Source organism: Chaetodon auriga, chromosome 18 (genome assembly GCF_051107435.1).
Source record: "Chaetodon auriga isolate fChaAug3 chromosome 18, fChaAug3.hap1, whole genome shotgun sequence".
Taxonomy (NCBI): Eukaryota; Metazoa; Chordata; class Actinopteri; order Chaetodontiformes; family Chaetodontidae; genus Chaetodon; species Chaetodon auriga.
In genome coordinates, this window is record NC_135091.1 from 13,201,217 (window position 1) to 13,323,112 (window position 121,896).

Genomic DNA, 121,896 nt, shown 5'->3' on the forward strand with positions numbered 1-121,896 from the left:
GGAGGGAGGAGGCTGACGTGAACACAGCATGACGCAGCGCCTCCTGTTTGTGTTGACTGTTCAAACAGCAGAGAGATTGATGGTGCTGGCCACGTACAGCACACAGTAGTAAAGAGGGAGCTGTGTGCACCCGAGCACAGACACATGGGCGGGAAAAGGAGAAAAAGATAAAGGCTTTTTTTTTTTGCTTTTTTTTTTTACAGAGATGAGAAAAACAGAAACAGGAGGTCTAGCTGACAAGGAGGATATCAAAACAACTGCAAAGAACAGAGAGGGGAGATGAAAGCATTACTAGGACTGAAGGTGAAATACAAGTAAGTGAGGTGAAGACTTTGTCATACACAGATGGCCACTCGGTGTATTTTGGAGAGGCCGCTGAACGAGCACCTCATCCACGCGCATTCTGGAGAAATATAACTCACTCACAGATGGACTGCAGAGAAGGGAGGTGCTGCTGTGAACTCAAACTGTAAACTGAATCTTGATATTCAACGCTGGCTCGGCGCCAGAGGAGCTGTGCTTGGTACCAGTGTTTCCTTCTTCCTCACTCCACAGAAGATAAAGCCTTCTCTCATTTTATTAGCTCAGTCACACTTCTTTTTGTGTGTGTGTGTGTGTGTCTGTGTGTGTGTGGTTTCCTCCAGTCGTGAGAGAATGAATGCTTGAAATACCAAACAGGAAAATTAGGGTTTGGTTTTCTATTCTCAACATACAAATAACAAATGTTCTTGGGTTTTGCTGATGATTGTAGCGTGCGGAAGATTTCAGGTGGGGCAGAAAAAAAAAGAACAGGATGAAACCACATCTCTTCTTCTTTTGCGTACAGACCTGTAAAGATTGTCATATTACATCTCAGTCTCATAAAGATGATTTAGATTTCATGCAGACCGCCCTCGTCAAAACTACTTTGACACTCATTAAATCTGTTTTTTTTCTCAGTCTCGTTAAACATCCCTCCTCTTCAATTATCTAACATTTTAAATAACTTTATGTCATGGAGAGCTTCATGTGGTTTACCATGATTACAACACCAAAACTTTGGGTGCCACGCTTGCATTCGCCTTCAATTCTGTCACACAAAAAGGGCGTCACGGTGTGTGTTGTGGCTGTGTTGATTAGCTACTGCAGTTGGGGACTAATTTCTTCCAGTGTTCCCCCGAGGCCTATGTGTTGTTTTCATTTTATTGTTCATGGGAAAAATGGCTCAGCCGGTAAAAATGGAAAAATCACTTAATTTTTCCCCCACTGCCGAGCTACTGTTTTGGCTTTTGGAGTGCTCTCCTCCGCCTACACAGCCACTCAGAGACTGGATCTCCATTAAATGGTTTATGAGCATGTGGAGGTAAAGGTGCTACCAAATCCTGTCAGTGACACATTGTAATGACCAACAGCACTGTAGGACATACAGGACGGTACAGCGCACACTTAATGACAAACAACCTATTCATGCAATAGGTTGCAGAAAAAAAAAAAAACTTGATTTACCTTTAGATATTTCTTCTGAGCAGGAGAGGCCCGGGCCGTAGCTTTTGGGGGACGTTTCTCTGCACGCTTCAGGTTTCAAAGCTGGCAGGCTGATCAGAGTGCAGAAGGTTTGTGAGCCTTGGCACCAGCACACAGCACCAGGCTTTGAGGACCCAGATTAACCTGCACAGTAGTTAAATAAACACACATCCATGCGTGGCCGCATGAATGGACGTTTCATCACCGCTTGCCACATTTCCGTGATCGTACTGGACTCACACCCTGCTGCACTCCATGATGCAATTAAAAATAACAGTCGAAACACAAAAACATATGTGGTATGGCAGAGAAGTGTAGGTATGGGTATAATGTGCGCGGCAGTGAAAATGAGCTTCACTCCCTCACATCTGCGGCTTTTTCCATGATTTTTCTCCGTAAGATTTGGTTTAGATGTTAGTTGCTTGGTCCCGTGTTCACTGATCAAGTCTTACATTCTGCACTTACCTCAAGACCACATTGGCTTGACACCAGTATGTGAGTGTATGAGTGTGTCAGAGTGGGGGCTGACTTTCAGACAACTGCAGGACAGGAGCTGAGTGGGGTGTGAGGTAAACCCCCATCGCGGCGGGTCGTGTTAAAACAGCAGAGGTGGGGGGGCGGGCAGGACTTGTGTTTGTACACAGGGATCCCCGGGCTGCTCAGTAAAAAGAGCTTTATTATTTAGGCCTCTGCCAAGCAGAGATCAGGGTGGAAAATACACAGGATCCCCGGCGCCAAGTCCCTTGCTCTTGGAAAATCCGCCCCAGAAGCGTCCAAGCAAAGGGCCTGGATTTAATCACCCACTGCGGCATTTGTCCTCAGTCTGAAGAAAGAAAGCTACAATCAATCTACATCAATGTGACTCTCAATCCCTCCACCAGCAATCACATTACAAAGACACGTTCTCTATTATGTGAGTAACCCTCAATTTTAATTCTGGGCACGAATTCAGAAATGACTGATGTCTGTTAATAGAAACTGTCAAACTGTTACTTGCTCTGGCAAAAAAAAGAGTTGTACCTCCTTAACTTCACGTCAGTTGATAATGTACACATTCGTGCAGTGAGTCATACTGACATAATATTTACTGTACTCTATGTGAAGAATTGTGTGATAGAGAAAATCTATCATGGGCTGTAAAGTTCATACATTATCCGAAATTCTTCCTAAAAATCTAAACTGGAATATTATGTCCTTTAAACTTAAGAAATGGGAAATTCAGCAGAGTATTTCTCTTGTTTTAAACTCGGGTCTGAATCCAGTGAACCTGAAAGAAGTGTAATGTTGAAAATGGCCAGGATGGATCTCAGCCCTCAGACGCATGAATCTGTCACTGTTCCCATTTGCTTTTGGACAAATCCAATAGGAGAGTGTTCGCTCAGAGCCAAAGTACTCATTAGTGCAGAGAGATCTTGAACATCCATATTGCAAAGTTCAATATAACTGGTGGTGTACAGTCATAAAAGAGTCAGCAGATGGACAAGTGGCATGATGCCATATCTGCTGGGGGTTTGTTTGGTGAAACTGAAACACCATCAGATAGACAGTGCCGTCGTTTGACAATGTATACCACTCCACTGAATCAAACACACCAGAAGTCAAACAATACACATGAAAAATTGTGGAAAATAACATATGACCTCTGTGAAAGCCATTTCAAAATCCAGCTAGCTTTCAAGAAATCATTGTGCCAAGTGCAGTGCTGATAACCTCAGTAAGCTCTACCTGGGTTGACAACCACCGTGTCAGACTTCCATGCTTTATAACATCATCACTTACTGTGCATTTTTTGACTGGGACAAATATGAGGCCTGAGAGAGGAAATCCTTAAAAAGTTTCTGTTGTTTTCTATCATCTTCTCTCACGCCCTGTCCACGGGCCTAAAGTCCTATCTGCTTCAAATCATCCACCTACAGTCTTCTGCCCAGAAAAGACAAGGTTGCCTGCCTCCCTGAGAGCAAGCCAGAGACAATGACCTCAGTCCTAATGAAGACCAGCAAGTGCCTGGTTCTGTCCCTCACCAAATGTGTCCCACACCCATCACTATTTGATTCTGTTCGGTTTCCCTGCATGAGAGTCAAACCTGCACCTGGGACATGGAACACCTACCTTGGACGATGGTTGTTGTTCCGTGTGCATCACTCAAGTTCCCAGTTAAATGCATGGACAGCAGAGCTGCATCTAAGAGAGGTCTGATATCTGACATCTCCACAACTGGTGCATTGTCATGTTTTTCTGTGTCCAAGAAACTATTTAATACCTGGATTTTCATGATGTGCAGAAGGATGATATTATAAAGACACACTGACTCTCAGCAGTTGTCCCCATTTTGTCACCTTTTCGAGCAGACTGTGTGCGCAGCTGCTATTCAGTAGCTGTAGCTCCCTATAACCCATGCCACTAACCTTACAAACACTGGCTACTAATCTAATGCCATAAAAGCTGGAGCAGTTGTGGATAAAGAGAATGAGAATGAGACATCAAGCTGTAATTCCAACAATAGCTTGTTATCCTTTCAGGGGTCATAAGAATTGACAAGCTAGGTACGTGTTTCCATGACTGAAGCAGGAAAACACTCTGACCTATGCCATATCTAACACATCCTCATACCTAAATGACTGAATAAGTCGATTGGCAATTACTCCCAGCACGACATATATGACCAAATCTTAACACAGATGGTCAGTGAGAAGGCAAAAAATGGCTTCTTGCCTTTAAAGTCTCTGTGCTTTGTAGCTGAAATCGTGAAAGAAACACATGTGCGTTATCTGGGCATAGCATGGGATAACACCAGCTGTGCAGCCTCATGAGAAAAATAGCTCCTGGCAGTGGTGCTGAAATGCTAATGCTAGCTAATGCTAGCTGTGTACATAACCAGTGCAAAAATAAAAACTGAACAAAAAAACAACAGCACTATGTTCAAAATGACATAACTGCTGGGCGTACAGGCTGTTTTATCAGCTCGCTTCAGTCATCAAGGTCACACATGTGAATTTCATTAATAAAAAGGTTTTGACCTCTCGAAGAAGAATTCATAGAATTGCCGATACTCTCATAGCTAATGTCAACCATAAAACCTCTTTCATCTCAACCCCACTCACATCTGTACATACAGCTGCAGAGCCCACTGTCATCTCCCATTTGATGGTGCTACGTTTTAAAAAGTTGAATGCCAACATGGTTGCACGCAAAGAGCAAAGAAAGATTTGTAAGCTCACATTGGGGTTTCTCAATCAGTGAAAGCTTCCATTAGAAACATTCCTTGAAAACTTGAATATGAAAATAAGATCAAGGCTGTAATAAACCTGGACATTGTCTCTGACACTGCACATCCACTTGCCTGTTCCAGAGATGACGCTGCTAAGAGATGTCACCTTTCTCTGCATTGCTGTGCAGGTTTGATTGCGTAATCGCACAACACACTGCAGAAATCATTGCTCCCTCTTCCACATTAGCCTCAGAAAGTCTACAAGCCATAACAGTCTTTTTATTCTCAGCATAGCTACATCATGTTGAACTGTTCCAAAACGCTGCTGGACAGCAACGCCCACCAACATGTGTTCAAAGAGAATCTCTTCTGAGACAAATACTCCGGAGATCAATCACCTGCCATAAAAAGGGAAAATTTAGCCACATCACCTCCACGTCCACTTTGATCCACAAGCAGGTTCTGTGATCACAAGAAGGCCGAATTCTTCAACTGACAATCATCATCTGGATGAAGATGTTAGAAAGTTAAGGCAGAGAGAGTAATATTCACAACACACCCGGTTTGTGATTCACCAAACAAACACAGCTGCTGCTGGCCGATAGCACCAGGGCAGCAATCCAGCCTGAAGACTGCTGCACAGTACAGTAAGTACACTGAAAACACACACAAATAGATTTTCTTCTCTAAGTTTTTGCCATGTAATTTTGAGGCCCACATTTACAGGTATATTCATATGCAATTAAGCACAATTAAGCATTTTATTCTCAGAGATTTCGTGCTTGAAATCAACTTCTTTTTCTCCTGTGTTCAACGTAACTGTCATAAATGTTTTGTTTGTAATGTTTGCATCAGTACTTTTCACAGCATCTAAAAACAGCGCAGAAACAATAAGAAGTTACATGAAGTCATTGCCTTAGCGTTAAAAGACCTGTTATATCAGGGGTGGGAAACATATACGGACCGAGAGGCAGTTTGATCCGCGAGGATATTTATAAATAAATAAAATAAATAAATAAATACGGAACATCGAATTTTCAGAATATTTCCGAGCGGGCCCTGAATGCAACATATGCGTTTCGTTTGATAACACGTCGATGCGTCACGGCGCCTGTCAACAAGAAGGAAGTGGATGAGAAGTGTTGCGCTTTTCAAGAGAAATGGACTATTTGTTTGTTTGTTTGCTTATTTACTTATTTATTTATTTATTTGTCTATTTTACCTTTGCAGCGATGAAAAGGCTAATCTTTAAAGTCATTACAGCTACAAACATGATAAACTGGATGAGCTGCAAGGACAAATGCACTTGGATGAAGTTAATGCTCTTTGGCGGAGTTTGCCTGGCAAGCAAGCAGCTTTCAGAAGAGCACGTTTTGACAGACGCAGTGTTATGCATGCAAGGTTTGTGGCGAGCAAGCTACTAGCTAAGAAGCTGAAACCTCATTCAGAAGGAGAATTTGTGAAATTGTTGCTGCCGTGGAGCTGCTGACTCTGCAGAGACTTAGTTCTGCTCAAGACTGACTGACCCAAACCTGGAAAACCAGCTGCAAGTACCATCATCATCATCATCATCATCATCATTACCACCATCATCTCTACTATCTGACAGCTAACGTCTCACCAAAGAGAATGGCTTCCGTAAGCACTGAGGTCAGTGTGATGTGTGTTACATAATTAAGTATATCCACGGCCGCCAGCTTGTAATGCTGCCCCCAAGTGGCTAAAAGTCTATAAATACAATTTTAATAAGCCTTTTTCTTACCGAAAGGTCCAGTTTGAAGGATGAAAGTGGAGCTGAAATCTCTAAAAAATCTTTCATCAATCCAATATCATGTACATAAATGTCTGTCTATCTATTTTAGTAATCACTGTACAGCACGTACTATAATGTATACATGTGGGATTCTCAGATTTATTTGTTTTGTTTTTGGTTAACACGAAGTATGTAAATCAAGAAGAACAAAGTAGATTTCCTGAAATCAATCTTTAAAGCACCTGTTATTGTGGTTTATGGTGCACAATCTTTGTCCTCTTTGATTTACTCTGCTTCAAAAACCTGCTGTTGAGTCACCGTCTGGCCCCCTCAGGCTAAACTTGATCCAGGATCCTCTGGCCGGCTTTCATTTGTTCGCCTCACTATTGGACAAAGCAGGTTTATGAATCACCACACAGATCTCTCATTTGCCGCATCAGCTGTCCGTCTGTTTGCCTTTTTGCCCTTCTGGCTGAATATCATGTAAACTCTTCATGTTTGGATTTTAGTGAGGTAAGAAAGCGCCATTCCTCTGGAAATGATCCCTTGGCAGGAAAAGGTCAACTGTGAATGTGATCACCGAGAGTGAAAAGGGAAGTTACATCAGCCCTCCAATAAGCCAGGTTAGTGAATTATGATCAATCATAGTCTGAGACTTCAACAAAGCCCAATGAAAGTGTAGCAATGGCAAGCGCCGGCTTTGGCTTGGTTAAGTCAACTACCGAACTCACCGTCTGCAGGCTTGGATTTACACAGAGAATTTATCAAAAAAGACATATTTCTAACACACCCAATGTTTCACTAGCTAGCTAGTGCGCATGGTGGAATCTGTGTTTCACTTAACAGCGTCGCACTTCAGTCAAGTGAGGATTTTTTTCTTGTGGTTAAGAATACATGTGTATCCGCGTGCATGCTCGTATTTTTTTTTTTTTGTCTGCCACTACAAGAGCTTATAGGCTCAAAAGGCTCCTGGCAGCCGTTAAAGCCCATTTTTGAGTCTGTAAGCCCCCTTTATCCCTCTTTACCCTTTGCCTCAGCGTAAAGGAAGATACTAAAGTTATTATTTTAATCCCACGCAGCAATTAGCCCCAGCTTTTGTCTTGGCCTGTTTGTATTCCTTTCAAAACACCAGTCATCACACAAAAATGTGTGAGTGATGCAACAGATATCCTTCTCGGAGAAATACAGGCTGACGACGCATCACATATAGTTTGTTGTTGGGGTTTTCCCTCCACTCACTGCTGAGCTCGCTAGAAGCAAAAGTTAAGTTAATCACAAGCTAAAATGAAGCTTTAATGATCCATGAGGGGAACTTTGGTTGCTCTATCAGCAAATAGCAGAAGGGTATGACAGAGAAAGAGCCCAAGTGGACGGACTGCACTTATATGGCACTTTTCTTGCAGGGCAGAGCCTTCACAATGCTTCTCATTCAGCCATTCACACACAGTCTTGCTCAAGGAGACTTTGACATGCGGCCAGTAGCAGCCGGGGATCAACCACAAAGCATGCAATTAATAGACGACCAGTTCTGCCTCCTGAGTTACAGCTGAAAATTATGTAATATGTGAAAAAAAAACCCTGTTATAAATTCACTGCTATGGCTACCTACTGCGTGTAGATGAGAACAACTTATAACTAAATTGCTACCTAAAAGCAGATACAAGTTTCAGCTCTGCAGAGCCACATGTGCTCGTTTTAATAAATCAGCACAGGTAGGCCCACACAGTGTGCGTATTGAATACACAGTATAGTACACTATTACTATTATAATGGAGACCTTTATCTGTCTGATTGGAATTATATCAGGTTTAAGGCATTTATTTCTTCCAACTGTAAAAAGTACAGCTGAAAAGAAATAGGATGTAAACAATAACATGTCATTCATGATGCTGGATATCCAGATGGGGAAAATAGTGGCACAACACACTTTAAAGCTCACTGTTTCATGGCAAACACTTCGAGTTACCACTCAATAGGTGCAAGTTTAAATTCCTCCAGTTCTCTCATTCTTTTGACACGAGTGTTTAATCCTTCCTGTGACTCTATTTCCTACGGTCTTGGCCACCACTGCTCTCTTGAGATGACGTAAAATGCTTTGCTGGTTTAAAGCTAATATTGTTGTATGGGATTTGCAAGGAAATTAGGGTTTTGCTCGAAGCCTACATGACCCTTCGGCAAGCTGTTCCCAGTGAAAAGTGATCTGATGGAGGCCCCAGTCATCTTTATGCCCTTTATAATGAACTCTAGTTTGTTTTCCATGAAGAGGAGATCACTTGTTTATAAAAACACACGTAAGAGTGTCTCCCTTAAGTAAAAATGTTATTGTGCATTGCAGTCAGAATTCGTTTTAAAACAGAATGTCTTTGCTGTATATGTTGGCGAAATAGATGCAAGTCACACAGAGCAGATTGTTGTCATTTTAGGTTGATGCATCGTGTCAACGTTCAAAGTCACTAGTGGTTATATTGCTCATTTGATTCTAAAACCACGCATTATGGAGTGGCTGCTACTTGCACCAAGTCCTGGTGTCTGTTTTCGCAACAGCAAAAGAAAAACAGTGCGCTGCCATGATCTCTCACTCTACTCTCCACATCAATCCCCAGTGTGGACTGCTGATGCCTTTTTCTCTCCATATGACTCTTATTAGTTTGATATGAAAACCCGGCTTCATCTTTATTCTCATGGTCGAGAGCCATTCTCACTGTGTGTGATTTTCAACCTCCCATCTGTAGTATTTGCTGCCTCAAATCAGTCCCTGACCCACCGGCCACAAAAAGACTTATTTGTTTTGGATGTACAGTAGAGTGGTTTTGCAAAAATCCTGATGTTCAAATAAAGCCTGTTTGATAGTTACAGTGTGAAACCTGGATATGATTTTGGTCTATAATAGCAACAGTAAATTGAGATTTTTGGAGGTCATTCACACTCAGCCACTGCCCTTTCCTTCTAGGTCAGAATTCCACTAACATTACGGCGTACTATCGCTGGATGTTTCTCATAGTACTTCGATTAAACTGAATGACCTGCAGCTCTTTTGAAGTCTTTGTTGTGTTGGGAGCTGCTCAAGGAGCCACTGGGAGGGAGGTTTCTGGATAAGGTGTCCTTGCGCTGTCAACACTTTAAGAAATCAAAGCCTCCCTGTCCCATCCTGTGTGAAAACGCCCTCATGTTTTCAATTTCCCAGCGAGTGGTGGACTTTTGACTCTTTTCACTCTAAAAAACCCCCTAATGTAGGAGTCTCATGCGGTATGTTAAAGCCTGCAGAGCTGCTGACATGTGCACCAGCTTTAGCTTTCACAGCTAACGTCATCCCGCCATCACTGGTGATTACTTAGCAGCAGGAGTGAAAGACCACTGCGGTGAACTTCTCTGTGGCGTGTTATCTGCCGGTAATTACAGGCTGATGTTTGGTTCAAAATGTGAAATTATTAAGGACAGCAAAAATGTTTTTGTTGTATATACATAGTTATTGTGTAGTAGCTGAACAGTGGTTGCTTTGTTCTGCACAGTTGGTTGGATAGTTTTCAGTTTGTGAATCCACTTTGGTTTAACCTACATCTGACTTTGACCATGTGCAGTTAAACGTGTATTTTTCTGCTGTGAAGTTAGGCGTGTTAATATGGGGGTCTATGGGGACTGACTCGCTTTTGGAGCCAGCTTCAAGTGGCTGTTTGATTGGCTTTAGCCTCGGAGGTCGCCGCTCGGTGCAAACAGGTAAATCTAGAGTAAAAGCTTTTCTCGTTCTTTTGAAATAACTCTGATATACTGTATGTTTAGTGTTGGAAAAATCTTTCTACCCTCAAGTGTCACTGAATTTACTCTGGGAGTATCATCCATATTTTCCTTGTAATCTTAACATCACCGCTAAACTACAAATGAACCCAGCAATAAAAAAATAGTCACTAATAACTGTAATCATAAACACTTTTATTCCTCAATCATGCAGGCTTACTGGTGGTAGCATGCTTATTTTTTGTGCTCTTTTGTACACATGCACACACAAAGAGCCAATAAAATTTCTTCATCTTGTGGTTTTGTCTCGTGCAAAGACTTATTAGCTGCAAGTTGCTCCCTCTTTAGCAGATTTTACTGTGATGTGTCCAGTTCTGACTACTACCCACATCTACGACACACTTTAATATCTAATCTGCGCAGCTCCACGAGGACCACATGGTCCCTGTGAAGCCTGGTTGCTGTGTGATATGTGTTAAGCCTGCAGCTGACCATTTGAAGTTGCCTGTATATCTGTACCAGATGGGGCCGAGCCAGGCGAGGCAGACTCCCTGGCTGTCGACTTCACTTACATGCAATTTGCGACTGAGACATGTCAGAGTGAGAATGATGGATGTGTTTTCCCGGCTGATGCTTAATGTGACACAACTGTTAAAAAAACTACTGAGTTCAGCCCTACAGTGTCAGGCAGAATGACAGCTTTTCTCTGGTAAACATAATACTTTACTGCATGTGACTTTTCAAAGATACTACAGAAGATGCAGCCTTCCCTTCTGTTTGGAGGCTGATGTTGTCACGTCTCACCTTGATTAATGTCGGCTAAAAAAAGCTAATTTTGTCAAAGAGAGCAGAGAGGGTTGCATGGAGTATACGAATGAGGAAAGAGTCAGCACAAGGAGAAAGGTGATGCTGAAAGGTGACTCCGTGTGTGTGGTCTCCCCATATCAGATGCCCTATAGGGAGACATGCACACACCATGTTGATATTCAAAAGCCTTGGATGTTTGTTTAAAGTGAGTAATTGATACTTGCCACTGGAAGAATTTCCCCCAATTTGGCACCGAGTGTGAGAACAAGGAGAGTCCAGTTTGCCATGTCTGCCTGCTGTCGGCATGTGTTATGCTACGGGAAATACGCTGGCCCTGGTCCTCCTGCTTCTTCGGAGTTCACTGCAATGGCAGCACCAGACCACACATACTGCCACTTTTATGGTTTTCGGCTGAGGATTCCTACTGTCGCTGCCAAATTGCCTATTATTGAAACTTTCAATAAACAAGCAAAGAAATGTAATGCTTTTGTTTGGTTTGGAACTGCAGTTGAAACACTTTAAGACCAGTTTTTAGGACACCAAAGAATGAACTATTTGAGGAGAGCGCAGACATCTCAGATTGAAAATATGAGCTCTTACTGGAAGGCCCTGGAAGATTAGTAGCATTCCCATGAAATGCTCCCTAACTGAATTACTTTCTGAATTCATCTTTTGAATTCCTCGCTGCTGCTGCTGCTGCTGCTGCTGCTCTTCCATGGACAAACTGTCTTCCCAGCCTATTGAGACTTTGTTGATCACTGCTCCATTTAAAGAAACACTAAAGTGGCCGTGGCTTCTTTGATCTCAGCCTCTTTGACACCTTAAAACGCGACATGAAAAAGTGCACTAAAGGGGCTTAGCCACGGCAGGATTCCTCGTCAGCTGTTATCTTTGCCAGCATGGCGCTGCCTCAGAAAAGGGAGGATCTTTGCACTTTGTTTTGATTGCCGCTACTTACACCGCCAGCATCTCCTCTCATGCGCAAAATGGTGCTTGAATATCATTTTGATCATTTCATTCTTCTCCTTTCAGCTGCCCTCATTCTTGTGTCAGTACAAAGTGTGGGCCCTAATCCTTTAATGAATGTCTTCTTCTGGGCCTTCACATGGCAGCACATTCCACCCTCGGGACAGTGAACAGCTGGATGACTGCAGCACAGGGTGTTTTATTTTATCCCGCATTGTCAGGCATTCAAGTTCGCAAAGCACAATTTATCTTCGTACATATCTGAGATGACAGCTGAACTGGGATGAACAGAGACACAAACTGGAGTGTCACAAACAAGCAAAGTGAAATCTGTGACTGGACGGACATCAGTTTAGCAAGTCGCTCATTTCTGATTGTAAAACCTGCGCAGCTACTTACAAGACATTTGGCGGTTTTCTTTTGAAGATTTGGTTTCATCAGTGCTGGCAAACATGGAAAAAAGTACCATCATACTCTACTCAAGTTAAATAATTGCTTCCCCATGCATGGACAGGGTAAATGTAATGGCCTAGAATAGCGCTGTGGAAAATGTAAATATTTGTGTACAATGTAGAATGGCCCTTGAAAAGACATTGATGCATCATTCTCTGCTGGAGGTTTTGGAATTTTTCCAGTCCATGTGCAGACTGACAGCTTTACTTCAAGCGCCAGATCTCACTATCTCACTACAAAATATATGATTTCAAATTCAGGACCGTACACTATAACTCATACTGCAAGTGTTTCCATGTATGTATGGAGGCATTTCCTCTCAAATCATGAAGCAGTGACTTGCTGAGAGCAGCTATCCCGAATCCTAATCTTCTCTTCACCACCGTGAAGGTTTTTATGTTCTTTCCCGACACACAGGTGCAAAAATAAACAACGGTTGCCATAACCATCAGGGAGGATGTATTTTTCGCATTCTTCTCATTCTTCTCAATGCTGCAACCCTGAAATTTGTGGTCCTCAAGGTCATCTAATTTGTGAAAAACCAGCTATTACCTTTTCATTTCCGAGCTCCCTTTCCAGCTGTGTTCTGTCTTTATCACCGATTCATGCAGTATGTGTCCATGGCCCATAGTGCAAATACTGCTGCCTGACAGTGCAGAGCTCTGCAGCGCCAGACGCAAGGATAAAACCGCAATCAGTTACATCATCCTCGCGGGCTAAAGAGGCCAGATAATTGTCCCCTCACTGCAAAATTTCAGCCCAATAATAGCTCCCAAGGTAGTGTTAGTGATGCCAAATAACACAATCACAGACTCTCACAGTCCAGAGGGGCACGCATTCTGTGTTTGTTCAGATTCAGTTGCAGATAAGATGGTGGGAAATTCATGGTGCATGGATGAGGTTAGAAATACAGCAGATCGCTGTGGCAGTCATCCCCAGTGTTTAATAATACCTCATCAGCAAGACAAGAGCATCAGTACGTCAAAACCCTGAAGACTCTCTGTCACTGTCTGTTGCAGACACATCTGCAACAGACAATGCAACATGTCAGACCTTTGAGAAACATCTGTAACGAAAGCTGGTAATGTAATTGATTCTTTGATAATTGAACGATATATTTAGCTGATGACCATAATTATACTTCAGGGTTTAGTTTGCTTGAAACGAACTAGGCCATACGAAAGACCGAGGACATCCGTATACCTGCTGGCCACACTGTTGAGTCAAAAATCCTGCTGTTACAGCCTCCTCCCGACTTCTCTCGACGAATTTTTGCATGACTTTGTGGGCTCAATAAAATGAATTGTACAAATGGGGATAATGGTGGGTACTTTGGGGCAATTTCTTCTCAAAGGTATTCATGGCGTTGTACTCAGATGTACACATGAAAAGTGGGAACCATTGTGAGAGTCTATTTTGGAAAAAACCCCAACAATTTCAGACTAAGATGGTGTTATTCATTTCATCTTAAGGATTTCAGTTTAAGCACACTTAGGCCTTTAGATTAATACAAGAAGTACCATTCATTCTCGTGAGCTATGATTTTATGAGGTGATATTCTTACATCACAGGCTAAAATTTTGCACTCGTTAAGTTGCTGTTGCTGAAAGTCAGGTCAAGTCTGTTTTGTTCAGCCCGTTATCACATATCACAGTTTTCCTCAAGGGGATTTACAATCTGCATACAACACCCTCCATCCTCAGACCCCTGAACTCCCCCAAAATACCTTACACTGGGAATGGAAGAGCACGGATCCATCTCCCAGACCAGACAGACACGCAATAGATGTATACACAGCAGACCCACAGAAAAATCACAGTGTATACAGATTATGAAATTCAGATGAATGCACATTATAAAACAAAAAAGTGCCATATGAGACCCAGCTGGGTTTAATGATTTGATTACCTTGCGAGGCAGCTGGTCATGAGATCACACAAGATCACGCGACGGAAGAATCCATCTTGCCAGGCTTTAAGTTCAGCGCTTGTGGTGGAACCGCAGTTGTTCAGACCAATCCTTTGAGGAACTGCTGGCAGCTATGGACGGCTGTGGTTTAAAGACAACAACAGCTCCTAAAGAGGTTAGCGTCGATGCTGCTATAGCATCAGTTACATCAAAACTGCTGAGGATTTCGTCATTGAAAGAAGAGCAAAGAACGGCACTGAAGGCTTTTTTCTACATAGGAAAGATGTTTTCGGTCTTTTCCTGACTGGTTTGGCAAGAGTTCCACTTTTCTGTTACATCACATGGTTCGTTGATCTGATAGGTAGTTATAGACAGAAGGTTCATCCAATCACCTGCCAAGTATTTTTTTTTTTTTTAACATGTCAGACCTTTTCCAAACAGTGTCCATGGACAACGTCCCACGTGCTTCTGTGTAACAAACCATCTGGCACGTCAGGTTAATGTTTTGTATGATTACAGCTAAGAGGGTCATTTTTGAGAGAATGGAAGTCTTTCTCTCCTCAGTTTAAGTGCCTCAATTATATGACGTCCCATCTTTATTTGGAGGAGATAGGATGCTCCTCCTCTGATTCATGCCATAAATTCTGATGTATTGTTGTAGGTATGTTTTATTGTGTTGATTTATTCACCCCTCTCAAATGTGCTTTAATGTACAGTTTATTTTAACCGCCTTTTAAATCATACTCATTGGGTTTTCCCAGACTGTGACAACCTAATCAATTCCAGCTTGAATGGATTTCCCCATCACATTCTCCATCATCTGGACAATGATTTGCTGCTCTGTTTTTTCTTCTTTTTTATGTCATTGGATGTATCGGTGGGGTGTATACTATTTCATTTGAGTGCCCAAATTCTAAATGTATTGTTTATATGAATAAAATATATATATTTATGCACAATGCAAAGAAAAATGTAGTTGTGTCCATAGCATTTACAGCTCTTTTTAGCTGAAATGGAGATAAATGAAGCATTATTGCAGTGTTTGCTATGTGGGAAGCAATGAATAAATGAATAAAATGTTGATTTCAGACAGGTTCTATGATCTATGAGGGGCATTTTTTGGATTTTAATTAATTAATCAGCAGATATTACATCATGAAATGCTACAAGGCATCTCTGAAAATTCAGGATTCTCATGGCTTTACAAAGCACCCTACCTTACATCTTAGTGTGAAAACGAGGAGCGAACAGGAGAGACCAACATTTCTTTATCCAGCATTAACCTCTTGACATTAGAAAGCCATGTTGGCTTCCTCCCCAGCATTCCTGCTCTCTGATACCTCCCAGATGACTGCTTGCACCTGTGAGACGCCCCCCAATTTGCCAGCAAATAGGCCCAGGGAGTAATTGTCATGCTACCAGTGTTTTATGCTCACCGCTGACAGATGTGGTGGATACAGCAGTGATATTTTCTCTAATATTGGCCCTTTAAGTGCAACTTGTGCTTACTGATTCTTGGACGAGCTAGTTCCCAAGCCTTGGCCTCTCAACCGTGTTAGAGTGAGATTTCTTTGCTGCTTTAAACGCTGTCACATGTCATGATACAATTTGAATTATTTTCCATTTTCATGATAATACCTGTACAAAGCATGCCTTTGCAATATGTTCCACCTGCACTATTGGCTCTATAAAAATATAAATATTGGCTACAGCAGCAGTGAATAGCCTTTAATTGGAGCCATTCATTCTCAGATGCACTGTGAATCTAAACCGGCGAGACATTAAACTCCTGCAGCTTCTGTAAAAGTCGGCGGCTTGAATGTGCTCTATCAAAATATTGTATGGCTTCAGACATACCACAGCGTGTATTTGCTGTAAAAGGATAATGGAGGGAACAGAAGTACATGCTCCATCTCTTCCGTTATCAATCTGTCATCCACCTCTCATTGTCCTCCAGCCCAACCATGTCTTTACCAGTTAACCGTGCAGTCATTTTTTCCTCCAGTGAATTATCGCTTTACGTTTACTATGTGGTATCTTAGGGGCTCTTGAGATTGAGGAAGGTATTGCGATCTCATGGAAACTTGATGCGGAAGCCAAAAGGGAAGAGAGGGTTAGAGAGAGAGAGAGATACAAAGACAACTTTTACGGCCGGTCAGGCAGGATTGCCTGTAGTAAGACACTTTAAGAACCATGTCTCCTAATCTTATACCCCCAGTCTACAATAACCAGCCATTCCCAGAGTGCCATATATCCTGTTTGGATTAGCTCATGAGCTATAAAGATATTTTCTAAGTCTAAAAGCCAGTTATGTGAAATGCAGACTTGTAGCAACAGCAGAACTGCGAGGTTGAAGTACTATAATGTATTTCTATGTCTGATGCTGATTGAATCAGCCGTGGTGGTAAAGGCAAAACACCCCTCTGGTCTGACGCTGTGAAATGAAAAGTTTCTTGGCCTGACATCAACGATAAGATATGATTCAACACATGGGCACATTGCTCTCATTGATGTCATGTTACTGAAAATATATCTTCTCAGCCCCTTCAGCCAAGCCTGGATCATCACTTGGGCCAATGTTTTCTTTGCTATTCAGGCTTGCAGCCAATATAATGTAGTCTAATGCCAGTGGGTTGCTAGGCAGACATTTTAATGACCTTCTATAATGGTATTCATTTTTGAGAAAAGACAGAAGGAGCATCAAAGCAAAAAGCCCCTCTCGCTTGTATCTTGTCCATGTGGAATAAAGTTGAACTGGTGTGTTTTTCGGTGTGTTTGTGGTTGTGGCCATAACCCTGTAGCTTCCTGGACTGAAATTGTATCTTTACAGACCTAGCCACAATAATGACCTCTCCCAGTGAGCTTTTTCTGAGATCTCTATACTCCCACAGGGACGCCAACATTTAACTGGCAAATTAACAATGGGAAGATCAACTTTCCTTGTAATTAATTTCTGTGGCATTTTTATGGGCGCTTACTTTGGGGTATTGGGTCACAGTTAGTAAAACTTAAAGGTAAGTGTAATAATCTCAGAGGGGTCTTTAGTGAGGGGAAAAAACCGATACAATCTTTGGAAATGGAAACTTTTTCAAATGTTGTGCAGCTTCTTGGTTTTTCTTTTTCATGAGTTTTCCCCTCAAATTTTTCTTTTTTCTATATCTGGACTCTGAACCCATATTTACCGTTTGTATTGTAGGTATTTATCTGGTCATTCTATCTACCACAGCTTGTAATGAGCAAAATAAGCTTAAAATTATAGATTGTACCATATTACATGTAATAAATGGCATGCAGTGTAATGCTTAAAGTCACAGTTGCTGTAGATGTAAAACATGCTTGGTCTCAAGACTGGATTTGAGAGCATCCACCATGTCAGTGTCAGTTTTTTAGGATTATAATGGATCCAATAATCCAATAGAAGATATCAGATAAAGCAAGTTCAAGGAATGGGTCCAGTAAAACCCATCCAGTTAAATGAAACATCATTTGGTCAACTTTACAAGTAGGTTATTATGTTTGTTTATTTACAATATTTCCATTAATTGTTAGGCGGTGACCTGGTTGTAGTGTTGTCCATCACTGCCGATCGGAGCTGGAGCCAGTAAAGTGAATGCTGATTGTACGCTGTCCCGCTGAGGACAAAAGCCAGGCTTCAAACTGTTGCTTTCATAGAGATGTAAGATGTTAATTTGTGAGATTGAAAGATGTTTATAGGCAATTTTTTTTAGCCTCCAGATTGAGGCAAGCAACCATTTTTTCTCCTACTTCCCATCTTCATGCTAAGCTAAAACTATCAGCTCTAGTTTCATAGTTAATGCACAGACATGAGCAAATAATCGAATAAGCATTTCCCAAAATGTCCACCCTGAAGGCTGAGATTATGGTTGGGTGCATTTTGGTAAAGTCTGTAATGTATTGTACATGTGCACATAAAGCTTTACACAACCACTTGGACTCAGTCTTTCCATATTTTCAGGCTTTGATTCATGAGTCTAATCCCATTTTTTTTTTTTTTTTCACAATATTTTTTTGTAAAAGCACACAACATTTTTCAGAGTAATGGCTGAGTTTAAGATTAACATCTAATCTGATTTTAGACAAAGAATCCTAACACAAGTCTGTTATGAATCTGTTCTCCAACCACATCTGTAGATATACTTGATCATAATAGAGAGGCTTCAATGGATCTGCCATGTGGAGCTAACCAACAACATACCTGAACAACCTCCAAATTTCCCCGGTGTCTATTTTTAACTCTAGTTCTTGCTGTATGTGCTTTTGAAAAAAGTCATTTTTGGAACATATGGTACAATTTAGAATTGGGATCATAAGATCAGTTTTAAAATGGGAGTGCAAACAGGAAATTTGGCTGTAGTTAGCATGAAGTACTTTTTCTGTTGTTTCAGAATCAAGAACTTCTCTGATCAAAACTCTTGTTTGTCCATCAAACATTTGGATGGGGAATAAAAACAGTCTAGTAAGAATTAAGATACTGAGTGAGGGGCTTGAATTGTGATGAAAATAAGAAACGGGAGAAAAATGGGTAATTTCTCATAAGGTTATTCTTAGTTCCTCAAAGCAATACATTAATCATGTGTCCTGTCACTTAATCCTGTACAGTTGACTTTTATGTGCAGTCATTGATCTTTTTCTAAAGAGGAAAGCTGGACATGAAATTCAATGCTTTCTCCTTTTCTTTGTTGCAATTCTTGGCAGGAAGCGGTGATTAAATTGGCGATTGCATGGTTGAGTTCACGTAACCTCCTTTAAGTTAAAGCATCCAAAATGCTGACAATCCAAGAAAACTAATTGAGAAGCTGAAACGAGAAAGAGTGCTGCAAAAAAAAAAAAGAAAAAGAAAAAAAAAAAAAACCTTTCCCACCTTCATTCTGGTAAATCAGAGCCAGATGAGGAGCTAAGCACCCCTCATCCCCTGAGGTGAGACAACTCTGCTCACGGTTGGCTGCAGTGGAGGAAGTATTCAGATCCTTTATTTAAGACAAAATACTGATACCACACTGTGAAAATACTCCATTTCAACTGAAAGCCCTGCACCCAAAATGTTACCCAAGTGTAAGTATGTAAGTATAATCAGAAAAATATACTTGTAAAACTGCTCATGCAGAAAAATGACCCCTGAGACTGTTAAAAAATGTCGTTAGATTATTATTACTCATGCTTTGAAGGACCAGTGTCTAGGATTTAGGGGCCTCTAGCAATGAACACCCCTCGCCTCACATCTCCTTTCCCAAGTGTAGGAGAACCTACAGAACCTCTTCACTTCAACTTCAAATACGCAAAAAGGTGTTCTCAAGAGCCAGCGTTTGGTTTGTCTGCTCTGGGCTTCTGTAGAAACATGGCAATGCATGGCAGGCTCCGTGGAAGAGGAGCCGCTCCCTCTGTAGATAGAAAGAGCTCATTCCAAACTGATGAAAACACAATGAGTGTTAGTTTCAGGTGATTATACACCAATGAAAACATGAATATTATACTCCGTTTCTACCAGTAGATCCCCCTAACTCCTCCTTGCTGGACCTCTTATGTAAAAACACGATTTTACTTTAATCATTTGAACAATTTTGTATAGGAATGCAAGCAATAGTTATTTTCTTTATGGATCAATGTGCTGATATTTTCTCCATTAATCAACTGACCATTTGGTCAAGATTGTGAGAAATATCGTCACAACTACCCAGAGCCCAAAGTGAACACTTCACAGTGCTTTGTTTTGTTAAATCAGTCCAAACCACAAAATTATCACAAATAAATTGAAATTATTAGCTGTTCTTGTGTATTTTCATAGGTTTTTTTTTTGCCCAAAAATCCCTCTGAATTCAGTGCAGCACAAGTAGAAGTGGTATGTGAAGAAAATACTCAATTAAAGTACCTCAAATCTGAACTTAAGCACAGCACTTGAGTAAATATACTTAATTACTTTCCACCACTGGCGAGCAGCTGCATAATGAGAGCCCAGTGTGAGCCTGCAGGGGCCATTATTCTGGGCAGAGACGAACCTGCACCTCCACACTCACTGTTTCTCAGGCTGGGCAACAACCTCACCACATTCTACTCCCAGCAGCTCTGGCACTGTACTCTGTAATTGTCAATGTCTCAGTCTGAAGTTGCAATCTTTATGTGGGATCCACTCCCAGCTGCATTTGAATAGCTGTGAGTGATCAACGCTGAGGGCCTGCGATTATGTAAGACAGTGGTTTTATTTTCTTTGATATTTTAGCTCGTATTAGCAGGATGACACATTTTTGACTCCGGCATATTAGTAAAACCACACCATGTTTGCCTTTGATTGTCTCCAAGCACAGCATTCTCTGTGTGAGGCCGAACGTTTGGAAGAGAAGTCACGCCTTGGGATTAATTTATCAAATTCATCTGATAAATGCTGTTTGATAGCAACAGTAAGCGAACTATCAGTGAACCAGCAGACGCCTGAGTGTCACAGCCACCCAGCATGTATGGGACACCTACCACTGCTGGGAAATTCATTACAGATACTGTTTGCTTTCGAGTGTGTGGGCTGGATTTTGTGGCACTGTTCGGTTGCCTCCACATCTATGGATGAAAGAGTTAAAATAAGTATTTATTGGGTTTCTTAAAGAAGGGCCCTTGCTTTATCATTCATGAAATAGCAGAGTGACTTAAGAATCAATTTTAATTGAGGTACCAGTCTCTTTTACCATACGGCAAGTTTGTAATTTTCTGGGCGTTTGATGGTTGACCTGCTGGCTCGGTAGTTTTGAGGCTGGTGGATCAGGGCAGTGTGTGTTGCTTTCTCCTGAGTGGAGGTATGGATGAAGCCTGAACCCTACATTATAACATTATGTCATTAAATGTAAAAAATGATAACAGATGTTCTTGAACCCCCCTCCAAGAGCACGGGCACTGAACACTGTAGCTCTCACAGTAATTCAGGCTGGTGAAACAGTTCAAAACAGACCATGATTTTGGTATAAAGTCAAAACACTTATTCTAAGGAACAGCAGGCTTCAGCGGCTTCAGTGGCTTCAGTGGCAAGTTGCTTTTGAGTTTATATCTTTGATTAATGTTTTGCAAAATAATAAGATGTGAACGCCGTATCTCAAAGCATTTCTTGGCAAAGGACAAATGATTTTAGGATAAGCCAAAGGGGTAGGGGGATTCTTCTCTGGAAATTCCCTGCGACGTTTCACCATAAACTCATTTTTAAGTGTCTCTGGACAGTTTTATTTCCTGAAAAGAGGGAGGATTGCTCTTAGATCTCCATCTTTTGTTTAGCAGCCCTGACTTCTTATCAGATTGTAATGGATGGAGTGAAATCTAAGCCAGAAGTAGAGATTATGGCCGTCATGGGACTTTAAAATTGTCAGACCTGGGGGTTCCTGCCTACATTTGCAGCACTGATGAAGGAACCAAGCCTGTATGACCAATCTGATGTAATAAAGGGAGACAAGGTGTAATTGTCAAGGCTGAAAAGAAAATCCTGCTCAAGTATAAATACTGTTTCTTTGCTCAAGTGTTGCTGAAGATTGAGTGGTAGAGGCTTTAAAATGCGTTCATGGAAACGTTTCCTGGTAGCAGTCATAATTATCCGAAGTGTCAAAAAAACACCTAAAAGAGGAAGCTTTGGGCAAAGTTAATTGCAAGTGTACAGTAAACTGTGTATAATGGTGGAAAGGAAATTAAAAAAAAAAAAACAGAGGCCATGTGAGTGTGTGGTGGGTAATGGCAGGTTAGGTGCTGTTATGGAGATTACAGAGGTTTAAGTCTCATCCTGAACCACCATAAACTTGAATCATTACTGACTCTTCACAGTGCACAGTTAGATTTGCAGATGCTTCATAGACGATGCAGGAAGTTTTTTTGAGTGTGCAAGCTTCCAGTATTCACAGATATCTGCGGCATATGGTTTCTTTACAATCTCCCTGGACGCCACACATCCAGATGAGCTTCATTCACTATGTATTTGACTATGTGTATTGACAGTCCGTTGTTCCTACCCTCCTACCCCCCCATCCCGACCAGTCCGTGCGTTTTTTGCCAAAACCTAACGCACAAAGTGTTGCCTATCTTTAGTTGTGCATTTGGTGGCACATATTTTCTCTGACGCCTCACATACAAACTCAAATGAGCTGTTCTGAGACCGTAAATCTATTGTAGAATGGTAGAGAGGGAGCAGGGAGGCTGCTGGTGTGTAAACTGGAAGTATTCTGGAAACTTGCAAATCAGTTAAATGTTTCCTTCAAGTATTTCAAAATTAGAATAATCCAACTGAATGCTAATCCCACAGCATCCTGCTCATACTTTGCAGCGTAGTCACAGGGATGAGGCACCTTGAAGTCTAACAAGGCAAGAAACCTTGGAAAAATCAAAACTGTTATGTTACTGTTACACAACCAAGTGCGTTTGTTGCAGCAACTAGTAGCTCAGTGATAATTGACTACTTGATAAAAAAGAATATCCAATAGCAGCAAGCAATTTGTCGAGGTCCATGTAAGGATGTCTCTCCTTCCGAAATGGTTATTCAGCTGTAGCTAACAATGCTAGCAGGCTACAGCTGGAGAGATGCAAACATGTCTCTCTGCTGGACAAACAGCAGTTTGGCCCCCGCTGTGTTCTTAGCATCATAGCTCAATTTGATGGTGCTGCTCGAAGAAATACGACCACATCGACTTGCTCAGTGTGCACTTGGCAAATCTGTGTTCTTGATGTTAATGGATCCTATGTAAATGAGCCAGAGAGTAAGTGAAAACATAATGCTGTTAAAATAAAATTACCGACTTGAGAAATTAATTAAAATAGCTGAATTACTCAATAAAGCTCCTCAAGTGGAAATGTTACTTGTTATTCCATCTTTGGAAATTTTAATAGTGAAGCGATTGTTTTTAACGCAGGGTGGGTTTCTGTTTCTTATTACACTGATTATGTTTGTGGTGCTGAAAAGATAAAACTGAATTTAAATTGTAATCCGTGTAATAAAAGAAACATGTTAGTCACTGGGCTGGAGAAGTGGACCGTTGGACGGCCCGCAGCTTGACTACGAGGATGTTTGTTATTTGCCTTTCGCAAACATAACTAAACACAGCTGATCAGCTCAGTTTACAGCCACAGTGAAGCCACTATTTCATTTGGAAGGGAATACAAAGGGAAATCGGATTGGGGTCTAGAGACAGAGGGGTGAAAAACAGTGACAGAGGAAGAAGACGTCTTACTCTGTATGTTTACAGATCCGATTTGGCCATCCGGACAAATTAGATGATCTGAGCATTCGAGAAGAGAGAACCCAAACCAACAACGGTTTGTTTAGAGGCATTTCATTTCACTGGAAACACCTCCATGAGACAAAAGAACACTTTCACTTTAGCTCCTTGTGAGGCCATCTCCATCAGGACACCAGCGACTGTATTTCAAAGGGCAGTTTGCCAAGTCCAAAACTCACTGTGTTGTGTTGCAGCACGTAGTGGGAATGTGAGAGCGGACTGCCCATATTAGTGTTTGTTTACAGTGACGACAGGATGTGGCTTGAAAACTATGCCATGTTTGTTTAAATATCATAGAGACTTACAGATTATAAATCCTACATGCGTGAGCCAAAGGATCACTCTCCTGCTGGTGATTTTATCTAATTATGCTACAACATGACTCCAGTGGACCCACTGTTTGTGTGTCAGGGTGGAATTTATAGAAACAAATCTGCCGCCGTTACTGCAGTCGCACCTCACTTGTACACCCACGTAGAACACTGTAATCTGTGTAAAGGGTTTAACTTTTACTTAGAAATCAGTCCAGCATGTATGCAGCATAAATGCCATTGAAATAAATGCCATAATCTACAAAACAGCTCGACGTCTTTTCTGGCAGCAGGGCTGTGATGTTATCAGCTGCTCCAACAGAAAACTTCTAAAAACAAACATCTGCTCCATGAAATATATTTTACTTTCATAAATCTCCTTTAAATCCTCATGTTCTGGTCATATTCTTGGCCACTTGCCAACGCAGACTGACCTTGGACTCAGTGATATACCTACGCTGGGCCGCCTCCACGCTGCTCTGTTGCTAGCTTTGTGTTACGTTTCCTGGCTGAAATTCCACTTTTACAGTACCGTATGCTTCTACTTTTTATTTAATGAGGCTTTTCTCCAGACTGCAAAGCAAGGATTCGTGGATTTTGATGATAAGCGTAAATAACAAGCAAGCAAGTGATTCCTGCTACTGTTTAATTAGCTTCTCCACACAGCAGTTCACATCAGTCTGCAGAAGTCGGACAGAAGCGCTACGTTAAGTATTAGTTTTCCCAAAGTCTCTGTCATTATCAATTTCAGACAAGCGTTTAGAGAGTGAATGACTTCCACATTCATCTCTTCTTCCGCTGTCTGTGTAAATATAATGTTTAATTCTCAGCCGCAGCAGTAACACAAATTAGCCTACAGATTCATCTGTTCAGGAAACTGGAATATACCCACACAAGTAGCTCCTGACAGAGAGAATAGTGTTGTTATTATAGCAAAGTGGTCTGCCTCGGTTTGGGATGTGGACTCTCTGTAAATGAAACTGAAGGCCCAAACTCTAATAAAGCCTTTACACATATGTACACATGTACAAATACGAACCTCCATGGACTATTTTAGGCCTCCTGTATATTATAAGACACACACACACACACACACACACACACAAACACATTGTGTGAGACATAGAGCAGCCAGTCGCCTATGGAGCGCTGCCAGCCGAAGGAGTCATGAGGTCTCGTGCAGATTAATGGGGAGGCACAAACCAAACATGTTTCTCATTGACTTTGTGGATGAACAGCATGTCTTTGCTTCTGCTGGTTACTTGGCAACAGCGGGGCTGAAATATCTTGTTACTAACAGAAGAGTAATTACAGCGCTATTAGCGATGTACAAATTTTACTTTTTCCACTTTAGTTGAGTAATGCTGGCGTTGAGTTGTGTATGTTAACGGACAAACGTCCAACAGGGCAGTTTCCTGTATCCATGAGTAACTGATGGTTTATATCATGTTTGAAGCAGCTGAACATTTGAACAGTTAAGTTATTGTTAAGAGTGAAATACTTCACTTGGGAAACTGCAGTGCACATTTAAGTTTGTTGCTTTTGTCAAACTGCTCCAGACCAAAGATACTTTCTGACTGCATTTCAGTGGTTCATCATCACTGGTAACCTGATGTCTGAACAATCCGTTATTGTTCACCCGTCCTTGTTTAAAGGCCAAATCCTTGATTAGTGTAGCAGCTTCTGTTAAACTCCAACTGAGGCATCTATGGTCCAATAACAGCCCATGTCGTTGGATGTACTGTACATGCTCCAAATTTAAATGTAAACCATGAGAGCTGGGCTGGAAAGGGCACTTTACACCAACTTCAGCTGCAGCTGGAGAATATTATGCATATTATATTAGGTTTTAGAACAAAGGCGTAGCACATAAAGTGGTACAAACCACTGAGTGCTGCTGTAGACACCTGTTTAAAGATTTTTTAAGACTTCGTTTTCATTTGTTCTGTTGTATTGCAAACTCTGCAGCATATGAAACACCTGCAGACTTTTCTTTCTATGCACCAACATTAAGTGCAATCCATTTTAATGACCCGTAACTACACACAGCGCAGCACTATGCTGTATCTATGTTTGGACTGTTGGTATTTCCAGTATTTTTTAAGGCAAGGCTGGATGATGAAAGCCTTTATTTTCAGCATTGCTTACATCTGCTGGGGCCTCTTGCAGCTCATTGACTCTGTGACTTTAAGCTTTGTGTTCCTTAGCTTTTATCCAAGTGGCATAAATCTCTTGTTCTTTGTGGACAAAACCACTGCATAGCTGTTTGCACCAGTTTGATCCCCACGAACTGTGAGAACATGCACTATACCCAGACAGGCAGAAAGATAATAAACTTAGCAAAAACCACTTAAGTCTTCATTGTGGAGATTGTGCAGGAGAAAGCACCCTGCTGACACTGTCTCCATTACCTGTTTGAGTGCAGGCAGCTGTATAAGAGGCTGTTAAGGATATGACCTCCCTCATCAATCTGCTTTGCACTTCTGGGATGACTAGGCGGGAGACAGCCGGTGTTACCATTACCTGGAGGGTAATCTAACCAGAGTTACCGCTCAGATGTCTGCATGATTTAAGAGTCTCTTTTTCTCACAACCCTTATATGTGCATGCTGGACACATATATTGAGCATACAGGACGCTTTAAATGCCACACAGACGTCCTGCTTTTTTCTCAGTCCCCGTGCTTTTGTGAAAGCGTATATAGTAGTAGCATCAGGGCCCATAACGGGATGTAAATGGAGAAGGTGTTTACAGCCACAGAGACAAAATAAATGAGCTAGAGGGAACCTAAACCTCACCGCTGGTGCTGTAACGCAGATCCCTTAAACAAAGGAGTCCTTTTTAGCCTTTTATTGTCAGGATGTACATTCATTCCATTCATCTTCTTTACCCGCACATCCCATTTCGGGGTTGCGGGGGGCTGGAGCCTATCCCAGCTAGCAATGGGCGAGAGGCGGGGTACACCCTGAACCGGTCGCCAGCCGATCGCAGGGCTACATACACACACAGACAACTCACACACTCACACCTACGGACAATTTCAGAGACCAATTAACCTAAGGATGTACAGTTTGACTGTTTCTTCTTGTGTGTCTCATGATGTGAGACATTCTTTAGGATTATTTAAATATTGAGAGTGTTGTATTTTTGATGTAATATCATTTAAGATCAACCCCCAGACATTTCTATACTACTGAACTCTCACACCTTAAGTGCTGAGTGCCCTAAGATAACCATAAAAGCAATACAAGCAGACATTGTGTGTCTAAGTTAATATTGTAGGGAAAACAAATTCAATATGCTGTCAGTCAACGTTTTGTGGAGATATTTGGTGTCAACATTTTGCGACTTTTCAGATACTTTCATTAAGGTATACTCAAAGTGTATTTGCTGTTGCAAATTCATACTATATAAACTCTATAATAAAAATAATTTGAGAAGGGGTTCGGCCACAAGTGACAATTACAGGATAATGCAAGTGTAGTTGTAATTAACAATTAGTAATGCTAATGCAGACAGCAGCACAGGTGGAGGAACGTCACACAGTCTAATTCAGCAGTGTAAGTAATATAGCTTTGGTGGGGAGGTGTGTTAAAGATCCTCCAGAGACAATGAAATATGATACGGAAAGTTCAGTTTGAATGACAGATTAATGTGTTTAATGGCTATTATGGCTATATTTAAAGGTTATCATGGTGGCAGCGTGAGCATTTTGAATACACCTTTCATGTTGTAAAGTGAATGTATCAGAAATGTGCACTTGCGTGTATCTGATTGGCCATCGCAGCACTTTATCAGATGACATGACATTGCATTGCAGCACAAGTTGAGCCGGTTCCGCCTTGTCTTGCTGGCCGACCCTGCGTTTTTGCATCAGAGGCCCCTGCGTTGACGCCCCTGCTGCATCGACACGCTGGCTGAATTCAAACGGATGAATGGGTTGTGTTTTTTTTCATGCACTTCTCAAGTCAGTCTTCAAGTTCTCATTTGTGAGATTGTAGAATGCATTTCTATTCTTTCAATGCACACACGTTGAGGGCCACGGTTTTGCCTTTCTGGCGTCAACCTATCTTTTTTGTTTTTGCGTCCGTCCATCTCTAAGCCAGCAGTCCTTTATGTAACTCAAACTTGCAAACTTGGCTCTTTTCTTCCCAGAGTAATAAATTTTGCATAATGTTATATCCTGATATAAAGGGTGTGCAAATTATAATCTCACACTGTCTCTGTCTCTCTCCCTGTCTCACACAGTCTCTATTTCCCCTCCCTCTCTCCACACGCACACACCATCCCTCTATTATTGGAGTACTGTCACGGAAACACACACTCTGTTGTAATATAATGCTGTAGTTTGATCCAGACCTCCCATTCATTTGTTTAGCTATAAAGGTCTATGAAGTTGATATGTGTTTACATATTTGTTCACCCCTTCACTCTTTTCCAGTAACTATGGCCGCTGGCTTGACTTGTATATGTGTATGTGTGTGTGTGTGTGTGCGTGCACGCATGAGTGTGTGTGTGTATGCTCTTCCCATTGCTGAATTACACAACTCTTTCCACCCTGGGTCCTGAGAACTGGTCTGATGTGACCTGATGATTTTATTGCAGCAACAGTCCTTTTGAGGACTCTCTCTCTCTCTCTCTCTCTCATACACACACTCTCACTCTCGCTCTCACACACACACACACACACACACTCACACACACACACAAAAACACTTACTTTCCCTCTCTGTCTCTGTCTCTCACTTCCCCCTCTCAACTTTTTTCTCCTTCCACATCTGTTAATCTGCTCAGGGAATAGCAGCAGACAGAGTTTTCCAAACCTCTGTGCATTTACGTGTCATGCAATTCATCATTGGTAAGTCTTGGAAGAGCACAAGTTCTGAGAAAGTCTGACTCCAACCCAGAAATGGACCCTGAACTCCAATCAGATTATGGCTCATCCAGTAGCCGGGAGCTGGATGTAGGTTTATTGCAGGTTTGGGTTTGAGGTGGTCAGCTTGTCCCCAAAAGGAGCAAACAGTGTTCTTATCAGCATCTTCAAACCTTGAGCCTCCTTCTGCCATAAAAACGAAAACTCCTGGCTCAGCAGATTCCAGATCACTTTACTCCCTTTCCTTTAAAGACATTCAATCATAAGCCAGTCAAGAGGAGATAAACCTACCTGCTGAGGTTGGTTTTGGATCCATTTAGGTGGTGCAACCTTATACACTTTAATTGAACCAAATACTGAATATTAACACGACCGCTCTCGTCCCATCACTGCAGCATAAGCTTCTCTGTATGTCTCACACTGTGAGTGCTTCACCCTCTGTGTGGTGTTTTGCTGAACAATGTGGCTAGCCGCTACGTGAGCCAAAATGACTCGTTGCATGAATAGAAAGACCCAAGCCAAGCTACCGCCTGTGTTAGGGGAGGCCTCGCCATCGCTAACCCCTCAGCCTGCTTCCATTACACCGACATGGGAAAAGATACTCTGGAAGAATCAGCTATATTATTTTACTCTTACTGGGAGTCCTCCCAGTTAACAACCACCCAGTTTTGGTTTCACTGGCTGACTTAAAGAAGTAAACAGTGATATCGTTTCAGAGCAGTTGGTGTGTGTGATACTAAACTTGTGAGAGCCCTGCTGGGTTGTGTCACTGAATGCTTCTAGCGCAGACAAATGGTGGACTTAAATGTAACTAAGTGACATGACCTCTCCTTGCTTTTTGCTGAAGGTTTGAAGTCAATCATGCATGGGGCACGGCTGCTCTTTACCGGTAATGTGTGTTTGTTGGTACAGGGCTGTCTGCAAAGCCATTAAAGCCCTAACCCCTGTTTTTAGACCTCGTCATGCCCTCTGGTCTTTGTGTTTCCGTCATGGTCCATCTCTGATTGATTGTGACAGGGAACAATAACGGGCACACAGAGAAAGGGAATTCTCTCTGGCTACTTGTCAGTCCATATTAGCTCAACCCAACCAACCCCCAAATCTGTGCACTGATTGCCAGTCCAGGAGCAGAAGATGACATAAAAATGCTACCAGTTTCTAAAAAGCCGCCATTAATAAAGGCTTTTTAATGCGTAAATAATGGCTTTATTTATAAAACATCAGTAGCAAGCCATTAATAAGAATAATTAATTATTAATAGTATCCAGAAAATCATTAGGTTTCATGAGTTTCTCAGTTTTAAAATAGGTCAACAAGTTTGCAGTTTTTACAGAAGTGATTAACAAATCAAGTGCAGCGGGTTTAACTTTCTAATAAACAAGCAGTTTAGCTCCAAATGTCAATAAGATACGATTGATTTTGCAGGTGATCTGCAGCTCTTTTTCAGAAGGTCAAAGGTTCCATGGGAGGGGTCTTTCTGATGAAGTGTGTCATGCTGGAGGAGCATAAATACCTAGAAGGTGGTACTAAATGTATTTCTCAGGTTTTCTGTGTGATTTATGCTGAGCATTTTATGAAAAGTAAGAAAATAAAGAGACGTCTGCACATTAAGAAGTATACCAAAAATAAGAGTAATTGCTTTTAGCCTGAGAAAGCTGTTAAGCAGCAATCCCTGAGAAAGAGAAGTTGAATTTATGACTTTGCTAGAAAAAAGGCCTCCACATGTGCCTGCAGGAAACAGGTGGGACTGGTGAGATTCAAGTAAGAAAAATTATGTTTGAATGGAACCAAAACATTATGAGAAAGTAGCATTTTAAATAGCATTTCAACATGGCAGACAGGACCAGTGGGTAAATTCATCATTTCCTAATTTGAAGTTAAATGTTTTCACAGATCTATTACATTTGATTATTTAATAGATGCATTGCAACTGCTGGAGTGATCCGTAAGGTTTAAAAAGGGCTCGTACAGGTTTTGCATGTTGTGTTTTTAATAATAATCACGATCAACAAGTCAACCAAACAATATTACTGCCAAAAACGTCACCTAAATGTCACCTAAAGGCAAGATGACTCTGACCGGGTGAATGTCAAACAGTACAGGGAGTCAGAATCGTTCTCCTAGTTTGGAGAAAAGTGAGGTCTAACTGTACATCCAGCCACTATGACTTTTTTCCCCTCCCTCTTCATTTTTTTTTTTTTTTTTTTTTTTTGTTCCATTAGGGCTTCACACTGTAAAAGAGCACCAAAACAAACAGAGACGGAGCAGAGGGAATGAAAGACTGCAGTGTTTTGGGAACACCAGAGTCCTGACTACACATGCGTTTCCTTGTCAGCTGGCTGGAGTGAAGGGTGACAGGTGAGTTGATAGGAGAGCAGGATAACAATAAACAGCTGCATTTTAAATGACATGACACTTCCTGTTATTGCTGGAGAAAAGTGCTCTGATTGAACTGTCTGGGGATGGTCACCTTTTAATAGAACAAGACACAGACTGGATCACATACAACAGGTCAAACTAAGTTGTGTATGGACACAGAAGTTGCATATTCTTTCTAAATCACAATGGAACAGTACCCACAACTTAACATCAAAGTGTTTTCCACCATGGATACCAAAGATACACGTCAATTTTTATCCCAGTTAGTGAAACAATCACTATATCACAAGTTGCATAACAGACCAAATCTGCTATTAATGTAAAAGAAATCTCGTAAAAACCTGTTGCATAACACGTGTTCTTTTCCAGTATATTCTTTGATGTCCCAGAAATAATTTGAACCTGTTAGGGATGAGGACTTCCAGTGAATGGCAGTGTGCTCGTGGCTAGTTTCCATCGCAGTTCTTCCCTTCCATACAGGTCCCCTCTTCTGCTTCTTCTTCTTCCTCTTCTTCTTCTTCTTCTTCTTCTTCCATCCATTCTAATAGATGCACCGCAAAAAAAAAAAAAAAAAAAAAAAAGGCCATTGCTGCTGGCTGGCCAAAAAAAGAAAAAGCTTGGCTCAACGGCTTTGTTCATTCACTTTCCATTGCAAATCCAACAGGCATTCTCTCAGCTCTCCTTTTCCCTGACCACAGCTATGGCTTTGGATACAGCAGCAAGTCTGTCCTTTCTCCTTTTGTGTCTGAAGATAATGTCCACTGTTTGAAGGGAAGGGAACTAAAGTTCAAGGTAAAACCCAGCCTGAAAGGACTCTTCAACCATTCAGGAGAGCACAGTCTATATTTGTGACTATTAACATTATCATCCCAAGGCTAGAAACAGAAAAGCTACTCCACTGACAATGTAGAGACTGTAGCTTTGTGGAATATTTGTCGAAATATACCAAAAAGTAAGTCTCTTTCATTCATTGTCCATGAAGCGGCTCCCAGTTTTTCTTTCGCCTCTCTGCAATCTAACTTTAGGAATGTGTTGTCCAACTTCACAAATCTAAAAGGAAATTACCAAGGTCATACTTAGACTGTAAGAGGAAGTTTGTCTTGGGTTGGACTTTTTAAGATGGAAATAACTACTTGTCATCCAGGAAAAAAAAAACACAAAACAAGGAGAAAAAAAATGATGACCTCAAGTTTTTAAGATGTGCATCCTTACATGTGTGACCTCCAGAGTGGTGTTCAGGTCTAAGCCTCGAGGCCACGGGGTCAGTATAAGTATTTGTCACAGCTAAGAGTCCAAGAGTCAACGTGCATGGGTTTCGTCAGTACCTAGTCAAATCCTGCCATACTACCTCGCCTTTCATGTCCTCTCAGCTACACTTGCAAGACTTGACAATCATGTTGGAGAGCTGCTCCACTTTGGGGGTTCGTCCAGAGTAGTAGAGTATAGTGAGGGGTTCCAGGTCTTGAGGGACACAGCAGGGGGAGGCCGATGCCTCTGGATTCAGAGTGTTGTACAGGCTCAGCAGCTATTGGAAAGCACACAGGACACATAAAACCTCACTTTCAAATTGTGTTTACTGTTGTATTATTTTCTGTGTCTAATGAGCGATGGAGTCATGATCATTTGCTAGTTTAAATCAGTGTAATAATTTGACACTGAAAATCCATCATTACCTTTCGGCCTATCCTAATCCAAGTGGTCTGAGAGAAGAATAGACTTCTGCACCCCATTTTGGCTTTAAAAATCTAGCCCATGATGGGAGACTTTGGCCAATCACAGGTCATTTCAGAGAGAGGTCGTTCATATCGGCTGTTCTACAAATGCACGTGCATGTTCCTTCAGATGGTGAAAGCCCTGTCTCGCACAGTCAGACCTATCTCCACACTTTGTTTTAGCACTGTGCCAGTGTGCAGAAAGAGAAACTGGAAACCTGATTCAATGGTGGAATATCTGTAACTTGTTATACATTTCTCACACCTCCTTTGCCAACAACAGGGTATAATACAAGACATGTGTGTGAACACGTCGCAGCTCCACAGGCAACGTCAGACCCATTAAGTTTGATGCCATGGTGCTCGTACTGACGAGTGGCAAAGAGGCATGATGACAGTCAGTGGGGAGTAACTTCTGAGAGGGGACGGTGGTGTGTGTGTGCGCCGTTCAGAGTTGTGGGGGGCTTTGTGGAGTGATACCAGGCAGTAGAGAGGGGGGTGGAGGCTTTTTTATTTAGGATGTTCAATCGTTGTCTACTGCAGCTTTAAATGTGGTCTAAAAGTGCTTGCTGGACACACAGTGGTGTTGAAACTCAACCATATAGAGCACGTGTGGGCTCAGGAACCAAAACATGAAGCTAAAAGAGGCTACAAGTCAACATCAGGAAGAAACTTCACAGTCAACACTATCAACAGTTTGTTTGGGGAGAGTAACCAGGATGTTGTTTATGGAAAGACACTGATCACAAGGCGCATCATGAAAGTGACGGACAGTGTGAACTGTAGAGGGGTTTTTTGAGGAAAGTCATACTTCTGTGAGTATCTGTGTTCTCTCTCTATTTGGGAGTGTTTTGTGTCGACCCCATTTTGGATTGAGTCTAACTCTCTGGTCTCTTTTTTGTTTTGCGTATTAATTTTGGGCACGTCAGGTTCAGCTTGGGTCCGTTTTAGATTGAGTCAAAAGTTTTAGACCTGTGACGACCTCTAGGTGGAGACAGAGCTCTCAGAAGTGGATGTCTCAAAATTTGGGCAAAATAAAACTACAGCTATCTGCACTGGCTATTTACTACTAGAAGCTAACAAGACTCTATGTTATAATGTTGTAATTTTCACTGTGGGACAGCCTCTCACAAAGTGTCTTGTTTTAAATCCCCATTAGGTTCTTCTTACCGAGCTGTGTGTTGTATCTGAGCTCCTCAGGTATGGGCAGGGCCCGGAGCAGTAGTTAGCATCGTAACCACTGGGCTCATGGATCCACTTCCAGTCCAAGTCACGCCGGAAATCGATGTGAAGCCGTCGAACGCAGCAGCTCTCCTCCGTGTTTCTGTGATGAAGATGACCAACAGTAATCAGTCCCCAAATTGTTATTTAATACCTTCTTGGTCACATATGGGGTAAACCAGATAAAGTGTGTGTCAGCATACACTGTATTTGTACGTACATAAGCTGATATATGCCAAGTATGACATTAATAAGATGAAAAGATTAACCATTAAGAAAATTTGAAGAATTTGATGAACTGACCCAAAGACTAAATGTAGAAGTACATGTGATTTATGTATCCTTACGAGAAGCAGTAGTTCGTGTCCAGCGCTCTCTTGCGTCGGCGTGTGGATTGAGTGTCCAGGCGGTGGGGTGGGATCATCATGAGGATAAGGTGAGGCAGGTACTGTTCCTTTTTCTTGTTCAGGTGATCCAGATCCAAGCGTTTGTGCTCCTCGTCTCCATCCACGCCTTAATTATAGACATGATTCAGGTATACTTAAAGCAACCCTTTAGTGGCCTTTTTTTTCGTGATTGCCCTCAGTCTGAGCGTACAATTTGCAAAATTATTGACTATGACACTGCCATCCCTGTAATTCTTTCACACACTGTGGAGGTGAAACCATGCGGAAAAGAAGTGGGGAAAACTAAGAAAGTGCCTTTTTGTATGCAATACAATATCTATACTTAGTCCTTAGTCTGCAAGAAGTTGAATCAAGCAGCAGACCACTTTCAATATAAAGACAGTCATCACTATTATACCTCTAATTAAACTATATATGACCAAACAAGGTAAGTTAAGGCAGATTTTAAAAAAATTGTGAAGACTCAGGACCACATCAATATGAACTGATGTCATGGTAAGATATGATATGTGCAGACATTAAATCAAAAGGCATAAATAACCATATGACACAATGTTGTTGTAGCCCACCTTTAAACTTCACCTCCAGCACCTCGTTCTCATTGTCAATGATGTCACCATTTGGGTTGAAGGTGTGGCAGGGGCAGTGCACACTGATTTCCAGACCCAGATTACTTCCTGGTGGCAGACAATTATGAAAAAGAGGGCTGTCAATTTATTTAGAAAAACAAGTCTCCTACTTTAAAACTGAATACTTCAGTAACATGTACATGATGATGACCATTAGGAATAAAGCTTGATTTTAGACATTACAAATGCGAGTGACCTCGGTCTCACCTCTGTTCATCAGCCATTCTCGCACTGTTTCAGTCACGTCGAAGGAGACCCACTCTCGAGTACCTTTGGTTAGCACATTCTTGGCTCCAATGTAGCGTTGTTTCCTAATGTGTTCATTTGGCCTCACAATCTGCAAAGAAACAGCAGTATAACAGTCAGTCTGAAGGGCTTTCTCTCAATACTGAAACAGCTTCAACAAAATAACATGCAGAGCAGACTCTGGACAGGACGTCGGTGTGAGAAGAGGCCGTCATTTGTTAAACTCGAGCACCTTTGTTCTAATAATCCAATAAGAGTTTTCATCACTTCTAATGAATCATGCCATGAGCTACAGTAATGTGATTGATGGAGCATTCAAACAGACGATAGGGAGAAAAAGTAAACTAAATTGCAGACTATATGTGACATTAGACTCACTAAGGTGACTAATTCCAGAGTCTGCAGCCATGCTAGCTGTTTTGTGAGGCCATACAAAGCTAGTGCCCTGAGGATTTATTGAGTGGGAATCTTGAATGTGTGTACCAGATATTTCAGTAAAAGTGAAAAAAAAAGTCAACCTGCTGGTAATGCTGGAGGAAAACTTATCCACTGGGGAATATGAAGGTCTATACAAAATGTTATGGCAACCCATCCAATAGACAACTATTGGATGGATCTTGTCTTGAGATATTATGGACCAAAAGTAATATCTGACAGACAGACGTTGCCATCTCTTGAATCATGCCGCAAGTATGGCTAAAAATCTGATTTTTGTTGTTCCTTTTCTAGATGGTATCTTCATGTAGTGCTTGGTGAATTATATAATAAGGGTTAGTCAATGTGTATTTCGAACATCAGATTTTTTTTTTTTAAAGGCCACCCTGTGAGGGTGTACTGGTGAGCTCACTTATTTTGGCTGATTATGTCTCTTCTCAGGGCTGTGAGCATGCTGTCACAGGCTTGATTGACATCTCCAGCATCTGTTATGGCAGGGCAGTTTAATTATACCTTTGTCATTCTGATTGGTTCATTAGCCTTGTCTGTGATGTATGTCATTTCCTGGCCAGGAGATAAAGCTTATCAATGTTTAATTGCTGAAAATAGCTGCCTGCTTTTGATGGAAACAAGGTTGTTGGATGAAGAAGTAAGATAAGATAAGACTTTACTCATCCCACATCGGGGAAATTAAGTAATTTTTTGGAACTGTGGTTCAGTGGATCTCCAGATGTTAAGTAATCCAGAAAAGAGTAAAAAGTGTACTGATATTAAACCGCACAGTAAAAAAAGCTATATACACCTTCAGAACTGGATTTTAATCCTCTGAGTTTGTCACCACAAGCAACATGTTCCACATTACCCCTTGTGCTTTTTTTCATTCACAACATAAAAACATTGATATATTGACATTGTGCTGTGTCCAGTTCATAGCTTATGTTAATAAGAAACGTGATGGTTGTTGTGTGTGTTTTTTGGGAGCACCTTGCATATAAAGTAGGGTTAACGGCAAGTTAGACATGTAGCTCCTGACCTCGTATTTGGATATGAATATAAAACAAACATGAATGTAAAGCAAGAATGTCACTTATTTCATTTCTGTCCCACATTCCCCTCTGTGTTTGAAACTGGCAGTAAAAAAGTTTTGCATGGGTAGAAATTTAAGTTTGTGGTGATGTCACCCCTGACTACAGTATCTTTATATGGTGGTACTGCCTATTATTTTTACTTTAATAATTATCTTTATATTGGATCCTCAATGCCAAGCATATTACAACTGAATAACAGGGACCTGATGACATTGACTACAACCCACAAAAGCGTTTCTAAGTGTTTAGATATTTGCTGAATTTCAAATTCAGCAAATATGAACAGTCTTTCTCCAGAATGAATCACCCCATCTTTAATAAACTCTGCATACTGTTTTGAGGACTGAATGTTAAAGACCTCCTCATAACCAAAATGAGGACCATATTAGATCTGGGCTGCCAGCGCTGCACTAACAGGACCCCTGTCCCGGTTCTGCAAACATTCTGCAGGCCTGTGGAGCTTGTTTGGCTTTTGGTCTGGCAGGTACCCACGCCTGCACCCACAATCTGATTATTGTTGGCTCTCTCTGTCAATTAGAGCTTGAAATCATGTGGTGGACAACTAACCGGCTTATGTAAGATACGTTCTCGACAGACTGGAATTAAAATATCTAGTGACAAAGGACTGAAGCTCCTTGTTGCCTTGACCGTGAGCTTTGCCTTTAATCTTAATAGAAGGACAAGGAAACGGTACCTTTACGCACCTGGTAGAGCTCAATTCGCTGTTCGTTCCTCTTGGCACTTGAGTTTGGCATCCTCAGAGCTCTAAACTCAGCTCTGAAAAGGTTGGTTGAGTTCCTTTCCATGGCGGACACGTTGAAGCGAAAAACCTTGGAGGTGATGCCTTTTGGGCAGTAGAGCAGGTCGTCTGGAACAGAGTAAAATAAAGTTTGGTGAGAGGACATGCTGAGAAATTCTTCATCAGGATCTGATGTAATACAAGCATTGTATGTCCGAACAAAGACCCCAACTGCTACACCACCTCTTGACACATAATTAGACTCTCACTTTGTGATCTTCTTCATATGAGTTGCAACAAAAGTTCTCAGGTAGACCTTTTTCACAGCTGTACACATGGGAACACAAAAAACGACTTTCAACTAAAAGTTTGTGGAAGTATCTCACCAAATGGGGGGGGGGGGGGTCTACCTGTACTTAATGAAGACCAACGTCGGTTAATGTCATGCTTTTTGTAAAATAAGCCACATGGATTTTAGTCCATGTGGGAACATCCTGAGACTCGTCATAGTAGGAAGAGCACCGGTGTTATGAATAACATTAACGATGGCTCTGCGTCATCCAAGTGTCCCAGTAAGACATGACAGCAGCATGTACAACAATTGGTCCCTGAAGCTAAAGCAGCTAAATGGAATTCACCCATTGTTCATTTTATTCTTTAAATAAAATGTCTTCTATGAAAAAGTCAGACATGTATGAAAAAAAACATTTGATATTTCTTGCAGATTGTTATCACTCTCAGTCAACTAATCAAGTGATGACTTGTTTGAGCTCCAGTTAATAACAGTTGCTGTTTTAGCCTGTCCTTCACCCACAACGCAATTTTGAAAAATACTTTTCTGGTTGAGTGGCTTTGGGGAGGAAGGTGTGTCTTTGGATCAAACCTCTATCCACTTGATGTCAGAGTAAATTCAGTCATGCTCCAAAAAGGTGCAGTACTTTTGTTAACTGAGTTGGAAGCAAATGTAGTATTTTCAAACTCTAGACAGCACGGTGATGTGTACCTTTTTCCTGTTTTGATGTATCATCATGCTTCAGATGCTTTCAAATAAAGCCATTCTTAAATATAAAAGTAATGGATTTACAGCAAATGTTTTTCTTAATAACCCAGAGGACTTAGAAACCCATTTACACCTAAAATATGATCTTGTGTTTACTGACTCCTTGATGGCTGGCACGAGGTTTATCAGCCCACAGTGAATGATTAGTGTGGTTTCCTGCCTTATCAGAATTCCTCTCACACATTTTGTCTATATTTGGTGGAAATGAAAATGCTGTAATTGTAATAGCAATATTATTGAGCTTATATGACTTCACCTCCCTGGTATTAGCGTATCAAAAAGCCTGCTATCCTCAGTCCCACTGACAACTTTTTGGACCCGAACCCCTCTCTGACTATGATGACTTCTCCACAACCCAACCTCAGTCATTGACATATGCCAGATTCTGTATGCGTACCATGCTATAAAAGGAAAACTTTCCGATGTTTGCAGTCCAGCCTCTCGATGCAGTAATTTGCCAGTCTTCCAGCAGCTTTCTGCTTCATTTGCACCTGCCACGGCTTTGTGTTGGTTCACAGTGCTGCTTCAGATGCACCAAAGTTCAACAGTTTCAAAAACGGTCAAAAAGTGAGTGTGTGTTTGCCCTCATTAACCAAGGGACAGATAGCCCAGACAGATGTCTCTGGCTCTTTGACACTTTCTTGCCAACAGTTAGACGAGAACACTGATATCACTCTTATGACTCTCCAAGACATGTGAAGCTACCGGCAGCAGCCTGTTAGCTTAGCACAGAAACTGCAAACAGGGAAACAACCTGGCTTTGTCCAAAGGTAACAAAATCAACCTACCAGCAACTAGTGGGGACAAATTACTTTAAGTGTTTGTCTGAACTTTTCGTAGTAAAGAAGACTCAGCCTGAATATACTTCCATCTTTAACGAAAGGAAGAAAATCATTCCTAAAGTGGAATCATCGTCTCTAATGTCAAGTAGGGAATGCTACCAAAACATCCATTAGGATGCTGAATAGGCATACTGCTAATTAGAGCACATCAGCAACATTAGTCATTTCTGCGAGTGCCCCAAAATGACATGCTTACGTTCAAGTGACAAGCTGTGCCCTTAGTAATTATGATGGGAGCCAAGGATGACGTGATGTGACAGTGTAGTAGAGCGACAAAGTTGGTGTAGTGAGGAGGTCAGGGGTGGATGGATGGGTCAACATATCATCGGACTTTACCACAAGCATGACCTGGATCATCCCCTAACCTTAACCGAGTGTTTATTGTTGCAACCATGACAACAAAACATCCCTTACCTTAACGAAGTAGCCATTTCACGATACTTCCCAACCTAACAAAGTCATGATATTATTTGGTGCTGACACTAAACCTTAATCATAGCGTTGTTTTGGAGACAAATGATGTCGTACTGGTGAAAGGGATAAGAAAAGAAATCTGTGTCATTCTAGAGGGCGTGGGCAAACTTTGTGTTTTGTCATTTCATTTGGAGGACTTCCTGGAAGAAATCTGGCACCCTGTGTCCTTTTCAGACACTTGTTTTGTTGCTTGAGTTGATGATAAGAGGACTGAAAGGCAGCAATGGGCAAAGTGGATGTGAAAATACACCTGTCATCAGGTGAGCTTCCCATCCACACTAATTTAAGTAAAACTCACACGCATTGAGTTTTGATGGGAAAGGTTAAGAAACTTTTAACACCACTTCATAGATGAAACTAAACATGAAGACACAGATTATTTAGGAAGTCAAGTAATTTTAGTATTGTATACATAATATATCGTGTTAGTCTGCTGCTTGGTCATTTCTCTTTATCATATTTAACTGAAGAAAATCGCCCCTGCCAGAGTAGAATGAGGGTTCAGCACAATGAATCTATAAAAACTGTTCATCTCGCCTGCACCCGCATATGAAAATCGCATTAACCAGACTCAGTGAGCAGGCTCAGTGTATGCATGTGGATATACAGGGTATTGACAAAATGCATATTTCCAAGTATGAGGTCATCTTGGACACATAAAAAACGCTCACTGCCATGCCAATACCACAGTTTTAAGATTGAGAAAGTAAAGATTGGAGAATGTTATGAGCTTGTCGACATTTTAACTACCTGAGAAGTAGAGATGTTGACTAGGGCACACACATACAGGTACTCACAGCATGTGTCGGTTCAGCACTTGTGCTCTGATACTGCCATTTTTTGTTTTTCAACTAATCACATCAGAGTTTGGCATGAAGACTGTAAGATTATAGTCAAAGAAACGCAGGTCTTCACTCAACTGTAAGAAAAGTACACGTATGTAAACCTGCCTTACATCTCTGTATCTGAAGCCCATCTGTGGCTCTGAATCCACCACCAACTCGAGGCATCCACTGCCTGGCGCTTTTGTCAAAACCATTTTGTGAGATTCAAAACAGAACATTGCTGAGGGAAAATAGGTCTTTTGAGAAACACCTGTTGATTTCAAAGGGGCTGTGATGCAATGGTCTTGGCTTTGCTTTAGACCATGAGGCCCTCTTTGGCTCCTCCACACGCACAGTATTTATCCTATTCTACTTTCTCGGTAATCCAGACTCAGTCGAACCACATGCTGTACGAATCTCCCTCAAGTGCTGACACATGTCCCTCTCAGCACAGGTTTTCCACTTCCAGTTCATAGCTTTTAATTCTATGGAGGGAAGCGGTTGAGCCAAACAGAGATTTAGCACAAATCACTTGAAGTAAAAACAATGTGAGCCTCGCAGGGCTTTACTGATAATCTTAACAAATGGCTCACAAACAAAATAAAGCTTGTTATTAACCAAGCAGTGAAATATTACCTAGTGGCAATAAAATGACGGCACAGTGGAATCATTCAGGTTTAAGGGGATGAATGCCGGCTCAGTTTCACACTCAATTAACAAAGTTAAACCTGAGCAGTGCAGTCAGTGATCTCATGCTCATGGGCCACCCGTGTGGGTGATTCACTGGCCAAGACAGGCAGTGGGGTCCACACAAAACTCCATCTCGACGTGGAGGTGGGTGGTATTGATGCGTCAGTGTATGGGAGAGCTTCACGGGACCCCACTCCTCCTCCTCCTCCTCCTGTACAGACAGACCCCAGGGGGAGAGAGGGATCCCTGTATCCAGACTATTGGGGAGGTCCCTCCATCGTCTAACTTTTCCTGTCCACCTCTGTTAACTTTTCCTACTCCTTCTCCTAAAGGCATCCCCATCCGCCTGGGCAGATGTCCCTCTCATTTGGGCCTGACTGGAAAGGAAGTGGGAACATCTGGGGAGAAGGACAGGATCCATGGAGGAAAAAAACAAGAGGAGGAAGAGTGGAGTCAGGAGTAGGAGGAGAGTGACTTTCCTGGAACACTGGTGGGTTAAAACAGGTTGGTGAGCACCACAGTAACAAAGTACATCCTCCAAGTGCACAGCGGGTTCACCTTTCATTTTTACAAAGCCTGACAGAGCTCTGACATGTCTGCACTTTTAAAAACAAAATCTACTGTTGGTTCACAGATTTCTTATATATGAAAGCCCCTTTCTGCTCTATTAGGGGTTTTGTTTGATGCTCGAGCTCCAGGGTGCAGACGAGAAGACTGTTTTCACTTTCATCATACATACATGATGATTACATGACATCACAGCTAGTCTGGAGGTCAGTCCTGGTCCAGCAAGCAGCATAAACAAGAGTGATGTGGAAATGTGAAGCCTCCAGCATCTCCTGTCCAGCAGTTAAACTTTTGCGATGGAAAATATCTGTATATTTATAGATTATGTGTTTCTCTATGAGAGAGAAGGCGTGGGTGTCATTTCATTATTTTTGAACTACGCTATTGAACTTTTTGTGCTAAAACCATATGAGGCATATCATTATTCAAAGCAGAGTATTTTTATATGCCTGTAAACGTGTATAAAGGTGATATTTAATGCCCAAAAGACAGAATTATAAGATATAAAACACCCCTGATTGGTTATCAGTGACACATGAACCCAGCTGTAGGTTTGAGAGTCGTGCGTCTGGCACTTTATTTGGTGCGTAATTGCGCACTACAGACCTACTGATTGCTGCCATTAAGGCGGGAAGGAAAGAGAAACTCGGCGGCCTAAAGAACTGTCATACTTACTGCTTTCTGGCGGTCCGTAGACCATGTTGAATTTGTATATCTCCTTGGCATAGTACTCTGTCTCCGTGTTGTCCTGACCGCAACTTTGCTGCCGATCCCTCCTGAGCTCCTCCAGCAGCTCCTTGGTGCTGTTATACAACGCTTGGATCTGATACGGGATTTTACTCGGTCCGAGGGAGTGCGGAGGACTCGTCAATCGGAGTTTGCTCAAAATCTGACCTCGTATCGCCTCCACCCTCTTCCTTTTCACATGGTCGATATCCACGGTGGCGCAAGTTGACAGAGACGAGCTCAAAGTCGCGCAGTTGAGGAGGAGGACAAACAGCAAAGCCTTACCCAAATGCATCTTTCTCTCTGCATCTGCTTCGCCCGGTAGTTGTAGTGTGCAGATTCACAGGTCAAGTTCAGATTCAGCCCCGCTGCTGCTCTCTTTCAACTTTCTTGGGAGCTAATGATGAAAAACTCCTCGCTTAGTTCGTTTTCTTGCCGCAGTCCCTTTTGTTATCAGCAGACATCCAACTGTGAGTTTGCCCATTAGACATTACTCAATTCAAAGTCCCGAACAGCGGAGGCTCTCCCGCATGTAGAAAACTTATCCGGCACAAATATATCTGTGGGAACAAACAGACTTCTCTTTTGCATTCTTGAGCTCAGTCCAGTAGGTTTAAGTCGTCCCGCAGCTTGGCATATTCCTCCTCTTTTCTGTCTCATTAAAGTCTAGTGCTGCTTTATTGTCTCTGAGGAGGCAGACCGCAGCCTGTCAGGTTAACGAGGTATGTGCGACTTTGAGCGGTCTGTATGGCCCCACATGTGTTTTATACCGCTAGTTTCTGACGTTTGATGGAGGAGGGACCGCAGGCACCCGGGGGAGCCCGAATCATAACAGGGCTCACTGCGATGCGCCAGACGTCAACTGTGGCAAAAGAGACTGTACAATACAGCCTGTTGGATTGTCTGACCAGCTCGATCATTGAAGTTGGAGAGTTTTAGTTTGAGCAAGTTGTTTTTAAAGTGAAGTAAAGATGTAGTCCTTTCTTTTTTTTAATGTTTTTAATAGTACCATCATCACTGGTGATCTGTCAGAGGTCTCAATTCTTTCTCCCGGCTATCTACCGCACCGTCTGTACGGGAATGGCCTGGGTCATGCACCCTCTAGTGGCAGGTTGTGGTACTCCCAGGTGCCTACTTTATCTGAGTTGAGGATATTCTCCTTTTTATTCCTCCTTTTATCCACTAAATCCCTCTCTGAACATTACAGTGCTGCACATTTTCTTTTAAACGACATTATGTTTTAAGATGTTTATTATTTCCTGAAACATAAAAGCATAACATCTGCTTTTCAAAGACAGCTGTTTAAATCAAGACCAACATAATAGTCAAATCTAAGTGTAGGGCTTGAACTATATATAGTGTCTTAATATTGTCTTGGACAAAAGAAAATTTAAAAGCTGTTATGAAGTTTAAAAACACAGACAATATTTCTGTGGTAGAAACCATAAAAATGACAGTAAGTCATTTTAAATGCACACCAAACCCATAAATAATCATACATACATATTGGGGTCCTTTGTCTGCTCTTCTTTTTGCTGGAGTCTTCTTACAAAGACCCACTCAATGCATACCCTGTTGTCAGAAGCTGCTCTCAGATTACAGAAATCATTTCAGACTTCACATTCTGGCGACATGATTGCATTACTGTTCAAAGGAACCAGAGTTCCTTCATTGGCTGCAGATTTTCCCATGCCCTCTGCAAACCGCCATACACACAAAATCCATTTTTCTGCACTGATGTCTGAAGGTTTATTTGCAGGCCATGAAGTTATTTTATCTTTTTGATTTTTTTTCTCCCCTTCCGCAGTCTTTTTTATCTCTATTCATAGAGCATATCCACATTCTCAGGCCTATTTTAGGTCGAAGCTCACTCAACCACTGGAGGCCCCGTACCCAAACATGGGGTCTGGCATTTCACTATGTTTCTTTTGCCCTCCAGTTTGCATAGCAAGAATGATTTTGTAGAATGTCCAAACTTGGTAAATATTTGGCTTTGAATCATGAATCATATGCCGAGGTGCCTTTTTGTCCTGTATAACACAACACACTTGATTTATTTGGCTGGTTTGTTGGAGTTGGAGTTGGAGTTGGAGATGGATGTGAGGTATATATTTACAGATTTTGTGAGAACAAGACAATTTCTTCCTCAACCTGCTGTGGTGCTTAGAATGTGAATGGAAATCAGCCTGTCAACAGTGCACTCAGCCTACTTACTTCCTGCTTTATAGTCAGACGTCTCCTTGGAAAGCGTGATGTGATTTATTTCAGCATCACTGTATGTGTGAGCACATATGACTCATCTGATTCTCTATAGATCATTTTAACAATGTCAGGTTTCCTTTCTCTTCTTTGCATTGTGCTGTTTACTGAGGTGAACAGTCAAAGCCCTTATTCTTAACAATCAAGCTCATCAGTATTTGTTTTCTTCGATGGTTTGGTCATAGGAACAGTGTTGCTTCCTGTTCATTTTTTGGGAACTGGTTTCCAGTAACGTCACTGTAAGCTCTGGCTGAAATGTCTTCATTCATAACTTTGGCTCAATGATGTGCGAGCGTTCCAAACCCAGACTGGATGTTTGGGCTTTTTGCGTTATCCAACAATGAATGACATGTCTTCACAGCCATTGTTTACCTGTTTTAGGACAAGGACCAGGTCCCTGTTGTCCCTCAGCTACTGTCCCACAGTCCCACATGCAAACTTTGTTGCACCGCATTGTGGCTTATCTCAGAAGTTTGAACACAGTTTAAGAGTTAATGTGTACCACATCTGATGTGATCTTTTTCTTGAGGATGATCTTTTAGTAGATAATGTTCAGTAAATATACTTTTACCTAGTGTGGTTTATTTAAATGTCCTCTCTATTGACAGAGTGCAGCAGTTTACATCTCACTGTAAACTGAGTATTTGGTTGCTTTGGTGCATCTTTGTTCTGTATCTCTGTTGCTGCTGTTTCCGTCTCATCCTTTGGCAATTATTATTGTAATGTTGGCAGTTCTCCATTAAGCCAGCAGGTGATGCTGCTTAACAAACAATGTCTTGTGTTTGCGCCTGCATATCGACACAAGAGCGGAGAAACTCAACATATTAAACATTTTCAGAATCATGTCATATTAAAATGAACACTCAGTGGCCACTTTGTAAAATCTAATGCAATAATAATAATAATAATAATAATAATCTAATAAGCCAGAAATTGTACCTTTACAAAGATAATAATGCTCTGTTAGGATAGACACAGTTAGAGATGTTCATGTAACTCCACTCCAGTGTGTATTTGATGTTTGAGGAAGGTGAAATAAGTTTGTCAGTGCAAAGAAAAGTTTGAATATTATTTATGCAAATTAATGAATGACTGAGCCAGTACTTTCAGTAATGTGTGCATCAGCTGACACACTGTAAATTAGAAAACCTATACCTGAACTCATCATTAACACCACTGCTGTACGAGACTCAACCTCTTTCCTTCCTGCTCTCTGGACGTATCATACAAATGATGATGTCCCAGACTTTTCACTCGCGGAGTTGACCATCTATTTCCATTTGTCCTATCAAGACTGTGTGGAGAGATTCTGTAATGGGTTGTGGGTCTTCATCAGGAGGTCGTATACTCACACACACACACACACACACACCGTCGCATGGACTTTGTCTGGTGCACAGAACTTATGTCATCACGCACACACACTCAACCACACGCTGAACTGAACTGTCTAGGGGATTCCTAGACATGATCCCAGACATCACCATCAAAGTTCACTTTTACTCCAAGCGTCCTCCGCTGATTACCTCACTGCTGGGTCAGGTTTTAGTGAGTCATTCTCCGGCAATCTCTCCGTCTCGCACAACACACGGAAAAGGAATGCAGCTACAGACCAGAGGTTGACAAAAAAAACACATGCTGGTAGTCTTACGGAGGAATATGTCCTCGTTTTTTCCTGTAAAGTAGGTTACATTCCTGCTGACTGTACTTGTCAGAGTAGTTGTTGCAACTGTAGCGTTTAACCTCTTCTAGCACTGCGGTGATTGGGCTACTGTTGCGTTTGCAATGTTTTTTGTTCTGATTTTGTCGTGGTTCCGTAGAGTAGACAGACTTCACCATCTGACCACATCCACACAGTCATACTGCTGGAGACTGGCGAGACAGAGTCAGACAAACCCCAAATACGAAGCAGAATCATGCCAGATTTCCCTACTACAGCACTCTGACAAGCCAGCGCAGTAAAGTCTGCTTCGTCTGGGGGTAACAAGCCTGTGAGTCATACTTGGGAGTCAGTTGGACAGGAATGCTAACAGGAGACCCCTAAAAACCCACACCAGCGGAGACAATGATGTGTATATGTCATAGCCATACAACTCAAATGACTCATTTGATTTGTCCACCATCTGTGTTAGTCACCAGTTGTCTTAATACATGTACATAGGAAAGGAATACCGCGCCGGCTAGACGATGACTTAAGGTGAGATCACGTGGATCCGGCAAAAGCTTGTCTCTCTGTCATTGTTGTGTCTGAGGTTTTGTACTTTTATCTCGCTGTAGACCTCCACTGAGTAAGTACAATGTTTAAATTGATTACATGGCAATAACTGCTGAGTTAAAGGCTTGACTGTTGTGCCTACATTTGAGGCAGTGGGCAGCTTTGCTTGTGGGAAGGTCCAAATGGCTTCAGATGGTTAACGTTTGAGAAGTTTTGAATGTTGGTATGCTCACAGTCTCTGTTGTTGCTACTCTCTGTCAAGGCTGTGCTCTTTTCAGACTTTCCTGAACTCACAACTGAAGTCTGTTTCATTTTCTTCAGCAGCTAGTTGCTCAGCTTGTCTGCTATTTGGTGCTGTGCTGATCAGAGGTGGTTTGCTGAAAACAGGGTTGATGGGAGGAAAAAGACTGAACTATGCAGGAAATTTGTCAGCTGTTGAACAAAAATAATGAGCTAAGAATCTAAATAAAGCAATATTGATCATTGGAGTTACATAAATAAAACTTATTTCACATCGAAGCGTCTTTCTTTCTTTGTGTCACCCCTGTTGTCATTTGTTCTGCCTGGTTTTTGGCTGCAGTGGTCATAGTCGTGGTCGTTGGCAGGCTCCTGTGATGGCTCGCTCCCATAAGACGGCATATTGTGGTGGTCTGATGTCACAGAGGTGAAGCCTGTTCACTTTACATCTGGGCCTGGAGGGGTGGTGATCTGCTGAGTTCAGGCCTTTTTGGAAAGCAGAGGACAAGGTGTCATTGGGCCTCTGCATGAATATGAAATAGCGACGTCCACAATGTTGATTCACACTCCAGACGAATCCTGTCAAAGCTAAGGCTAAACACACTTAGCATTTTTTGATTAGCACTCAGCCTGAGTAAGACGGCGGGAGAAAGTTGCTGTGCTCAGTGATGTTTGTTGTGATTACTAATGGCAGGGTTTGTGCAGATGATTGATGGTAAGAGGCTGTCAGCGAATCCAGTTATGATTCAGCTCAGTTTAATCATGTTACCAAACCATGAGGGATTCTTTTTCAGTCACTAGACTTTCTTCCTTCTGAGTGTTTTATGCTGTTTAAGACTCAAGTATTACAGCTTTCCCTACCGTACGTACTGTTGTTGAGCTGATCAGCTATATTTAGCAAGGGCAAAGAATAAGGAAGGAAAACGGGTCTTTCAGTCAGTCTCCAGCTCATCCTTGATCTTCATATGGAATTTCAGCGCAAACCACATCAGGCCTTTTTCCACTTCCCTCCAACTTTAACCCTCCACGCCCCCACCTCTGTATTCCCGTAAGTGCTGCAAGTTGGATAATGAGGAAATTGGCTTTTGGAATCGCGGCAGCATTGGCACACGTGGCAGAGAAAGTGTCAAAACAACAGAGAAAACAAAAAGGAGCTTTATTGGACATTGTCCAATTAAAAACAGACATTGGACAGTAGATATGGAAGGCCAGAGGTTAATGTCTGTTTTCTGGTTTGGATGAGTACAGTGATGGTGTGCAACTGCTCTCTCGAAGACACAGACACATTGTGGGCTTGTGCTCACACATACATTAGTGGTGTGTGCACAAACACAATGGGAGTGTGCTTGTATGCATACACACACACATGCACACACTCACAGCACTGGCCAGGTTAGTGCTGGCCTCCTCATGCAGAGTCTAGACAGGAAGCTGGTCTATGCCAGATTAGGGATTTTCTCCCTCACATCCTCACACCATTACACACACACATACACACACACACACACACACATGGTTACACTGCTGACAGTCATCTTCTTTCAATATGTCTGTGTGTATTGTGTGCTTGGATGTGTGTCAGACAGAGGGGAAAAAAGAGAAAGAAAGGGAGGTGAAAACAGAGACTTGGTGACAGAGCCCTGTGTGTACGTCGGTTTGTGTGTTTATGTGCTTGTCTGCCTTTGTTTGAACAAGTCTCACACAAAATAAAAAAAACATCTCAGCCACAATGAAACAGATTCCGTGTCAAAAGCTTTTTTTTTTTTTTTTGACTCTATTGCTCATTTTTCCTCGACTTTCCACCCATTGAAATGATGAGTCGGTGGCACAGTGTGAAAAGTTCAACTTGTCCTTCCCAGGTACAGGGGCGCGCTGCATCCTGTAGTGCTTAGCTAAATTAAACCGAGCCCCTACTGTTCTCATCTGCTCACCTGTAGCCCCTGCCAGGCCCGGCCATGACCTTTGAACCCACACAGATGGGTCTGCATAATAAGACACGGGCACACACGGCTAAGTGCCATCTTGGACATGTTTGATGGGTAGCTATATAGGACTAGGAAAGTCTGAATACTGTATGTATTGGAATGCTAATGCATTGACCTTTCTGAGCAGGCGAGGGCGTGTGTGAATGTGTGTGTTTCTATATTTCTCTGTGTGCATTTGACTGAGCTTTTAAGCGTAAATACAGATGCTAATAGAAGTGTGTGCTTACTGTACACAATCTTTGTCTCTCTGTGCATTGTTGGCCTGAGGCCAATGGCCCCTGTGCCCTGTGTATGGCAGGCTGAGCTGTACTTTTCACTCTAACTGTATGAATATGCATGGCCTCCTGGCCTGTTAGACATGGCGCGATAGACATGGATTATGAAGAGCTTTCTTTAAAAAATTTTTACATATAGCTAAAACTGTACTCCTGGCCTCTGAAATATTTTTAAATTTACCATTGTCAAAGGAGAAAAACAGTGGTTTTTCTTAAGAAATGGTTCAGTTTGGGGTGAATTTGACTGTTTTTCTACGTACCTTTTTCTGACCCTACTACTGTTTGTTAGAGGAGCTGCTGTTTGATCCCGTAGACTTCTCTGAATTCAAATGAGTACATTTACATGAAAAGGGTCTCTATAAGTTGGTCTGACACCAAATAAGTAAAGAACAAAATAACAAAATCGACAGTAAATTTTCCCCCAAACTGAACCGCTTTAGTCTGTCAATTCAGAAGGTCCCTGCTGTGAGATATATATATATATTTTATATATATATATATATATATATAATCCGCCTGCATTACACCGTAGGACATGAAATATTTGATGTTGACACAAAGCAATCAAAATGCTTTTTTCATTATATAAGGTTTAAAGTGCTATTTTTAGATGGTAGTTATCTCCACCCAAGTCCTTCTGTTTGACACTGCCTGAATATATGAGCATATTTACACCTTGTCTTAGAGAATATATGACATATGTGCACTGGCCACTGCTGCATTAACAGTATATTTCATCCCCTTCTTGGTTCAGTCTGCGAAATGGTCCTCTTCATTTCCCACATGAGTGGTTTTCTTATCATCCAGGCCCCCTCTCGCCTGCCCCAGGTGCTGAGTTAAAGTCGATAAAACACCCAAATATTCTGTTAAACATGGGCGGCCTCTGCCATGTGGCCGCACTCTGCAATGCCTCCTGGGTAATTATGGTAATAACTCAGCCGTCAGAGGCGAGGCCAGAGGCCCCGGGATGACGAGGTCAGACCGGCGAGCCTGAGACGAGAGGAGGAGCGGTGGCGGAGGAAGCGGGGCGCCGGGGTCAAGGTGACGCGGGCGGGGCTCTCGCATTGCTGTCCCATAAACCCTCGCTGTCACATCAGAGGCCGCTGGATGTATTTGGACATTCCCTCTAATCTGTCCTCCTCAACAATCAAGATGCTGATGAGGGATGATGACAAGTGTTGAGAAGCTCGGTTATTTGTGCAGCCTTGACTGACAGATGCCTGGTCGTGTGGTCGGTGGGAAGGTCAAAATGTGCCTCTGTTCGGACTGAAACCATGTTGAAACTAGAGATTAGTAATCATTGTGAGGCAGTTTACTTAAATGACAGATATTGATGCAGTTTTGAGAAGCAGATTGGGCAGTCCACCATGTTATTATTTTTTTCTTCATTGAGACAGTCAGAAAATGGAGAAAGGCACAGAACAAAATGTTCTGGTGGAATCTGATCCATTATGGGTACACATGGTCCCTGAGACGGAGGTGTACACCATCACTTTCAGAAATTAAAATCGACTTCTTTGTATTCTCTGTATTGTCTGACCGCGTGCACACCCTGACAACAGTCTCTTGTATGATGAATAACTGGGAAAGAAACAGAATAGACTCAAAGTTTTGCATCAGTAGATTCATCTGTTTGGCGTTGATTCAGATGCAATGTGAGTGCATGTTAACCCTCTAATTATACTGACGCTGAACTGTTCACATTACTGAAGTATAAGTTCATATCGTGACACAATTCAAGCTATCTGAAATGATCTTATTTTGAAAGGTAGAAGAAATAAAAACAGAAACATTACTACAAAGTAAAAGCACACAGTGACTCACTTACTGTCTTGCGTGTGTCTTTGTGCGCGTGCGTGTGTGTCCCGAGCCTTTCTTACATAACCTATATTTAGACTCAAAGTTATGCTAGATGAACAATGACAGAAACACAATATTCCCCCATATTCTGTCCAAATTCTGGTCAAGGGGGGGAGACCACAGGAAAATGTTTCCATTCAATCACCATTTTGGCTTCTTCAGCATTTGTTCATTTCCTTGAACCTTGAATTTTCCCTTCTTGTGCTGCTCCTTCATCACCCGAGCCAAGGCTTTGTCTAGGTCATTCCAGTCTCTTTGCATAGAAATATCCTCTCTAAAGTATAAATTTGATAGGAAGTGGAGTGAAGTGACAAGTGTAATAATTTCCAGTGACACACATCTCCATTCAGACCGAAGTTTAATGCAAAAGTGATCAGCGCCAGGGCTATTATCACAGGCATCCAGATGTCAGGGAAAATGAGAAAGCTGCATTCAGGGAAAGTGTGAGTAAAAATCTAACACCACATTGCAATGAATAACCCCGTAAGACACCAGGCAGCTCTCCACTTAAATTATTTTGAAGCCTAACTGGGATTAGTATTGATAGATATGATCTCAACCTTGATTTGCTTAATAGATCATAATTCCCAGGTATATTTTTATGTTTTAAAGCATGAGCAAGTGCCAGGCTTTAACATCTCAGTTCAGAACTCATCAGTTTATCCCTGCTCTGCTTTATCGAACCCTTATTCATGCTTACACAGTTACATACTGTAGTTTATTCACTGCCATCCGCCCCGCGGTTCATTCAGACCCCTGACCCGCAAACAACTATAAATATTTATTTGCGTCGGCTTGTCTAAAAATAACTGTATTACAATAGAGTGTCCTGGAAGAGGTCCAGGAGAGTTGTGCAGCGAGCAGTAGTCAGCATTCAGAGTCCGGCCTCCGTGTCCAGAGAGAGATAGGGCAGTGTCAAGAGGCAGACATATTGATAGCTTTGTGGTCAACAGGAAAAAAGTCACTTAGCCGTGGATCCTTTGGGTCCAAGGATGTATTTCTGGAACACGCAGACGGAAACATTTTGGAGTGATGCGCGGCAGTTCTCCAGTGACATCCATAAACACTATCCCCGTCCTTTTTACAACATCAAAGTCCTGAATTTTAAATGAAAGCAGTGATTCCAAGGTTAGAAATATCATAGACCACGTAACAGTCCAAGTGTGGACAAAACAGACTCAGGAGGTCCACTGTGGAAGATTTAGGGGGATTTTTGGCAAAATATGGCAGAAATGGAATCTAATACTCATAACTAAGTTTTCATTACTGTACATTCACCTGAAAATAAGAATTGTTGTGTTGTTGTTGCCTGAGAATAAACCTAACCGAGTAGTTTTGGAGCCTCGGCAAGCTTTATGTTGAAAGTCTAAATGGACGTTGCATATTTATTATTGCTAACCTGACTGTGTAATGAGAACATGAACTTTTCATGCCCAGGTGAGGCAAAACCTGACACCTGGACCGGCCCGTTATTACACACTTTGGCTTAATACCAGGTTGCAGCTTGTTGATACAAACCTATAATTTGTGGCTGCTCATATTCGGTAGAAAATGCTTCCCTTTTATTTATATTTCATTCCATTATAATCTAGAAATGATCAGAAAACGACACAGTCCACTCTGTACCTGCAAACAACTGAAAGTGCTTGTTAAATGTTGTCAAATGGAATAAAACTGTGTTCATATATGAAGAACAGAAACAAATATGCTGAAAATGTCAACACGTGAAAAATATTCAGCTGTGTGTTGGAGTGAGTGAGCACAGCGCAGCATGGACCTGCTGTCCTGTTACTGTCCTCTGACCTCTAAAATACGACGCGCAGTGCTGAAATCACTGTCATGTGAAGAGTTAAATGATCGCAGAGCAACAGCTCAGGCTGAAGCACGGTCGGCTCAGAGACCAGCCCATCCAAACTCAGCTCTGTGGCGGATAATTCTATTGTCTTCCTATTGTCTTCATTGTTTGTGCCAACGCTGTATGCCAGTCAATATCAAACTGTCTGCCAGTCTGGTTCAGTATGAGACACAAGTCTCACTCTGCAACTTGTGCCTCTCCTCCCCAATCCCTCCTTCACCCCCAGAATGCAATAAATGTCCAGCCATCATTTATTTTAATTCACTCCCCTCTTGCACAGATGAAATGGATTCGTAACCTTGTAGGACAAGGACGTGCATGCCGTCTGCCGTCAGTTGCTGAGTTATTCTCTATTCTTCTAGCATAGAGAAAGAGAGAGAGAGAGAATGAGAGAGAGCGAGAAAGAGGCCCAATGATGAAGAGAAATAGTCTGGCATGCAAATTGCCGGCTGCCATGTCCAATGAGGAGGCCTGGTGGAGATTGTCACCGTAGAAACTCTGGACAGGGTTAACGAGGCTGAGGGAGAGACGGAGTTTAAAAAGACAGCAGCGGTGGCGCAGGCAGGGAGGGAAAAGAGTGAAAAAACTCAAGAGTGTGATTTATTTGCCAAATCAAGGCACGATGAGTGGATTATGGCTAGCCTAATGAGAAAGAGTGTTTAGGGGATAGCTAATTGGACGTGACCAAGGAGGAGAATGCTAAGAGCAGGCAGAGATGGGCATTGGGTGGTGTATGTCATTCAGCTGACAGTACTTTAACTCAGAGCGTGGAAGTGAAACAGTGAAGTGAGCACAGGTGCACAGACTGCAGCGGATGAGCCGTTCATCTGCTCATCGTTGTCTCCGTTCATCGTTCTGTCTATGAAATGTTGAAAAGTATTAATTTTAAAAATGACACTCAACATCTCAGAGGCCACGCTGATGTTTTTCACTCGGCTTGTTTCGTCTGGCTGACAGTATAAAACTTAAGGATCTTCAATTTTCTGTCTCATACAACACAGAAAAACAGCAAATCGTCGTATCTGAGAGGGGGGAACCTGGGAAAGCTCAGCTTTGATGCTTTTAAAAACCAATGAAATCACTATTTGATTATCAGAAAAGCTGACAAATGATTTTCTGTTGTTCGACCGATCGATCATCGACTAATCGTTAGAGCTCCAAAGGTGTGTTGACACACATCAGCAGACCACCCTCTTTGAGCAGGTCAGATGTTTGGCCCCCCTCCAGAAGTGTCTTTTGCTTTTTATATGACAGTTTGAATAAACAGCTGAATTTTGTAGTTTGTTCTTAGTTACTCAGAACAAAACTGTCAAATCAGTATCACAGGAGCGTAATAAAGTTAATTAGCATTTCCAGCACAGCACATATTTGATATGTGGCTGTTCTTCCATCAGTCGCTTTTTTGCTCTTATCTCATTTCATTCACTTCAGCTAATTGTGTAATCATGTTGAAATTCTCGCCGTCATTTGCTTGCGTCAGGATTGAGTGAATTCAAATATTCAGATTACAGACGGACTCATAAACCTCGACAGTGATCATACGTCTGATCGCTGTGAATTGTGTTGAGTCTAAGAAAACAAGGAAGTCAAATAAATAACCGCCCTTCGATAATAAAATGCAGCCTCTGCTTCCTCCAGTTGGGTCATGACTAGACATCCAGCAACGTTGTAACGCCCACTAGAGGGTAGTATTTAACTACAGGCAGCATTTAATATTGATGCATACTGTCTGCTATGCATGCTGGATCCACTGCCTGCATATCTGCCTCCACAAGTCGCTTAAAGCATTCACACCTGGATTTTAAGGCTCATGGAGTTTTGGTCACGGTTTGAGGAAGAACCTTAACTTTATTCTCATCACTTGTCTCTGATGTTTGGAGCATCGTGGCTCCTAGTTGAGTTTTTAACATCCAAGCTCAGACCGATGTCCAGTGAACAGAGTGGAGCAGACAGTATTCAGGGTTTCTTGTTTATTTATTTTATACCTCAGAAAATGTGCCTGTTTTCTTCTTATCATCGTGTTGATTCATTACATCACACAAAGTCATGTTTTGTTTTTTTTTTTGTTAACTCTCCTGCTTAAACTTGCAAAACTAAAAAAAAAATGTGGTACTGAATTTCAGTATATTACTGTTATTTTTTCAAGATTTATTTGATTAGGATTGTGTCACCACCTGCTGCTGTTAACGGCTTCATTTTAAGATTTGGAGACATGCTGTGCTTACACTTTTCTTTCTGTATTGTTATTTTGCTCAAAATAATACACACTTTATGATTTAATAGACATTACTTCTGTTTTCTTGCACCTAAATTACACGAGAGCCTCTTGAAATTGATTTAACATTTGAGTTCCGTATATGTGGTTTATTAAATCAGCCTCTCACGGCTCAACATTTTAGAGCCACCGCTTTCTTTCCTCCTCTTCGAATGCAGATCCTCTTAGTGATGACATTTTCTTTGTGTGTCCACTGAAGTCCTTGGAAATGTTTGTGTTGCATCCATCCGATCGCCGCAGCATCTCTCTCATTTCATGAGTGCAGCGGCATGCACATTTCAAATGGGTTAGGACACAAATGGGATTAATGCTTGCAAGACATCTCCTAAAGCGTTTCCACCTGTAATGTCGTTTGCAGATGCACTAAATGAGATGTCTCAGCGGGAGCCAACGTCTCTGTATGCAGAGGTAACGGAGGGAGGCCTGCACCAGGCTGCACTGTGACCCTCCTGGTGCAGCTCCCACTTCCTGGCTCTGATTTCGACAGGACGTAGCATATAGGGAAAGAGACAACATGGGAAATGTGATTACACGGTTGCCTAATGTAAGAAAATCTCATTTGTTTTGTCGGCCGTTTGATTGTTCCTTTCTGCGCTGGCAAATTCAGGAAAAATACAATGCGGATGTGTGTGAGGGCGAGCAGTCACTGTTACCACCCCATCTGAGCAAGTGTTTTGACTTTGAAAACCTCAAACTTCTGCTACTGTAAGGGCATGGGGGAGGAAAAATGACTTTAAATAAAGCCACTGTTCATTTATTCAGGATCCTTCTCGACACACGCACAAACACACACACTCAACTGAAACTGTGGCAGGTTTTTTTTTTTTTTTTTTCTTTTTTGGAGTGCAAAAATACACCGTCATGCTCTAAACATAGCTGTAAAAATACAATCAGAAAGCTGGTCTCAGAGTGCACACTGTGGCCACAATGCGGGATTATGACGTAAGGTGTCTATTAAAGGAAAAGACTTTCCTAACCAAGATGAATGAGTGATATCGAGCTCTGGCATGACAAACGAGAGCCGAAGTGTCGCAAGTGTTTTATGACGGTCCCTAGGGTCCTTATCTCCCATAACCCCTGACCCCTCGACCTTTTAAACCACAAGGGTGATTACAAGTGGCCGGCCAGTGGGATAACGGCTATATTAGAATACTGTTTCACACAACCTCAGTGTGGTGGAGCCAGTAACTACTTATTATGGGGCTATATAGAATTATACTATTTGTTTTATGGCACATTGACCGGAAAGCAGTGGACAAACTTGTTCATCACATTGGAATAAATAAGAAAAAAATCCAGTTTTGCAGACAGTGAAAAGACAAACTTGGTCATTATCAAACAAATTTTCAACAAAACAAGACATGATTTCTGTTCTTAGTGGACATGAGGTGCTTACGCATTCAGTGGCAGAGCAGCGTCCTGTCTGCTGCCGCCTTAACCGGTCAGCAGAGTGATGAGCAGAGGTCTCACTCGCTGCTCATCCGCCACACCTGTCATGTAACCGACTATGATATCTGTTCCTCACGGGATGCATAACTGTGACACTGGCATTTTTCACCGCAGTCTCTGACAGCAAGAGCAGCACTGACCGTTGCAACCCCGGGGCAGGTAGTAGTTTATCGAACGCCACTGAGGTGAAAGAGCAGTGGTGTAAAGTAGAGCAGAGGTGAGTAGATTTTTCCAGCCTTTGGGTATAATTTTAGGATAAATTTAAGAGCTCTATACAGGTGGTAAATGTGTGATGTCGTCGCCACAACAGCAGAAGAGATAGATAAGTTGAGTTTGCCCTGATGTAGCGTTTGATCAGTTGTTTGTTTACTGACAGGATGAATTTTGGCTGAGGACAGGTAATTCATGTACACATGTGCTCCCGCAGATGCAAGCGTAACTGGCTACTGTAGATGTGCATCATTTTCCGTAACATTGCAGTCCGAGATTAGTGCAGGGGTCCCAGGGGTCTCGCTCGTCACTCCATTTCCTAAATTGACAGCTGGAGAAACTCTATTCCACCGGACGTGATAAACGACACGGGGCGTCGGAGGAGTGTGTCGCTGAAGAGAGAAAGGAGTGATAAATGGGGGAGGTTGGGAGGAATCAGGGCAGATGAAAGTTGTTGGGCACTGAGAAATGACTGACAGCTCATTATGAAAACCCGAGAGCGGAGTCTAACTTGTTCAGCCGAGCCGTTTTCTGTATTTTCTTTCCACCAATCTCAAACACACTCACGCAAATGTCCACTAATATTGAGGCCTTTAATTGTCTGTGAGTTATTTTCAGCTGCTGAGAGTGAAACTCTAATGCAAGACTAACAAAAATGTGACAAATTTCAAGACAGGAACAGAAACTGAAAAGCAAATCCATTCAAAGAGGCTGCAAAAAGTCACTAATGCTGGAAGCAGTGGGCTCGTCAAACCGGCTTTCCCTGTTTATGTTCTGTATTTTTTTCTGGTTGCTGTTTTGAAAAACCAACAGCACGTTTTTCTCTGTATCATAGAAACAATGCGGCTGCTGAAAAGAAGTTGTACAAATAATGGAATTTTTTTAATTAGTTGATGGATATCAAACAACACACTGAATTCTTTAATTTTAGTCTCAGCAAGTCTTCTGAAAACAATTATTGTTGGTGGCACAGTTTTGTAATTTCATCTGAAGTTGTTGAAGTTTGGTTTTGTTGCTCCGACGGAGCAACTTTACCTTGTGAAGCCGGAGGTTTCAAACTTTCTGCTTCTATTTTTGATCGCAGGCACCTTTGCTCTGGACATAGGTTACTATTTCTGGCATGACACGTCAATATTGTTCATTTTTCTTGTATTCTCCTCAGTGTAACCTCTTTGCCATTTACATTTATAGCTTATACAAAGCTATAAGTCACCCATCAGGACATTAGAAAGCTCAAGGAAACCCTTGAGATTGCCAGCTGGCATTGCTTTATTGGGTATTTTCCCTCAGTACTCTTACTAGCTTCTTGCAACCTCACTCAATTTAGTTGTTTTAGCCCCCTATGGCCGTGTTGCTGATTTTGAATAAGTGCTCAGGGCAAGAGGGGTCAGCTGCAATTTCAGCCGTAGCTAAACTGGTCTATTCTAATGTGAGATCTGAGGTGACTTTGACTTTTGATTAATGACAGTTCTCCAAAGGACATATCACCAGCAAAACTTTCCACAGCATGAAAATCACTTCCAGTAAAAGAAGAAAACATCTATATCTTTATGCATACAGAATTCAGCGCCGACTGACTGCATTCAGTGTGAAATAATACCCAGGTGCCGTTACAGGAGGCAAACACTGAAAGTGTTTGTTATTAAAATATTTGTACTTCGTGGGCCCCAAAGGCCCACTATGCCTTTTCTCACTTATGCATATTTCCATTATAGTGACATCAAGCAAACAGAGAAATGCTGCTGCCGCCTCTCTGCTGTTCTCTCTCCTTCTCTCTCGAGTGCTTCTCTCACAGGCTGTGAAAACAGCAGCCCCAGGGAGTAGTCGTATCCCATGAGCCCTTGGGGCAGAAGGCCCGAGGACACGCTATGGGGATGTACTGAGGAGGGAAGGAGAGCTGCACATCTCACTATGAATACTATAGATAAATGTAAAGAAGACGGCGGTTGAATTGGCCCATTTGGGATTTTAGTAAAGAGATTTAGAGATAATGAGAAAACGTGGGAGCAGCTAGTGTGAATACTGGGACCACAAACAGATGAGCTAAGAGACTTTGACTGATGTAGACAACTGAGAACAGTCCCAAAACAATAGATAATGTTTAATCTCTGCTTCATCATCCTTTTAATTTAATGGTGCTTGGCAAACCACACTACTGCCACCATGATCTGTAAATAAGTGGAGATGAAGAGACTGTTTTACACCTTTAATTTTTGATATGTGCCACACTCTCCATGTGGTGAGCAGTTTTCCACATATTCCACCTCAGATGACTTTATTGCCCTTTATCCCTGAAAATTAAAAGATCGAGTTGAGCCATACGTTGACATCAGTCAGTTGCTTTTTAGAACGATTTATAAAAGAAAGCGATGATCTCATGAATATGCACAAGGTCAAATGGTGTGAAGGCAGCAAAGAAATTAAACCTTGATACTACTACTACCACTACTATGACTGCTACTACGAATAATAATACTAATAATAATAATAATAATAATAATAATAATAATAATAATAATAATAATAATAATAATAGTAAAATATATTGTATTTCACAAAATAGTTTTTACTGGAGTGAGTTTTTTTGCCACTTCAAAAGAAAAAAAAGGAAAATTTAAATTATAAATCATGAGATATCAGGGCCCAACATTAAGGATTGCCAGGTTACCATAAGTGACCGTTTTCAGAAACTCGTAACCGATTTTTGGCCTTTTTGTTTCATAAGAAATAAGGGCAGCAAACATCAAGCAATGCACCCCAAAATAAGTGGATTTTATAGATTTGTGCATTAGTGATATTTAGATGTTGCTGTCACATCCAGCACTGCAGACAATGCTGCATGTGTCCTGGTGCGTTCACACGTGTGCACGGGAATCTGTTCTAAAGGTAATGATGAAGCACTGTGGGGTGAAAAGTTTCACCGAGGCTTCAACATCACAAACCAATGTGCAAATAGATTCAGCTGACAGAGTTCCATGACCCTGAATGTAAAACAAAAAGGAAATTTATAAAGACTTGGGGGGCGAAGTATCCCACCTTCTTTAAGCTGGATGGAAAATTATACTGCAGACTGTGTGCAACAAACACCTCGATAAGAGACACATGGAGTTCACTAGTTCAAGGTAGCACATCGCACAGAACTACATCAACACGACTGGTCAGCTCGACAACGCGATGAGGCGGAGGCTGCTCGAGCTTAGCTGGATTCCTTTTTGAGGACTCTGTGAAAAACATAGAAACATATTTTCAGTTTCAGCAACCAAAAGCTGAGCTTATGTTGAGTCCTGGATATTAAATTCGCCAAAATATTTCTATCAAAGGTCAGCTGAATTTTCTTCCTGTCAGGTGCGTCCATGCGGTACTCAGTGTTTTGAGATGCAGGCCAGGAGCTTTATCAGAAGTAAGACTGTTGGATTGTGGGACAAAGGTCTCTGTGTCTGTACTCTCCTGTATGATCTTATTATCTGTCAGCCAATTTAACAGAGAGGCCTTTGGGGAGTGACAATGAGGATGGAGGGGAGGAGGAGGGGACGCCCTCACTCACACACACACACACACACACACACACACACACACACACACACACACACACACATACACACACATACACACCTCTGCTCTAATTCACACTGACCTCTGCGGCCTCTCCACAATGCCTGTTTTCGTATTTGATAGAAAAATCGATAGCCTTGCTGGCAGAGAACAACCTCGATGAAGAATTAAAACAAGGAAAGTGTTGGTAGCGGTCAATCATTTTTCTGTCCACTAACGCTACACTTACTGACGCAGCGATGGATAAATGTCATTTGCCTTTCGGAAACTTACTGCCAAAAATGAAACTCAAATGTATGTATGATAACAATATTTGGTTCATTCCAGAGACTTACAGCAAAATCAGTAGTGATATAAAAGGACCTTTGGCAGCAGAGTAAACACATCTTGGTTCTGTTATATGTTGTCAATGTGTTGAGCTATTCATTTAAAAAAAAAAAATCACATATTTTTTCATTAAATCGGAGTTGTATTTAAGTTAGAATATCATATTCTTGCAGCTTAGATTACAGTGTTTCTCTTGTTATGCAGATGATGCTCACCTGTACCAACTCAGTCACGTCAAATCAATGTTACACTTCGATCACATTCAAATTGTAAAAAGCAGCAAAAAATGATGTTTGCCATGGATGGACTTTATGAAACATGAGCTAGCAGTTACTGTGGTAACGGTTATTTTTCCAAACGTGGCCATTGATCCAAGGTCAAGCAGCGCAGACAGGCCTCTCTCATGCCAGTCTTGAGGCCATTCTGAACAGATGTTGGCTCAGCCAGCTGGACATGGCGACCTTGAGTAAATCTCAAAGGGGTCTTCTTTGGCAGCGTGGGCACCCAACTCTCCCCCCTGGCAATGGAGACCCAGTGCAGCAGGGTATAAGCAAGCAATATACGTGTGTGTGTGTGTGTGTGTGTGTGTGCATGTGTGTGTATGTGTGTGTGTGCATGTGTGAGCGAGAGCGTCTACAAACCAGCATTGTGTGTCATTCAAGCTTCAGTGAAAAGGTACCAGTGAATCAATCACATGCCCTGTGTAACACCGCACTAAATGAAATTCAATGGACTGATTGAGTGAGTGATGGATGATTCACATACATACAGCCAGAATTAAGTGATGGAGAAACACTCAGAAGGAGAGTGGAGGAGGTGAGGGTTGGTTAGACCTCTGAGGACTGCCTGTGGTGTGTGTCTGTGTGTCTGTGTGTGTGTACGTGTTGCTCTGCGTGTGTGTGTGGCGAGGAATGTAGACGTAGAGTGTATAGACTCTGAAGGCTGAGCGCCCTGAGGAGCGGCTGTGTTCGTACCCCACATCTGCCGTCCCAGGATGCAGCGGAATGTGTGTGTATGTATTTACTTGTGTGTGCTCAAGAGTGTGTGTGGTTACCATCTGGGCTGAACATCAGGGGCACGCCTGGACTGCACGGTGAGCCAGTCCACTTTTAATCTGCCCAGCGCCCTCTTCCCACCAAGGAAGGTCACCGCCTCGGCAAGGACAGCACTGTCACCCCCGTAACACCAACAGTGGGGGTCGGCACTGGCTATCCATAATAGATGGCAGCTGGCTTTAGTGTACGTCTTCACTTTGCCTGGGGCAGCGGTGTTAGCCCATCTTTCATTCCCACTACTCCGCCGAGCTAATGTGCTGTGTTAATGCTTGTGTGAATCAGGAGGAGTGCTCAGTCGTGTGTCTCCCCTGTAGCTACCGAGCGCTCGTGTCATTGCCAAAATAGGACAGAAGGTGCTTCAACAAAGGAAACATTCATCTGGAGGTATCACAGCACGACAACAAAATCAACCTTCATACATTAAGAGTTCACAACACTAGTTAGTAAGAGAAATGGGATGCGCTGTGATGAACTTTTATGGGACAGCATGCCTTTGGTAAACACAGCCAATGCAGGTCCAGTGTACAGAACTTCAAATCATCAAGCCTTCGTGTTAATTTGAGGCCATAATGCTGCTTATTTCCTCTCTTTTATAGTCAAACCGCAGGTATCTTTTCTTTGCAGAAAGGAGTTCAGAAAGTACAGTTTTGAACTATGGCATTTCACACAAAATACATCAACCCCAATTTCACAGGCTTTTATGTTAAGTGGCTGTTCAGTCCGGCTCGCCCATCAAGCGTGATTTCCAAGAGCGTGTTTTTTTTTTTTTTTTTCAACTTGCCAGAGAGACCAAAACCATTTTAAATGCAAATGACCTAAATAAGATTAGCGAGGTAGGCAGTCCGCTCCCTGTTAATTATCACACGCACTAGTCAATTAACAACGCTAACGATGGGACACTTAGTGAGCGTTAACCCAATTTACCATGGCTAAGAGCCGGGCGGACACAGTTGCAAGGGGTACCTTAAGGTGGGATCTGGAAGGGGTTGGGGGGGGTCCACATCTTTATTGAGCTCCACCCTGGCTACAGAAGCACAGATGTTAGAGACAGAGTTTAGCCCTTTACTGTGAAATTAACAAGAAATAGACAATAATCAGTGGTCCTTTACGCTCAAATCTGGCCTCTGCTCTCTACCATGACGTGGTAGTGGGCACCATGTGGGCAGAAGGAGGACCGGTACCCTTTCGGAGGGTAATTAGAGTTACCCAGAACGTGTCAGCTGAGATGCTGCTCTGCAGTTAACGGCATTAGCCATGGCAGGGATGAAGGCGTGCTCTGATTTAACAGTTGTCACTTGGCCTTGGCTCTGAGAGGCATGGGTGACTGACAGGTCGCAACAAGGCCCTCATTTGTGTGTCTGGGTGTGTGCGCGTATGATTCGTGTTCACCTCCGTGTGGATGCGCAGGAATGTGTGTTGGTTGCACTGATGTGAGGAAAGTATGGGAAGAGCTGCTGTGAATTTTGTCCCTGTGGCTTCTGTCAGTCTGTTAGTTTAACCTTGTAAACAAGAAACTGAAGTGTTTTGTTCCAAGAGACTTTAGGTGACATCAGCTGCACTTTACTGCGAGTGTATGACACCAATTCACACACGCAGCGATACAGTGTTCTTTATACAGAAAAAAATCCCTGCAGCGAAACACAGTGACTTTTATTGCAGAGCTAAAAAAGTAGCTTTTCTAGTGTTACCCATCAATTGACATGTATTTATGCAGTGTTTAAGTATTGCCATAAAATTAGATGAAATAAAGTGACTGTTCATCATCTCTTATGGACTCTTTATCATCTTTCGAATACAAATTATTTCATCAGAAATCTTGAGCTGCATTTTTCACTTTTTGAGCTGCATCAACAGCGGAGAAACATAAACTGTGATGACGATAATACAGTATATTTGTAATCTATAATGATAAAATATCATCCATGTTACTGCAGGGAAATGATCTATTGCCTCGTTCTTGGTTGCTCGGCCAGTTTGATATTGATTTTGATCTTTCTCGCTATCTTCCCCCTTCAGTTACTGCATCCTCTTCACTGAGTGTGGTGTCTGTAAAGAGGAGATTTTGGCCTGCAACAGCGCACTTTGGCTCGAATATTAAAGATTACTTGGCATTACCTGTGAGATAGACCAAATTAAACCTTTAAGTACTTCTTCTTCTTCCTCTTTGTCAAATATTCAACCTCTCTGGTGCCCAACTGTACACTAAAGTGATGAACTCTGCTGGATTTTTTTTTTTCCATTTGGGCATCCAGTTTAATGTAGACAGCACTTTTACTTGCACAGCAGCCCTGAAGCCTCCTTTCCCCCTTGTTTTTAACTGCTGACTACCTTCTGGAAGTTATGATTTGTACACACGGGTCTTACAGTCAAACCAGTCCGCTGGTGTGAATGTTAAAATACTCACTCACTGTCCAGGCGGTGACATTCAGCCACGTCTATCAGACAGTCTCTCTCCAAAATGAAACATCTGCCCTGCTAACATAAATCATCATCACACTCTGGCCCTGCCCACCCATTTTCATCTGTGTAATCAGAGCTCCGAGCGTCAGCAGGAAGTGTATTGGTGAGAGCGGCCTATTGATCATTGATCTGGCGCCATTGATCCAAACGGTGCCTGTTTCCCTCCCTCCCTCACGTTATCTCTTCGGCTGTAGCGGTGGAATCTGTTCGGATTCACGGGGGCACGCCTGTTCATCTTTTGACTTCAGTCTCCCTGTGGAATATACACATAAGCTCAGATAATGAGAATAAATGACACTTGTGACTGGTCTTCTTCATGTTTCATTTATCACCTTTAATCAATATTTTTGACTTTAGGTGCAGGAATCACCTTGTGATGCTGCAGAAATTGCCCTGTCTTTGTCTCTTCAGAGTGTGATTTTGAAGTGAAATGACATATCCAGAGTATCTGGCTTCCATATCATGACAGATTTCCAAGTGAAACACAATAGGCAAGTGGGACGAGGAATTAGATAGCCGTAGATTAGATAGCAGTTAGTTCCTGCTGTCCCATCATTGTACACTGTTGGGACAGCAGTGTCTGTCAGGGAGAGAGACAAAGCCCAATCATATGTATCATGTAATTGCAGAAGTCAACTGTAAAATGTCTTGTGCATAATCTTGACCTGTCACAGATACCAAGACTGCAGGTAATTTGGGGAAACTGAACAAAGTTTGAGGTTCAAACACTCAAAGACACACTGATGTATCCTGCTGTTGTTAGCCAGCTGAATGAGGAATAGCTCTGTGCTAACACAGTGCACAATGTGACCAGGGATCACTGTACAGAAGGAACTGTGCATCCAATCCCCAAACTCTCATCTGACATTGTTAGCTTGTGGAGATTAGTCTACAGCTAACTGATACTGCTAACTAACATTACAGCTCAGCCGAGGAGGACGCCATTAATGTTTACATCATGCACTGTCTGAAGTACGAGCCTCTGATCCATGAGTAAATGTACACTTCCTTCTGCTCAGTGACAGCAACGCAAGCCTGGTGCCACCTATTTCCATTATGTTCAAGAGAAGGCAGGAGTGAACTGTTCCTTTACGTCAGTAATAATTTAGAGGCAACCAATACTCATACACTAGTAGAATAAAACCTAAATTTTCATTAACGTGCTTCTCTTACGTGATCTAATTATAAGGTGCTGTTTGTTATAACTTACATGAGTATACAAGAAGATTAAAAATGTTACTTTGTAGTGTATAAATATCTATTTTGTAAAATTGGTATTAAAATTTACATTCTAGAGTTCAATCCTGATCTCTTTATCAGTGGCACAAATGGCCGACAGTAAGAGCCACAGCTGTATGATGAGCAGATCAATATACACGTAATTTACAAACTACAGGGCAGGTAATCAATGAGTATAAAAGTGTATGAAATATACATTATAGGACTTCTGCTGTAGCGCTGACCACAGGCTTTGATAAATAGTCAAGCCATTTATTTTTGTCAGTATTGATTATTCAATCTGGAGAGTTCACCAGAATCGTCCGTCTTCTCTTCTCCTTTTCACTCGATCTTCTCCTGAAAGCTGATTTATGATCTATCGGGTCAGATCAGCAGCTGGTGGTTAAAACACCTCGGAGATGAATAAAAGTGATTTGAAGTAAAGAGCCTTTAATGTGATTTTAAGAAGTGGCTCGTCCTTGATTGAAATGTGGCTTTAGCCGGAATATATTTTTTAATTTTAGCACTCAGATAGATTGCTTTTGTGTATTATTTGTGTAGATTAACGTTGTGCTGCAGCATGCCATATGGGCCCTTATCTGTCATCCTGTTCAGGTTTAGTTGACTGTTACTGCTTCAACTAAAAAGGCCCCTCTTAAACACATCAGACACCATACAGCAATGGCTAAAATGGCCTCTCCAAGTCATTCCTCTGTAAGACCTTTCCTCATTTTAACTTTCAGTCTTTTTTTACTGTAGTCCTCTCATAGTTTAGGATCTCTCGACTCCACACAGCCCCAAACGTGGCTATTGCTTGTCATTAGAATAACAAATGCACTGTGGCTCCTGATTTAGTGTGCCGCTCTGGCCCCTGATGTATATTAATACCACAACACTGCACCTCTTACCTAGGGTTCATCATTCATCCGGGTAAAAGAGGTGGAATTGAAAAGCAGTCCTTGTTTTTGCTGGAACCTGGATCACAGTCATTTATTGTGTCATGAGACAGGGCGGCCCCTCTGCACGTCCTTCACCTCCACATGCAATGCCAGCTCCTATTAGATGCTAAAGTGTGTTTGTGTGTTGCTTAGAGCAGCACACGGGTGTAACATGGGATATGAGTATTCGTGAATAAGGCAGAATAATATCGTTTTGAATATTCCTTATTGCTGTTTTAATTTTGTACACTAGTCATTCCTTTTTTTGTCAAATTGCGTCTGTTGTCCGACATTTTTGAGCTTGGTATGGAAGTAAAAGAGTGAAGGATTTGCATTTCATTTCATTTCATGCATATTTTTAATCATGTCTCTTTCTGGCTCTGCCCAGCGCTCCCATTTAAGTCTGGTGAGGTTCTCATTGAGTGAGTGGTGCAGCTCTGGGCTCAGTTAAGTGATGACTGCCGGTGACAGATTGTCCTCCACCACATTGCTAGCACTTCTCCCAGGCAGACCGTCCGTCCGTCCCTCTTTCATCTCTTCCTGAGTGGACGTGAGGGCTCACCCAGCAATACAAGACAAATAACACTTCTGCCAGGCCATCAGTCTTTCCAGCACAGAGGCAGCTTACGTTTCAGTTGACTGTAGTCCATGTAGCAACAGACTCAGCATCACCTCAGCTTCCTCTGTCGTTCCCTGACCGTCCCCGGTGGACCGCCATGAGTCTGGCGAGAGTAGTATCTAATGTGTTACAAACATCTCTGTGCATAGAGTAAAAGCTTTGCATGTTGTCTTTTTCTGGTTATTTCTATCTACAGTGTGTTGACATGCACTGGAGTCCATAGATAATTGTTTTTCTGCAGTGACGTGCTTCCTGTTGCAAAAACAAGTCAAAAACTAGGATGAAAAACATTTTGTTGGTGACTTATTTTTCATTGCAAAAATGAGACAAAATGACAAAAAATAACCTCAGAAAACAAGAACTATGACAAAATGTATTACACTTTTCACCAACAAATAAAAACTAAAAGATAAAGTGAAAGACTCACAAGTGGACAAATGAACTAATTACAACTAATTAACTACTAATTACATTAGTTTCAACTCAGTGATTCTTGCATTTCTTGTATGAAAGGTGCAAATAAAGTTTAACAATATTATTATTATTAGTGCAAAGTCTCATTTTAACAAACTGCATGCATCTGCACAAACACACACTGCAGCTCCTGATAGGTAAAACAAAAATATCTCTTGTTCAGAAGTTCGTTGAGCTGCTTGACCTGTTTCACGACCGTTAATAAGCATCCCACATTCAGCAGCGTTCTGTCACTCTCAGTAATCTTATCTGACTCTCTTGAAAGAAACAGATTTATGGACTAAATCCACGTACAATCCACTGAGAATCGGACAAAAAGCTGCAATGAAACAGCTGGCACCAACCACTCAAACATGCAAGCAGCACGCTGACATTTCTAAAAAACTGTAAGCGAACGTAACATTATCAAGTGTTATGGATGCACATGCAACGTTGATTTTTTGCATAATATGACATTTTTAATAAGGATCCATTCTAAGCATCCATGCACAAGTGGTTGTTAATGACTTCGGGTGTTTTGGTGCTCAATGAGGTTTCATTTGGACTTCCTGTTTTATGTTTTATCTTCTCATTGGTAACAGCAGCAACATAATGCGAGAGGATTAAGAGAAGCCTGATCAACACAAATGAAGTTTTGATGGTGTAAACAGATTTCTTGGCCGTAGCGTGTAACAAAAAGGTGTTTAAAACGTCCTTGACAAAGACACAGCACAGGGAAAGTATCGCTGTGACGGCAGTGTGGACAGATGAAGAGAAAGAGCATTACTCACAGCTGTATCCAGAACAATTACAAAAGAAGTCTGACTCGAACCGAAACCCAAATATATAAGTCTTAATAAAAGTGCTCCTGTGGCTGAGAGTAACACTATTTGTGCAATTCAGAATTCCTACAAACTTGTCATCCTTATCTAATAAGCCAGAGCCTCCCTTAAAATATTGTTTCAGAAATATTGCAAGGAAAAATCTGATGTCTGACAAGCTGCATGTAAATTAGACCTCCGCAGCAGGTTATCGCAGTGCGTGTAAACGCCTCAAACTGATTTATCCCTATTTCACGTGTGTGTATGTGTGCATGCAGTCATAGCGCTGGTCAGCGTGGATGTAAAATAGGTCATTTTAAACTATTAGAAATTATCCTTGAACGAGGGGAAAGGTAAAGTCTTTTTTTAAAAAAGGCTCATTTCTCGGGTTTTCACCTGAACTAAAACAAGGAGTAAATGAGGTTGCCTGTGTAAAGGTGTATGACTGCTCTACCTGCCTATTACTCAGGAGGATGTTGGTGTGAATATGCTCGTATGAAAGAGGAGCTTCGACTGAGTCTAGACTCGTGATTGGTTAACTTCACAGGCGCTCTCGGGGAATCCTGAGGCCACGCTCCCCCTGCCACCGCCCTCGGCAATTATGCTCTTTTGAAATGCAAATGCTTGGCATGTACATGTGTTAGTATGTGTGTGTGTGCGTGTGTGCATGTGTCGCTGGCTGGCTGGGTGGGTATACATGCAGGTTTGCGTGTGTCTCCATGCACGTCTGTGGGTGTGCGTTTGTGTCCCCGTAACTTATCTTAAAAGCACCTAAATCCACTGGCACCCCGGTGCAGCAGCAGTCAAATACAATAACATCTGAAAGCCCTGCTACCTTGTGCTCGCTCGGTCCATAGAAGGGACCCTCCAAAACGCAGAGCCGACAAAGAACATACCTTCAATTAGCCAAACGATTAACATTTTAGAGGAAGTCTGTGTTTAGGTCCCTTGGGCTCCCTGCACTCCCCACCAGTCTCCTTTTCATATTCAAATCCACGACATAAAAGTTAGCCATATCTAATCCTAAAAATGGGTCTTTTACTATTTTGTAAGGAGATAATGCCTGAAGTTTTTGCAGGCGGTATAATTGCCAGGTTATGGAAGAAGGTGTACCATTATGTTTAACAATCATCATGGGCCATAGGTGCTCCTATGCGTCAGAGCAGACGAAGCTCTTAGAAGCAGCACAAAGCGATATGATATTGTCTTTTCTAATTTAGTGGGCGATTAGTCAATCACACGAGCCTGCGTTCGTTTAAAGAAGCGCCTCTCTGGGGGTCGCCTCAACGCTTGAGTGGATTTGTGGTCATTATCATGTTGTGCTGTGGTTTGGTCTTCTCCATAAGAGACGCCACTATTGATTTGTTTCATTTTTTCTGTCTGGCTGCTGTCACTTAACCATGGCATCTTGGTGCTGGCCAGGCAGGGCTTGCCCATCTGCCCGCCTCCATAACGGAGTGTGACAGGGTATAAAATGCCATTGTGTGGTTGCTGTAAACTTTGTGTGAACTTACACCACTTGAAGAAATTCTTCTCAGACACTTAACCCGGGGTCAGGGGAAGTGAATTTCTCTTAAATATGCCACTCACAGGATGCACAGAGGCGTCTGTGCAACCTTTTTCTTTCTTTCGTTTTTTTTTGTGAATTTAGAATCAGCTTTTTCAGACTAAAAATTCATGGCAGTGTGCTGTCAATTCTTATTAATGCTAGACCTCACATTCAGTAGATTCCTGCATCCACTTGAAACCTGCAACGGGCAAAGGAATTATAGATAAATCATTCTGAACATTTTCATTGTACATTGAACGTAATGCAAAAGGAGATTAACTCAAAAAAAACAACTAGCTCACAGTGGTGAATTGAGACGTGGACTCAGTTGAGGGAAACACCCTCTGAAATGCTGAAATTATGTATTGATTTTCCTCCTGTCTTTCGCTCCGATGCCTCTGGGTAATTGTCTCTTTGCTGCTGCTGAACTGAACCGTCGGGGTGTCTCTGGCCTGTATGTTATAGACTCTTACATCAGGAAGACAACACCACTGACTTGTGTTGCATCACGTGTCTCCACCGTCACGGCACACTGCAGGGCCGCGGTTACACCTTCACACATGCATGTTGTTCTGTCAGTTGTTCAGTAATAGTCAGAATTCTGCTGGACGTTTATTTGGTTTCAGTTGTAATCAGGCCTCCACACTCACGGGTCGAGTTCTGGCTGTGAGAGACGAGGCTTTCACTGTCTGAGGGGACGCACCGACCTGCATTTGTAGGACAGCCAATGGGAACGCTCTCTCTCTCTGAAATGACCTGTGAATGTCTCAAGATTTTAAAGGCCTGAAAACAGAGCCAAGAGGTGGCGCAGAAGTCTAGCCACGCCTCCAGGCTGGCAACAGAGAACAGAGACATTATGTTTTTGGGTTGTCCATCCCAAAAGACACATTTTATAGTAAATGTTTAGGATTTGGGTTTTTTCTTAAAGAGTCAGTCTTGTTCTTGCTGACCTCCACTGGTTTAACTTCTCACCTGGCTGCAGTGATGCACAGGTGTTCTCCAAGGAGATGGATCCAACTCAGCCAGAGAGGGCAGTGAGACGCTGCTTTTCACCCTGCTGTTAAATGACTCTAAACATGTCATTGACTGTTTCAGTAATTAACCAAGACCACAGTCGTTCGTACAAGCTTAAAGAGTGCTGCGAGCATCTAAACAAAACCATAACCGGATGTCACAAGAGCATATTGTCAGAAAACAAATTTTGCAAATACTTTATACATACGTTCAACGTTATACTGTATATATATATTTATACACACGTATATATGTTATAAATACAATTTGCAGTTTAGCAAATAATTTTGCAACCTTACATTTGTCAAAATCTTGAATTTCTAGAAGATAACGTCACCACAGGAGCTACTCAGAGGATAAATTTGACCTCATCATCTTCAGTCTCTCATGCCAGATAAGCAGTCATACAGTCACACAGCAATTTTCTCAATGAATCCAGAGATAAATCCAAATTTCTACTTCTATTTCAATATATTTACAGCACAGTAATGAACTATTATTGATTACTTTTTGAATGCACGTATCCTACAAATTCTGTTTATACAATACTAATTTGTTTCCCTGTTGCCTTGTGGTGGAGAAACATAATTGCTGGTTGAATTATGTTTGGAGGAACAGGAACAGTGACTGTAGCACCACATGCATGTACACAGCGCAGGACCACGACTTCAGAGATCATTGTTTCGCTTAAATGTGTCTCAACTCACTGCAGACTTTTCCTGTATTAATCCAGAGTGTAATTTATTGCTGCCAGCGATTAAACAACAAGGTTTCATGATGCTGTAATCACTGTGCGTAGATATCATATTGTGAGATTGGATATTTTGGCAGAAACCAAATGAAATACGTTGTCAATAAACTTTTTACTGATGCATTCAGAGTTAACATTTTAGCGTCTTTCCAAATACATTAACTAGCAATGTTAATAGAAAGCATAATTGTTCCTTGCAAAACATATTCACTGCTGCATGTTAATTGTGCATGTAAATGTCAGTTCTGTGGTTTCAACAAACGTGACCAAAAGTGTGGAAGTGAAGCGTTGTAATTGTCAAAGGCAAGCTAACTAACCCGCTGCTCCAGCCTGACAGGTGTCAACTCCGCTGCCACAGAGGGCTTTAATGAGCAGGACCTTTGGCTTAGAGATGACACGAGCGGGTCACAAATATACCTTTTGTGTGACGGCTTCTGATGGATGCTTCTGACAGCGGGAACATTATGTTTTGAACTTGGCAGAATAAATTATTATTTTCCTACTGGAGGTCTCATCCCAGCACTGCACTTTAATTCCGTCAGGATGCTCGACTGCCTTCTGAAAATGGAAGACAATGAGCGCTCTGTATGAAATGTCTTTTTTAGGACAATGAGCCTTGTGGGCTTTAGAGAGAGATGAAGACAAACTGTTGATGACAGTCCCCAATTCCCAAGATCTAGAATAAATGTTTTGCTCTTTTTCCGTCCGGCAAAGAACTCTATCCATCACATTTTAGGAGCGCTCTTACAAAAAGTGTGCTTTTGTTTCCAGGTCTAGTTGTAGTTCATTTGGATGAAAGGCACCTAGATTACTTTTTTTTTTTTTAATTAAACTAATTTAATGCGATTCCTCTTCAGAACGGTTTTCTAAAGTGACACACGTCTTGGCAGAATCAGCGAGCGTAGCAAACATCAGACACGAAAAACGGGTAAAAATTGATTGAAATTCCTCCGATGTGGCATTGTCTCACTCACTTGAAAAATCGAACGGAGAAAGAGCTGTGGTAAATTGCTCTGCGAATGTGGCTGCTGAAACCAATACTGTTTTCTTTGCTTTGCTAATTATTAATTACCCATCTCCATGCATATGTGTTTATTCCTAATTGTATTTGATGGATGAGTGGCAGCTTTGACACCTCATTAGACCAGATTAATTGAACGACACAATATTTATGTCTCGGCAATGACCAGTTATCCTACCATCTATCACTGAGATGATCTCGCTGATTGAAAACCACTGGTCCGTGTAATCCTAATTATTTGGAATTAGAAAAGAATTTATAGCTTCTTGTGGCGTTTTTCTGTGATGACGGCAAATTGGAAACATTAAATGCATAACGAGGGAGAAAATGAGAGGAAGACACAATCATGGAATTAATGGGGGTGAATGTCGGAGAGGGGGGAAGGGCGCATAAAACAAACGAGGTGCACGGCTTATACAGTAGACCCACAGTTTTTCACTGCACGGCACAGTCGCAGACACAGATTGGCATGTTTTCTTGAGATTCTGGCATAACATTTGTCTCTTTCTCGTAATTCTGAAAGCCAATGCCCACAGGATGCCTATTTAGAAGAGAGGCTTCTTTTTTAACATTTAACTAAACCTGTATATTCTCCAACTCCCCATCCACTCACTTCCAAACATGCTTCTGCAGAACATCTCGATCCATATTCTTGTCTTTTATTAAAAAGTTGGCTGAGTACTCGAAAAACATTTCCACTGAACTTCATATAACCCTCCTCTAACTTCTGCAAAGCTTTGCCCCTCATGGGAGGAGCACAAACTAAAATCCAGCATTTGAGCTCACAGAGAAGCAACAAGGCCCAGAAGAGTGGAGCTTTTACTATCATACAGTATAGGAAAGCCTCAAGGAACAGACTTCTTTCCCAGGTAGTGAGAACTTCCTCAAGCTTATTTTTCCAACTTTTCAAGTTTCTAACACCATTAGCTGGCTCCCTTGTGGTCTTGAAAGCAGTAGCGCTGATTGAATTAAGCTGTTTCCTTCTTTGAGACATTTTGACAAGCTTTCTTATACAGAAGTCTGTCACTGCTAGAACTACACAGACCCATACGAATATGCTCGTGCAGCACTCGCACGCCAATGCTTGTATATATGTGCGCACATGCCCGGATGCACACATACTGTACACATCAAGGCCTGCGCACGTGTGCAACCACAAACTGAATCTGACAAACTATCTGTAAAAAAAATCTGCTGACCAGAATCGCTCAATGGGATATAGAGCAAAGACATTCTTAGAAGCTGCTCTTTAATGCCATTTACACCATAGTATTTTAATCAATTTAACCGGCCTTTTTAGATATACTTGGCTCAAAATGCTCTTTCTAGTTTTAAAAATAGGACAAATGGTCTTTTGGAATCAACCGGGGAGGAGTTTAATCTCATTGAATGGAGCCAAAGCCAGACGTTTAGCTCCACAGTATAGAATACAAGATTATACCGGCCTGATATAGCCCTTCCACCACCCGTTTATTTTTATCCTCTATTAAGGCAGCGATATCCTTAAAGGCTGCCAAAATTATCCTGTAAAAATGCTGACTGGGAAATATGAAAGGTTCCAGGCGGTTCTAGTAAGCAATCTGCGCGCATGGTGGAGCAATGTGACTGCTGTGCTTGCTATACCAACAGGGGTGACCCCAGTTGGATGGAGAGGTGAGACTAAATGAAAGTCATCCCTGGATCTTAGGGGAGCCAGGTCTGGAATACCAAGCCTCTCTTCAAAATGAGATTTACAGCCAACGGACACTGCTTTACATAAATGTTTGTTTTCAGTATTATATTCATCAGCGGTGTGTAAACAGGCAGCAACTCCTGCAGTTTCAAATCCTCCCTCGCTTTTCATATGCGCTTGGCGGTCAGGGGCCGTTTAAGCCACGCGCTGAAATGATTCCTCGGCAGCTGCAGCCACGCTCAGGCGAGCATTGTTTCACAGGATACACTGACTCTCCAAGTATTTTGACGATCCTCTCATCCGCGGAGGTAATTTATACGGAAACAGCCTCTTTTATCCTGGGATTGGGACGAGCAAAGAGGATAATTTCCTTATCAAACACACTTTAAGTCATTTGAAACAGAAAGTTTTGTACCAAGTTAAGCGTTCCTCAGAGTGAAGCTGGTAATTGAAGAGTTACTAGTGCCCTGTGGGTGTTCTGAGACGTTGAAGTTGGTATGAGCCCAACTGATGGCTTCGTGACATGAATTCAATGAACTTACATTTTTTTTTCCTTCTCTCAGACATTTTTGGGAAGACTTACTGTTTGTTTATGATGCAGATCAGCGTACCTACACATATAAAGCCACGTGCAAATTCCTCAGTGCATTTTCTAAATCTAAATCTATTATTCTTTTCGACAGAAAGCCTTTTTTGAATCAGTCCAGCAGACATCTAAAGTTACCCTCTTCTCTCGCCGCTCGCTGTTTTATCTGCAGGCTCTGAACACAGCAGGCTTGCTACGTACGCATAAGCGTCATAAAGCAGCAAAAAGCTGACACCACGAGGGCCGTTTTTGCCAGCTGCCTTATTGGAATGAACTTGAGAGGAATGTATTGATCCTGTTTCTGGATGGCAATGACACAACCTGGCTTTGCTTTAGAGGTGACTCCATCCAGACCCTCCTGCGTTATGCAGGTGATGTAGATGAGTGGCCGAGGATTCGGCTGGTGTCAAGGAGCGATTTAAAATTAGAGCGCGGTGCTGCAATTGATTTTGTTCATATTTGATGTGATTAGACACAGTGGAGACCGTTGGCTGTTGCTGGAATCACAATCATGGCTTTCAGCAGGGCACAGATGCAAGGCAGGTTAGTAAAATGTCCTCAAGATAATGTGCGCTATTTGGCTATTGTGTTTAACCAAAGTGTCTTATCGTTCATTTTAATAATGAATGGTGCAACAACTGTGATAGTGTTGGTACAGCAAAACATGACGTCACCACTGCAACCAGACAATGATTTAAGTGTAGAAACAGAATTTCTTTAAAATGGTGATAAAAGTAAAATATTGCAGTCTCTGATGAAAGCTGCTTACTCTTCATCTTCATATAATTATAGTACATGTACCCACAATATGAACAGCCACAGTGAGCAGTATGAACATTAGGTGATGCAAAATATTCTCTCACATAGAAAAATAAGCATAATATCCCATAACATTTTTGGACATAGTGATATCAAATCATACCACCACTATGATGAAAGATCAAGGGTGAATTGCCCGTGTGGCTGTTTCACATGATGAAGCAGCGTCTATGCTAGAGAACCCAGCATACATTTCTTTGCCTCATTGTGTGAGTCCAGCTGTCTCAATCAAGATATCCGAGTCCTGCTACGAGTCCCTGATTAACACCGCTGCTCATGTAGTTTTGTTTTAACTGTCCTCAGTTAAATGAGAAATTAAGAGGCACGAGATAGAGGCTAATAGCATTTATTAACCCAGCGTGAACGGGCAGCAGGGCGACCGCGGTCCTCCACCGTCCCTGTCTAGTCCTGGTGGCTCAGCCAGCGAGGCCCAGAGAGGGGAGTGGAACATAATAAAAACCAACAAATGCACCCAGCTGATTAATGCAGCCCTGTGGCTATAGTAATTATCCCTCTCCACACTCCTCCAGCAGACGAGCCAAACAAGTGTGTGGCAGCGAGAGGGAAATGTGCAAATGACAGATCTGTGGGATTCAGGGTCTGTTTAATGCTTTGTGTTGCTAGTTGGATAAAGACACATTTTTGTTGATTTGGTCGACTCTGGAGGTGGAGTTGAAGCTTTTACACTTCCAGTCTACAGTATTTTGGCCTGATTCACAGTAGCTGTGTGCGATAGTTTGCCTTTGCAGAGAGGATTCAAACTCCATATGAGTTTATTTGCCTCTTCAGATATATATTTGATTTCATTTATTTGCAGATCAACATCAGTGTTAAAGTGAGAACACTTATTTCCCACATGGAAACACAGGGAAATGTTTATTTCTAATCTCCCAGTTTGACCTCTGAACGTCCCTTTTATTTTCTAACATTTCTAACATATGTTGCTATGGCTGCTTCATACTGAAATGATTTAACAAATGTGAAGGTGAACACAGAAACTTTACCAGACTCTTAATATCTTCATTTAAACCATGTTATACACACACACACACACACACACACACACACACACACACACATATATATATATATATATTTGGAAAGAGAGACAGAGAGAGAGTTGTAGGAATGAGTCCTAAATCTAGAGAAAGCATTGTTTTATAAAATACATGCATCTGCGTTTATAAAAATGTGCCCTTGTAGCTCTCTTAACTTGACTGTCCAAAGCTAATGATCATATTTCTGTCGTATTTTGGTTTGTGGACCTTCATACGATAAGAATGAATATGAATCTCTAACTGTCACTTATTCTTCTACTGAGTTGAGGAGAAACTTTCTAATTTGAATGGAAACACAGTTTGTTCCGTCATTATTTCCACTGAGATGAAGCCGATTTGATCGGCTCACTGCTGTTCAAATAAAAACCCAAATTTACATCATAACACATGATGTTTAGAGATAACAGTCACTGACTAAATATATATATTTTTCCATTTCATTGATTTTTACCTCAACTAACAGCACGCAGCACTTTTTTTTTCTGTTAAATATATCGATGCAGAAAATTCAGTTAAATCCGTATTTTAGTTGACATGCAACATTTATCACAAGTTAGTGCACGCAGTGAGGAAGCAGGACTCCACGAGCGTCCTGCTGAGCCATCGGGCTGCTCGTGGTACCGTGTCTGTTTGGAGAGGTCAGAAGGTCACACATAAAAGACCAGTTTGCTCATGAATCAGGAATTTAATTACATACAGCCAGTGTGACAGGGAGATTGTGTCCCTCATCTCAACACAACATGTAATTACTGTTTATTGACAGATAACGATTGGTTCTTTTTCACTTCTCAGAAACAAGCCGCTGATTTGCTCAGACAGTTAAATCTGAGTTTCTCATCTGCTTTTAGAAACATTTTGGTCAATTACAATTCCAGGTTTTTTGCGTTTGCTTCGTGGGTGCAGACGTTTTCAGTTGTGCACACTGTGTAAGCCTGAATTTCACTCCAAAAACAAACCCATTTCCCTTTTCTCTCCATCTGTTCTCTGTTAAATTAAGGCCTTATTCCAGCATTCAGAGGCATGGAGATGGGGGAATACAGCAAATGAGAGCAAAACTATGATGAAAACATAAACTGCTGCCTCAAAATGCACAGTGTTTAGATCCCAGACCGGCTGTGATCTGCTTAAAGAGACACACTCTCTGTTGTGGAGCTTAAAATCTGTTTTGCTTAAACACAGACTAAATGATTGGATTACTGTTTCTTCGTTTGGCAATAGCGTGATGGTGGGATTACAGACCGTGCGCTCAATAGATTTCCTGTCAGATGCCATGAAGCCAGGTGTCCCCTCGCTGTGTAAGCTGGCTGGCTGAGAGGGAGGGAGGCAGATGAGCCTTGGACTTACAATATGGCCAACCTCAGAAAAGTGGCAACACAAACAGAAGAGTGGAGCTGCAAAATGAAGTGAATAAAGTGAAATAAAGCCGCCCTGATAGATAACAGTGTCTGTTCTGATGATGCTTCTGCAGGTAGAAATGTGTTTAAAATGTCCCGAAGCTGTGACATTTTCACTCGCATTTACACATTTAATTAACTTTGTAAATGAATTCACTTCTCCAGGATTCAACCCTAATGTGAAATCATACACGTCATCTGAACATCAGTCTTTCTTTTTTTCTATCTTCTCTCTCTGCCTCATTAAAAACAAACATATCTCCTCTATTGATTATGTCTGGATGTCTTAATCAGATCAGCGGGAATATCCTGGTTTTCCTCTGCAGGAAAGTACATTAAATGCCAAAATATTGATCAAAAATTTAATTGAGAATGCACAGCTCCTTTATTAAAGCCAATCGCCCTCTGCTCCTGTGACTCTGATATGGACTGACATGAAAAGAAAACGTTCAAATTTATAATTCCTTTTTATTTAAAAGACTGTTGGGAAACAGAGTCTGTCCCGAGGCTTCTGGCGACACAGCAACGCTGTGATCAATAAGAGCGTGTGATGGGTTTTGCATCGATCAGGAAAATGTGGGTTGATGAAGTGGGTTGGAGGGGGCGGGCGGGGGGGCTTTGGGTTTTCCTCCGATGGCTGCCACATTACACGGACGTGGTAAAGATCCACTCAAACTTGTCTGTCGTCGTCATCGTTATTATCATTCCTGCCGAGGTGATTATCACTCTCAGTTTCTTGCATCCTGCCTCGTTCGGGATTGGCAGATCCCCTCTCTTCGCTGTGTGATTGGCGAAACATTGTGGGAAGCAGCTGCCAGTCCTTTCATGGAGGGCATGCTGTGGAAAGCCGGATCCACGGTGCAGAGGATGAAAGAGTAAAGGGAACAGTTTAGCTCCATAATCTGGCACTGAGCCCTTTAAAGCACAGTAAACAGACCTGTTCACATCGCCTTCAGTGAACGTGCTGCTGCCTCTGTTGCTTGTCAATTACTGCAGCTTTCTCCTGCAGTTGTAAACACTGTGAAAGAAACTCCTCATCTGTCTATCAGTCTGTCTGTCTGTCTGTCTATTGTCTATCAGTCTGTCTATTGTCTGTCTGTCTGTCTGTCTAGGGGGTCTGCCTGTGTCTCTGTGTTGTGCAGCGCTCCCTTGTGAATGACTGGACACCGGCTGGTTGTCCATTAGCCTGTCCCATGTCAGTAAGCTTTCATCCCCATTGGCTGCTCCCAGGACAGCCCTCGTGAAACCGACCAATGGCAGCTGCCCCATATGCACCAAACCACTCCCCCCTGCTCTTAAAGAGCCCCCATGTCTTCAATGGAGACTCAATCCCCTCACTGACTTACTCAGCCTGAGTGCGCTCTCACCACTGCTGCTCTCCATCCATCCGTCTCTATCTTTTATTCTCTCTTTCTCCATCCGTCACTCCCCTGATCTTCATTCTTTCCCCACGCTTACTTCCTGTTTGCTCTCTTCATCTCTACCTCAGGTTCTTCCTCCTCTCTCCTCTTTCTATATCACCACCACTCTTCCTCTCTCCACACGTACTCCTGAGCCTGAGTGTGCAGCACCTGTGCAGACTGGAGTTTGTCGGGCCGAGGCAGAGGGTTTATTTTGTGTGTGTGAGTGTGTGTGTGTGTGCGTGTGTGTGTGCGTGTGTGTGTGCGTGTGTGTGTGTGTGTGTGTGTGTGTTGAAAAGGAGAGGGAGGGGAGACAACACCCAGGAACACCTGACCAACATTTCATCAAGATATGTGGAGACTTAGGAACTGATCTCCTCCTCCAGCTTTTCCCCAGCTGTTTATCTGTTTTTTTTATTGCAACACCTGGAATGCTTATCGTGGACTGATGGATGTTTCTGAACTGTGCATCCCTGACCCTCTCTGCTACCACAACCAGTAGGTGCATCTTTTTCCACATCTTTTCCCCTTCTTTGCTTATTTTTCATCTCTGCTGTTGTTCCCAATTTAGGTGACAGAATTTCCTTTACGTCATTGTCTGTTTTCATTAAAAACCTGCACTGAAATCATTTGTGGAAAAAAAATTAAAAATAATCGTGCTTAAACTGTTTCAAAAAACCACGGAGTTCCTCAGCTCCACCTCCCCGTGTACGGGACAGCAGAGCTCAGTGGTGTCAGTGAGGCTGCAGTAGCGTAGCCCGCGGGGAGTCCAGGTCGGACGCTTGCCTTACAGCTGTCTAGCTCTGCATCAGGATCCAGGGTTTAACCTCAGCCACAGGGAAGAGCCAGAGGCAGATTAATGCGGACGATATCCAGACGACTATCCTCTGGCAGCAGCCGGTGTCCGGCGGCGTCCCAGAGAAAGAAAACTGTGACTGTACTGCTGCCCAGTCTGTGTGACAGAGTGTGTTCTTGAGAGGCAGATTAAAAAGAGTTAAAGCCTTGATCACTTTTTTCTGGTTTGTGAATCTGCACTATACTCAGTTTTGGTGCTTATGATTAAATGCTGAAATTATATTGACGGGGAGGGATTTGATCACCTCCGTAGTGGCTCTATAAGTGAAGAAAATGCGGTTCATTCTGTGGTTTAAGGTCTAAGTGAAGCAGCTTTTTTTTTTTACAGTTCGTCAGGAAATGAAAAGTCAAAGAAACTCTCAAATGAAGCACGAGTTCTTAGCATTTCTTAGCATTTCCACTGCTTGCATGCCTGGAAAGACGCTTTTCTTTTGACCAAGTGTGACTGGACGGGGAAACCCTTTACTGGGATCCTCTTAATGTTAAGCTGTAGATGGTATTGGAAAGGTTTAACCTGCTTAGCCCTTTTAACAGGACAGTGATTAGGAATATTTCAAAGTCCACAGCTCTCTCTGCAAATCAAAAAGAAGCATCTTCTGTACTATTAAACAAGTGTATTCTACTTTAGTGCAGTGTATAATTACAGCAGAGCCTCCAGATATGTTGTTCAGCGAGACAAATGCGAAAACATTTTTGCATTCAACAGTAGCTGCTTGTATTCGAAGGGATTAGTAGCAATTATTTAAAAGTGGGTTTATACACTCGGTATTTTTTTATAAAGCTCATGCTGCATTAAAACTGTACATCTTATTGATTTTTACATTCATTTTTATGTCGTGTTTTAGATTTGTTTTCCCTGGCATATAAAATTGCACTCAAGCAATAAATGGAGTGTGAAGATTGACAACACTGGCAGTTCAAACTGTTTCAGTAGTGCAGAGAAATGTGACGTACACACAGTTTAAGGTGAATTTAATTTAATTACGGCAGACAAATGAGTGACATTAATTTTTTAGTGACTTGATAGAAATAGTTTCAGGAGTTTTAATGTTTAAACGACAGGTGTTTAGAGAATTTGTCACTTGCTCTGATATCGCACAGAAAAGTACCAAAACTGTGTTTCGTTTCTTATTCATGTATTCAAATACATCTGTCTCATGTATTATCTCGTCGTATTGCAATTCTTGTGCAGATTGCAGTGTTGTTGGGAAAAAAAAAGCCCACAATCCTGAGCTCTTCTTTTTCACGCTATCATCAATTTCCAGAAACTGTAAAACTGCATTTAGTACACGTCCATCACATTCAAACTGTGGGCTGAACTTATTCTATTTTTATGACACGTTAAAAACATTTTAAGCTGAATTGAATTTATAAGAAAGACAAAGGAAACAATGCGATGCTATTAACCTATAGTGACCCTCAGCCAGGTCTTACTGTCTACACTGTGTGTATGTGTGCACGCGCTACTGTGTTTGTGGGACTGTGTGTTTGTGTACATCTGCATGTCTACCCTGCACATTTGGATGCACACAGAATTATCCTTGTGCATTTTGGCGACTCAGGAGTTGAACTTGCATGCAGGTACACATACATGTATATATGTGAACGCATGCAAACTGCATACACGTGTGAATGTTTTGTCAGATAGCCTCTGTTTACTGCACGACCGATGGGTCACATTTGATAGGACAGCCCTTTATGTGACACACTGGCAGCTCCCAAAAACCCCTCAAAGTCAAAAACTCAACATATTAGTCCTGGTTATAACTGACTTAACTGTATTTTCTTAGGGAGTTAGTTTAACTTGCTCCAGTATGTTGATTATATAAACCGTGATAATGCTTTTAAATAAAACAGCGTGTCATTGGTATATGGTTTAGGAAACTTGCACTGTCTTTAACAGCAGAGCATCGTAACAGAAGCTACAATATCTGATGACTCTTCCTTGCAAGTATTAAAGCCATGCTGCCACACAGTTTACCACCTGGAAGTAATTGTGGTTGCTCAGGTACCTGCATACAGTAAACCTGTGGTTTAAGTGTCACATAAAGCTGTGCTTACTTAGGTTTATCTTCAGGGAATGCTATTAATAAGCCCGTTAGGTCTTTTGGCCCAGCGAGCAACCTATTGACCTGAGGTGAGAGGTTCCACGACTGCAGTGCCCAACCCTCACGCCACGTCTCTGCTGAAGAGGCAAATCTGTTCTTCTACCAACAAACTGATGTTAGCTTTATCAGGCATCGCACATTACAGCAGGAAATAATTGATTAGTGTATATGAGCATATAAAGGTCATAGGTGTTTTACGCCATAGTGTTTCCTCTGTGCAAAAGGCATTCATTTGAGGTTTTGCTTTACATACATTGAAATATCATAATGTGTAAAAGATGTTTCAGTGTTCGGAATTTATGATTTAACCTTTATAAGCTATCCGTGAGGACCGTTTCTGGGTTTGTTTTTCTGTAAAATTCTAATTAAATTTGAATTGATATTTAACCAAAGTCCAAATAGTCTGCAGGTTTGAAGAACAAAAACTGAACCAGAGTCCATTCAACTGTGTGATCTACTATTAAAACATGCCTCCTCAGGAACTCTCATCAGCTGACATCATCTGAAATTCTGGGCTCTTCTTATCTCATATTATGAAAACATAAACACATGACTTCCCTCTTTAAAAGTTTAACAAGTAATTCATGGTCAGCCTTATGTCTCTGTGGGTTCAGTATGATCAGCCTTGGCTGTGCTGACAGCTGACACTTTGAGTTCAAATGTTGTTTATGTTCGGTTTTCTCTCATTAATGAGATCCATTTTTCTCGACCTGCTGCCCTCGTAGGTGTCCTTCTTACAAGCAAACCAACAGGAAGGCATAAGCAGAAGCAGCCAAATGTATGCACGCAGACACAGTCATAGACACACACACACACACACGTGTGCGTGCACATCGGATGAGACCAAAGAATCACACACTGACCTGGGGTCTAATTTTAGCGGTGCCATATCATGGAAACACCTGACCGTGTCTGTTAGGAGAAACATCTTATCATGCGTTGTATCCGCATTTATTACTGTAGTTGTGCACATGGTCACATTGTGTTTGTAATGTATATGAGAAACATTTCTGTCAATATCTAAATAAATAGAAAAAGACTCCATAGTCCGACCATTTGTCTTGTCAGAAGTGTTAACATGACCGCATAATTACACGTCATGAAGAAGAGTTACCAAGAAGCTCAGTTGATATTTTAATGTACAACAAATCTTGAATTTAATTGCAGACAACTGAGCGGCACATTAAACATTAAATCAAGAGAGAATATTTTAAAATAAGCAGTATCAGAAAAATTAATCTTACTTAAATTACAGCAGAATATTTAAACCCTGATCATAAGCATGTTTCCTGGAGCTGCTGACTGACACGCAGTGTAAAGTTTTTTAGCTGGAGGCTGCCATGATAAAAAAAAAAGAAAAAAAAAAAGAAGACATTAAAATATCCTGATGGTGTTAATTTCACTGATACCACAAAGTATTTTGACAGAGATTTATGAGATGATATGTGATATGTTGCAGACAGATTCAGATGTTCTTAAAAGGCGTGTTTGTGTATGTCAGAAATAGTGACTTTGGTGGAAATGTTTTGTCATTTGGAAGGCCGGCGTCCTACAATCTGCTTCATCACTCTAGTGAGTGGACAAAAGTTGGCTTCTCCCAGCAGATCCCTCTGCACTGCATGGAAACAGCTACCACTGCGCTTAAAGTAACGGCTGGTTTTTGGATGAAAATGACTCAAAAAGTAGCAGCGGGCTGTGATGTATCCCATCTTTTCAGTTTGATAGTTGGCTGACGGGAAGCCAACCGAACCTACAAGTCCACTGACGGATGGAGGGAGCAGCTGGTGGGACAGGGGCTGTGTTGTGCTCACATGGTGTGGGGGGAAAAAAAAAAAAAAAAAAAGCTGATTCCCTCCAACTTTCCTTTTACCAGCAGCTTTGAGCGTTCAGGAAGAAGTTCAGAAAAAAATGATCAGAGATAAAAACAATTCAAAACACGGCTGTATTTCATCGCGACATCGTGTTCAGGCTGACGTGTTTATTAATGACGATGGCTGCTGCATGAGAGGGTAGAGCCCGGCTCGACGGTAGACCGGTGCTGTGTGGCGGCATGGAAGGAGAAATAACTTCATTACATGTCATGACCCCCTCTTGATACAGATGCATCCTTTAGGCAGCCCGTCAAGGACTCTGAATTCATCAGGATGTAGATGGATGCTCCTCTGCAGCCGCTGTTCAATCAAGACATGAATGTGGCTTTCGAGTGCTCAGCCTGAATGCAAGCAGACTTCTTAGAATGAGTTAGTTTTATTGATCAAATGAAATTAACACGCGTGCACACATACACGGAGAGAGGAGGCAGTGCGTCTAATCATGGAGTGTGGGTCAGCCGGCATGTTTAATTTAATGGGCCTCATCGTAGCTTCACGAGGTCTCACATTGTGAACTTAATTCCTCTTCACCACGTTAATTTGCATTGTGTCAATTGACCGGAGCGCTTACTGTATCAGCCTGAGTCTCACTTGAAATTCAGCCCATGCCCTAATACCATTAGGCAAATGCAAAGTTGTGTCATTTACACATTTGGAGGAAAAAAAAAAAAAAAAAAGAGGAAGGGAGAGAGAGAGAGAGAGAGAGAGAGAAAAGCCAATTTGCGCCGGACAAGACTGGCTTGTGATTATCAGTGGATGTTATTACTGTGGAGAAGCAGACGTTTGAAGGTTATGTTTCTGGGCAGTAATTGAAATGCAAAATAACATTAGGATCGATGGCCATCTCTGTTTATTTATGAAATCAATATCGTAACTGTCCCTCATGAGTCCCCCTCTGATTCCCAATGACGGCTTAAGTCTCTGCTCGTTTATTCTTTCTCCCCCATAACCTCCTTCTTCTGTCTCTTTTTAAAAGGCAGTTAGGGGTGTGTTTGACTTTGCAGAGAGAGCAATTTCCTGGAGGTGGCGGACGTGTATGTAGATGGGGGTTGATACTCCAGGTAAGGAGACATCATCCATGTGGGAAATCTATGCAATCTCTCCTCGTGGCAGTGACATTGAAGAGGCCATATGCTGGAAGTTCTGTGTACGAGGGTGTGTGTGTGTGCATGTGTGTTCGAGACAGACAAGCAGAAACAAAGTATATTTATGCTGCCATGCAGTAAATGTAGCACTGGGACTTAGTTGGTCAAGAGTGGTAACTTTAAAGTAAGGATTTTTTAAGAAAGCGAAATGTGTTTGTAGAGCAGTTTTAAAACAAAAGAGCGCTGAGATTCATTCTCCACCTTGAGGACGAAAATCTGTGCTCAACGTCCAAAGTCTGCTCGGCTCCACGGCGTCGTTAGCTACGAATCAGGTAGCTAACTAAGTGAATTCTGCGCTGAGAGAAATAACTGCGGAAAACACAAAGTTGAGCTTTAACTCCATTAGAGCTGAACAATTAATCAGGAAATTAATTGGTAACTGTGCTTTGTCTGCAAATTTTTAAAATAATAATGGCTGAAATTCACAGGTAGCGGCATCGCAGTTGGGAATATTTGGTTGTTTCCTTGTTCGTCTGTGATAGAAAATTTCACATATTTGAGCTTTGTGTTGTTGGTTAGAAAAAAATGAGACATGAAGACGACATGCTTATCTCCAGGAACTTCTTACGGACATTTTTCACAGTTTATTTATTTATTTATTTATTTTAGTTGAGGTATCGATTAATCAATTAAACAATAATCAGAATAGTCAGATTAGCCGATCATGAAAATAATCCTTTACTAGCAGTACTTTATTTTCTCGGGACCAAGAGTTGTCGTGGAGTCAGGTGAAATCACATGTACTTGAAGATAACACACGTAAAGCCTATTAAAATAAATAAACGCACGCACAAAAGAGTACAACAAAATCTAAATCAGACCAGGAATAATACGTTTAAATGGAGCAATATTGGCAGCCAGAAAAAGCCGCTAAAGAAGAGTTTTAAGATTTTTTTTTGTTTGTTTGCAAAAATGTTGATTGAATGAAGAAAAAGTATTCCACAGTTTGAAGACAAATGCATCCAGGAGACTCTGATTGGCAGAACTAAGAGAACTTAAGGAGCTGTATGGACAGAACAATAGAGAAAGACGACTTAATAGGTAGGAACTTGAATTTTGTAAGAAATATCCAAGTTTATGTCTCAGAGTCTGTGATTTGTCAAAGTGTTTGCACTTAACTGAAGCTGCAGCTTTGAGCAGACGAACACATGCGCAGCTTGCAAATTTTAATAAACATGACTGGTTTTTATGGTAAATTCAACAAATCGCCTTAAAACGTGCTGTGAAATGTATTTTGACTAATGCCTTTTCTCCAGAAACAGACTCCATTATTCACAGCAGCGGATGAATCATGCATTTAAATGTTAGAACGCACACATTTTTTGATGACCTTCATTTGTGCCAGGCGCCATGTCACGCGCATGTTGTTGTTACTACTTAACACTTGGACGACACACGCTACCCCATTTTCCCGCTCGCATGACCATTCATTTCCCAGACACCTCGGCTGCGGACTAACAGTGTAATCTATGTGTCAGGCAGGAAGGGGCACTCAGTTTAAAGCTGATAGAGTTTGCCCCAAACAAGGACAGCCTATCATAGAAAGATTAATGAACTAATTTCATGCATGGCTCCTTGCCTCTGTCCTTCTGCGCTTCCATGTTCGACTGTGTGTTCAGCACCATGATTTACGCTGTGTTGCTTGCTACAAGCTTAACCCCAAGCTTAACAATAATATTTCCCCTCAGTGGGAAAATACATAGTAAAACATGGAGAACCAGATTTTTAGCCCTCCACTCATGGATGATAGCATGAGGTCATTGTGGTAAACTGCTTTGAATATGCATTTTACTTTTTTTTGTCTTTTCTTTTTTTAGTTTTTTTTTTTTTTTTCACTGCGGGGTGAAAATTTACTGTGCAGAATTTCAGAGGCTGGAAAACATATTTCATGGTTTAGAGAAGAGGTGGATGGATTCAGGATTTATGTAGGGAAGCAGGGGATCTGCAACACTGCCAGCATTAGGAGGCATGCCAAAATACACACACACACACACACACACACACACACACACACACACACACACACAAACATTTGAGATTTTAAGCTGCTCTGGTGGGACGTTTTCACACCCATCGCACTTCGGCTCCAAAATTTAGAAAAAAAAAAAAAAAAAAAAAGGAAAACAGTGGTGGCTGATCTGAGCGAGTCCAGCAGGTCAGGTTAGTCATGTTAAACGTTATGGACAGTGGTGTCCGGACGCTGTCTTTCCTCCAGTGTGGTGGACACTGCGTGTCTGCTGCTCCCAGGCGTCCACTGTGGGACCGTCTGGGCCTCTGACAGCAGCCGAGCAGAGAAGGCAGGTGACCTTCACGTCTGTCTGATGAGTCTTGCTTGTCTGCTCGGTTTGTACCATTTTTCTGCGCGGCGGAGCAAACACCACCCCATTAGATATTAGGTGCAATGCATTTGTGCGTGTTTCAGTGTGTGTGTGTGTGTGTGTGTGTGTGTGTGTGTGTTACAGAGGGAAGCGGAGCAGGTTGAGGAGAGTCAGGCTGCACTTAGAAAACTCTGTGTCTTCATAATAAGAGGGGGAAACCAAATTATGAAACTATGAAGCTATTTCTGTCCGCGCGAATTGGCGGCTTGTGCCATTATTTCATTTCGACAGATTTGAAGGGACCCATTAGAAATTTCCATTAAACCTAACAAAAAAACATCTCCCCTGCGTTACTGTGTGCTAAGTGTGGAATGAACTACTTTTTACATATGCCACAATGTACTATTCCATAGGGAATCCCCCTATCTGGCTGCGATGATGTATTAACTGTTAGCACGCCGCTCTCTCCAATTCCCTCAAATGGGAGAAAATACACCTTCCAATTGACTGTAGGTGCATGCTGATTGGCAACAAGATTTAACATGAGCCCTGTGAATCTTTTATAAACCACAATAGCCTCAGAATGAAGACCAACATAATGTTGTATCACTCCATCTCGCACTATGTTAACAGTCCTGACTGATTAAAAATGCATAAGGAATGTCTGGGACCCGTAAGAGGAGGGTTTATTTTTTCATGCCTCATCTCGAACAGGAAGGAAGCAGAGGATCAATAGATCTGATCTGGGCCCAGGGGTAGAGGCCATCTCCTCCTCCCCCCTCCGCCCACTACCCGTTAGCAGTTAAAAGGGAGGTTTCATGTTGTCGAGGCCTAATGACTTCATGGCTTTATATAAGCACTTGTGCAAAGAGGCAGCGGAGGGAAAATACATTCCTAACCACAGCTCCAAATTTGACAACAGGGGCAGCCCCTGGCAGCAAAAAAGGCAAAAAGTTCTGAGGAATCTGGTCGGCATTAACTTCCTGTTAGTCTCAGACATTCTTAACATGGTTTTCCACTGTTCTCACCAAATATTTAAAGCTCACAAGCATGTAGGGCTGATGTTGTAAGATCAGCAGCGCCTCTGACAGACAGAGGCAGCAGTTCTAACACAGACCCAGACCTCATTTCATGCTTTGTTTGACAGGATATTATTGAAGCCACTGCAAGCACAACAACATACAGGCTACGCTGCCGTGAAGAGAAATTATTATCCAACAGTAGCAGCAGGAGTCGTCGTTATTTATTGTTTCATGCGCATATAAATGCCCAGCCCACATACGACAGTGTTTTTCAGCATAATTTCTTACATAAAACTTTACATGGAAAATAAATAGCTTGGTATCCTCTTTAAACTCTACCGTAAAATCTGACTTGAAAAGATTCCACACATGCAGCAATGCCAAAAAGTCCTCCAGGAACCGTCTGTTTTTGGTCACAAACAGTTGCTTTTTGTCTACAAGTCAAGTCAGTTCCAGTCGAGTCACTTTTATTTATCACTTATTTGTCTCAAAAGCCTTTACAGCCTGTACAGCGTAAGGGCACCGTTTTGGGGAGAAAAGGAGGAGCAACAGAGGAGGGATCCCTCTTAAGACATGAAATAGATGTTTGTGCATAAGCGGCATTTTCCCTTAACTCTGCCTTTTCCCCATTTTTCTGTTGAAATTTAGTAAAACGGAACCTAATCCCAGGTCAGCGCCTCTTCCTCAGCCTCTCCAACCTCTCACTGAAGTCCGCCGTAACCCGGCACCGTCCTTTGGCAAACTAGCCGGGACTATTGATTGGGTCATGTATTACCCATGATCCTCCATATGCTGAGTGTAACACCTCTCTCTGTCCATTAACAGCCTTCTGAAGTTTCATTCATTCATTTACTTCTGGCAGCCGACCAATTGTGGGCATTGTTTGCAAGATGTATGGGGCATCTGTTGACATGGTCGTTAGTTACCATTTTGCCGGTGAGAAATAAGCGGCTGTAGTATATCACCTAGCATTCCAGCACATAAATGGTCCAGTCTGAAACATAATCTATCAAACTCAGATGAGCTGGCGCGCTCCATCACAGCTGATGAATCTCTCGCAGAATGATCAACGCTCAGTACGTCTTGTGAAAGTTTTTGGTGGTGATAATTTCCGTAATACTGCAGTTTTCTGATGTGTATTTACTTTCATGTATATGGGAATGAGCCTGACTGCTTGGGCTCGTTGTCAGAGTTCATTTGATATTTTTCAAGATCTTCTGTTATCAGACAAGAGCGATGTTTCTTCTCAGTTCCTGAATTGAGAGGGGTACAGACAGCGACTGACAAATACTGCTGTTTGATTCATTTCTGCTTCTTTGACACAATGTTTATCACTTTTAAATCTTACGGTGGCTCACTTGCAGCTCAATTCAGCATCAGAACTTACCGCAGCTCTCGCCCTGTTTGTCTTTGTCCAGGTTGCTAACCAGAATGCCCTCTGAGGACCGACATCTGTCCTCGAGCTGTGGTTCTTACGTCAAAACCGAGCCCTCCAGTCCTTCCTCCTCGCTAGTAGACACCGGCAGCCACCACAGTCCCAGCGGCAACTCGGACGCCAGCGGCGGCTACATTAACGGCAGCAGCAGACACTCACACGCCCTCGACTCCCCGCCAATGTTCAACCCAGGCATGCTCGGAGGCGGCGCCGCCTGCCTACGCCGCTACGAGGAATGCTCCGGCGGCGTGGCGGACGACTCGTCAATCAAGTGCGAGTACATGCTCAATGCCATGCCCAAGAGGCTGTGCCTGGTGTGTGGTGACATTGCCTCAGGGTACCACTATGGGGTGGCCTCCTGTGAGGCCTGCAAAGCCTTTTTCAAAAGGACGATACAAGGTATTTCCCGCTTCTTCTTACAACTTCCTCTGGCTCACATGAGCTAATCCCCAATGTCTGTACGCTCCCAGTTAAACTTTATTCTGCAAAGTCAGTGTTACACCTTTTAATCCATGTCTTCTGTAACTTTTGTCACAATGCGAAGGTGCTGCTTTTCATGCCAATTCTAAATATTTTTTATTGGCCTTGCCGTTGTGATTGCCAGAAAGCATATTGACCTGATGAGAAATCCATTGTCATGTGTTCCACACGTGCCTGTGCGCTGGTATCCAACCCTCAGCTCTTATGGGCCTAATATGAGGTAGTGATTACGAGAGCTACAGCAGGCATTAGGCCCAGACTGTAAATCTGCTCTGGGTTGTGATTTTTTTTTTTTTTGGTGCGTTTGCATGTGAATCGTACGTCTGGCATGGACTCTGCCATGTGTGGGAGCTCTTCCAGAATAATCACTTGGACAGAGATAATATGCTGCAAGCTGAGATGCAGAATTTAGATTTTTATCTGCAGGATTTGTGTCTGTAGACATGGAGTGAGACTGCAGGTTAGTGAGGCCTTGGCCACACTGAGGCAGGTAAATCTGAAAACATTCTCCTTAATTTTATGGGGAATTTGCTAAAATCATCTCTGGTGCTCTCTGTTATTCCTTCTTGTCTGTTATATCTTCCTCTTTCTGCTATTAGCCGTTGTGGTGTTAGAAATATAAAGTAGTGACTTCAGTGACAGCGATCCTGCTTCCTGTTAACCAGGTTGAACAGTATTTCCTGGACTTGCTGCACAGATGCTCTTGATTAACTCAGTTGTTTGTGATAAATGTCAGTGATAACACCTCCAATATGTGTGACCAGCTGTACTGACATTCAAAATCAGCAAAGGAAAGGAGGAAATTTGTCTTCTTATTAACATTCCTCCAAAGTGGACATTTATGAAAGATCGGCAGCATTAAACAGCATCATTTTCTAAAAGTCTCCTTTCTTTGTCCACTTGGAGGAGCATTTTTGAAAAGGTATTTTTTGGGCTGTGGAAAATGAAGTTTAGATGCAAAACAGGCAATAAATAAATAAAAATGTAAATGTTTACATATTAGTGTGGACATGGCTTGACTGTCTTTCTGATTTAAGATGCTGATTACTGCCTGAAGTCGGTGTGTTGAATGAATTCACTTCATTTTAGCTGACACTGAAAATTTGCAAATGTCCCATTCAGAGAGGACAAATAAAATGCAAAGAATGTTTCTAACGTGATTTAGGAATTTTAGCTGCATCGTGAATACGAGTTCATGTTCAATTATTAGTCATTAAACGGTTGCGTGTGTCCTAGTCTGAGCAGCGACACAGTGGAGGACTGTAAATAGTGTTCATGTGTGGCTTTATGTTGTCCTGCGCCTTCCTTTTCTTCTTCTGTGTCGTCTTCCTCTCCATCTCCTTCGTGGAGGACAGGCCCATAATGAACCTAATCTGTCCGTCATTCGCCCTGAGCTGCGGGAGTTTCAGTCAATAACAATCAGTGTTGGGTGACTGTAATTAAGAACCAGGCATTTCATTGGGAGAAAGTCGAAAGGAGGGTGGAAGGCGTGGATCTGTTCTTTGCCCCCGGGCCCCTCCAGCCTCCACCCAAGGGGAGGAGATGGGGGCCAATTAGAAGCTCAGGCACGTGTTATCAGGGGCAATAACAGAGGAAGGGGAGAGACAGACGCTGAGGAGTCCTCCAAATAAAAGGCAGAGGGACAAGGGACAGCGGACGTGGTCATTCTCTGAAAGGAGAAGCCACTTTAATGGAATGGTAATCAGGGAGGGGGGTCCCGGCCTCGGTAAAGGAGGAGGACAAGGAGAGGTCCAGCTTGAGTGGAGATGAGCGCGTGGATAATAGCATGGCATAACAATATATCAAAATTTAGAGGGAAAATAAGAGAGGTTAAGGAAGGATATTAGAGTGGTTGAAATGTCCTTTAAGAAATAAAGGTGGACACAAGACCTGATTAACTAAGAGGGTATGCCGACAGTGAGCTTTTAGAGGTAGGCAATTTAAGACTATTGTGGACCCCTAATGCAACCCCCCTCCCCCCACATACACACATAATCATGAGCACACACACACGGGTTACTTCTGATCCATCAAGGTATACAATGTTACCTTTAATAATCTCAAAACCACTGGATGAATGTGACCTTTTCTAAACCGATGAAAATCCCCCGTGTTCTATCGGTTTTTAAATTATTACACAATATGATTATGACCGAAGAGAGAAAAGGTAAGCAAGAAAAAAAAAGTCAGCAGGCATACTAAAAAAAAAACTATCCCGTCAGACACCTGTATTTTTCTCTGTAGTGAGCAGCAAATTGAGATTTTTTTGCGACATGGCTGACAGGTGTGCAGGAGTGTTGCAGAACAGTAAAACGCGATGCACTGCATTGTGGAATTTTTTGTAAAAGAAAGGCAGTGTCCATGCGGAGGACAGTGGATAAACTTCTAAACACTCAGACACTAACATGGTGGACATTCAAGTGCATTATATAGTAAACAATCCTGATGTTCCCTCAATGTGCTCAGCTGCAAACAGCAAATCACATCAACCAACTATATACATTATATACTGTGCAGTAATTGTTTTAGTCCTTTTTGCAGTATTACTGTGACAAAGAACATTAACATTACAGGGTATGATGTAGTACATGTCCATCAGTCAAAGAGTGACTGTGAAATGTTAATGCCAGAAAAAGAAAATCGAAGAGAATTAATACACATTTTTTTTCCCACATCTGCATTGCATTGTGGGACATTAGTGTACACACAACAGTAATTTTAATATGTACACTTTTGCGTACTTCATTTACATTTTGTCATGTTTCCACAGTACATATTCAGCACCTGTTAAGATTCAGTATGAAATTGGGACAAAGTGATTTAATGGCTGTATTTTAACTGAACAGACAGGATAATATGACCATTAGTATAAAGTTCATGCTGCATACAGTTAGTTTGTAGGACAGAACTGGTACACAGCATGTGTCTCTACACATGAGCACTGCACTACGCAGTATTTTCCCGCTAACGCATCTCAGTTTAAAAGACTTTACCCACCCTGAAACCAGCAGCAGCCTCTGCCAACATCCTGGCATGGTGCCCCGGGCCCCTCACTGTGCATGTGACCCTGCTGGCACCATCGATGCCAAGGATCCTGACAAATGTTGGCACCTTCTCCTTGACCAACAGGGGATTGTGTGTGTGTGTGTGTGTGTGTGTGGTGTGGTGGGGTGTGGGGGGGCAGCTCTGGCAGATCTGCAACAGACAACACCTGGTTTGCTGTTTTTAGGTACCATTAATACATCTCTGGACTTACAGCACATTGTTTAAACATCCAATCAAGGGATTTGGATACTTGGGAAAGAGGATTTGTCATTGGATTCTTGGGGTCACGTCAACTTTTGAAGTGACCGCGTAATGATCTGGAAAAAAAAACTGTTAACCGGAGCCTGGTCAGAAAACCAGGCAGCGGTTGCACGGCAGCAGATTCAATATGTCTGCATTTCTGGCTTTTTTTGGACGCGAGTGATTAAATTGCATAGGAAATATTTCCATAGTGAGCCTACAAACGTCCAGACAGACTTGAATAATACATTGAGCTTAGCTACATGATACAGGAGCCTTAGATCGGCGAGTCTAACAGCAGCTCTTGGTCTTTGCTGGAGAACATTATGCAGAGCGCTCGGCTGTGCATCCATCTCTCAGCCCTTGTGTTGTTGAGGGAGGGCAGCTTTCCCATCATCCTCTAGGTGAAGAAGGATGGGCTGGAAGGGGTCGTGGTGAGCATTTGCAGAGAGGACGCTCTGCATTAATGAAGCTAATTTATCTGTGAATCAAAATGAGGGTGGGACTCCTGGGCGGGGAGGTGCTTTTTACATGTCCCATCAAAATGCCACTAAACCGTCCTCTCCTTCAGGAGTGTCACGCAGGGTCACCTTGGGACAGGTGTGTAAGTGTGTGTGTGTGTGTGTGTGTGTGTGTGTGTGTGTGTGTGTGTGTGTGTACGCACGCACACGTGTTGCGTCTCTCTGCCTTTCTGTTGTTTACCATTTCTGATTTGGTCTCCTTCTCTGTGCAATAATTCCAAAACTAATTCCTCCTATTTGCTGACGTGCACCTTTTAAGCTCACAGAATTAATGGAAACATGTTTTTTTAATCTTCTGTAGGGAATATTGAGTACAGCTGTCCGGCCACCAATGAATGTGAGATCACCAAGAGGAGACGCAAGTCGTGCCAGGCCTGCCGCTTCATGAAATGTCTTAAAGTTGGCATGTTGAAAGAAGGTGAGTATTTCTTTTATTATCTGCTCTTCTTTGTGTCTGTTTTCGTCATTACTTATTCCCACTTCAGATATCTTTTAAGAGACGTAGCTGAAAGACTGTGTCGAATAACTGATTCACTGATCAACAGAAATGTGACGTGGAAACTATTTAGGGCAAAATATATATTGTTTAGGTCGAATATCAAAGTAAAATGCCAAAATTATCTTCACCTTGAGCACCCTGAAAAACACCCTGGGAAGCACTTTTTACCATTTTCATTAACTTCTATAGATAATTTTATTGGTAAATTATTAGTTGCAGCCCTTTTGAGACAGGGCCTATTGGTCTCAACAGTTCGAGAAAATAACAAATATCATCACCATGAAAATAATGTTGAAGTTAATAATGTTGAGTTAGAAAATATTATCCCCATTTTTCTGATTTCTGCTTTTATTATCATTGAAATAACTGAACTTTAGACCAAAAAGCCAAATTATTAAACATTTTAAAACCTGTTAGATTTGATGACCAAGTTTAGAATAAGTGTGTTTTTTTTTTAGCTCACAAAGAACTGATCAGTACAAAGTTTTAACCTAAAAGATAGCAAATAAAGGGCTTTCATTTATAGGATTACACTGTATATTAAAATGAAGGAGATAAAAAGGGTTTAACTCCATCTTGAGTTCAGGGGTAAATATCAAAGCAATGAACTTCAGCCATCTCGTGCCAGTGAATCTAACAGTCGTTCTCGGGGCGATAAGACTGGTCAGTAATCAGATATTAAAACCAGCTGTGGGGGGGGAGACACCCGTGACATCATCCACAAGCCTTACTTACCTCTCCTCACACCGCCGAGCCGCTCAGCGTTTAACTCAGACTCAGCGTGGAAAAAGCTGCTGAGTTGGATGTTCCTACCAAGAGTGACTGAGAAGTGTAACAGTACTCTTGAAAAGCACAGGCTGTTCCCCCAAGACTTCTCTCTCCCCCGGGCTCTGGGTGTCTCTCTCCCTCACCCTCGCTGTCTGTCTGTCTGTCTCCCTTCCCCTCTCTTTCCTGCCATATTGATCCACTAAATGCTTTCTGAACATCCCACCTCACTTCCTGCATGTGTTGTTTCTCCTGCAGTGAGACCTTTGGGAGTACAGAGGGGAAAATATAGCCGATAGATTTTTCTTTCTCTTTTTTTGCCAAGGAAAGAGGGGTTTTTTTTGTTTGTTATTTTGCATTTGCGTGTTACGCTAGAAGATCTGCAGAGAGTCTAGCTGTGAGTTATGCTTTTGTCGAGAGTATTATGATACCTACTGCTGAACTGGGATTTCACTGGAAACTAGACACAAGGCTCCCGTTTTGGATGGACTTAAATGCAGCCAGAATTGAAAAATATCACCAGTTTTTCTGAAATTTCTGTCTGTGACACCAAATATATTAAATGTAGCAATTTGATAGATTTTCCATAAGTGTTTGAGAGCTTATTTTTAATATTTTGTTTGTAACACCACAGACAGAGCACCTTTCCTTTCAGTGTCAGACTGCGCTTTAAAATTACTGTTACATGTACATGACAACATTAATATGTAGAAGTCTGCACTCATATTTTAAGTGTAAAAAGTAGTTTTTTTGCATAAATGATGCACACTTTGTTATCGTGGCAGTATAACTCTGAATCTCTGGTGGTGGTGGCGCCGAGTGTGAGCAAGCAAAGTGTCACGTGTCATTTGTTTTGTTGAATTTCGTGCTGTGTATTTCACCGGCTGACATTTTTTTCCTCGAGTTTTAGATCAGTGGTTTTTGAATTATGAGGCGCAGAGGGAGATGCAGTAAGTGAGGTAAAGATACTGCGTGAGGTGAAAGGGACAGGTGAATGCTTGGTGTTCTGAGACCAGCGGGAAAGGGAGTTATTAGAGTTTGACCATTCGTTTGACCCATTCGTCAGCAGTTGGAGCTGCAGCAGTGGCTGTGACACATCCGGTCGCTCACGGAGGTATTTAAGGCCACAGTTACCGTCAAAAATCTGTCCTTCTTGGAGTCATAGCTGAGTCAAATCTGAACACTGAGACATTATACACATATCACATATTTTCAGAGTTGGAGTGACTTCCACTCTCCGAGGATATCCATTGCAAATACATGTCCATAAATTTGCTTAGAAAACATAGAAAAAGAGACCTTTGAAATCCAAAACTTGTCTAAGAGTCATCATGTTTTTAATTTTTTTTCAGTGGAAAATTATTCCAGTGATAGTTGTTTGTACGTCTGGCATATTTTTAATTGGACAAAACAAGCAAATATAGGCATTAAAAATATATATATATAGATATTTCGACTGAGGCTCAGAGTGTACAAATAGCAGTCTCATAGTAGTAGTGCCTATGTTTTAGTACTTATTCAGTAGGACATTATTTGAGCCCTGATGGCTTTAGCAAAGTTAGGTCAAGCATGAGACTCCACTAAATACAACGTTGTATCCCAGTTTGGAGATGAATTACAGCAGGTTAAGTTCTGGAGCTCAGCCCACTGCCATCCTCACTGATTATATGATATATATCCAAACATAAAAAGGAGCATCTAAAGAATTTGTTTATAGGCTCCACTTAGAGACACAACAGTCATACATTTCCTAAAATAAAAACACGGTCATAGAGTTTTGTTGTGTTCTGCCAGAACCGAACACGTCTCATGATAGAAGCCAGCAGCAGTTAACTGCGCTGGTAACACAAGATTGTATGTCAGGCTTTTGGTTCACTTCCACCGATACAGCGTCACTATGTACTGACGTAGCTTTGTTTGTTCATCTCAGAAAGAGGGGTCAGCCATTGTATTGCCATTACAACGCTATTTATACATGCGCCCACTCTTGATGTCTTCATCCCGGACCAAATATCTCACACCGAGGCTTTGACTCTGAGCCAGAAAAAAATAACTTTGCTTCAGAAATAAAGCTGAAACTATTAGCGCATGCTTAGGGGAAAAATGGCAGGGTATTGTCTGTGGCGGGCCGAGCTAAGCTGTTGATGTGGACAGTCGGGGTGTGTGTGTGTGTGTGTGTGTGTGTGCGTGTGTGTGTGTGTGTGTGTGTGTGTGTGTGTGTGTGTGTGTGTGTGTGTGTGTGTGTGTGTGTGTGAGGGGGAATTTGACGCCGTAGCCTGCACCGCCTGCCGCTACTGAGATGCAGCATCACAGCCACCGCGACATGTGGCACAGTAGGTGATTCTCTGAAAGTAATGGCATTCAATTAAAAGGAAAAAGGACATTTAATCGTGGCATAGTGCCATGGCGTGGCCTCTTACAGACTTGGGGGGGCTTTGATCATGGAATCAGTGGGGGACGGCGGCTTGCCCTACTTCACATAATGAGATCACCGCATAACAAGTGGCCAAGGGCTGGTCATGGAAAAAGAATAATCACATGGTGTAATATGTATGCAGATGTCTTCTATTCCACAGCTACAAAAATTAACATTTTACAGTTATGTTCTTATGAATTCTTTTTACCATCGCTCACGTTACAAACTTCCCAAAATGATGTTTTTACTTGCTACAGTGCGGCAGTATCACAAGAAATGCCTCGCAATGCAGAAGATGTCGAGAGATCTGTGATCAGTCGTTCTAAAATTGTCTTAATATTTCCACGAGGACCCTCTAAGCTCCGCTCTAAGCATGCCATCCTGAATTATAAAGTGCCAGCTGCTACAGTTACAGACCAGCACCATTGGTGGGCAGGGGAAACCCCTCCTCCCTGTAACACCTGCCGCTAATCAGCTGACTTCACTTCTCAAGCCCGGCTTGGTGGCTTCAGGTGTGTTTGGGCTCCAGTGGAGGTCCAAATAACTCAACTGTTCTGAAGTAGCAGCTCAACACGCTTTATGAAGACACAGGGGAAGAAAAATGTGTGAATTAAAAAAATAATGCGCAGCTTGTGAGTGTGAATTCCATTCTTCCTCCGAGTTTGGATGTGAGCAACCAGTTTTTGTGGCAAGAAATTAATTTTATATCTCGTGTCTCAGATGAATATCAAAGAGAAATATATTGCAGATGACAGGCTTCTTTCCAGATCCGGCTTTACTGCTGTGCCACAGCAGAGCGCCTGGATGAGCTGGGTGGAAGGCGGCTGTTTGAGGAAACCAGCCTCGGTCAGTGACCCCTTAAATGTCCAGCTGAGGCTTATAAAAGGTCACAGGTCCAATGGAAAAACTCTCACGTAATTACAACTCGCGGAAGGTATGGTGTCAGTCACTACTGCCAGGAGTCAGTGCCTGCAGCTAATAGCAGCGCTAATATCCCCATAGCATTACTGTATGTGTTAAATGATGCAAGAATCTTTCTGGACTGAAGCGGCATGTTTCAGCTTTGTGATTTAAGTCACATTTGTCATTTTCTGCTCAAGACGGAAGATTTATTTTGAGATTTTTGTCGCCTAAGTGCTGCACGAAAATCTGCGTAGATCTTTGATCGAGTAATCACGTCACCATGTTAGCAAATTAGCATGTTTGAAAAGTATGTACCGCTGAAAGCGCAGTGCACAGCCTCATTTTTAACCATTTCACCGAAAGGCACTTCGGCCCGGGCTCTTCTGAAGTCGAGGCTTACTGGTTTTAGCGTTAGCTCTGTGTTTCTTGTGGTGTATTCTTTGCTCGTGGGGATTTTCTGACACTGCTGTAATGTGGTGGATGAATACAAGCTGCCAGACTATTTTGGCAACCTACACCGCTGTCTCGCCCTCGCCCGACCACAGATAGGGATCAGCAGTCTTTCCTGAGCAAACGTGGCTACCGGGGTAACGTTACAGCCTTATTTTCCTCCGGCCACATACACAAAAGATTAGTAAAGCCATATCCAATATCACAGACTGTCAGGTCCCTTTCCACTCAATAGGCTCAGATCAGAAACCAATCCATACGCTAAGATTACATCATCAAAATAAAGATACAGCAAAAGTCCATACTGTATGGGTGCCGTTTAAGTCTTGGGCGATGCATTTGAACAGCATACAAAGCCAGATTCAGTTTTGCCTGTATTGCTCTACATCTGTGCCTAAACTGTAAGACTGGCTGCCGTCCGACTCAGTGCGTCTTGATTTCCACTTGTAGCGCAAGCCTGTCTGTGTAACAGCACATGTATGGGGCCTTGTTTGCTTTTAGGGTGTCAGATATAGCTGGCAGACTGCAGCTGAGAGTCAGCGCCCACCCAGAGGCTCTGCACTGGCCTGTCCTCACTGTCTGGCAGGTGATACATCAGACACGGAGGCTAACACGTGTTCCTCTGAAGAAGGGGATTTAGCGAAGGGCTGACCTCTTTACAACCCTCCGATACGCACACTCGATTCACAGCGCACACATTCATGTAAGCACATGCCAAGTGTGTATCGGCCCTGAAAAGTGACATGGAATCGGACCTTGAGGTACACGTACCCTGCTGGCACCTCTCTCTTTGTCGCCGTCTCGCTCACCCACTGCGACGCTCAACAATCTGTGTGAACACCGCAATCGGAACGGCTGCTGTGCCAATGCACTGGGGGATCCTGAATCGACCCGGCCATCTCGAGCCGTGCAGATGTTTTCGATTACAGGCACATTTGTGGTCAGTGTGGCTCAGTAATTCACTGTAATACCCCTTGTGGACACGCCAGCTCAGATTTATGAAAAGTGTAAAACATGATAAAGAGAGCGATGCCAGTGTTATGGGAGAACAACTCCAGTTTTGTCTCGTCAGCCCATCGGGGGTTAGAGCAGGTGGGACGCCATCCTGATGCACCCCCCCCCCTTCCTCCCGTTGTCCCGTACCCATTTTCTTCTAGCCTCCTTCTCTCCCTGCAGCCCACCCAGACTCTGTACAATCAAACAAAAGCTGCCCGGTGCCTTTAGCTCTTCGCAGGCTTGCAGACTCAGCCTTCAGAAGTAGCTCTGGAAGGGCAAGGTCCCTGCGCCTTGTAAAGGGTGAGTGACTGTGTAGGAGGGGGCGCACGCTGCATCCCTCTGATTTTTCCCAGCTAAAATAGGGAGCTCCTAATCTCCCTCTGGCAGCGTTAGCCAGCCAGCCAATTCTGACACATTCTCTAGAAAGAAGCGCCTCTGACAGGTGAGGGCCTGAAAATAGTTGCATGAGATACATGCGCACACATGCACATGTTCATATAGTGACACACAAGCTTGACACACCGCATGAACCACACACACATTATATGATGAAATCTGCTGCCTACAGAGCTTCTTCTGCATAGACTGAATAAACCTCATAGTATGTACTTGGGGATACTTTTATACAATTATTTTGGTCAATATTGAGATTACAATGACTTAAAACGATGACTCATTGACTGGAAATATCATGCATTTCTTGAACTTTTCCCTTGAACTTCTCCTGAAAACCCCCCAAATTTACAATAATCGTAATAGTAATTATTATAATATATGATATAATAAATCTTCTGGCTTATTTAATATATGATGTGTATTGTAATATATGTTTATATGATATATATATATATATATGTTATTTGTTGTACACAATCTGAGAAAGGTTTTCTGAAAAGTGCTTTTTGGCCGCTCCAAGCATCGGTACCGTAACAGCACAGATAGACACACATCAAAATCAGCAGTCTGAGTTTTCACAAACGACGGCTCACTTGATCACGGGAAGCTGAATTAAACGTCTCAGGCTGTCTAAGAGTGACTCTGGGCTTTTTTGAGTGCGGCACAAAAACATTTTATCTTGATTTTCTTGTTTTCATCATCGTTGGAAGCCAAAATTGTAATTAAAAATTAAATTCCATTAATCTACTACCTCTATTTCATTCTTAGCTTCATTTTATTCTTGACGTTTTTTGTTTTTGGTGCATTTTTTTAGTGAATACCCTTTTATCCACTTCATGACTGTTTGATTTTCTAATTTCATTTATAGCATTATGTTGTCTGTACTTTCTCTCGGAGTTGGAGGGTTTTAACAACAGTGAGGACTTAATGTTATAATTTAAACAAAAACTAACACAATGTGGATATTTTATAGGATGATTCCAGCATCTTTAAAATCAGTATTTGTTATGTGTTCCCCTTTCAGGCCAACCAAAAGAAAAATAAATAAAGGATTCATTATTTCCCCAGCAGCATTTTGTTCCCGGCAGCATGGAGAAGGCATATTTAGATTATGTTTAGATCATAAACTGAAAATGTAATTACAGTTAACAGAATAAATAAAATATGACAAATGCAAGTAATTACAACATTGGTGTTTGTGTTGGTTGGACTTCATTATTATATAAATTCCCGGCTGTGAACCCGGCTGTTAGATTTTTCAATTGTGATGATTTTTATGTGGACATAAAAGGAGAATTGGCAACTACTTGGTCGAAGTGAGTAGGAATCCAGATGTAGAATAAATAATAAATGCGTGAGAGAATGAAGTAAATTCACATGGCGCGTACACACAGCCGCCGCCGCATAAAGGAAACCACCGCCGCTTCAATCAGGAATGTGCTTTAAGGTTGCACAAGTCAATAAAGATATTGAATGTGAAAGGGAAGCCGGGGTCAGGTGGCCATAAAGATTGCTCCTATGCAAACATGCCTCATCGTCTTTCCACACACGTGCGCGCACACACACACACACACACACACACACACACACACACACACACACACACACAGCAAGGATGAACTGTCAGCCAGTATCTTTGTGTGTCAGGCTGCTAAGTTATGAACACACTGTCCTGTACTGTATGATCTTACCGGGCTCATAACATTCGTCGCACACATTTCTACCACCTCCCATTCCCCACGCTCTTTTACCCCATAACCTCGCCCCTGTCGTCCATATTTTGGCTGCCACACTTTATGAAGGGCTAGCAACTGTAAAAAATGGATCTGGATGCTTTTAAGATGATCTGTGCGCCCGCCTGGCCCCCATGTCACAGCCTCTCTCGCTCCAGAGCTGAAGCTGAACCCGATTGTCTCGAAGCGCTGGGGCCGCTGTGGTTTTGGGCCTGAGGTGTGGAATGCGGTGCTGACGATGACACAAACCGCCCCCCGTCCCCTGGCCCTACAAGGGGCCTCATCCAGCTGTCTTGTTGTGGTCAGATTCTCAGTACTGTGCCGTATCACATGGGGAAGAGATAATCCCGCGCTGGTCGGATCAGGCGCTGGCTGGGACAGGCAGGGCTGTCAGGGAGGAGATGTACACCCGATGCTGAAAGGGTGAGAAAAAGAGACAGAGAGAAGGAGAAGTGAGGGGAAGAAAAACAGATCGTGCAGAAAGCTGAAACATCCAGCCAAAAAACAGCAGCTTGTTCCGTCGTACTCCCTCTCATTCTCCAACGTTATCCAACCCTTTTTCGCCCTCTCTGTCGTTCTCTCTGCCCTCCTGCTTTGGGTCGCTGCCGTTTGCAGTGCCGCTAAGCTGTAAACTGAAACTGGTTAGCGCTGAGCTCTTAATTCTTGTCAGCGTCTATTAATTATGGGCCAGTTGGATGTTCCAGTTCAAACAGCCCCCGCGGATCTTGGAATTCTGACTCCGGCTGTTTGGTCACTTGTCGCTTGTTGCAGCCACATGACCCTGCAGCCTGCAGCAGGGAAAAGTGTGTGTGTGTGTGTTTGTGTGTGTGTGTGTGTGCGTGTGCATGTTCGGATGGTGGCAGATGTCAGGGACAAAGGCAGCAACATTTCACTGCCACTTAGTCTCACAAGGCTATGAATTTAGTGTATACACCTGCTTAATACGTTTTTGCATTGCACAAGCTTGTTGTTTTGAAAGCCTTTACTAACTGCATTTCCCTTTATTAGGCCTATGTGTGTCATTAGATAGAGAAGATATTGAATTGATTTAATATCTGGAGTACATGTGCAGAGTTTCCTGAAGCACAATTTATAATTTTAAATCTCCCTTAAACAAGAGTAATGGTAAGAACAACTACTATAGCTCTATCTGCCGCAAACCCAGTTCCTAGCTGACTAACTGACTAATTAAAACTGCATCCACATGTGTTCAAAGAACAAGAAGTCTATTTGCAAGCCTTATTGATTACTTTAAGGCGTACAAATGGAAAGCTGTGTTCGGAGAGGGGCTCTCGATTTAGCTTCAATCTGCCAGGCATAAAATGATCTCACTGTGTTTGCTGGGAAGAATGAGCTCCCTCTGGGCACGGTGGGTAATTAGGTTAGTGGATAGTCGGTGTCAGGAAATTGAAAGACCATCCTAATCGGATTCTTTTGTTTCCAGGGGAATCAAAGGAATTTATATGAGTCACTGGGAAATCTCACACGACTCAATTCCACTTGACCATGTAAAATCTGTTTGCTCTCCCTCAATGCTCAAACAACTTTTAATACAGGAGTGGAAATCCAGCACATGAGGTGCATCTGATGCAGCCTGTGTCCTCTGAGATGGCTTTCAAGATAATCCCAGATATGTCTGTTTGTATACTAACTAGATACTTACACTCCTCCATCTATAGCACGGCTGTATTGAGTCCCTCAGTCAAAAATAAAGGAAAGAAACTGAGAAGTCCCAGTTATGATATAACCACGGACAATTACTAATACTGGAATAAATTACTACATTATTTCCAATGACTTTAATTTGCTTGGTATGCTGGTTTTTTACCAGAAAAGGAAAAAAAAACAAAAACAAAAAAACATTTTTGGGCTAAACTGAAGAAAAAGTCCTCGGCTTTGGTTGTATGGGATGCGTCATAATGCAGTAAAAATAAAAACACTGAAATCTTTCAGAGGCGTTTATGACTCAGCAAAATACATTGAAAGAGGCTATTATCATTAGCAGAACTTGTAGCTACAGTTTTAGATATAATAGCATAAAACTCTAATGATGCCTTTAACAACTTTAGGGAAGAATGAGCCAGGAAACAGAGCATGCAGTGATTTTGGGGCTCTTTGCCCAGATTAGTTCTACTTGATTCTATTCTTCAAAGTGCCTTTGCTTTGCTGCCATTGAAACATTGCGATGATCCTTTCTGCAGGTGTGCGTCTGGACCGGGTCAGAGGGGGGAGACAGAAGTACAAACGGAGGCTGGACTCCGAGAACAGTGCCTACCTGGGCCTCACCATCCCCCCTCCAGCCAAAAAGCCATGTGAGTCCCACAGTTTGGTTTTGTTTGTTTCTCCCTCAGCTGATTTACTGAATTACAGAAAGGTTTCATTTTGCTTTTATATCAAAGCAGCGATTTTACAGTTTGAGGCATTTGTAGAAATGTTGGGACTATGAATCGTGCAATAAGAAGCCTTTTCATTTTTAGTGTCTCACTGAGGAATATGTGCACAGCTGGATTTTGTAGATGTGTAGATGAATTTTCTAAAATCTATGTTCAGTTATGCTATAATCAGATTCATCGTCAGGCCAGCCCGCCAGTTTTTTTCGACTTTGCACCATTTATTATGACACTTGTCAGCTATATTACTGATTGATTTATTTGCTGTATTTTTTTGTGTCCCAGTATAATCCAGCCTACGTTCTGGTCCTTCCCTTTTAAAAGAAATGTCTTTATGCTGTTACTTGAAATTGTCTCACAACACATCTCTCTCTCCATCTCTGCATCCGCCCTTCCCTCCTTGCAGTGACGAAGACCGTTTCCCATCTGTTGGTGGTGGAGCCAGAGAAGATCTATGCCATGCCCGACCCCACCATGCCCGACGGAGACATCAAGGCCCTGACCACGCTGTGCGACTTGGCCGACCGCGAACTGGTGGTCATCATCGGCTGGGCTAAACATATCCCAGGTAGAGAGGCATGGCTGCTAATTAATGACTGTGTTGGCTTTGGTATCATTTTTGGAATGTATTTTACTTTTCAACAATTTCACATATTTAGTGATTTTTTTTATGTCAATTGACAAATAAATGCATGACTTGAAGAAATGGAAGGATTGCCTGACCTGAGTTTTAATAACTGGACTCATGGAAGGCAGATTCCCAGGTCTTGGTGCTGTTGGTAAATCAGGGAAGTACATCCACATTTGTATTTTAATTTGCTGAAATGAATACAGCATGAGATTAGTGAAGTAGCTCACTGACTGTTACACACACATAAACACATAAACACCCCCCCCACACACACACACATTCATGCACACACACAGGGTAATTAACATCTGCTACTCATCTGCACCTAAGGGAGAAGCTAGTCCCATATTCTAAAATCTAATCAATAAAGAGCAGCTGAAACCTTTGATTTGACTGGGTAGGGTGGGAGAGTCTGGGGGAGGGGGGGGGGGGGGGGGGGGTCCGCCCCTATGTCAATGTATTCCATTTCAATCCCAGACTTAAAGAAAGCAATCCTCTTACTTACTTAAGGAGACTACACAGGGCCTATTGTAAAATTGATTTATTTAGGGAAATACTGATGGATTTCCCCACTCCCTGTTGACGAATCCTTAAATAAGACTTGTTATGCAAATGTTCTAAGATTTTCTTTTTGTTTTCATCTCTATCAGTTGAAACAGACAGTACGTTTAAAGGGCGCACAGGTTGGACTCACAGCAGATACGCATGGTTTCCAATTCAGCTCATTTTTGAATGCGATGTAGTGCTGCAAAAATCAATTAACTGACAGTTATTTTCTCAATTTATCAATTCGGTTTCTCAGAGCACAATCTGGCATCTTTAAAATGCCTTGTTTTGTCCCATGAGCTGCACAAAACCCCCATTCACTGTGATATGAAACAAAGAAAAGCAGCAAGTGCTCACGTCTGAGAATGTGTGCTCTGTGTTTTCGCTTAAACAAAACTACTGAAATGAATCAAAATAATATAATCAACTGTAATGCAGTGTCATGCAGTGAATTTGTTTCTCCTTCACAACTAGACAACTAAACACAGCAACTGGAGGCTTTTTCCTACCTGTGGATTTATTCACTCACTAGCTCTGTCCAGGGTTCGCTCTTATCACTGATTTGTCATCAGATTTATGTTTGACTCCTTAATTAATGCAGTTTGGGCTGGTTGGAGGTGTGTTGATCCCAGACCTGCTGTGGGAACCTCAGAGGATTGGCTTCCCAAAGACACAGGGGAGATGTGTCATTTCGAGATTGGGCTTTGCAGGGACGCTGGGGTACGAGGCGAGGCTGCTGCACTGGGAAGATGCTTTAACAGAGACAAACAGAGCATCACTGACCTGATGTTTTTTGGACACAGTACCTGAAATCAAATTCCTCAATTTAATCATAGCTGCAGGGGTGCAGAAATTAATTCAAGAAATTTACATATCGCCATATTTTTGGACCTCAATTTCTGTTCCATTTTCTATGTATAACTATTGATCTTTATACTATGAAGATCTAAATCCAGGCCTGACAGAGTTATTAAAGGGGCATGTGACACTCTGGGGACACTTTACCCGGGGCCACCGGGTCAGGATGTCACCAAGTAACGATTAAGACAAAAGGGGTCCCTACAGTTTAACAGTCCACTCCCACCATTACACTCATAGCCCACTGAGCAAATGGCCTTAACGATGAGGTAATAAGAGTCATTACTGCAGATCGCTCCATTAATGTAAAAGTCCTTCAACATCCAGATGTGGAGACCTGAGAGGAAACATGCGACGTTGAATAGGCTTAAATATTTATGGTGAATAGCTGCACAGCTTTGCTTTTTCTCCAAATATAAAAACCAAAAATTTGAAGATTTAAAAATAGATAAAGCACATCTTGCTTTTGTGAACAAAACTGTTGGAGACATGTTCGAGAGCATGGCTGCAACACATCACACGGCAGCAGCTGACTGGATGTTACACACACACTGCCATGAAAATGGAAACAGAAGTGCAGCACTGTCGTCAGGGGGTCAGAGGTGGCCGCTCATTTGTGCAGCTGTTAATAGACGCGCACCATCTCAGACATGTAAGTGCTCACAACATGTGTAGATTTATATTCCGGGCAGCAGCATTCAGCAGCCTCTGGTATTTAATGTTCTCTCAGTTCAGCGCTTTCTTCCTCTTTCCTCTCTTTTTTCTCACACACTCACACAGACTCTCTCTACCATCATATCTTTCACACACACTCCCTGGCTTCCTTGTTCTCTTGTTCCCCTGGCTCCCCCCCCACTCCTCCTGCTCATATAGGGCCCTCTAGTCTCATTATTACCTCTGTCTTTTTATTAGGCCCATTAGGGCTCTTAGGAGGCCTGTAATGATACTAAATGAATAGAGAGTGAACTGCTGTCTGTTTTAGACCTAGCTCTCAATGACAGCTTCAAGCTTCACTGCCAGCCACTCAGTCTCTTCATTGTGCTGAACAGGGTTTCAATTACTTATCTGATCTGTACCTGTACTGTACTGTTGCATTGCCAGATGGCTTTCCTTTTCTGCAAACAATCACGAACAGCCCATGTTATGTTGAGGATTAAGTACCTTATAGAAATAGACACGTGGTATAATGTTGGCATGTCGGATGACTGGTAACATCACGGGGTGTTTACATGGATTTACAGTCCTAGTAAGTAGAGTTTAATGTCAGATTCACTGTCCCTCAACCCAGTGTTTCAAAGAGAGGATGTTTTTGGTATCCTAAATAGTCTAAGACAGTGATTTCTTTATAATCATCCTTAAAGGGTATAAAACGAAGGCATTACAGCCTTTCTATCTGTTACGCAGTTTGCCTGCCAGCCTATAAACTTCAAACTCTTTTTCCTTAATTTTGCCTTCACTGCTTTGTGCCTTTGCAGGCCACAATAGCTAATAATTCATTTTCCTATGGCACGGCGGAAACCTGTGTTGTCCCTCATCTCTGCTCATGCTTTCTGTCATCACCAGGGGAGAAAACGGCAGACAAAGACGTAGACATTCCCCAGTTTGCTCGATATTGTGTCATGTTTGGTCAAACGGCAGTAAATCAGTAGGGTGACATATTGATATTTCATCAGGGGGAATCACCCTCCACGGCGACACTTAACTCAGCCACCTCAGGGCGACGCACCTGAAGCTCCGGGGCGACCCCTGGGGAGCCAGGAAGTCACTCTGTCGCTTCAGTAAATTGAGTGGAAAGGAAAAAAAAAACAGTGGCAAGGGAAAAGAAAAGGGTGGTGAACAAAAGGAGGAGGCATATGAAGAGGGTGACTGTTCTGCAAACTGTGTAGAGAAAAGGAGTCCTACAAAAAGAAAGCTGAGCACCTGACAAAAGAAATGGTGCCCCAAGCAAAAAAAAGTGGTATGAAAACAATTTATTACCAGTATGAGAGGTTTGAAGACTCGTAATAAGCATTATTTCATCTCTTAATTATTCTCCTTTGCAAGTTTTGTCTAACTGTCTTTTCCCACACATGTAACATGTTATGTAGTCACTGATCCTCCCTTGTTAATTTACAAAAATAAAGACGTTCATTTTCTGACAAAAGAGTTTTTTGGGAGATGGAGAGTAAATTTCTGAGTTCCTAATGCAGCCTACAGTATCTACATTCAGTGACTCCCCAGTCCCTCCATCCCCCCACCGAACGTGTACCGGATGTCCTCCATCAGCTGTCTGTTTGTCAGATCTGAGGCTTGGATCGATCCCCCTTTCACATTTGGTGCACTGATTACAATCTACTAATCAATGACACCCCCAGCACTCTTTTCTCCCTCCCTCATTCTCTCTCTCTCTCTCTCTGCCGTCGTTTCTCTATTTGCTTGATAAGAACCATTGGGAGGACCTCTTTTAAGTCTACCTGCCCCGTTCCCCGTCCATACAACCTGAGATTTAAGTAAGCAGAGTGGTGGGTTCAAGGCCCTGGTCAATACCCCCAATCACCTTCCTATTCACTATAGAGTGGTGAAAGGTATTGTGGTGCAGTGCTTGAGGTCCTTTCAGACGTCCATCTGTTTGATGTGGTGTGTGTGTGTGAATGTTAGAGAATTGATGGGACGACCTCCAGATCTTGGATGAATTGTTAACCCGAGTTTCCGAAGGTTCAACACAAGAGACAAAAGAATCAGGAAGGTGTTTATCAGCTGGAATATGCTTGGTTTGAGGACTGAGTTTTGTTTTATTCGAGGAGAGTTTTGCAGCTTATTTAAGTTTGATGGATAACTTCATATCATGACAGATGGTGACACAAATGAGAAATAATGATTGAGTGACTGAGGCTACTTGAATTTATTTAGTCGGTTTTGAAATCCAGGTTTATTTCGTTATGAAGAAGAATTCTTTTTGCATTCTTTCCTCTTCACCCTGACGAGAACAAGAGATGGTTAGGTTTTATGAGTGGATTTGTCCTCAATAATCGGTGTCTCATGTGCTTATGTATGGGGCTGCAGAGGGTGTCGACGGTTCGTGGTTGAAGCAGCCCTGGCTCACGTTTCAAAGGCCTCTACACTTGACTGATTTATATTCTTCCCTTAAGCCACCACATACAGTAATCAGCCTCTGTTCCATGTCGGACTTCTCCGGGGATTATGCAGCGTTATATGACAGTACACAGCCCATAAAACATGGTAGACTTGAGATGGCCAATTACAGTGCAGTGAGGTTAATGGGTTGGTCTCGTGATTTGTCATGTGGATACAAAGTGTGAGTGACCAGCAGTATGTAGAAAGAAAATCCCCCAAAAACAACACGCCCTTTGTGATTCTGCAGGTTTTTCCACTCTCTCGCTGGCGGACCAGATGAGTCTACTGCAGAGTGCCTGGATGGAGATCCTGGTGCTGAGCATTGTGTTTCGCTCGCTGCCCTGCGAGGACGAGATTGTGTACGCAGAGGACTACGTGGTGGACGAGGAGCAGGCGAGGATCTCGGGCCTGCTGGACCTGCACGTCGCCATCCTGCCGCTGGTCCGACGCTACAAGAAGCTGCGCATGGAGAAGGAGGAGTTCGTCACGCTCAAAGCCATCGCCCTCGCCAACTCAGGTACCTTCTCAGTCACGCTGTTAGCATGAAGTCAAGCAATGCAGCCAAACATTGTTCAAACCAGCAGAACTTTATTTTAAACTCCAGTGGAGATACCAGAGTTTATTCCAACTATTTTTACATTTGTTTTTAAGTATAACATTGTTATTTATTTATTTATTTATAGCAAATACAGTATTTAAATAGGTGCACAATGTGAAAGGGAATATGATCTGAGAGGGTTAAAAAGACACTTTTCATTTCATATTGATTTGAAACCTTCTTACAGTGGAAATTAAATGAATATAATAGAAAATATGTCTACACTTTAAAACAGTGTGTGCGATAGATTACTTTTGGTTTAAGCACTTCACGTAACAAAATTATATCTAAATGTATCATCAAGAACTTGCATTTTTATGGTATATTTCAGTGATTTGGTCAAATCACTCCACAAATACAAAGGTGCCACAAACATCTCTATGTTACACCTTAAATAAATCGAGATAGTTGGCATTCAATTAAGGCAAACAAAAAAATGTCAAGTGATTGTCTATATCTGCTGAGCCGATCACTTCCACAATGAAGGATACCTGATAAGAGGGGACAAAAAGGTCAGAGGCATGGTTGTTTAATTTGAACACTCCCTGGGTGTGAGTGTGTGTGCGCCTCTATATTTTAATTTGTGTGCACATGTGTGTGTGTGTGTGCGTGTGAGTGAGTGAGTGTGTGTGAGAGAGAGAGAGACTGTCACATTGCGCTCTCATTCTCTCCATCTCCATAACAGTAGCTGCCAGCGCGCCACAGCCAAGGGAGATATATTTAGCATTTCATTAGGAAAACAGGGGCTGTCAATAAAATGTGTTAAGTGGAGTGGAATGAGCGTTGGGGAGCGACGGGCCTCGTTTGTTCCAATGTGAAGATGCTGCGCCCGTATCGACAGTTTGCTTTTCATGAGGCCGGGCCTGTCCCCCACTAATCAATGCCTGTTAGGAGTCTTTTCTCCTGCCTGACTGAAAAATGAAAAATGCTGAGCCCAGAGGTTTAGTCTTCTGATGACAAACTCTCCATGGGAGAGTGGAGGGAGAGACGGGAGGATGAATTGGAGGGGTGATGGAAAGACAGGGATGCATAAGGTAAGGGAGAAGTGTGAGAGAGGAAGACAGGGGTTGAGAGGGAGGATCAGGGAGGGCGAGAGGGCAGCTTCGGCTCGTTTGAACACGGTCTCGGGGAGCTTCGGGCTCCAGGGGTCCTGTGGGTGTGACAGCTGTGGAAATTCATGGCCATTGATTTTGTAATTAGCGGAGTATCGACGGGATTGACGCCAGGCTGCTGACGGATTACATGGAAATTGTTTCTTCAAAGTTAGTTTTGCATTCCACCCCTAACCTCCTCCAACACACACACACACACACACACACACACACACACACGTATGAAAACGCTCACTGTGCATTTACACACACTGACACACATTTGAAAACATTCTTTCTTTCCCTCTCCCCCTCCTCTCTCCGCTTCACACACACACACGCACACACGCACACACACACACACACACACATGCTCACGCAGCCAAACGAGGATCAGATCAGTATTAACATGAAGGTTTCAAATGAAGAGTGCTGGAACACATGTGCGGTCCACATAGCCTAGTTAATTTCCCAAGATAGAAACGCAATTTACACAGAAGGCGACTGGTAAAAGAGACTTAATCAGTCAGTTAGGAACATAATTAGCCTTGTACTTTCCTTTTTTCTGCCTCATTTACATGTTTGTACACGGTCTTACTTCACTCCACAACTTTCGCGACACATAGCGGAGCCGATCTAATTCACTCACGAGCTTCAATCAGCAGCCATGTTTGCTTTAGCTTTAGTAATACAGCGTGTTTAGGATGAGGCGAGCCCATCGTCGTCCATTAGATGAATGGCTTCGATTCAATTAGAATGCTGAATTGAATCCACAATTTTGCCTATCGGTTAATGAATTGTGGATGTGATGCTTCCACAGATGAGACCTGACACTGTAAGTCTGTGCAGTGAAATTGGCCTAAAGCTGCTTGTCCATTAAAACACTCTTTGTCAGCGTGTCCTTCGAAGGACAAGCCTGTGTTTTTTTTTTTCTGACTTGTAGACTTACACATAGCGAGCAGTTTTTAATAAGTCTCAACTGGTTTTATTTTAGAGCCTATACATAAGGGGGCCAACTGCTCTTTCTTATGGAAATGAAGGCCATCTGCCGCCATCATTCAGCTGAACGATATCCTAGTAATGCAGCCATCTGAATTCATTAGCAGGGGGGATGTATGTGGTCGCATGATACCAAAAGAAATGAATCTTTTTCCTGTCCCACCATATATTTATATAGACCTACAGTACATCTCTCCCTCCCTGGAGTCCTGGCCACGCGTAGGCATTTATTTAAAGAACGTCATTAACCACTAACAAGAGAAAACCTCTCTCCAAAATTGCATGTTTGCAAAGACTGGCTGCGGGATTCAAAGCTGCAGAACATCGAGTTGTTGTTGCAGCTGCAGATTTGTCACGCTGCAGATCAATAGAAAATGTTTGCATTTCATTTCATTCTTTCAAATATGAATAATCTTTCTCTCTCCCATCCGTCCCCACCACCCTTCTCGCTCCAGACTCCATGCATATAGAGAATATCGAGGCCGTCCAAAGGCTCCAGGATTCTCTCCACGAGGCTCTGCAGGACTTTGAGGGCTCTCAGCATCCGGAGGACCCTCGGCGGGCGGGGAAGCTGCTAATGACCCTGCCTCTGCTCCGTCAGACCGCCACCAAGGCCGTTCAGCACTTCTACAGCATCAAAATGCAGGGCAAAGTCCCCATGCACAAACTATTCCTCGAGATGCTGGAGGCCAAGGCTTGACACTTGGGCCAGATGTTTGACAGACAGCTGCATCACCCAATGGGCAGCGAGGGACAGCCCATTAAAAAAAAAACAAAGGTGGTATGCCAATTGACAGTGAAAGGATGAAGCTTGGACAACCGAGTCATTTTAACACTTTTAAATGGTAATCAGCATAAAAGAAAAAGGGACTTGAGATGGTTTTAAAAAGGGTGAATATCAACCTGATTGACATGGGATCATGATGATGTATATAAAGATGTTGTGTACAGAAATCAGGCGACTGAGGTCTTGTCATAACCAGAGACCCGTTGCTGTATATCACCTGAAGCTTCTGTGAATTTGTTTCTTATCTTATTTTCATCTCAAATTGGAAGTGTGTTAATATAAATGTCCTGAAGAACTGTACGGCTGCGCGGCCACATTATGTGTTTTTGTTCTTCCTTTCATATTTTCTAATCTCAGTTGTTAAAGCAATAGTCTCTAACTGGTCTACATATAATATGTGTACTGTATATTGTGTGAAATTGCACTGGGCGGGGGGGGCGGGGGGGTGGGGGGGGACTGTTAGACATATTCTTATATTCGTCATCAAAGGAAGTGCTAACCCCGCCACGGGTATGTAAGATTCTCGATTTCCTCGTAATATATTTACCTCCTAGTAGCTTCATCGACTCAGCGGTTTTGGTCAACTCGGTGCTTACAGAAGGACAATGGCTGGCCAGTGATCACAGTTCACAAAGAGTTTGCACTAAGCATCTATGAATAACGCGGCAATAATGGGTATTGTGCCAGCGAGCTCTGTCTGGTAGCGTCTGAGTCTCAGTCGGTGGGTTTTCCTTATAGTGACTAAATCCCCTCCTCTCTGTGTTCAGTGTCAGACACAAATATTGGCAACTAAGCATACTGTGAAAAATACACATGATAAGCTATATTCAGTGCTGAGAACTCTTAACCTAAACTGTATGGCTTGTTGAAAAAAAGTTTTTTTTTTTTTATTTGAATACAGGTAAAGGACACAATAACAGCAACGCCTATGCAATTTAATGCAATCAAATCTGCTCTTTAATGCAACCTGATAGTCATGCAGTGAATACTACCTTTGGGACATCTATAATGTTCAGTATGTGCTGGTTCAACTTCGCTTGTCATGGTGCTGCATTAGATTGCATTACACTGTATAGGTGTTGCTTTTTTTGTGTTTAATCTATTTTGTTTAGGTTGTGTTCTCAAACAAGTGTCACTATATTGGTAGTATTAGTTCCTTTTGTTTTCGCTCATATGTGATACCAAAGTGTGAACGCTAGCCTCACGCATCTAAACTTTAAACATTACACAATCCTGTTATTTTGTTCCCGGTGTGGACTACAGGTTCAGTGCTTAAAAAATGTAACGTTCTGTTTTCCAAAAAACTCAACAAGTGAGACAATAAAACACCTTAAAGGCTTCATGTCTGCCTCAATGGCGATGACAATATCAGGCGTAATTTCTCCCCCTTTTATTGCCACATTTGAAATAACTTTTCCAAACTATATCAGCAAGTCCAGATCTGTGCTGTACCTAATAAAGTGGCAACTAAGTGCACATGAACAGACAAGAGAGATGTTTTCACATGCAGGGACACACAGCTGAGGCCTGACAGATGATCTGTCTGAGCTTCAGAACGGAGCGGTTTTAACGCGTGTGTCTCCTCGATCGTTCAAATTTAACATGGCAGCTTTTTAAAACTCAACAATATAATGACACTTGTACTTGTGAGAAGAACTTGAATTACCCTCTGAACTGAAACTCAGCTATAATAACAGTTATCTCCGATATTTTGTACCTTTGACCATTTTTCGTTAATGAAGGTGCTCCTCATTCAGACTGGCACTATATGTACATTTCTACAAACTCTAAGTTAATAAATCTGTATATTCCAGAAGTGATAGTAGACTTTCATAGAATAATATCTATCAATTGTGAACCAGTTGCCAAATTATTCAAAGAAAGTGATCAGAATAATGTGATACAGTTATCAATGTGTTATCATAAGATCGCATTAATACAATAATAGGTTAACCAGCTGCTCTTAGGACTTTAGGGAGACAGATATTGTCCCTTATGAACACTTTAAAGCAGTCGTGTCTTTAAAGTGTCGAGTGCCATTAGCTTCTGCCCAAATGAGAAGAAAACACGCAGCCAGGCGACCACTAACTACAGGCGTAGGCCAGTTTCTACACTTGAAAAGATCCCCACAGGAACACACCCTATTGATTCACTGTAATGTAATGCATAGATAATTATAACCGAATAAAGTAGAGAATACAACTCCCATGATGCACTTCCCTAAACGTGTAACCAGCTAATCCACCCCCAACTGAAATGAGGGATGTATCACTTCTGTACAGTAGCAAACCAAAGCGTAGAGTCCTCAAATACTTTCAAATGAAACACAGATAACGCTGATGGAGCTGCGCGTTGAGCCGGCCCGCTGATTCCACATGAATATGGAGCTTATTCACAGTGTGTTATTAATGATTATGCCTTCATTCTGCTGTTAATTTTGGGCAATCCTCTAAACCTGCGATGGTGGCGACAGCGGTTGAACAAGATGAAAACCTTTTATCTTTTTTGTTCAGTCAATACCAGCATTGATTAAACACCAGTCTCTTTGTCGATATGAGACAGTGTGAAGCCTCACTCCGGAGCCTGACTAACAGACGAAACTACTGTCAAAAAAGTGATGTTTTACATATCACGACGGCCAAAGGGGAGTGTTTCAATAAGCCCCATCAGCTCATGTTGTGCTGGCTGTGTGAACAACAACGAAAGAGGCAAACTGACCTCCTCTCCTCCGACCGGAGTTCCTTCACATACCTCCTCTGCGCACTTTGAAGACTCATAGCAGATAATTGTTTCCCAACTTTTCCCCTCTCCTCAAATTAATTTAAGCAAATAAAAGAAAAATGCTTAATTTATTTTCAGAGTTCTAAAACGGTTCTACTGCATCCAATTAATTCTAATTGTCTCCTAAGCTGAAATTCTCAATAGAAATGGAGCAATTAAATTTCTGCTTTGGCTCTACCTTGGGGACGAGAGACGTTTTATTTCGGTTGACGGTGGGGAGGCTTTGTCTAAATCTTTACAAAGGCGATTTCATGGGTGTCTGTAATAGTTTCATAACAGAGCGATCACTGGGCTATGCAAGGCAAATATGGCCACCTATGTTCCTTGTGTTGTGGAGCGTCAGACTGACATTTAGTTGTGCTTTGTTTACAACGTAGACATACTGTACAGTGCTGTACACTGCAGATGTATTGTGCATATTTCACTGGACTATACTGTAGCTGCTGTGCATTGATATAACTATGATCATTTGTTTAATTTAATGACTTTCTCATGATGTTAGCGACCCACCTGAATAGCTGTATAATATGAATCACTGTACTGGAGTCAAATGAGAATAAGTCCTCGTAATGGGTCAACGGTGGGATTTTTTCTTTGGTCTTCTTCTTTTCTGTGTCTTTGTGTCTCTCAGTGCTCATCGATTTTGGTTACCAGCACAGCAGGACGTATAGCGAGTGAAGTAGTGTAGACCCTATACCTCAATTCATATTTTGAAAATTACACTGGGTTTGGAAACGGGCCATGGCTTCCTCCTGGGAATCAGTGGCACAGAAATAAAGTGACATCACTGACTGGGTATTAAAAAAAAATGTAGATGAATCTACTGCAATTGGGGAGCACATTCCTCGGAGGAGAAAGCTGCTTATTCGCTGTTCCATTTGCGGACTTATCTCCTTGCACTCTGAGATGACGAGATTTACATAAAACATGGAGGAACCTCCCTGGCCGTTCTGGTCTGCGGTGTATAAAAGACCGTGCTAGGTGTATGTACCGTAGACATGTGATTACCCAAGAGGTTTACTCCCCTCAAAAGCAATATGTTAGCAATTGTGATATGTGAATCAAGTAAAAAAAAAAACGGAGCTTTGGTTGATTTTAATTAAGAACTTACCCTATGCTCGGAAAAAGGACAGGTTGACTATGCACACACACGTCCACCAGCACGGTGAGACAAAGGGAAAAAAAATGTGAAAATGTTGGAACTGAGAGGCAAAAAGCCAAACCACAGCTGGGTTTCACTGGACAGTTATTGTGTGGCATTTTCTTGTGTTTTGTTTGTTGTGTTCATGCATAATGTACCCATGTGTAAATATATGCTTTTTTTTTTTCTTTTTTTTTTGGAGTGAGTCAGATCAAACAGTGCACTGAATGTACAGTGACAATAAAATCACATGGTTTATGTAATCACTGCAGAGGTTTTCTTTGAATGTCTAAGAATTTGGGAAGAAATCAATCTACAAAGAGAGTTTGTGACATATTTACTGGCAAGATTCACTTCATATATTACCTCTTTTTTTTTTTTTTTTTTTTCAGGATAAGGTGGAAACCAAAAAATACCCACACCTTGCTACCTGGTTAATTCTTCATGGACGTGACAATGTTTCAACCCCAGTGGTCTTCATCAGATCCTAACCCCTCCTCAGACCTGAGGAGGACCATTTGTGTTGTAAATGTCGTCCTGTCAGCGCAGAATAAAAGAAGAACTGGGAGCAAGAAGGCAGTCTTTGTGCAGCACCTGCAAAGATCTCTGCATGCATGTACCTCATGATGATTGCCTCCATGGATACTTTTAATTGTGTGTTTGGGGTGTATTTTGAGCACTACTTTATAAAAAATGTGAAGATGTGAAATAAGACTGCTGGTTTTAGCTTTTAACAAGTAGCCAAAATTGTAAGATGCACTGAATTCACCCTACAATGATGATGCAAGCACCATACAATGTGATATCATTTTTCAATATATGTTTTATTTGCATTTTCCCAAAATATTTTAAAAATATGCACAGCCTTAAAATTAACTACTTAAGATGTCAGACGAAAATTAAGACATAAGCACATTTTAAATTGCGACTTTTTAAAATGTATTTCATATAAAGTTAATTGCTGTAATGTGCTGTTGCTTAGCTGTTCCATATCACCTGAATGTGTTGGTGAATATTCAGATTTTTCATTCAAATTAAATGCAATAGTAATTTCACGCTCTCATCATGAAGCATGTACATCCAGTGTTGCAGCCTCGTCAAGAAATGTACAGTCCACCGCTGCCTAGCATGACCAATCGTGTACACGCGCGTGTCTACGTGTGCACTTGTATGTTGACGCTGCCTTGGGGTGTGACGGCATCCTCCTGCCCCGACTGTCAGTTGGTTAGCTGTCTACACAATGTCCCGTTTGACCTTGCGCTGGCTACAACGCTGGCTGAATGCACATCTGACACACTCCCTTCCTTTGTGGTGCAATCCTGTGGAAGTCATTTCATTTACTGGGCTTTCAACTTCAGCCAATATGGGGGTTGTGGGGGAGTAAGCCTGTGTTTAATCAGCCTGCCACAAAGCATTCCCCTAAACAAAATCAACTATGATGTCCAGCGAAAAGATCTCTCAACAGTAGATTGAATTAAACATATAAATGGGCTTGTCACTTTTTCATTTTTTATTTATTCTCTTGGCACGGATACACCCGCCACTCCATATTATTGCTGGAAATAACAACTGTGTATTAACTTGTGGATTGTTCTGCACAGTATGTCAGCATTACCAGCAGTGGATGTATAGATGTTATCCACTGACATTTAAGGATAACTATGAAGAAAAAAACTGCAAGGAAAGTCAAAGAAGCTCAAAAACAGACGCAAACGTGAACTTCTCATCAGTGCTGCTCCTCTCTCATAGGATTGCGGTGAGTGTTTTTTTCTCTGTTTTCAGCCTTGTAGATGGGAATTAGGGCATGGCCCACTGTCCTCAGAGTGACTTTCCATCTTGTCAGCCATGTTTTATTCTTCTTAAATTGTCAGCAGTCGTCGGGCCTGTCTGTGCTTAAGGAGGGGCATTGACACTGTCACACTGCGGTCTGTTAATCAGCCAACCTTGTTTCCTACCTCTTTCACAAAATCTATGATCACACTGTTAGTGCAACCTTGTGCTGTCACCGCCGGCTTTAGCCCCGCTGCCGTACACGCTCACGCTCCTTCCTTTGACTCATGTGAGGATTATTCAGCGGCTGAGGTGAGAGTCCACTGAGAATAGGCTGTAAAGTGTCAGTCATGGTTACCCAGAGTGGTGTTGTCTTAGACAATGTAACTAGGTGAGTGTGAGTGAAGGAGATAGGAAACCATCAATATGCTCCCTGTGTAAATTGAAGAAGGTCATGATTTATGGCTCCTGGCTACAGCGTACATACATGCTGAATCTACTCTTTTTTTCCCCCTCTGTCGCCTGGCTCAAGGACAGGTAAGGGTGCCTTTCTCCACAGCTCATCCCCAGCACCATGCAGTCTGTGGCACTTAGTGATGGACAGCCCTGAAAAAGGCTGGTGGGTTTTTTTTTTTCAAAATGAACTGAGCGCCATCTATAGGTCAACCGAGTGACTGAGTGACGGTGCAGAGGGTGCAAGAAGGAAACAAACAATCAGATCGGCGTTGAAGTGGTGCACTTCACTACCTGTGACACTCCTCACCCACTTGCCTCTTTGCGTGTTTCACCACCTCATCAGTCACGTCCGTCTTTCAGTCTCCTTTTACTTGGGGACTCAGACAGAGAGGGGACAGCTGTGGGTTTTCTAAGGCCTCGCAACAGCTGCAAGCCCCGCATGGCATTGCATCTGTTCCAGTCTTGCAGCATTATGGCCTGTACCTCGACTAAAGCAAGTTGCATTGCAGTCCATAGTGGGGTTCTCTCCGGTCTTACCCTATTAACCAGTGAGCAGATGGAAATTATATGGGAGGGTGTTAGGCCTGAAAATGGACTTGCAAGCATCTTGCTGTCTCAAGCACACAGCTTAAAGTGGGACAATTCAAATAAGGCCACATGAGAGGAATCAGGGCTTGTCTGTAAATTCATTCAACGTGGCACAATGAATGCCACGAAGTCCTCTCTGAATCTTAAAGTTTATTATTTATTTGGATGATTTATTACGTCTGGGTGCCTCTGACGTTGTTACTTTGCCTTTGGAGGGAGCTAGACGTAACAAATGGAGCGCTCATTAGCATTTGACCTCCACATTATGCTTTGTTTACCTGCCTCTCCTCACCTCTATATCTCCTTAGACAAAATCGGGGCTTTCGCAGAAGGCTCCGAGTGTGACACAGTTTTGTTACTGGGCGGTAAAGGTAAGTACCACATTTGCATTGCAAGATTTCTCAAACAACTTGAGCATGCAGAAACAAGGGAGGGGGAGAGATGCTCTGCTCCTCTGGGATGTAGCCACTCCCAGACGCTGTCGTCTGGGCTCAGGAGTCCTGACAGCTGCGTAAATCCCCAGAGATGGCAGAAAGAAGTATGAACAAAAGTTACAGTAAAGAGTCACAGACACATCCTTTTGTGTGAAGGGGGGGGGCTGTTGTGTTTGTATGGGAAGTTGTTCACCATAATCGCTTATGGCCAGAAACGTCATGAATGCCAGCGATAACATGGATTTTATGTGTGAATTAACAGTTCATGCTTGCAAACAGGTTTGCTTTTCATCACCCATGACAGTGATCACACGGTATGGCTGCAGAGCCATTAAAAAAACAGAGTCAGCATATCCAGGTTTCCAGAAGTGCTTTGAAAATAAT

The 121,896-nt window shown here is 42.2% G+C and overlaps 2 protein-coding genes across 2 annotated transcripts; one reads left to right on the forward strand and one right to left on the reverse strand.

Annotated features, from left to right (window-relative positions):
* Window positions 1-30,736: 30,736 nt before the first annotated feature.
* On the reverse strand, window positions 30,737-43,522 carry LOC143336739 (transforming growth factor beta-3 proprotein-like). Its single transcript, XM_076757024.1, has 7 exons — window positions 42,753-43,522; window positions 37,586-37,749; window positions 35,320-35,449; window positions 35,053-35,160; window positions 34,424-34,589; window positions 34,026-34,179; window positions 30,737-32,668 (listed from the first exon to the last, which is right to left on the reverse strand). The coding sequence occupies exons 1-7, from the start codon at window positions 43,096-43,098 to the stop codon at window positions 32,510-32,512; spliced, it is 1,227 nt and encodes a 408-aa protein (XP_076613139.1). The 5' UTR covers window positions 43,099-43,522; the 3' UTR covers window positions 30,737-32,509.
* A 36,561-nt stretch (window positions 43,523-80,083) lies between these two features.
* esrrgb (estrogen-related receptor gamma b) lies at window positions 80,084-114,380 on the forward strand. The gene is made up of 7 exons (XM_076756267.1): window positions 80,084-80,628; window positions 90,868-91,283; window positions 95,472-95,588; window positions 105,530-105,640; window positions 106,125-106,286; window positions 111,115-111,384; window positions 114,011-114,380. The coding sequence occupies exons 1-7, from the start codon at window positions 80,579-80,581 to the stop codon at window positions 114,253-114,255; spliced, it is 1,371 nt and encodes a 456-aa protein (XP_076612382.1). The 5' UTR covers window positions 80,084-80,578; the 3' UTR covers window positions 114,256-114,380.
* The last annotated feature ends 7,516 nt before the right edge of the window (window positions 114,381-121,896 follow it).

Coding starts and splice junctions, on each gene's coding strand:
- esrrgb (XM_076756267.1), top strand. CDS start 80,579: ATGGATGTTTCTGAACTGTGCATCCCTGACCCTCTCTGCTACCACAAC. Junction 80,629..90,867: donor CCTCTCTGCTACCACAACCA/GTAGGTGCATCT, acceptor GTCTTTGTCCAG/GTTGCTAACCAGAATGCCCT. Junction 106,287..111,114: donor CTGGGCTAAACATATCCCAG/GTAGAGAGGCAT, acceptor GTGATTCTGCAG/GTTTTTCCACTCTCTCGCTG.
- LOC143336739 (XM_076757024.1), bottom strand. CDS start 43,098: ATGCATTTGGGTAAGGCTTTGCTGTTTGTCCTCCTCCTCAACTGCGCG. Junction 37,750..42,752: donor CTACGGACCGCCAGAAAGCA/GTAAGTATGACA, acceptor ACTCTGTTCCAG/ACGACCTGCTCTACTGCCCA. Junction 34,180..34,423: donor GACACGAACTACTGCTTCTC/GTAAGGATACAT, acceptor TCTTCATCACAG/AAACACGGAGGAGAGCTGCT.